Source organism: Eretmochelys imbricata, chromosome 1 (genome assembly GCF_965152235.1).
Source record: "Eretmochelys imbricata isolate rEreImb1 chromosome 1, rEreImb1.hap1, whole genome shotgun sequence".
NCBI classification, from domain to species: domain Eukaryota; kingdom Metazoa; phylum Chordata; order Testudines; family Cheloniidae; genus Eretmochelys; species Eretmochelys imbricata.
This window is the reverse complement of record NC_135572.1, coordinates 194,140,818-194,252,625: the sequence shown is the minus strand read 5'-3', so window position 1 is coordinate 194,252,625 and position 111,808 is coordinate 194,140,818. Positions and strand designations below refer to the sequence as shown.

General features: G+C 42.0%; 2 protein-coding genes across 4 annotated transcripts; one reads left to right on the top strand and one right to left on the bottom strand.

The window, feature by feature from the left end:
- Nucleotides 1-24,568: 24,568 nt before the first annotated feature.
- TRAT1 (T cell receptor associated transmembrane adaptor 1) lies at nt 24,569-41,984 on the top strand. The gene is made up of 6 exons (XM_077820919.1): nt 24,569-24,685; nt 32,788-32,901; nt 34,761-34,797; nt 36,158-36,216; nt 38,252-38,310; nt 39,679-41,984. Exons 2-6 carry the CDS (start codon nt 32,790-32,792, stop codon nt 39,928-39,930), a joined length of 519 nt encoding a protein of 172 aa, XP_077677045.1. The 5' UTR covers nt 24,569-24,685; nt 32,788-32,789; the 3' UTR covers nt 39,931-41,984.
- A 10,698-nt stretch (nt 41,985-52,682) lies between these two features.
- Nucleotides 52,683-93,195, bottom strand: HJURP (Holliday junction recognition protein). Of its 3 annotated transcripts, XM_077820912.1 has the most exons (13): nt 93,098-93,195; nt 91,839-91,905; nt 90,329-90,393; nt 89,049-89,076; nt 79,434-79,489; nt 76,317-76,374; nt 73,311-73,372; nt 69,776-69,886; nt 68,437-68,518; nt 65,132-66,630; nt 64,541-64,604; nt 55,734-55,821; nt 53,268-53,404 (listed from the first exon to the last, which is right to left on the bottom strand). In XM_077820912.1, exons 1-12 carry the CDS (start codon nt 93,170-93,172, stop codon nt 55,739-55,741), a joined length of 2,250 nt encoding a protein of 749 aa, XP_077677038.1. In that variant the 5' UTR covers nt 93,173-93,195; the 3' UTR covers nt 53,268-53,404; nt 55,734-55,738. The 3 variants fall into 3 exon arrangements, with proteins under 3 accessions (XP_077677036.1, XP_077677037.1, XP_077677038.1); XM_077820910.1 differs by lacking the exon at nt 55,734-55,821 and having other exon boundaries at nt 52,683-53,404; XM_077820911.1 differs by lacking the exon at nt 55,734-55,821 and having other exon boundaries at nt 52,683-53,404; nt 65,132-66,627.
- Nucleotides 93,196-111,808: the final 18,613 nt, after the last annotated feature.

Genomic DNA, 111,808 nt, shown 5'->3' with positions numbered 1-111,808 from the left:
TCATTAGAAAATCATGAAATCCCATTTTTTCCCCTTCACATTAGGGGAACACACAGGATCGCTGAGCATTAGAAATGAAAGCCAGTTCCTACAGTACATCCCTATCACTGTCATATTAACCAGAGATAGCAAATGTAACTAGGAAGTAGAACATTTGGATTAACTAAATTCATAGGCACAGGAAGTAGGGGTGCAGCAGCACCCCCAGGTTTTAAGCAGGGCCACTGGCCCTGTGCCCAGGGCTCCACTCCCTGGCTCAGGGGCTGGTTCTGCGCCCAGGGCCTTGATCTCAGCCCTCTGCCTCCCTGGCCCTGTGCCTGGGGCTTAAGTCTGGGCTAGCGAGCCTGCACTCCGATCCCCAACCCAGCACCCAGGGCTCTGCTCCTGGGGCCCCAGCCACTGTCCTGGCTCTGCACGTGGAGACCCAGCTGCTGGCCCCTGCCCAGAGCTCTGCTCTTGGCCCCACCCCCACCTGTGGCCATAGCCTTGGGCTCCTTACCCCTGTTCGGGTCCCCCCCTCCCAGACACAGCCCTGCTCCCAGCCTCAGCTTGGGGTGGCCGGGGGGCAGTGTGGGCAGCCATAAGGGGGGTTGGCTTTCAGCACTCCCAGTACTAAAGATGTTTCAGCGCCACTCACTAAATCCATTCTTCTATTTCATATTCCGTGCGCACACTAAATTGTCTGTAAAAGTTTTAGTTATCGTCCCCTGCTGAATACAATTTGTATTTTTAAAACAGTGTCAACAGAAAGAAAAACATGCACAAAACTTAAAAAAAAAAAATAAAACTCAGCCTCTGAAGAACAGAAGGTATCAAGAGGAGACATGTTGGAACCATATGAGATATGGTTCATCTGGTTGAGAGATGAGGTGGGAAGAGCTCTACAAGAGGACAGTTCATCTCTTCTCCTACTTGGTGGTACTCAACTACCTGTCCCTCCCTGGAAAGGCTTGAAGTAAGGAAATTGTCTTGAAATAAGAAGAGCGAGAGGAGACTTGAGCCACATGAATCCTTTAAATACACATATTTAAAGGGTTCAGACAGCTGTCCAAAGTGGAGCTGAGTGGGAAACGATTAAAAAAATTCCATCCTAATCAGGACCAAAAGTGAAAAAACTAAGTTTTCATGAACAAATAATCCAAAAAAAAAAAAAAAAAAGTCAACCAAAACATGTCAGTAATTTCGGTTGACTTTTTTTGTAGAAAAAAACCCCACTAAAATTTGAAACAAAACCTTTTTGCACAAAACTCAAAAACTTATTTCCAAAGTGTCAAAATAAGACACTTAATTTTGAAACTTATTTTTTTAAATCAGGAGATTCATTAAAACAGACCCTTTCTAGTAAACACTCTTTTGTTTGAAAATGCTGATTTGTCAAAACAAAGACATTTAATTTGAAAACTCCCAATCAGTTCCCGTTCAAACTATCTAATGGCCATGATTCAAACCTACTAGAGGACACATACAGAACACACATCTGGACCAAAGTTTCCCTTCCAAGAGAATCATTAGAAAAATGAAGGGGCCTGTCCTGCTTAATTAAACAGAACAAAAAAAAAAATTTGCTATAGAGCAGTTTTCCCCCGCAAAGAGTAAGGGATGAGAATCAGGTGAATCAACCGTTCCTTTCATTCTTAATCACACCCAGAATGTCCAAGCACTTGCCGGAAAGGGCCTGGTCAGTGATTGGATAGATCATCTGCTCTTTAGCCCAGGGTTTACCCAGGCCTGTCTTCATTATAGCCATAATTTTCTTTAATGACACTTCTATTTATTTCTCCAAATCCAAAGTGCTTGTTAGTGAGGTGGTGGAATCTCCTTCCTTAGAAGTTTAAGGTCAGGCTTGACAAAGCCCTGGCTGAAATGATTTAGTTGGGGATTGGTCCTGCTTTGAGCAGGGGGTTGGACTAGATGACCTCCTGAGGTCCCTTCCAACCCTGATATTCTATGATTCTATGTTAAAGGTTTCAGACTGATAGCCTTTCACTTGGCTAGGTGAAACAAAGAGCAGCAGTACAAGGCTCTGCTTAGGGCTCTGCAAATGTCACTCATTGCTGCCTGTCAAGATCACATAAGGGTAAGCAGCACTTGGTTCTTCATGCCCACTCTTATAGAGCAATACTTTGGTCATTATCCAAATGCTACTGCTAAGAACAATGATACTGCTGTGGTAGGGCAATTACTGAAGTGTTTTTAAGAGCATTTAGTGCTTAGGTTGTCTGTGCTAACTGCAAATGAGGTGGCCATTAGTGGTTGGGTTTGTTTGTGTGGGAGGAAGCATACCTGATCCAGTAGACTTGATCTCAGTCGAATTCCATTTTTCATAGGAACCTAACAGCCCTCAAAAAAGAGGACAATGTTCATTCACTCTCAGCCTAAGCCATGTGAGGTGAAAGACTATTTGTATCCCACTACCAATCCCCCTGAGCCATCCAGGCCCTCTACAATATTTCTTTTAATCTGGTTACCACAAGCCAATAACCTTTCCGGATAGACGCTACCAGTACCTTCTCTAATACTTCACCTACATGCAGTCAGGCAGTTCCTTAAATCTTTTATTCTAGCCCTGTGTAACTAGCATGAGAATCACTTGCTTTTCTCAGCATTATCGCAGTTGTCTTCTTCCTGCCTCTCCTAGTTTAAACAGATTTCTCTCTTCTCCAAGGGTTAATTCACTTGTGCTATTCTCTCACTACTGCCTTTTCTTAAAAGAAGCAAGAGTAAGATTTGAAAGGCCCCAGTAAGCTTATGCATAAGTATTAATTGGGATTCTGTTCCCATAGAGACAGATATCAAGATGCTCAGGAGGAGACAAAATTACCAGGACAATATATCCCCAGCCACATGCTGCTTTTAGTATCTAAAGGATAGTTCAGCCATGTTACGTGGAAGAAAGTTAGCTGGACAACTAATTTGTACAGAAAAGTGTTAAACAGAGACATCAGTCTCACTTATTGCTAACGGCTCCAAAATGCATTATAAAAATGGGAGGTCAATTTAAGATTAAAGAGCAACAGATTTGTAGAGGTTACTGTAAATCTCATCAACTAAGAGAATAATAGAGCTTTAAATTGACTTAGCAGGAGGTTAGGCACATGAGGTTAAGAATTAGGTCATCAAGCATTCTATGATGTTGCTAATAAGGGACTGATATCAATGAAGGTGAATAACCTTTGCTCATATACTTTGCATTTATCTTCTTAACTATTATCTTAATCCTCACTATGTAGCACAAAGCCCAGCATTGCAAATCCTCGCTCAGCTTTTGGAATATTATTTTCACCAAATGAAAATCTGTAAAGCAGTTGTCTGTCATACTCAGTGGTAACAGTGCTTCATTCTCCAACACCCACGGCTTTCTCCAATCAGCCAATTAGCTGTTCCAATTACATTCTTCATCAGCAGAAACCCCTTTGTGCTGTATAGAGAGTTTACCATGTAACAAACTTCAAGGAAGGCAACAGGGCTAGCAGAGTCGGATTACACCGGATTACATTGCTGGCTCTGCCACCGATTCCCTGCATGATCCGGGTGGAGTCACTTAACGTCTCTGGAAAATGAGAACAATGATATTTATGCCATTGTAGCTACTGGGGTGTTGTGAACTTTTACTTGTGTACAATGCTTAGAGATCATGGCATGGAAAAGAGTGTTTATTACCTCAAGAACCGACTTTCATCCTTGCTTGTTTTTCCCAACTCCTTGTTCACTTCAGGTCCTCTTATCTGCATCTCATCTTTTTTAAATTCCTCTGTCCTTAAAATTTTGACCATTCAATTGTATTTATTTTTACTCCCTCTATTACTGCCCCCTCCTCCATCTCTTTCCAGTTTTCCATTATCTTCACTTACTGTTTTCCTTGCCATCTTACCTTCAGGATGCTCTTTCCTCTTCAGTCCTTTATCCTACATTCCCCCCCGCCCCTTTCCCATAGCCATTCTCCAGAAAATAAGCTTATGTCTATAAAAAAAAGGAGGGAAAGTATTTTATTTTCCTTCTCCCCAGGCTGTCTTGCTAAAAAATAGCTTGTTTTTAGTACAGTACCAACTAGAGGTCCCAAGTGACACGGGGGGGGGGGGGGAGGGGTAATATTTCCCCATTCAAAGGAATTTAGGCACCTAATTGGAATAGTTGCTTAAGTAGCTCTGAGCTTGTGGGCCTAAGTGACTTGCCTATGGTCACACAGGAAGTGTGTGGCAAAGCCCAGAATTGATCACTAACCTCAGTCCCATTCTGGTGTCTTAACCACAAATGATCCTACCAAAAATGTTAAAAGGTTAGCCCACAGCAACCAAAGCACTACAGATGATCTGCTCTTGACCCTAATGAAGTTTCTGGTTGTTTCACCTTATGTCCGCTGCACATCTCAGTACAAACTTGGCCAGGGTTGTGCAATGAGCACAAGCAGAGCAGCTGCTACCCGTGTAAGAAAATTGGTTTCTACATGGTTGTATATTTAAAAACAGAAAGAATAGCTTTTTTTGCAACTATTTTTGTTACTCTTGGACTCCTGATTCTTAAATAAGCACAAGAAAGTTAGCTTGGAAGATTATGCATGGAAATATTACTAATAGTGACAATGTAATGTACTTCAGCAGAGAGGAATTGGAAGATGTGCAGTTACAAGTGATCTTTCCTTTCTTTTATCAGACACAGGAAGCAGGTGGTTTCCATCTCAATGATGGAGAGGCAACAGGCTGCTGCACAGGTTGTAGGGGATCAGCAAAAGAAATGGAGAGGACAGCATTATACGAACCACTCAGTGCCATTCAGAGTGCAGATTTGTCCTCTGCAGCAACAGCAGGAAGCAGACTGTAATGCAGAGCAGATTGCTTCTGATTGGGTGGTTGAGATGAAGCTGACTTGCCAAGTGGAGGTTTGAACCATGTTCCCACATAGAAAACTTGCACTTGGGAACACCATAGAGCAGACACCAGAGTTTGCCCCCCACCCCCTGCTCCCAGTTTGTAGCAAGGAGAAGACTGCCAAATGCCAATCCAGCTATTGGAGCCCATGAATTCTCTTAGATTAAATCGGTGCAAGAATTCAGACTCCAAAAAAAATTTAGAGGCGACAACAGCAGGTTAGTGATCAGCAGCAATCCAGGGTTTTTTTGTTTGTTGTTTTTGGGGTGGGTTATGGAGGCACACTTTACTTTGAAGGCATGCTTTTCTTCATTCACAGCTGTTCAAAAAGGCAAGGGAAATGGGAGGGGGGAGAAGAGGAGAAATCAGGAAAACTAAAATCATCACAACCAGGAAAGCAAGCATTGCCTCACCATTAGTGTAACATCCAAGCATTCCCACTAAGGTATGTTCCCCAGGTCTCTTCTATGAGCTAACAAAAATTATTCATTTCAAGTACAATTGATTCATAAAGAAATCACAAAGTTCCCAAATTTAAAACAGAAACGTAAAATCAGATGTTCAGATACAGCCAGTCATCACAATCATGAGTCATCAGTTGCATAAAAAGTATTTGGGGTCCTGCTTTCATGAAACGCTAGCCGTCATCTATAGTTCAACAGTTCACCACTCAATAGTTCCATCCTCTTCCAAAAAAAGAAAAAAAAACCCACACAAGAGTACAGAGCAGCTCACTAATCTACCATTTACCGCACTACCTATTTTGAAAGTGGAATCTAGGCTGCAAGACCACCTCAGGATATAAAGGAGAGCAACCTAGGCAACAGCAAGATAAATATAGTTATGCTTTCACTTCTCCACCACACCTTTAAAAATTATGACATCATTGTTTAGAGAAACCTCATTGTGGGTCACTCCTCTCAGAGTTAAAAATTCCTGAACAGAAAATTTCCAGTTAGGTAAGATTTTTTTATACATGAATGAGAAAACGCGATAAAGTATAGTGATGAAAGAGTGTGAAGAACCTAAAGATCATTTTATAGCTGAAATATATTTTATGCAATCATTAAAAGAGCACTGTACCTTTCTTACCTACAGGATTTCTTGGCAGTTTTTCAGTTGGTTTCTCTTGACAGGTCATCGTTCTTTCATGTTAGAAAACAAAACATATATAACCAAGTTAAGTAGCATGGGGATACAGTCAAGTGGCAGGAATACTGATTTTAAGTCAGCAGCAAACCACAACCCAGAAGCCCTCTACTTTCTTGAAATGAGAACACCACCTCTTTCTCAAGCTGAGAGAGAAACTCCATTAGTGTTTTGTGGGTGGAGCCTGAAAGAGAACTTTAGCAACCCTATCTTTAGAGAAAAATGTCTGACTTCCCAGCATTTGATGTATCATTACAGGCATTGCTCTGCTCACAACACACCTGAGGATAAAGTATAAAAGACCAGTTTGAAAAAGTATGGAAGTGTCACATTAAACATTCACCTCAGAGCTACTTGTAAGGGTAGCTTAGTGTATGAGTATTTCTAGGAAAATCCTTCCATTTCCTTTGGAGCAACAGGAGGCTGGGTCTTAAATCTTTAGATTATAAGAACTTGCATGTGAATTTTTACAGTAAGATATTTAGGCCCCAATCCTAATATTTATGAGCATTGTTGACTTTACAAGTAATCCCACTGAACTCAGGGCTCATTCTGAACCAGGTCTGTGATTATGGAACCCTCTACCACTGGAGAGCAGCCTGAAATCATGGGACAACTCCTGTGTTTAAAATTAAACATATGCATAAGTTTGGAGGATCAAGGCCCTAGTTTCTAAACCTCAACTCTGGAGATAAACAGTTTGCTCTCTTGCAAAGTCATGAAGCAGGTGGGCTTCCCATTCCTCTTTCCCCCTCCCCCAATTTTAATATGCCCAATCACTGCAGTAGAAAGGTACCAAATGCAATGAATTAGCAAGAAAGAGTTATCACGGGCAAATGATGAACCATCTTTCTTCCTTCTTGGCTACTTGTTAATCATTAAGAGGTGTCTTGTACTGTGCTGTCAGGGAAGCGAGACACAAACTCAGCCGGATTTCCGGTGCTAGGGAGCTTCACAGCCACAGCTCTTCTACTCCAGAAGCCCCGTCTCTGACTCTCAAGATTTTTCACTGGGCTCCATCAACTCTCCCGTTCTTGTTGCTCGGAGTATTTGCAGGGTGGTGCGGAAGAAGAGCTGTTCCCTGACACATACAGGGTCTCTACCAATGAGGCTTTTGAAGACAGACACCACACCAGCACTACATATAGGCTGTCCAAACATAATTTTTTTTTGGTTTGCCATACAAACTACACTTTGCCTTTCCTGAGCACGTGACCTAGTATGGGAGAGTTTTCTCTCACTGTGTCCTCCGGACTTGACTTTCTTTTTGGCTAAAACGAGTAAACAAGCATTATCGCTTTGTCACTGGATCAAAAGCAGCCACCGCCAAGCACCTGCAAATGAGAGGAAATAAATTGCCTGTAGAAAATGATAGTAATGTCTCAATCTTGTATCTGAAATGTCATCTTTAAACACGCAAGGGAGCATTGTTCTCAACTGGTATTTTCTTGCAAAGCTAAGAATTCTTGCAGGTTTTGTTTACATTTGGGACAGGCTGAGGTGAGGCAGAACACAGTAGTCAGGAAACAGATAAAGATCCATTCATTTCAAAGTCATCTTTTCAAATCTGTTATGTTTCTCCATATGCAGAGGGCAAGCATTCTGACTGGAAGACTTAATTCAGACAAAGTATTTGTTTGCCTTTTGTGTATGGAGAAACAGAACAGATTTATAAAGATTAAAAATGTGTGATTTGAAAATATTTCTTGTAACCATCAGCACTAAATTGAAGGACAAAAATGATGGTCCCTCTATTCAGGAGAGTTCACAGAGACTTAAAGGTGCGATATACAGAGTCCTAAAGTACATAGCATCATCCCAAATGTATAGTGCCTGAAGTTCAGCAATTGCTGTGAAATGAATCTTAGTCCAGTTTCCAATGACTTAAATGTGCGCTTCACAAACATACCACTACTATTGGCATTCTTGTTACCTGTTGTAGAGAGTGAAAGGACTGAAAGAATGCAAATAATGAAATACTCATCCATTCCTTAGGGGTGCTGTATTATTTTTGATTGAATATATGAGCCTAGTGTCTCAAAAATGTTAACATGACCCTATCACTGTCCAACATTAAACAGTTTTAAACAAGTTTTGGGTTTGGTATACAGAAACCTCAGGTTGCTTAGTACCATGGCAAACATGATTAAAAATCTTGTTGACCTTTTATTAAAAATAAAAGAGAAGGAGAAACAGTTAAGCGTTTGAAATTTAAAGTATTAAGTAAAGCTTTCATTTTAACATTCCTTTTTCCCTTTAGCTGTAAGGAGTCTTTATAAGGGTGAAAAAGCTCTTATTTGACAGGCTTTTAGATAGTATTAAAAGTAATAACTATCCTCTCTTTGAGGGAAAAGAAAAAAATGTTAGTTGAGAGGAGCTGGAGCTGCTATTGTTAAAGACAAAAGGGAAGAGAAAAGAAGAGCAAAGAAAAAAATGCAGCTTCTGTCTTTGCTGCTGAGTTATATGCTAGAAAAGACACAGGTACAGCACACGGTCTTATCAGCCACTCTGAGACCTAGAAAACTTGTACCAGCATCAGGCTAATTAGGACATTGCTTTTTGGTCACAGGCTAAAGCAGTGTTGCAAAATATGCAGCCTAGGCCAGCTAAGCCAGAGTCTTCTTAGACAGAAGGCAAAAGGAGAGGATAGAGGATAGAAGAGAGAAGAAATAAGGTGGGGAAGAAAAAGGATACACAGGGGAAAAGGAGATGAAAGTCTCACATCCAAGGTGGGTTTGAAATTTAGCCAGAGCTGGTGGAGATGGTGATGTCATCTGGGTCCCCATCTTTAGCCTGGTTTGGACATCTTTCAGGCTCAGGACAGTGAAGTACAGTGGTATCATTATGGAAATGGTAAGGATGGCAGCCATGATGATGATGCTCATTTCTTCCTGTTCCTTCACCTTTCAGTCAGCCAGCATCTGTGTCTACCAATTTTCTTCCCAAAGTCTGTTTTTTTTTTAATTGAGGACCCCAACAGGGAAGTGATAAGTGGACTAGCTCATCCCCTCATCATTTTGTCCATCAAATAGGATGAATTTCCAATACCAAGTGTTATCCATTGATTTCCAGTCCCATACTTGTCCTATTTTCTGGGCATGATCTTAACACAGTCTTTGACGCCTTTTTGTTTAGGCAATTCAGTCTGTCTCTCTTTTGCACCTTTTCTCATCATGAGTTATTGTTATAGGTTAGGGACTTAACTTTTATCCAGTCTCTCAGAGTTAGACTAACCGTTGGGGTAAGTCTAGTAGGCCTCAAGTATAGGGGATCCCTCTGTGTCAACTTGAGGTATACTCAAAACTTCAATTTCATCTTGAAATCAAATATGGTCTTGTTTAAGACTGTTCTTCTGTTGGTGGCTTCAGGGCTGTTTATCACTACACTACGTGGTGCTGGTGCACAGAGGAAGAGAGAGAGGGAGCTTTGTGGTCAGACTTCTTGCTTTGTGCTGCAGTAAAATAGGAAGCAGGTGAAGCAACATTCATTCATAACACCGCAACATTAACAGATATGAAAGACTACAGCCTAGATTGTGTTCTAGGAGTGGGAAATTCACCCCCAAAGGATTCAGAGTAACAGCCGTGTTAGTCTGTATTCGCAAAAAGAAAAGGAGTACTTGTGGCACCTTAGAGACTAACCAATTTATTTGAGCATAAGCTTTCATGAGCTACAGCTCACTTCATCGGATGCATACCGTGGAAACTGCAGCAGACTTTATGTACACACAGAGATCATGAAACAATACCTCCTCCCACCCCACTGTCCTGCTGGTAATAACTTATCTAAAGTGATCATCAAGTTGGGCCATTTCCAGCACAAATCCAGGTTCTCTCACCCTCCACCCCCCCACACACAATCACTCTCCTGCTGATAATAGCTCATCTAAAGTGACCACTCCCCCTACAATGTGCATGGTAATCAAGGTGGGCCATGTCCAGCACGAATCCAGGCTCTCTCACCCCCCCCCCCCCTTTTCCCGGGGACACACACACACACACTCACTCTCCTGCTGGCAATAGCTCATCCAAACTGACCATTCTCCAAGTTTAAATCCAAGTTTAACCAGAACGTCTGGGGGGGGGGGGTAGGAAGAAACAAGGGCAAATAGCCACTCCCAGTCTCTATTTAAGCCTAAATTAACAGTATCCAATTTGCAAATGAATTCCAATTCAGCAGTTTCTCGCTGGAGTCTGGATTTGAAGTTTTTTTGTTTTAAGATAGCGACCTTCATGTCTGTGATTGCGTGACCAGAGAGATTGAAGTGTTCTCCGACTGGTTTATGAATGTTGTAATTCTTGACATCTGATTTGTGTCCATTTATTCTTTTACGTAGAGACTGTCCAGTTTGACCAATGTAAATGGCAGAGGGGCATTGCTGGCACATGATGGCATATATCACATTGGTGGATGTGCAGGTGAACGAGCCTCTGATAGCGTGGCTGATGTTATTAGGCCCTGTGATGGTGTCCCCTCAATAGATATGTGGGCACAGTTGGCAACGGGCTTTGTTGCAAGGATAAGTTCCTGGGTTAGTGGTTCTGTTGCGTGGTATGTGGTTGTTGGTGAGTATTTGCTTCAGGTTGCGGGGCTGTCTGTAGGCAAGGACTGGCCTGTCTCCCAAGGTTTGTGAGAGTGTTGGGTCATCCTTTAGGATAGGTTGTAGATCCTTAATAATGCGTTGGAGGGGTTTTAGTTGGGGGCTGAAGGTGACAGCTAGTGGCGTTCTGTTATTTTCTTTGTTAGGCCTGTCCTGTAGTAGGTAACTTCTGGGAACTCTTCTGGCTCTATCAATCTGTTTCTTCACTTCCGCAGGTGGGTATTGTAGTTGTAAGAAAGCTTGACAGAGATCTTGTAGGTGTTTGTCTCTGTCTGAGGGGTTGGAGCAAATGCGGTTGTATCGCAGAGCTTGGCTGTAGACGATGGATCGTGTGGTGTGGTCAGGGTGAAAGCTGGAGGCCATGAATTCCATTCATGGTGGAATTCAACAACTTCCATCCCACCATCAACCTCAGCCTGGTCCAGTCCACACAAGAGATCCACTTCCTGGACACTACAGTGCTAATAAACAATGGTCACATAACCACCACCCTATACCGGAAACCTACTGACCGCTATTCCTGCCTACATGCCTCCAGCTTTCACCCTGACCACACCACACGATCCATCGTCTACAGCCAAGCTCTGCGATACAGCCGCATTTGCTCCAACCCCTCGGACAGAGACAAACACCTACAAGATCTCTGTCAAGCTTTCTTACAACTACAATACCCACCTGCGGAAGTGAAGAAACAGATTGATAGAGCCAGAAGAGTTCCCAGAAGTTACCTACTACAGGACAGGCCTAACAAAGAAAATAACAGAACGCCACTAGCCGTCACCTTCAGCCCCCAACTAAAACCCCTCCAACGCATTATTAAGGATCTACAACCTATCCTGAAGGATGACCCAACACTCTCACAAATCTTGGGAGACAGGCCAGTCCTTGCCTACAGACAGCCCCGCAACCTGAAGCAAATACTCACCAACAACCACATACCACACAACAGAACCACTAACCCAGGAACTTATCCTTGCAACAAAGCCCGTTGCCAACTGTGCCCACATATCTATTGAGGGGACACCATCACAGGGCCTAATAACATCAGCCACGCTATCAGAGGCTCGTTCACCTGCACATCCACCAATGTGATATATGCCATCATGTGCCAGCAATGCCCCTCTGCCATTTACATTGGTCAAACTGGACAGTCTCTACGTAAAAGAATAAATGGACACAAATCAGATGTCAAGAATTACAACATTCATAAACCAGTCGGAGAACACTTCAATCTCTCTGGTCACGCAATCACAGACATGAAGGTCGCTATCTTAAAACAAAAAAACTTCAAATCCAGACTCCAGCGAGAAACTGCTGAATTGGAATTCATTTGCAAATTGGATACTATTAATTTAGGCTTAAATAGAGACTGGGAGTGGCTAAGTCATTATGCAAGGTAGCCTATTTCCCCTTGTTTCTTCCTACCCCCCCCCGCCCCCAGACGTTCTGGTTAAACTTGGAGAGTGGTCAGTTTGGATGAGCTATTGCCAGCAGGAGAGAGAGTTTGTGTCCCCGGGAAAAGGGGGGGGGGGGGGGGGGAAGGTGAGAAAGCCTGGATTTGTGCTGGACATGGCCCACCTTGATTACCATGCACATTGTAGGGAGAGTGGTCACTTTGGATGAGCTATTACCAGCAGGAGAGTGAGTTTGTGTGGGGCGGGGGGCGGAGGGTGAGAACCTGGATTTGTGCTGGAAATGGCCCAACTTGATGATCACTTTAGATAAGTTATTACCAGCAGGACAGTGGGGTGGGAGGAGGTATTGTTTCCTGATCTCTGTGTGTATATAAAGTCTGCTGCAGTTTCCACGGTATGCATCCGATGAAGTGAGCTGTAGCTCATGAAAGCTCATGCTCAAATAAATTGGTTAGTCTCTAAGGTGCCACAAGTACTCCTTTTCTTTTCACCCCCAAAGGAGAGAGCCAGCATAAGGCTATGAATTAATTTAGGCTGGAAATTAGAAGGTATCTACCAGGAGTGAGGTTCTGGAAGAAGCCTTCTAATAGGGCAAACAACGTAACTAATTTTAAGATAGCTCAGTGGTTTGAGCATTGGCCTGCTAAACCCAGGGTTGAGAGCTCAATCCTTGAGGGGGCCATTTAGGGATCTGGGGCAAAAATTGAGGATTGGTCCTGCTTTGAGCAGGGGGTTGGACTAGATGACCTCCTGAGGTCCCTTCCAACCCTGATATTCTGTGATAAATTTACAAATGGGATTGCCTGCAGACTGGACTTGATGACCCAGAAGGTCCCTTCCAGTCCTATGTTCCTGTGTATAAATTATACAGGCTTAAGTGATGCATAGGACTTGTGCTGTGCCTCTGCACAGGGGGCATTTCACCCAATCAGCAGGTTTTTGGATCAGCGTGGGTTAAAAACAATGGAATGGTACAACATCCATTTAAACATGGAAAATTTCTTAGAACATGGTTAATATACTCTCCCTTTAAAGAAGCCCAGGGAAATAAATTCTGAATGAATCGGTGGACATTGGAGGGCCTAGTCTGGCACTGGGAGAAGAGCCCCAGTGGTGGAAAAATCAGTCAGGGGCTCAAGCTGCAATATTGGAAAGTGACCATGAAGTCCTCTATGTGGGGAGGGATTGACCCTAAGGTGATATTGGACAATCTATGGTTTGGCGTAAGCTAGAATGCTAAGCATACATATAGAAATAATGAAAGTTATTGAAGATGTAAAAGCAAATAGAAGAATCTAAATATATGTATTAAAATAGACTTGGCTGTAGGGCTTAAGCATTAAGTGTGAAGGGCTTAGAGTAAGGCCTGGTAAAAGTTGGCAGTTCGTAGCATGTTGGCTAGCATGAGTATTATGTGCTTGACCAAAAGTTGTGAAGTGATATGTACTTGACCTAAGGTTATAACTTTTACCTATACATAACTTGTGATAGTTCAGTAATGCATTATGTGATAAATAGGTAAATCACAAAACAATTAAATCAAATATGGTCCTGGACATGTGTGGGTGGAATAGGAAAAGGTGCATAAAAGATGTGGTTATCCATCCTATTGTTGGGACACTCAGGGATGACCTGGGACATCCAGATAGGAAGCCTAGCCCAGCCCCATCTTTGTTTCTAATGGTCTCCATCACATAAGTATGAACAATGCAGGAAACCACTTTACTGTACCTATTTTAATTGTATACTTATTTCAATTATATTTGTCTGTGTGATGTTTCCCTGGTGTTATCTGAACCAGTGATCTGCTAGGCCACTCCAATCCTCAACTCTGGGGGCCAGTCTTCCCCTGCTGTGCTGTGAGAACCCCTACTCCTGGGCTGTTCACACACAGCCTCTTGCATGTAAGCTGCTTGGATTGTGCAACTGAATGACGCTAGCCAATATCTCCAGTCCCAGACACAGCTACAGAGGACAACAAAAGTGGACAGTTGCCATCCCAAAAGAGTGTCACAACGAAAGTGATGTGGCATTTATTAATGCTAGCAGCACTAGATTGGCATGGCATTGATCATGGAGACATTCTTCCCAAGATAAATTTGGTACGTGCACACAAACTTTGAGCTTCTGTTATTACAGAGCGTCCCAGTCTGTATCTCAGGGGAAAACCCTGCACCCCCATGTTATTCTTATAATATGATTACATTGTTATAGTAATGTTATAGATTGTAACCTCATGTATATAGTTATGAGGCTGAAAATGTGTCCTCATGGCTTAAAACAAGCCCAGGCAAAACTCTCTCCAGGAACAGAGGGGCAGTTTACCCGTCATCAGGGCATGTATGGGACAAACTCAGCCCAGCCTCACAGGAACAAAGGATTGGTTGGACTCTTGAGTGAATCACCCCCCTTCCCTTGGTCAGTTGGAACTATGACGAGGTAATATTTACCTGACCCTGAAGGGGGGTGGGGGAGGCAAAGCCAAGAGGGAAGAAAGAACATGATAAAAGGGAGAGACCTTTGCCATGCTCTTCCTCTCCCTTCCACCCCCATCTACAGACACCACCACCAAGTGACTGAAGCACTGATGAAAGGGGAGAGCTTGGCTGAAGGGCAACCAGCCAGCCTGTAGTGAGAAGCATCTAAGTTTTGTAAGGGCACTGAAAGTGTTAAGATCAGCTTAGAATGCATTTTGCTTTTATTTCATTTGACCAAATCCAACTTCTTGTGCTTAGATTTTAAGTGATTATAAATCAGTCTTTTGGAGTTAATAAATTTTGTTTATTCTACCTGAAGCAGTGCGTTTTTGGTTTGAAGTGCATCAGACTCCCCTTGGAATATCAAGCCTGATCCATATCAATTTCTTTGTTAAATTGATGAACTCATATAAGCTTGCAGCATCCAGCGGATATAACTGGACACTGCAAGATGGTCATTGGCATCACAGTTAGCACCCGCTGAAATGAACAGGACAATACATACTTCAGAGCTATTGTGTCAGGCTCTCTGAAAACCCAGGGAAACATTACGGCATCTGTGATACTCAGGGTCATAGACATATACTTCCTAAAGTGACCCAACTGCTAGAGGCTAACTGAAAAAAAAAAGAAAAGAAAAAGGAAGGAAAACGGAGAACAACAGGGTATAAATCTGTACCCCTGGAAGTGGATAAATGGAAAATGCTGCAGTAGGCCCATCTCCTCCATATTTGTGCATGTAGCTTTAGCCCTGTGAACAGATCAACTGATGACAGTTGGACTACTCGTATTCAAATGAAGCATGTGCAAAAGAGTTTGCATGATCAGGGCCTCAATTAGTAGTAAACCAGATTCCAAGTAGGTTGCTAGTGGGCACTGTGCTTCTGACTGTGTGCTCTTTCAGATGAAATATAAAGAAGATTCGGGGCACTTTTGGAACAGTAATTAAAGATCCGATACCACCTCCTTTAGAAGAATAGGGAAATTAACTCCAGCATCCTGGCCAAATTCCAAGTTGCCTAATTACATTCTGCTTGGTAGAATTCTCCCTGTATTTTTCATTAGGCAGCATTCTTCCATTCCTGCCTTAAACAGTTGTGTAGAGTTACTGCTGAATGGGTGCTATGTTTTACATCAAAACTGGCTGCAATTCAATCTTGAATGAAATGATCCTGGTGAATAATAATATGTATCATTTATTGAGTTTAATTTGTAAAACATTTGAGAGGTTTCAAACATGCAAAACAGGATTTCCATGTAAGTCCTTTATAACAAATCTTCAAATCAGACTTTAATCCCAAAATCTAATCCACACTGGCATGCAGGAATGAGTTTTACCCACGCTGACAGAAGATGGCATATTAAAATAGTGCCTGTCTTGTCAACTCACTATTTTAACACATGAATCTTGCATCCAAGTACACATACTTGACAGACATAAGCACCACAGAAAATGTTATTAAACATAGAATCTGTTGTGCTACAAATCTGTCAGATGGTTCTTCTCTCTTGCCATAAATAAGAGATTAGAAAACTTCTTTAAAGGAAGATCTTTAAAGGAAAAAAAGCAAAGAAAAGGAGGTGGCATCCTTTCCTAGATACGATCATTTATAACTGCAGAGAAAAAGGGATTCCTGGGCTTGTAGTTACAAATGAAATATTGCACAGTTGTGTATACATTCATCAGCCCCATCACCAGGTATATACAGGGAATTGGCCAAAAGTCACTCACCCCCTCATTTTTGGGCCAAATTCAGTTCTCATTTACAGCTATTTAATCCTCATTAAATTCTGATGCATTGTAGTACCTGACTCCAAGAAGGTTTCACTCATGTAATGGAGGGCAGAACCTGGGCTTCTGGGTCTACCAGTATTAACAATGCAGAATTACATGGTGAAAAAAGTTATCAGTTGCATAGTCTCAAGAATGATGACCCAACTTTGCTCTGTTGGGTCCTTGACTATGAACTAAACCTCAAAGACTTTGATTAATGTCTGGCTATGTTTTCTACAGCAAGTATCTTGAGAAAGGGAGCTGGTGACGCCTGCCAGAACATCCGTAAAAGTCACAGAACAGACATTTAAAAAGGAAGAACAAAAGGGCTTGCAAAAAAAGGGAAAAAACCCACAAACCAACATGGTCAGCCTTGACCACATAGCTTTTTACAAAGGCTGTAACACCTGTGTTGTTTGAGTACTGAGCACTAACCTTCTGAGGATTATTACACAACAGTTTTGTAATCTCTCCATTTATTTTTTAAAACTACAGGTGTCAAACAAAGTTTCAACACAGGTTCTTCCCTACTCTTACAGTAACATTTCATGGTTTACTAAATGGTTTATGTATGAAAAAGTCACTTTGGCTAGGGTGAACATGAATGCATTTTCCATCATAGTTTCACCTGGAAGCAAAGCTGAGTGTTTTAAACTGTACCTTGAAGTCAGCAAACGACTCCATACAGACTCCAGTAGTGGGACCATTGCATGTTAAACTCACTTGCTTTTAATTTAAATTGTAACCACTATGGGGCAGGGCCCATCCTTCATGTTGTGTCTATCGAAAGTAGCCTCATGGGTCCAGTCTTCTAAATCTACTGTAACATTATTAATACTAATATTCTGCTGTGTCACTGGAGAAAGTGAATTAACATCAGAGCAAACATTTCACTTAGGGCTCTCACTGTCTAGCCTGCATTAAGGAACTGGCAGCTTCTGAGTGCCGGCTAAAGAGCTTCCCTTTGAATTCGTTATTTTGAAATGTGCCCTTCCGGTTACTTTTCAAGCCTCATGGTTGGCTTCTTCAGGAGCCTTCCTAAAACAGTGTGAAGGATGACTCATTGGGAAAGATGGAAATTCCATTTCTCTCAGCGGTGCCTGTCTATTTAGTATTATTAGATGCTCGGCCTGCCTTGTATTGACAGCCATACAGCAGTGTGCCATACTACAGTTCGGCAATGTGTACAGACTCAGGCATTTTAAGTTGTCAGTCAAATCAGGCTCTGAATTGAAGTCTCCCAGCAGCTGCCAGCTAATGTCAACAGCTATGCCTTTTATTTTTTAAATGCCATTATATAGATTTGCTTATCTTTATGAAAAGACAAGAAATCCACAACTGAACCCCTCTGACCAATATTAAAAATACAACAGATCACTGAAAGTGGCCCAGTGCAGATCACACATCATCTACTAATGATACGGCCTTGACTCTGATGGCCTTGAGTTTTTTTGAAGCCCTAAATTCACTTACAACGGTGGGGAAAAGAAAGTCACAAGAGACTTAAAGTATTTCCTTGTCATATTTGCCTTTTCATAGAATCATAGAAATGTAGGGCTGGAAGGGACCTTGAGAGGTCATCTATTTCAGCCCCCTGTGCTCAGCCAGGACCAAGTAAATCTAGACCTACCCTGACAGTTGCTCATCTAATTGGTTTTTGAAAGCCTCCAATGATGAGGATTCCAGAGCCTCCTTCAGAAGCTTTATTCCAATGCTTGGCTGCTCTTATAATTGGAAAGTTTTTCCTGATATTTAATCTAAATCCCACTTGCTGCAGATTAAGCCCATTACTTCTTGTCCTACCTTCAGTGGACATGGAGAACAATTGATCACTGTCCTCTTTATAAGACAGGATTTTCGCATACAACAGGAATGACAGTTTTCAGAGTAACAGCCGTGTTAGTTGGTATTTGCAAAAAAAAGGAGTACTTGTGGCACCTTAGAGACTAACCAATTTATTTGAGCATGAGCTGTAGCTCATGAAAGCTTATGCTCAAATAAATTGGTTAGTCTCTAAGGTGCCACAAGTACTCCTTTTCTTTTTAGGAATGACAGTGGTATTCTTTAGACCCAAGTACGCCAATAACCTCCAAATACAAATTTGGAAAATAGGGCTTTAGGAAGTAGAAGGTAAGGAGAGTTTGTCTGAGATAGGAAACATTACAAAAGGCATTAAAAAATTGGATCTCACAAATAGGGGTCTCACTAATTTACACAAGTCTTCTGGACTAGCAACAGAGCTCTTCCCCACTGCACGTGTAGGCACACACTGACTGTTGTATTACAAAGAAGTTGGTGCACGTTTTTCTTAACCCACATATTCTGTTGAAAAGGAAACAGCACAAGAACAATGCTCAAGCGGTATAGTGGAGAATGTGGCGAGACATCACTATTTTTACCTATCAGATATTTCTTTAAATAGCCAGCCACAAAACATGGCTGAGCTGAAAAACAGCTTGGTTATCCAGCCTATTAGCTACTGCAATACAGTACACCACTTCTTTTACTTTCTAAGGCACTGGTAGCACTCAAAGATCTAAGCAGGGAACAAAGTTACACAAGCTGACAACATAATAATGACAATAATACTTTGAGATCTATTGAAAAGCACTATGTAAATGCAAAGGGAATTAGAACGAAGGGTTTATACAATACCACCACCATGTGTATACATGAGTCTCAGACGCTCAATGTCCCATTTTCAAAAAAGTGACAGCTGCTCAGCAGCTTATATCTCACCGATAGTCAACGGGCTCCTAATTGTATTCAGTGTTGTAGCCGTGTTGATTCCAGTATATTAAAGACACAAGGGGGCTGAGATAATATCTTTTATTGGATCAACTTCTATTGGTGGGAGAGACAAGCTTCCAAGCTCTTCTTCAGGCCTCTGTGTAGCTTGAAAGCTTGTCTCTCTCACCTCCCCCACCTTGTCTCGCTAACGGGCTCCTCAGTCACTTTTAAAAATGGGACTGATGCACAGTTTGAAAGTATTACCCATAGTGTTAGGAATTCACCTCACACTTTGGTGCAAATCAGAGAACAGAAGTTCACAGAGCTGGGAGGGGGTAAAGCCAGCAAGAGAGAGGAGAACCAGGCTCCTTGAGTTCTGTGGGGCAACTCATGTTAGTAGAGGCTGCAGCAGGATCAGACTTGTACTTACAAAGGGGAAAACTAAGCAATGTATGTTTTTTAACTAAAAGTTAACAGTGTCAAGGGAGATTATGACTATCAAAAATCTACTCATAAGTAGAATATATAAAAACATTCCTCCAATGGAAAAGTCCCTTTTTGCCAGTGGCTCTTTTGATAGCCACTGTAGAGGGGGATGACTTCTCTCTCTTCCCCTCCCCCCGTAGCAGCTCTCCCGAGCCTGAACTAAAGCTCACTGAAGTTAATGAAAAGACTGCTAGTGATTTTAATGGGTTCTGGACAATGGGCTCTGCCTATTCCACTTGGGTCCAAAACCCACTCAACTTTCTCATGCAAGTAATCCCAAAATATTGCAAGAGTAAGGTGGGTTCTCTCTCTCTCAATGGAAATTTTGACACCGATTGCCACAAAGATAAGAGGTTTTTCTGCAGGTTCAGTTTAGTGTCAGAGTCCTTGAGAATAAGGTTGTGCAGATATCGGAAAAAAGCCGTGGTTTCCCCACAGGAAATCTGTGATACAGGTTGTAATAAAAGCCATCATCTGCTCAAGCGAGTGGGCTAAAAATAGCAGCATGGCTGTGGCAGCAATCAGGCTAGTCGCCCAGCTACATACATGGGGGTCAGGCAGGATTGCACTCAGGTGGCTAGACCCAGCTGCAGCCAGCGGCCATGAGAGCACCAGTTGCAGCTGAAGCACGCTAGCTGAAGCGGCGCTAGTGCGGGTCTGTCCACGCGCACTGCCAGCTGCTGTGAAGCCATACCCTTTCAAGTCAATCTGTTCTGGAGCACTGGGGAAAGACAACTATAGCTGAAATACACCCACATTTTTGAGGGGGCCTGTGCATGGCACTGCAGAAGTGGAATCCACACTGGCTGCAGTTGGACACCGAATGCACACAGACGACTCAACACATCTGAGCCCCACGTCCTGCTTATGGGCCTGTTTCTGATTACATGGTGGTGTAAGCCAGGAGTAATGCTACTGACATTACACGAGTAAAATGGCTGTAAAAAAAAAAACAAACAGAATCAAGCCTTTGGAGGGGGACTTAAGTGGTGCAGACCTAGCACGTTTCTGACCACGTGCGCTGGGGAAGCACCTTCTCAGCTGCTGTGTGCCCTAAGAGAGAAGCTCTCAACCTTTCCAGACTACTGTACCCCTTTCAGGAGTCTGATGTCTTGTGTACCCCAAGTTTCCCCTCACTTCAAAACTACTTGCTTACAAAATCAGACAAAAATACAGGCGTAAAAATAAAGCACATTACTGAGCAATTGCTTTGTCTCATTTTTACCATATAAATTATAAAAAAATAGGAATATAAATATTGTACTTACATTTCAGTGTATAGTATCTAGAGCAGTATGAACAAGTCATTGTATGAAATTGTAGTTTGTACTGACTTTGCTAGTGCTCTTTATGTAGCCTGTTGTAAAACTAGGCAAATATCTAGATGAATGGATGTACCCCTGGAAGACCTTTGTGTACCTCAGGGGTACGCATACCCCTGGTTGAGAACCACTGCCCTAAGATGCACACTGTAAGCAGAATTACTATCTGCACATTGCAGTAGCACTGAAACTATTCAGGACTTTCACTGTACACAAAATCACTCTGTTTACCAGTGCATTCCATTGTCAGCCATGATGCCACTTATTATGCGGAGGGCTGTTTTTCAGTGGTTGTGATTCAGGGAATCATTATCCTTTAGGAAGCTGGATCATACACAAAGTAGACATGAAGGGCCAAACTCTGCTGTCAGTTATGCTACTAATTTCTGTAGGAGTTATGTGGGCATAAACACACTTGATGATTTAGCCCAGTTCCAGAAAGTTATATTACCAATGCTTATTGAGGCTGATAAAATGACTCTCAGTCTTAAACCTCTACAGCAATATGTGCAAATTGCGAATTTGCAAATATGGAATACAATTTATGAAGCTATGTTACCCTATTACTTGAAAGAGATGGTTCTCTCCACTCTAATCAAGTATACCCGAGCCTTGTATCAGCTGTCTAGACTGTCATTCCTTTGATTTATGTATGTGGTTTTTTTAGTTGATTAATTTGTTTTACACCAATTTTTGAAAACCAATTTTTTTTTTTTTTTAAAGAAACTGCTGAGGCTTCCCATCCAGTGTTTGCACTATAAAACAGACCATGTAAAGCAACAACATTTTAGCAGGGAAACTATTCAAGGGAGTGACAAATCTCATTTGTTTGACAGCATTAGAAATTAGTTCCCATTAGAAGAGGGAAAATAGCAGCGAGGTGGGGGCAAGCATTTAGACACACTCTTTTTACAAATCCTGAAATTCCTTTTAATTTGAACCTGTTTTTGTCTGAGATGTCCAGTGAAACTGTGCAGGTTGTGGAGGTTTGGATTAGAACGACGCAAAGCAAGTAAGGTAAGGATGGGCTTTTTGACAAAAAGTTTTGCTCGAAGATAGTCATCTTTTCAGTCAGCTTGGTGCCCCAGCCAACAACTCATTCCTGCAAGGTGTGAAATACACTGCTCAGAATCAGAAATATACTGAGACACACAACTGGATCTTATTCAATGGCCACTGCCTCAATTTCCCACTCCTTTCACTACAACTGGTGCTTTGTAATTATTCTCCCCTTATGGGGTCTGGTTTAACAGTACAGCTGAAACCTAGAAATCCATAGCCTTATTCTCCAGGCTCTCCAATTCATTATGCCTGGGCTCCCCATTTTATTTTCCTCCTGCCCCTCACTGCCAGTAGCTCCAGCCAGGCCTTTCCCCCCAGCTGATAGATATTTCATTCTGAATCTCTTAACCCCCAGGCAGAGGGCCTGAGGAACAAGTAGAGTGTCTCTAGGTATGTCTACGCTGCCATTAGACACCCACAGCCAGCCTGTGCCTGCTGACCTGAGCTTAGGGGCTGTTAACTGCATTGTAGGCATTTGTGCTCGGGTTGTAGCTCAACCTCTGGGACCCTCCCACCTTGCAGGGTCCTAGAGCCCAATTGTCTACACCACAATTGAAGAGACCCTTAGCCCTAGGACCCTAAATCAGCTGGCATGGGCCATCTGCAGGTTTATAACTGCAGTTTAGACATCCCCTCTGTATAGAGCTACTCACAAAGCCCTCCTGTACCTTTGAACTTCTCCCCAAACTCAGCAGTCTCACTGAACTTACGCCCTTTATACCTCCCAGCAGCCCTACTGCATCATGTGACCCCTGGACTCATTCCTTCACTTGGAGAGTGGGCTAAGCCTGCAAAGGTGGAGCTGAGTCCCAACCCCTTTAAAAGGTCAACTCCTCCTAACACAACATGATTAATGTTAAGCATGTGAATAGCTCCGCGGAAGTCAATAGGACTGCTTCCCTGCGGGATGTGTCGAAGTGCTTTGGTGAATCTGGGCAAGGGTATGCAGCATGTAGGGGGACTGAGCCCCATTTTGTCTTTTCACGTTCAGCAAAGTTGATATAATGGCTATTTTTGGATAAAAATTCACATCACACATTTCAAATCTCAAATATAATAGCTTGGTAAAGGTCAAAGCTACCTTTCACTCAGAAATGGAGACTTTTTCATACGAACATTTATCAAAGGAGCCTAATTTCATGTGCGTGATGAAGTACAAAAAACATTTACTGTTTTCAGTATTTTTACCCTTAATTGTTCCTAATTTAGGAAACCTAGAGGTCTATCAACCTTGGATAATCACAGGTTCCATTTGGCTTTGAGGCAAAACAGCTGAATAGTCTTATGTTATCAGAACTAGGTTGTTTACTCATTCATCCCTAGGTAAGATACGGGTGTCGTAAATGCATTTTCTAAATATTGATCTAAGAAATTAATATATAAAAATTATCCTTAAGGAATAGTTTGAGTAGGAGAGGCATGGAAAAGAGCAGGATATTTTCCTCCTTCAGTATATTTTCCACTGGGACTGGAATCAGCATGATTCCATAAAAAAATTCCATAAAAAATTCCACATAAAAATATAATGCATACATGAAATTATAACTCTTCTAGCCTGCAGAGACCAGCAGGGTCATTTTACTTCTTTTTTTCTGAGAATAAACCTAAGATCTAGTCAAAATGATTTTTTTTTTAAATGCAAAAACAAAGAGTATACTTAGGTTTAACCTAAAATAAGGCATTTTAGTCTGAGGAAAACAAAAATAAAAGGCTTGTCTCCATGAGCGCGCACAGTGTGCACGTCTCCTTGACAGCAAGCTATAGCTGCTTTAAGAACAAAATAGCTTCAGTATCTGACCACCAGACAGATTCCACAAAAATTTAAAGATACAGCACACTATGACCTGGCCTCTGCTCCAGGTCTTGTGCTCGTTATACTTGTAAATCTACATATTGCAAGAACCTAGATAATAGATTTTAAGGTGTGATGGGGGTCATACTATGGTCTTCTAGTTTGACCTCCTGCATAACACAGACCATAGAATTTCACTTAGTGATTTCTACAACAAGCCTGTAAATTCTGGTTGAGCTAGAGTATCTTTTTAAAAGACATCCAAACTTGATTTAAAGCCTTCAAGTGACAAAGAACCCACCACAATCCTAAATAAGACTTTCCAGTGGTTAATTTCCCTGACTTAAAATGGTTGTACCTTATTTGCTGTGTGGAACCACGGGCAGGCCTGAATTCAACACTACTCCGGTATCATTCATACACATCCAGTTTCCTCACAAAATGGACAGAGTTTGAATCTGGCTTCCAAAGGATATAGATCCATTTTATTAAGATGTCACTCCACAGCATACACGACTGTGCTGCAATCATACTATTGAGGTGATTGAATACACTTGGGCAGCGGCCTGGTTTGTCACTCAAGCATACAAACCGCACCATTGAATTTAATGGAATTATTCATGTAAGTACTGCTTAATATGAGGAGATTGCAGAATCCAGCTAATCACATGAGAATTTTAAGTCTCACAGTCTCATGCTGTGTGTGTGGCAGGACAGATGGATAATACCAAATACAAATGATCACACATGTATGTTTTCACTTCTTTTTGAGGAAAACAATGCAGGAGATCACCAATTTGATATGAGGTAAAAGCGGCCTCCACCACATTTCCTGTTCATAAGTGAACAAGGAACAGATGTTAAGACTTAAGATCGAATAGAAATCTTCAGATACATACTCAAATTGCAACGCCAGAGCAGAACAGCACATCGACGTCTGCCAACGTTTTAAAACCAAGTTTTGTTTGTGATAAAGGGGGAGGATTTTCTACAAAACAACCATATATGAACAGGTATGTCTTTTCTTCCTAATCTCTTGTTTCTGGGTGTATTGTACAGAAAAAGTGTTTAAATAGATTACATATCTCCTGAGTACGTTGCTTAGAGACTCAAAGGCTGAATATTAATAATAAATAATAATGAGTCATCATAAATTTTAGTTAATCTCCAGCGGAGTGGGCCAAAGTGCACGAAGATTTGTTAAAGAAGAAGAAACATGAGCATCATTTTTAGGCTTAAAATTTTTGCCTGCACAGGGGGAATCTGATTTTACTGTGCGCTTTTTCCCTTCTCAAGTATGAAGTTTATATCTTAAAACGCAATTAGCCACGCTCTAATTAACTGCAGGTTAAGGACTCCTTTCCAGGGAATCAATCCTCTCTTTAAAGTTCACAGCTGAGGAAGCTTTATTAATGTTAATTTAACATTCAGTCACTTAATGGATTTTTGGATAAGGGTCATTACTACAGAACATTATCTTACTGTTTAATTGGAAAGAATATTTTCTTTCCATAGACTGTCAGAATTTAGTCTGCACGGAGAAACAGAAGGGCCAATGGAAGCGACAAAATCCACCGCCTTTTTTCCTTCAAATCACCCCTTAAAATCTGGATCACATTGGTAGTGCCCAAAAGTAATTCAGTACATTTCCCTCTGTGATACAAGGTGTTGGAACTGGATTCGCCACATCCTCTAAGTGGACAGATGTCCATCTCCATGAGAAATCAGGATTAATTGGGAGGTGGTGAACTGACCACTTTGGGGGCAATCATTTATTATCCTCTGTATAGCTATAGCTTGGGCTGCTGCAATGACAAGCTCCCCCACATTGCTTCTGTACCTGACTTAAAGAAGCCTTCGTTGCAGTCTCAGCTGAAAGAACTGAACAGAGAATGAACTATCTGATCCCGCTTAGTGATGGCTTCTCGAAGTCAGGTACAGGAGCAATGTGGGGGAGCTTGGCACTGCAGCAGCCCAAGCTATTCAGAGGACAAATAAATGATTGATTGCCCCCAAAAGCAGTCAGTTCACCACCTTTCACCAGCACCCAATTAATTTGGTAAGAGAAGCCTTGCTGTCTCCCCTCCCCGCACCGTTCAGATTATATCAGAGCTGACGAGCAGGAGTTCAGACAATAGATTTTTGATTGCAATTCTACCAGAGTCCTCTGCAAACAGGACAAGATATTTACAAGATGTCTGAAGAGGGGAATTAGAAAAGGGTAAAAAGCAATTGCATTGCCAGGAAAATATTTTAAAAGAATCTTAAATATTTTATTAGCACTACACTAATTTTATTTTTACGCTACAAACATTTTATTAGCATTACTATTAATGTACAATATTCTAAAACCAAGGGCAGACTCTGCCCTGAAGATCAGCAGCCCCCTCCCCCTCCAAAAACTGGCACAGGCATTCCAGTTGTTGAAATTTACAAGCTAAAGGGACTAGAGGAAGGTATTTGTTTCATTTAGTCTCACCTCTCAATTTGACCCTTTGTTTGCAAACCAGTAATCCCTTGACTGGGGGAAAACAATAGAGTAGCACAAGAAGTGGCATAAATTCAGAAGCAACCCAAATGCAAAATGTTTTTAATGTACAACCATGTAATGTATTAAATATATCCCCCAACAAGGTACAAAAACTGAAACTAGTGAATCCTGGTGCTCATGAGTTGTTTTATGAAGCTCTTTGGGCCGAATTGTGACCCTCTTCCACACAGAGAGGAGCATGTTGCTCGAAAAGCAGCCAGGTTGACTTTGATAAGATTTGTACCTGGAGCAAGCTGCTCTTGAGAGCAAGTAAATTATTGGAATCTAGCCCTTTATGTTTCTTTGTCAGACTCTGACAAAGTGATCCTAGAAGCCCTTGATGAAATTGCAGATTTATTATAGTCAAGCTACAGTTATTATTCCTACAGATCTTCTTTGTTCTGAAGCATTATTTAAAAAAAACAAACTCAATTGTTTCAATTTTTATCTTGTTTTTTTTTAAAAAGAGGGTCAGTTTGATCACACTTATTTACATATAAATGGAGAATGCAACCAAATGTGCTGATAAAGATCTTTAAAAACAATCTCTCTCGCCTACACAAAATGTATTGTTTTTGCAATATAACAGCAGATTATGTGGATGAGAATTAAAATTAGAGAAATTAATCCATAGAGCAATCCAAATTATAAGAGCGCGAATATTCTGACTTTTCTTTCCATTTTTCTCACTTTTTTTGGTCCCCCTCAGTTTTATTTTTTGGACATCTTTTGCACAGCAGGTCAGTTTTTGCAGGTTACACCTGCTAGCACATAGAGAGAGAGAGCACACTTCAATTATCTGCAGGGACATTCTTTTCTGTGCAGAGCTATTGGGTTTCCCCACCACTGCTGCAAAAGTTGTAGATATTGAAATAATTCATTTAGCATAGTAAATATGGGTAGGAGTCTATTGCAAGCATGCAGGTGATAAAGGAACAGATGGAGAAGAGAAGGGGAACATATCTATAAAGCTAGGAATATGGAAATACAAGATTTTGCTCATTTTCTGTTTAGATAGTGAAATTAGCTTGAAATTTACATTTAAAAGGGTCGGCCACACAGAGAGGCATTCTTAGGGCTTTATGGATATTTTAAGACTCATTGTTCATGAAATATAAGAAAAATGTTGGCTGACAAGCAGATCAAATATGTGTTCACTTATATAGGAACGATTAAAGATTCAGAACAGAAATGGGATGTGTGTGTATTTATATTTCCAACTTAAATAAAAGCCAATAAAAGAATGTTTGAATGAGGGCTTTGGAAAATAATTTTAAGATTTAAATGTAAAGTGACCTTCTGAGGAGAAGGCTCAATTGGGTGTGTGCCTCCTCGCAGCCCTTTTAAATATTTCTTAATGAAGTTAAAAAAACAAAAACAAAAAACCCCATGCACTTGTATAGTTGTGGGGTTTGTTTTTAATTGTCTGGTTGTCTTTTTACATTAGAAATTCAGATCTTGCATCTCCTGGTTTTGCTAGGAGATACTAAGATGTAGGAGGCTTGTGACATCTTAAAATACCAAGGAAGTTAAACCTGATTATCTGAGAAGTAAGTTTTATCTAGACTGAAATATTGGTTATTAATGCCAAATTAAATCAAATGCCCCCAAAACTGCTGGGAGAACTGCTCATTTTAGAGGTTCAGTAACCCCTGCCTCTTCAGTTAGGGCCTGAGAGCTCTCAGTTCACACCTCAGACTGCTATTCCTGCTCCAGCAAAATCAGGAAGGATTAAAATTCACACTATTCCTTAAGTAAAAGGACAAACTGGATTTTTGTTTTAAATTTCAGGCCTTCTCTACTTCAGAAAGGGGCACCATCTCAGCTGTTTTATTATTATTTTTTATTTGCAAACCACCTTAAAAACTCACTTTTTGGGAGACTCTCTTCTACAAAACTTTCTAATCCAGTGAAGGCAGAAGTGACATTTTTATGCTACTAGTTTCCATTACAGCTCCTTATACTTTCCTCCCTCTCAGGCCACATCATTTCCTTCTCTCCCCCATGCCTGGCAATAAAATGAAAGTGGAGAAAATGAAAAGCAAAAAGAGGTTGGGGAGGGGAGAAGGGTAATAAATATCTTCAGAAGGAGTGAGAAAGCAACACAAGGAACGACGGTTTTGGGATTAAGGTCCTGGACTGTGACTCAGGCGATCAGAGTTCAATTCCTGGCTCTTCCAAAAGACTTCTTATGTGACCCTGGGCAAGTTTGGGGGAGATTTCCAGGAAATGCAAAGGGCTTTGGATCTCCTGAAAATCTCCCCTAAGAGGAGATCCCTTTGTTCCTCATTTCCTCCTAGGGAAGAAAGGGGAGTAATGCATACAGACTTTATATCTCTATGAAATATAAGTTCTTAAAGCCAGTTACAAGCATTCATGATCCTCAAACAGCAGGCACTTCTAAACATACAAGGTGTTACTGGTGCTCAGACAGCATAGCGAAGGAGAGCCTAGAAATACCTTAGGCAGGCAGAACTGGTCTCAGAAAGCAGAGGCCTGAAGGAGGTCTCAGACCCATTGCAAAATAATGGGAGAAGTCTCACAGGTGGCAACAGCTGTGATTGGACTGCAGCAGCGTGTCTTCTGGGAGAAGGAGAAAAAAATTAGGGCTTCTTGAAACCAGCACGACACTTGCCAAGAAAATATATTTTTCTTAATATTTAAGAAAATGCACGAAGAAGGTTTCATGACCCATGTGAGAATGCTAGCATTAGAGAGAGATTGATTGAATCATACGAAGCAAAGTGGTTATAGTGCTCAAAATATTCCACACATTATTGAACCTGGGGAACTACAGCCTCACCTCAGTCCCTGAAAAAAAAATCATGGAGCAGGTCCTCAAGGAATCCATTTTGGAAGCACTTGGAGGCGATCATGAACAGTCAACATGGATTCACCAAGGGCAAGTCATGCCTGACCAACCCGATTGTCTTCTATGAGAGATAACTGGCTCTGTGGATATGGGGAAAGCAGTGGATGTGATATATCTTGACTTTAGCAAAGCTTTTGATATGGTCTCCCACAGTATTTTTGCCAGCAAGTTAAAAAAGTATGGATTGGATGAATGGACTGTAAAGTGAATAGAAAGCTGGCTAGCTCGTCGGGCTCAATGGGTAGTGAGCAACAGCTTGATGTCTAGTTGGCAGCTGGTATCAAGCGGAGGGGTAGGTCCTGGGGCTGGTTTTGTTCAACATCTTCGTTAAGGATCTGGATGATGGGATGGATTTCACTCTCAGCAAGTGTCATCCGCAAACTAAGTGTGTGGAGAAGTAGATAAGCTGGAGGGTAGGAATAGGGTCCAGAGTGACCTAGACAATTTGGAGGATTGAGCCAAAAGAAATCTGATGAGGTTAAACAAGGACAAGTGCAGAGTCCTACACTTAGGACAGAAGGATTCCATGCACCACTACAGGCTGGGGACCAACTGGCGAGGCAGCAGCTCTGCAGGAAAGGACCTGGGGGTTACAGTGGATGAGGAGCTGGACAAGAGAGTCAGCAGTGTGCCCTTGTTACCAAGGAGGCTAATGGCATATTGGGCTGCATTAGTAGGAGCATTGCCAGCAGATTGAGCGAAGTGATTGTTCCCCTCTATTCGGCACTGGTGAGGCCACACCTGGAGTATTGCGTCCAGTTTTGGGCCTCCCACTACAGAAAGTGTGGACAAATTGGAGAGAGTCCAGCGGAGGGCAATGAAAATGATCAGGGGCTGGGGCACATGACTTACGAGGAAAGGCTACGGGAACTGGACTTGTTTAGTCTGCAGAAGAGTAGAGTGAGGGGGGATTTGATAGCATCCTTCAACTACCTGAAGGGGGGTTCCAAAGAGGATGGAGCTAGGCTGTTCTCAGTGGTGGCAGATGACAGAACAAGGAGCAATGGTCTCAAGTTGCAGTGGGGGAGGTCTAGGTTGGATATTAAGAAACACTATTTCACTAGGAGGGTGGTGAAGCACTGGAATGAGTTACCTAGGGAGGTGAGGGAATCTCCATCCTTAAGAGGTTTTTAAGGATTGTGATTTAGTTGGGGATTGGTCCTGCTTTGAGCAGGGGGTTGGAGTAGATGACCTCCCAAGGACTCTTCCAACCCTAATCTTCTATGATTCTATGACTAAGTAACCCCACTTAGCCCCTGTTGCTGGCAGATCTCTGTACCTGTGAAGCCCCATTGACTTCCCTGGGACTCAGGAAAGAGAGGTCCTGGTATGCTATTCTCTTTGCAGTATCAGGGCCTTAACCCTTAAATGAGAGAACTACTTGCAGCCTGGGTATCAAGTTGATTACAAGTCAGATGGCTGTCAGTGAAGAAGCAGCCATGTCAGCTAGTGGTTTCAGCAAAGAGCTGGGAAGCAGGGAGTTCTAAGAGAGGCTATGCCATACACTCACTGTGCCACTGTATTCTGACAAGTTGTTGGACCTCCTTGTTGCGTCCGGGCAAATCACCCTAAAAACCAGAGGGCAAATCACCCTAAAAACCAGAGGCAAGAACCGAGCTGCAGTGACTGAGGTCAACAGGACACAATGAGAAACACATTGTTGGTGCTCTACAGATAAAATCATCATACTACTATACAAACGAATACCAAGGGGGTGAAGCTGAAAAGGCTATTAAAAAAAGTGCAAGGGAATGGAAATTTGATGACTTAGTTAAAAATGCTTCAAAAAGTGGCTGTGGGTGGATAGTGTGTAACAACCAACAACATTCTTTCAGAGAGAAAATTATGGTTAAAGCAATTCTACAAAGAAGAGGGATTTGTGGGGGAAGGAATCAGAGACCTGTGCAATTCGTGATGGGAGCAATTTTACTACAAAGTCCCATCTCCTGGCTCTTCTAGCGCATTTCTAGCTCCGGCTGCTGAGCAGTTTTCCTGTACAGACACAGGGCAATAATTGTGAGCCTTACATTGCTCCCGCTGAAATCAATGGAAGCTTTGTCATTGGCCTCAATGGTAGCAAAATTGAATTCAAAGAGCATGATCCAATGCCCTTACAAGTCATTTGGGATTTTTCCATTGACTTTAATGACCAATGGATTGGACCTTATGAAAAGGACATTTTACACAGAAGCAACTGCTGCTTGGACTTTTTTTTAAAAAAAGCAGCTCTTGCAGTAGGTACCTCATTAGGGAATAAAAAGTGCTGCAACCAGAGGGAGCAATGCTCCAGGTGAGCAGCAGCGAATGAGCTGAGCAGCAGCTAACAAGCAGCAACTAATGAGCTGAGCTGTGTCTTCTCAACAGGAGTGAAAGCCCTGGCCCTTCCTGCAAGGAAAACAATTTTCCCCCTTTAGACCTTTATATATATATATATAAAAAGGCAAAGGAAGTTCAAGGACGTCACATGAAAATGACGATCAGCAGGCCTGATCTGACCCTTAACATTCACTCCAATTGCCACCCCCCTCCCCAGCGGCCCCTATTGGCCCCTGTTCCAGCTCAGTCCTTTCCTGCGGATTACTGGAGTTCAAGTGCTTTAACACCCCCCCCCACCCCCATGGGATCCATTTCAAGTGCTCTGATACTGCCATGATGGGAGACACAAGAACCTACAGAGAAGCAGATGTAGATTCAGGTTGTCTCTACTCATACAGTTGAGTATTTCTCTCTGGGAATAGTTCCCCTATTACTTGGCAGATAAGAGTAATCAGACGCATGACACTCTGCCCAGTTTTTGGCTACGTCAGAGCAGGAGGTTGCAAACACACTATGCTCTACTCACCCAGGCTTGATGGTGGAGAATTTGGATGAGCTAAGTTAGCATCACAAGAGGAACCACTGTGAAAAATGAGGAAGGCATTTAGTGAGGTGGGTTCCTGCCTTGGGCAACAAGGAGAGGATGACATGGGATGGAGGGACCCCAAGCTACCCCCAAATCCCTCCACTATATGCACAATTAACACTGGCTGACTATTACTTTAGGGTTCCTCTGAAGCTATTGCTGTTGCTAAGATCTGCCTCTGAAACCCTTTGGAGGTCCATGGACTCCCAGCTGCTTATATTCTTACAGCGCTGGGTCCTCAACTTCTCTCCCCTATCTTGTTGCTGGGGTAGAAAGACTTCCCTCCAGTAGCCCAGCTGGTCAGGAGGAGAAAATGGGAGTTTTTGGTAGGGGAAGAGGGAGAAACAGGGTCAACAGATTTTTCACAGAAAAGGAGATGTGGAAAAGGAGCAGAAAATATGAAGATGCAAGAATAAACCAACCTTTGAGGTTCCTTTGGAAAAAAGTCCTAATATACAGCCAAATAATGAAGTCCTTAGTCTTTAAGGAGGCAAACTCTCACTGAAGCCAATAGTTTTGCCTGAATAGAGAATAAGGCCTTGCCTACCAAGGGCGTTATTTTAGAACACCTATTTCTAATTAACTCCATGCGTGAATGCTCATATTCTAGAATTAGTTTAAACTAGTTTGGAATAAGGCACTCAATCTGGAATAAAGTACAGTGTGAATTGAATGCAGATTAACTATTCTTCATTAACTCCATGTGTGGACACACTTATTGCAGAATTATTTTCATATAAAAGCTTGTCTATAACTTCAGAATTTGGCTCACCAACCGATGTAATATGCAGGGATTTGCTTTCTGTTACAGAAATGGAGTTTGCATGCCACTTTTCAATCTGGGGACTTCTAGCCTTTATGACTATGGCTCTGATTGTGTCGCTGGTCATAAATATTTCATACTGCATAGCAAACAAGCAAAAAGGTAAGAAATGACGTGCGTGCATGCGCATGCAAAAGATTGTGTTTGAGTATTTGAGAGAGAGAGACTACAAACAAATTCATCACCACCGGGAATTTTCTGGCAAGCAGACCGAATGTTTTATAATGAACTTTTTCCTAAAAATTTATTCTAATACTAATGCATTTTTAACTTGCAAGGCATGGATACCTGATGTCACATGGTATGACAACTAAAAACAAAAGCTTTCAAAACATCAGTATGACTCAATTTAAAAAAAAAAAAAAAAATCTAAAAACAATCCCCCAACCTACTCTCCCCAAATGAGCCAGCCAGACATGAGCAAGGGACAGAATTTAATTCAGATAATGTTTTCAACATTTTTCATGTAGACAATTTCCCTCATCTGTAAGTTTTAGCTACCTGAATTTCAGACACAACAGCACTTTAAGTACACATTAATACAAGCTATGAATCTAGGTGGCAATATTTTCTCCCCCCTGAATTTAGGAATGCTTATTTGAATTTCAGATTTCATCCAAATTCTATTTTTTCTTCATTAGGAATTCAGCTCCAAGGTGTGTGTGGGGGGATGGCGGAGGAGAGAAACAGGGGTTGGGGTTGTGTATGTGTGCGCACCAAGGTAGCTGTCAAGCCATCCTATTGCTAAGAAAGAGGGGACTTATTTTGCTTCATGGATGTTAGTCCATGACTATTTTACATTTGGTATAATGGGTACATTTGGTACAGATTTGACATTGGTATAATTATTTTTAAAGGGGGTAGGGTGGGGGAAGGTGACTTTTTTAAAAACTGAAGCTATACCAGTACAACCCCTAGAGTGGGTGCAGTTACACCAGTATAAAGATACCTTGTGCCGGGATAGCTTATTCCCCTTCCTAATGGAAGTAAGCTGTACTGATATAACCACCTCTAGAGTTGGTTATAACAGTGTCCCTACCAGAGAGGGGTTTATATCACTTTAACTAGACTAGCCCACAGGTATACAAATTGTGCATAAAGAAGTCCTACGTATACAACTGGCACTTGCAGCGCACAAGGAAAACTGTTTGGCTGAGAGACGCTAAGGTGACACCTATTTAATGAGCTGCAAGGCAAAATATTTTTATTGATGAAAACGAAATTTCCAAAACTAAGCAGGGGAGCAATGAGATGGGGGATTTTCTGAGAGGCACATTCTGGAGGCCAGAACACAGAACTGAAAGCCATGAATTCCTGAATTCTAAACCCAGCTCCAACAATTAACCCCCTTGTGGCCTGGGACTCTCTGCTTCACTTTCCCTATTTGTGAAACATTAGGTACCCCCTTACCGGGACATCAGTAGTAACGTTTGTAAAACCAAATGAAGAGAAAAAGGTGGTGAGCCTACCACAGCTACTGCTTACTCACACAGCATTCTTTCATGGTTTCCTTGTTCTACCTCATCCAGTTTCTCTCTACCTCGTGTGGGGCATCATAAGTTTACACAGTAAATTCTTTGGGCACAGTGACAGTCTTTTTATGGTGGGTGTAAATATAGTACTTAGCAAAATGGGGACCTAATAGGGGGCTGTAGGCATTAGTGCAATACACAGAATACTAATAAAAACTGTGTTAGTCACAATTTAAATCTAGATACTCTTGAGGAAAATTTTTAAAAAAGTATCCTCAATCTGAATCTGAGAGCCTCCAGCTTTCAATCTCACACAAACATGAACACTGCTACTGAGCCATTCTTAGACTCACGTTTCTCTCCACGAGTCACACAATACAATTCTGTTAAGAACAAAGCCATAAAGACAGCAAATGGAACTGCTCAACAATTACACAATTCATATTTTCCTTTCTGCTTAAACTACTTGTGTTTTAAAATATTTTCCAGGTTACACGTACAGAGACTATCAAGAATATAGTCCAAGGTATGTTGAAGATTTTAACCTTTTAAAATCAGACATAATACTCAAATTAAGTTACAATGGCTGGATTTGAAGGAATGGGCCAGAGGACATATGAAAGGTCTTGTTTGATCTACATGGAAACATTTTTACAGCTAAAAGGGGTACTTAAGGAATGAAGGAAAGAATGCAACTTGTAATGGGACATACTGCACTCACTTCATTAAGCAGGTGGAGGGAGTTCACTTAGTAATAGGAGAAGCATGATAGAGTTAATCAGTTTAGGATAGCAAGCTAAATGGGTATTTATTATTGCTTGGCCTCAGAGAGAATGAAAATGGGCCCTCCAAACTCACTGCTAACTGCTCAGATTAATTACCGCTCCATAATCTCTCAGTATTTGTATTTATATTTTACAGAATAGGGTTTCTTTTAAAAAAACTGGCTCTGGATGATCCAACTCATGTTTTTCAGAAAACAGACATTTACAAAGCTCTTCTCCACCCCAAAACAAACAAAAAACCTTAATACAAAAATGCTGTACCCCAACAATACCCTACCATTGATTTGTCTGAAGTTAGCACGTAGACAGCCATAACTCCTCAAACAATGAAAGATACCCTTTGAAAAACTATATACCACTGACCAGGCAAAGAATAAGCTGCACAGCTAGGAATGTGTCATACAAAACATCTTTCAGCATGCAGAAGCCTGCATGCACAATTTCCATGTTTTGGGCACACACCATTTTAAAACATTTAGCCTTTAAGTTATACCATTCATTGAGGATAGGATGCTCTTGAGCACCAAGACCAGGAGGATTCTAGATGTTCTATAATGCCAGCTAGGGATTGCACTTGCCAATGATTTCTTTTTCCTTCTTCAGATCTGCTTTTCTCCTCTACACTATCACCACCTTCAGTTTGTAGAGCTTTGAAGGTCAGAAAATATTTGGGCTAAGTGTGGTTTTTACAAAACTGATTACAAGCATATTAAATTCTTCAAGTGGACCACAAGGATGATCTTACGATTAAGATCCTGGACTCGGACTCAAAACATCTGGGTTCAACTCCTGGCTGTTCCACAGACTCCTTGCCCCAGTTCCCCAGCTGTAAAACAATACTTGCTGTCTCCCACTCTTCACCCGTCTTGTCTATTTGGACTGTAATCTCTTCTAAGGCTCATACTGATTTTTGTTGTTAATTATCTGTACGTAGGTCTATATGAAAAGTGCTCAGCGCAATGGGCTCCTAACCTTGATTAGGGGCCTCTAGGCACCCCTGCTATTTACATAAAAAAGGATCAGGTTTGCTCTGTGCAGCAGAAGATATTTCAATGCACAATTACAGAGTGAATTACAATTATTTCTGATTCCCCATTATAGCGATGATGATTATACTGAAGAATGCCCAGTTTATGGCAACCTCAATCAGGAGATTTTAGGTAAGATATCTTATCCTAAGAACTTATTAAAATGAACATACAATAATAGACACAGAATACTTAACATCCTTTATGAAAGGTCTCCTAAAACATGAATTTCTGAAGCACTATCTGTTGATAAAATGGATAAGCACTTGTTCCAGTTACAGGGGAAAGAAGCAGCGAACCTCCAGTTGCTCATTTTAAAACCAAAATGTGTTAATTCCCGTAATATTAACCTAGATCTTGGGATAGTGCTGTGACAGTGGATTGACTAGCACAAACTGAGTTTGATATTTTACTCTCCAGACATTAAGATATGTGAATGAAGAGGGCTTTTTAAAAGTTCTCAAAAGCACATAAGGGCTAATCTACATGCAGAATTGTACCAATTTAACTAAAGGCGCAATGTTAAACCAGTACAAAAGGCTGCGTGGTCACTTATTTCAGGTTCAACTAGACTTATTTTGGTTTGCCTTAGAGAGATTAGCAACAGGTTTAAACTAAACTCAAAAGATGACAGTGTTCACAAGGGAGTTTGCACCAGTCTAACTAGAACCAGTGCAAATTTGTGTTCACACCCTCACCCTCAAAACTCCTCTGTGAGGGAAGGAGATGTCCATTTTACCAGGGCATAAAATGGAGGCATGAAGAGAAAAGGTAACTTGGCCCAAGTTTGTTGTACCAATAAAATAAAAACCAGCAGGATCTTATTAAAGGGGAAAAAGGCAAAATGCCACATTTATTGTGAATACAGAAAGACTCATAGTAAGCAGTTATAGCTATAACATTCCATTCAATTTCATATTTATTCACACATTCATTCATACACACAGGTTCTGCAAGGTTGTTATCATAGTTACCAGCCTTAGAGTTGCTCATGCCAAGCCACTGGCCAGGTGGCCTGGACATGAGGAGGGAGCAGGACCTTGTCAGACGCTCATCTGATGCTCCTGGAAGTTGGTTTGCAGAATCAGACCCCAAAGTTCTCACTTTCTAGAGTCCATTTTTATAGGAATTTCTTCCTATGCCAGTCTATGGGAATTGCTTCATCATGCTGTTGCTGAATCAATCAGCAGACAGCACATTCCTGACGGCTCTGTGCTGCCAGATGTTATCTTGTTCTTTGGTTCTCCCATTCTTGAGGCTGTTGGGTGGATTCCAGTCTGCCATCTGGGGGTCCTCTGGTTATTTCCACTTGACGCCTTCTTCAGCTGATGGACACTGGATTCTTAGGCTGGCACCTCCCTGATCGTTCAGTTATTATCCATACACATCCTCCATCTCGATTTTAATCACAATTGTTAACAAAGTGAGATGAATACAGGAAAAGGGTGGAGTCTCTGGGTGCTGTTTCTGTTGTTACAGAGTATTGCTTTGAGTCTCTCTGTGTGAGGAGTAGTTGTTACAAAGAATTGCTTTGAGAACAGACTGTCATAGAATGTACTAACACAATTAGCAGCTTGCAAGTTTCACACAGAGGGAGAGAAATGGTACCAAAAACCAAGAGACCTCTTAATTAGTAATACCCTGGAATTTAAACTATGGGGAATCAAACTCATTTGTGATTTTAATACAGAAGTTCTTTAGAATGATCCAACAAGTTCATAGAAAGTTAGTGGCAAAGCAAGGAATAGAACCTTATCATTTTGCCCCGCCCCGCCATTACTCTAACCCTGACTCCGGGTATTTCTCTTACCCATATACTGTCCCTTCTCAGCTATATTTAGCTTGTAAGACCTGTCAAATCACATGGCGACTGACACTATCAAGTCAGTCAATGTTTTAAGTTGCCCCATAATTGTAAGACTTTTGCTGGACAACCTAATACACTGTCCAATAATATGATACTGTGAAAATAAAAAGCTAGGAAATCCCTGGGTAGAGTTTATTTCCTAGCAGCTTGGAGAGTGAGGGAGGGAATATAGTTTAGAACCTGAACTTCCACTAATGTAGGTATGGAGAATTGAGTTCTATAACAGGGTGTCTGTTCACTCTTTAATCACAGGCAGAATCTTCTAACCACTTAAATATTTTCATTTCTAATAATCTCTAGATGAATGTTGCTATGAACAAATGAAGGCCCAGCCTCGGAGACGCGCTAATGAAGTAAAGGTATCCTTATTTATATTCTTGCTCTTAGCCTTCTGCATTAAGGAAGGCACTTTGCCTCAAAGCTCCTCACATGTATCCAATGGCAGAATATATCCCAAGAATTCAGTCTTCTTCTTACAAAAATGGACATACCAATTCAGCAGAGCACTTAAGCATGTATGTAGGTGTTTTGCTCCATCAGGGCCTTAATTGAGGAAGTCTGAGGATTGCAAGCAGCTAAGTACCAGCCAGATGTGTCAATTGTGTCAAACTTGTCAATTCAGCCATTAGTCAGATGAAAGATTACATGTTGAAGGCATTTTACTATTTTGATTACCAATGTTTTATAACGTGTTCAGCCCTGTAGTATTGGTATACTACAATAAAAACTAGAAAACCAGAATTTTTGGTTAAGTGGAAGAGATATTATCCACTATTGTAAATTAAGCAATGGCCTGAAATTAAAAATGTTGCTATCAATTGCTAATAAGAAGTTGCAAGCTGAAAAACCTAGTAATCATGAATTCGTTAGGGATATAGTTCTATATTTGATTATCTTCAACATGCCCAGTACAAGGTAAGTACCCAAAAAACGTAAGGCCCAGAGTCAATACCACACCCTGTGGCCAAGACCACATATCCTCCCTACCCCCCGGGGCAAAACCGGTGTAGGTTTTCACACACCCTGCAAAAAACCTGGCATCTGAGTTAACTCTTTACTAAATACCAGGATAGGAGAAGAAGAAACGGGGTTGGGAAACCATCTAGTGATGCCTCTGAGCCCAAAAATTTGGGGTTGCCTTATACCAGTAGCTTCCAAAGTGGGGTTCCCACACCCCTCAGTTATGCAGGGGTCTGTCCCTTGAGCATTCTGCCACTTTTGCCGCACGGAGAACAGGGCTGGCTCTAGGTTTTTTGCCACCCCAAACAAAACATTTGCTGCCCCAAGCTCCGAGAGTGCAACTGCCCAAGCAAAAAAAAAAAAGGGGGGTCCGGAATGCTGCCCCTGGAATTGTGCCGCCCCACGCACGTGCTTGCTTTGCTGGTGCCTAGAGCTGGTCCTGACGGAGAACAAAATGGCATCCTCTGCACAGCAGGACCTTGCGTATGCTGTGAGTGAGAGGTCAAATTGGCAGATATGTTCCAATAGTACCAGAAACGAAAGGAGTCCAGGACATATAGTCAGATGCCAAAGGGGTCCTTGGCAGAAAGGACCCCTTGAGAACCAGACTTATACAGTACATCCCTCACCCTTCAAAACCGAAATGTCTCACAAGAACACTATGCTGAAGGTTCCAGACTGGTGGGTTGTCTTAAGAAGCTGAAAGTCTTAAAAGGTGTAGTGATTAAGGAAAGGATTAAACTGAACAAAAATGATTTTCCTCTCAGGTGGAGGTTGAAACTCAGATGTGCTATGCCTCCCTCGATCACAGCATCAAGGAAAAAAACAGGAAGCCTAGGAAAAAGAAAGCTCCTCCATTAGAAGTGAATGAAGAAGAGATGCCATCTAAAAACAGCACCCTGGCTTCCCAAACTAGCATTTATCTCAACAGTGACCAGCTGGCAGCTGAAAATAAACCAACAGAGGAAGCCATTCATGACGACCCTATCAGGCTGTTTGGCTTGATTCATGCAACATAGGACAAAACATCTACAGAGGACCCCTGACTCAACTGACAGATCACACAAGATGAAGTAGATCTTTCACTTGTTTATGTTGCGGGAAAAAGACTGAATAAATAGTATCCTGAATTTGGAAGAATAGCTTGGTAAATGAAACCAATGGTATAAATGGGTAAGTGATTCATTCAAATTGTCTGCTGGGCATAACTGCCAACTAATTTAGGTCAGCAGGTAGCAGGATTTTAGACACAGAATGCTAATTTGTAAAGCAACCCAAAGAAGAGCTGGCCACCTTCATAGTTATCTATTTTGTAAAGCAGTTACAGGAGCCAAGTACCTCTCAGAATTTGGCCCCAAATTAGCAATTATCCTGTATGCTTTATAGCAGGACTTACTTCTTCATTTCAGTTGCCCATGGATCCCACTTCAAGGGATCTAAAAATGGGCCACATGATCCTCTGTAGAAAGCTAGCATATTTTGCCTGTTATTCTATGTTGTTTCAAGAGTAGTTTGGGAAATCAAAGGCACTTTAAGACTGGCATATTTAATAGTTAAAACTTGTCCCGCTATTCAATATTTAATACTGTCCTACTGTGACCTGCAGTAATATTTAAGGTTAATTAGAAAATAATATAACCGCTTCAGTTCATTTAATTAGTGCTTTGTATACCCAGCAAACGTAATGCTATTCGAATATACTCTTAGCTTCCTATGGCGAACAGTACCAGAATCTCAAATCTCTACTTCTGTACCAGTAACATTTTCTCGGTCTATTCAACAATCTGTAAAAGAAAGTGGCAAATGATCTGTGAAAATAAGGCTCCTGAGGAGGACAAAATGATTTCTACTGGGTTTCACATTGTCACTTTAAAAACTATTTTAGGAAGATAGGAAAAGTCTTTTTACTCCCCAAACAATTCAGTAACTGTATGCATAGGTCATACTTAAAAATGTACAGCACAATTTTATCTTGAAAGCTCTTTGGGGGCAAAGACTAATTTTATGTATGGCACATTTTGGGTGCTACGTGAATAGGAATAGTAGCAAACACCAACACACCACTGCTATAATGCTGCCGCATCTGGGGTGCCAGGGCAAAGGGGTAGATTTTTCCCATATGAAAAGCATAAAGAAAAACAGAAAGAACTTGATTGCTCAAGGTCCTATTTAAAAGCAACACACAAGTTGACTTGCTCTCCTAGAAACTATTTCATTCTAAGTGAGATGTAGACAACTAATGTTGCAGAGGCAGAAATAATGCTAGTAGGGAATCAACAGAAAATACATGAGGCATTATAAAAAAAACAATTCCCCAGACTAATACCTCCCTGCCCCCTAAACCTGAAGCTAAACACAAGGACATCAGAACAAGAAATGCTATCTTAATCTGGTTGCCCTAATTACCATAGTTGAGTGAGATTGAAACAAAGTAAAAAGACTTAGCTGCATATCAACAAGCTCTTGGCTCCATGAGCCAAAAGAGTTTTGAACAGCATCTCTGTTAATGGTGAGATGTAAAATAAGTATTTCAACTAAGCTGACACACCAAACAGATCTAGTACCAAGCCCCTTCAAGGTGATTAAAAATAAGGCTTATCTAACTAATTAGGCAAGCAAACAGCCCCCAGGACAAGCATTCATATTGTCACATGTTTGTGTTATACAGAGAATCAAAATAAGGAATATAGTATTCTCAGTTAATACAATTTATGAAGACTTTTATCTAAATAAAGATTGGCTAAGGTCCATTACTCCCTATATGTCTCTCACTTTTTCAAAGGGCACTCCTACCCCACAGTACCCACATGCTGGCTAGATAGCTCTGCTGAGGCCTGCCTTAGTTTCCCTTTAACTCAGTCTCCCGTAAAAAGTCCACACAGGCCAGATATTCAGAACATTCCCCCCTCCTGGGGTCCAGTTTATTAAGACCTGCAGAAAGTCTTTCAAAAGAAAACTCAGACTTACAATCTCTTCATCCCAGTTTCCTCTAGGACCAGTCCCTTCTCCCTGAGGCTCTGTCTTCCCTACAGACTTCCAGTACTGTTCACCTCCAGTTCCAAACTAAGCACAGCCTGCCTGAGGTATAGCCTTTTCCATTACTACCTTCCTCCTCCTGATTCACAGCCCAGCCAGGGCCTTCTTATGCCTTACAGCACCTGTGAGTAACTGCTAACAACCTGCAGCTGTCTAGCCCTTTGTAAGGCCCAGGTGCCTTCTCTGAAGCACAACTAGGCAGCAGGTAATCAGTCCAGGTGCACTGGACCTCACACTCCCTCTCAAAGGGGCCAGTGACATTGTAATACACTGTTTGTACTCTGTGCATGGTCTGTATCTTTGGCTTCCCTGCCTCACACTGAAAATCCCACGTCTCTGATAATCAAGGTTCAGAGAACTTTACCAAAGCCCCAATTCCACAAAGCACTTATGCTTAAGGCCCATTCAAGTCAGTGGGATTTAAGCACTTGCTTCACTTAAGGGCGTGTACTTAAAGTCGTTTACTGAGTTGGTGCCCAAGTCAGTACACTTGGTTCCCTCTGTGGCATTGTCAGTCTTCACTGATTTCAGTCAAGCTATGACAATTTACACCAACATAGGGCCTACAATATTCCTTATACTTGTCCCTTGGTGGTTTGTTGGGAGAAGTGAAGATGGAAGTTATCAGCAATTCTCTCCCACACTCAGCTTTCCCTCCCTGGCTGATCACTGCAATGGTTAAGAACATAAGAATGGCCACACTGGGTCAGACCAAAGGTCCATCCAAACCAGTATCCTGTCTACCGATGGTGGCCAATGCCAGGTGCCCCAGAGGGAGTGAACCTAACAGGTAAGGATCAAGTGATCTCTCTCCTGCCATCCATCTCCACCCTCTGACAAACAGAGGCTAGGGACACCATTCCTTACCCATCCTGGCTAATAGCCATTAATGGACATAACCTCCATGAATTTATCCAGTTCTCTTTTAAAGCCTGTTATAGTCCTAGACTTCACAGACAAGGAGTTCCACAGGTTGACTGTGTGCTGAGTGAAGAACTTCCTTTTATCTGTTTTAAACCTGCTACCCATTAATTTCATTTTGTGGCCCCTAGTTCTTATATTATGGGAACAAGTAAATAACTTTTCCCTATTCACTTTCTCCACATCACTCATAATTTTATATACCTCGATCATATCCCCCCTTAGACTCCTCTTTTCCAAGCTGAAAAGTCCTAGCCTCTTTAATCTCTCCTCATATGGGACCCGTTCCAAATCCCTAAACATTTTAGTGGCCCATTTTAGTTACATTATCTACCGCTGTCACCACAGCCTCCATTTTAGGATAAATAACCATAATGTTCATGTCAGTTATATATTGAGACACTTCTACTGTTGCTCTGTGAGATAGAGGTTTTTTCCTCCCCAGACTGCAGATATCTATATAATGAAGCAATTCTCTGGCTCTTTGGTCTCAGGTTCACTTTTTAACCTGGACTAAGCCTGTTGCATTGAGGCACTACATCCCTGAAAGCCATAACCTGTCCCAGCAATAGCCTTTATTTATTAATTTTTTTTTTTTTGCCATAGTGGCTTTTAGGGGGTTGCTAAATGTCTCTTAAAAACAAGTTGTCTGACAGCGAACATTCTTCCCTGCTCTTTAGGCAACATATCACCTAGTGGACCTGATGTAACTTTTGGTGTTATTGATTAAATGTTATATAAGTACAATGACATAAAGTGAATTTATTAGGATGATGTTAAGAATAAACATCTGCATTATTTAAATATTTTACTATGTTAATGACAATTTTTTTTAAAATGATACAGTATAGTCTGAAACCACCTTCATCATATCAAAAGCATTTTTGATATTTATTCACTACTTTACATTAGAATAAAGTCAAAAGAAAAAGAAACAAAGAGGAAAAAGAACAACGCCATAGTGAACAGGGGAAAGATGACTAAGGGCTTGGCTACCCTTGCGAGTCAGAGCGCATTAAAGCAGCATCGGGCACCCCAGCTCACCACCCGTCCACACTGGCAAGGCACATAGAACGCTCTGACTTCACGGCTAGAGCACAGCTGGCACTCCACCTCGGCAAGGAGACTAACGCTTGTTGCGTAGTGGCTGAAACGCCCGAGCATCAGCGTGAACGAGGTGTTGCATTACTGCGCTCCGATCAGCCTCCGGAAACGTCCCATAATCCCCTTGAGCCAAGTGGCCACTCTTCTCTTTGTTTTGAACTTGCCCAGGAATGTGGATATGCCCTTTGAAAGCTCTGTCTCTTACAGCCGCTCCAAGACAAAGCAAGCTGTTACTGTGGAATGCTGTGTGAGAGAGAAGGGCGGGGGGGGGGGAGAAGAAGGGGTCTGTTGCTGTCTGAACTTACAAGACAACACGCTGACATGCTCTCAGCCCCCCCAAAACCCACTCTCTCCCCCCACATACACACAACACACTTCCTGTCACACTCCACCCCACCCCTGCATTTGAAAAGCACGTTGCAGTCAATTGCATGCTGGGATAGCTGCCCATAATGCACCGCTCCTAATGCTGCTGCAAGTGCTGCAAACGTGGCCACGCCAGTGCGCTTAAAATTGTCAGTATGGACAGACTGCGGCGCTTTCCCTACTGCTGGTTTAACTCAAAGCGCTCTACAGCTGCAAGTGTAGCCAGACCCTCAGACAAGACCTGGTAGATCAGACAGAAAAGGTAACATGTAGAACCAAGATGATGTCATACACATCACATCAGTCTATACGTTTTTCAACAGTGTCAGCTGGCACATCAATTGAGTTCCCTGGATACATCACCATTTCTTAGGGTATGTCTACACTACGGAATAAGGTCGAATTTATAGAAGTCGGTTTTTTAGAAATCGGTTTTATATATTCGAGTGTGTGTGTCCTCACAGAAAGTGCTCTAAGTGCATTAAGTGCATTAACTCGGCGGAGTGCTTCCACAGTACCGAGGCTAGCGTCGACTTCCAGAGCGTTGCACTGTGGGTAGCTATCCCACAGTTCCCGCAGTCTCCACTGCCCATTGGAATTCTGGGTTGAGATCCCAATGCCTGATGGGGCTAAAACATTGTCACGGGTGGTTCTGGGTACATATCGTCAGGCCCCCATTCCCTCCCTCCCTCCGTGAAAGCAAGGGCAGACAATCGTTTCACGCCTTTTTTCCTGAGTTACCTGTGCAGACGCCATACCACGGCAAGCATGGAGCCCGCTCAGCTCACTGTCACCGTATGTCTCCTGGGTGCTGGCAGACGCGGTACTGCATTGCTACACAGCAGCAGCAACCCATTGCCTTGTGGCAGCAGACGGTGCAATAGGACTGGTAGCCGTCATCGTCATGTCCGAGGTGCTCCTGGTCGCCTGTGTGAGGTCGATCAGGAGCGCCTGGACAGACATGGGCTCAGGGACTAAATTTGGAGTGACTTGATCAAGTCATTCTCTTTAGTCCTGCAGTCAGTCCTATTGAACTGTCTTATGGTGAACAGGCAGGCGATACGGATTGCTAGCAGTCGTACTGTACCATCTTCTGCCGGGCAGGCAAGAGATGAGGATGGATAGCAGTCATATTGCACCATCTTCTGCCGGGCAGGCAAGAGATGAGGATGGCTAGCAGTCGTATTGCACCATCTTCTGCTGAGCAGCCATGAGATGTGGATGGCTTGCAGTCCTTCTGCACCGTCTGCTGCCAGCCAAAGATGTAAAAGATAGATGGAGTAGATCAAAACAAGAAATAGACCAGATTTGTTTTGTACTCATTTGCTTCCCCCCCTCCCCTGTCTAGGGGACTCATTCCTCTAGGTCACACTGCAGTCACTCACAGAGAAGGTGCAGCGAGGTAAATCTAGCCATGTATCAATCAGAGGCCAGACTAACCTCCTTGTTCCAATAAGAACAATAACTTAGGTGCACCATTTCTTATTGGAACCCTCCGTGAAGTCCTGCCTGAAATACTCCTTGATGTAAAGCCACCCCCTTTGTTGATTTTAGCTCCCTGAAGCCAACCCTGTAAGCCCTGTTGTCAGTCGCCCCTCCCTCCATCAGAGCAACGGCAGACAATCGTTCCGCGCCTTTTTTCTGTGCGGACGCCATACCAAGGCAAGCATGGAGGCCGCTCAGCTCACTTTGGCAATTAGGAGCACATTAAACACCACATGCATTATCCAGTAGTATATGCAGCACCAGAACCTGGCAGAGCGATACCGGGCGAGGAGGCGACATCAGCGCGGTCACATGAGTGATCAGGACCTGGACACAGATTTCTCTGAAAACATGGGCCCTGCCAATGCATGCATCATGGTGCTAATGGGGCAGGTTCATGCTGTGGAACGCCGATTCTGGGCTCGGGAAACAAGCACAGACTGGTGGGACCGCACAGTGTTGCAGGTCTGGGACCATTCCCAGTGGCTGCGAAACTTTTGCATGCGTAAGGGCACTTTCATGGAACTTTGTGACTTGCTTTCCCCTGCCCTGAAGCGCATTAATACCAAGATGAGAGCAGCCCTCACAGTTGAGAAGCAAGTGGCGATAGCCCTGTGGAATCTTGCAACGCCAGACAGCTACCGGTCAGTTGGGAATCAATTTGGAGTGGGCAAATCTGTTGGGGCTGCTGTGATACACGTAGCCCACGCAATCAAAGATCTGCTGATATCAAGGGTAGTGACCCTGGGAAATGTGCAGGTCATAGTGGATGGCTTTGCTGCAATGGGATTCCCTAACTGTGGTGGGGCCATAGACGGAACCCATATCCCTATCTTGGCACCGGAGCACCAAGCTGGAGAGTACGTAAACTGCAAGGAGTACTTTTCAATAGTGCTGCAAGCTCTGGTGGATCACAAAGGACGTTTCACCAACATCAACGTGGGATGGCCGAGAAAGGTACATGATGCTCGCATCTTCAGGAACTCTGGTCTGTTTCAAAAGCTGCAGGAAGGGACTTTATTCCCAGACCAGAATATAACTGTTGGGGATGTTGAAATGCCTATATGTATCCTTGGGGACCTAGCCTACCCCTTAATGCCCTGGCTCATGAAGCCGTACACAGGCAGCCTGGACAGTAGTCAGGAGCTGTTCAACTACAGGCTGAGCAAGTGCAGAATGGTGGTACAATGTGCATTTGGATGTTTAAAGGCGCGCTGGCGCAGTTTACTGACTCGCTTAGACCTCAGTGAAACCAATATTCCCACTGTTATTACTGCTTGCTGTGTGCTCCACAATATCTGTGAGAGTAAGGGGGAGACGTTTATGGCGGGGTGGGAGGTTGAGGCAAATCGCCTGGCTGCTGGTTACGCGCAGCCAGATACCAGGGCAGTTAGAAGAGCACAGGAGAAACGGTACACATCAGAGCAGCTTTGAAAACCAGTTTCATGACTGGCCAGGCTACGGTGTGAAAGTTCTGTTTGTTTCTCCTTGATGAAACCCCCCGCCCCTTGGTTCACTCTACTTCCCTGTAAGCTAACCACCTGCCCCTCCTCCCTTCAATCACCGCTTGCAGAGGCAATAAAGTCATTGTTGCTTCACATTCATGCATTCTTTATTCATTCATCACACAAATAGGGGGATGACTACCAAGGTAGCCCAGGAGGGGTGGTGGAGGAGGGAAGGAAAATGCCACACAGCACTTTAAAAGTTTACAACTTTAAAATTTATTGAATGACAGCCTTCTTTTTTTTGGGCAATCCTCTGTGGTGGAGTGGCTGGTTGGCCGGTGGCCCCCCCACCGCGTTCTTGGGCATCTGGGTGTGGAGGCTATGGAAATTGGGGAGGAGGGCGGTTGGTTACACAGGGGCTGTAGTGGCAGTCTGTGCTCCAGCTGCCTTTGCTGCAGCTCAACCATACACTGGAGCATACTGGTTTGGTCCTCCAGCAGCCTCAGCATTGAATCCTGCCTCCTCTCATCACGCTGCCGCCACATTTGAGCTTCAGCCCTGTCTTCAGCCCGCCACTTACTCTCTTCAGCCCGCCACCTCTCCTCCCGGTCATTTTGTGCTTTCCTGCACTCTGACATTATTTGCCTCCACGCATTTGTCTGTGCTCTGTCAGTGCGGGAGGACAGCATGAGCTCGGAGAACGTTTCATCTTGAGTGCGTTTTTTTTTTCTTTCTAATCTTCACTAGCCTCTGGGAAGGAGAAGATCCTGTGATCATTGAAACACATGCAGCTGGTGGAGAAAAAAAAACGGACAGCGGTATTTAAAAAGACACATTTTATAAAACAGTGGCTACACTCTTTCAGGGTAAACCTTGCTGTTAACATTACATACATAGCACATGTGCTTTCGTTACAAGGTCGCATTTTGCCTCCCCCCACCGCGTGGCTACCCCCTCAACACTCCCCGTGGCTAATAGCGGGGAACATTTCTGTTCAACCGCAGGCAAACAGCTCAGCAGGAACGGGCTCCTCTGACTGTCCCCTGAAGAAAAGCACCCTATTTCAACCAGGAGACCATGAATGATACATCATTCTCCTGAGGATAACACAGAGAGATAAAGAACGGATGTTGTTTGAACGCCAGCAAACATACACTGCAATGCTTTGTTGTACAATGATTCCCAAGTACATGTTACTGGCCTGGAGTGGTAAAGTGTCCTACCATGAAGGATGCAATAAGGCTGCCCTCTCCAGAAACCTTTTGCAAAGGCTTTGGGAGTACATCCAGGAGAGCCGCGAATGCCAGGGAAAATTAATCTTTTCACATGCTTGCTTTTAAACCATGTATAGTATTTTAAAAGGTACACTCACCGGAGGTCCCTTCTGCGCCTGCCGGGTCCAGGAGGCAGCCTTGGGTGGTTCGGGGGGTACTGGCTCCAGGTCCAGGGTGAGAAACAGTTCCTGGCTGTCGGGAAAACCGGTTTCTCCGCTTGCTTGCTGTAAGCTATCTACAACCTCCTCCTCTTCTTCGTCCCCAAAACCTGCTTCCGTGTTGCCTCCATCTCCATTGAAGGAGTCAAACAATATGGCTGGGGTAGTGGTGGCTGAACCCCCTAAAATGGCATGCAGCTCATCATAGAAGCGGCATGTTTGGGGCTCTGACCCGGAGCGGCCGTTCGCCCCTCTGGTTTTCTGGTAGGCTTGCCTCAGCTCCCTAAGTTTCACGCAACACTGCTACAGATCCCTGTTATGGTCTCTGTCCTTCATGCCCTGGGAGATTTTGACAAAGGTTTTGGCATTTCGAAAACTGGAACGGAGTTCTGATAGCACGGATTCCTCTCCCCATACAGCGATCAAATCCCGTACCTCCCGTTCGGTCCATGCTGGAGCTCTTTTGCGATTCTGGGACTCCATCATGGTCACCTCTGCTGATGAGCTCTGCATGGTCACCTGCAGCTTGCCACGCTGGCCAAACAGGAAATGAGATTCAAAAGTTCGCGGTTCTTTTCCTGTCTACCTGGCCAGTGCATCTGAGTTGAGAGTGCTGTCCAGAGCGGTCACAATGGAGCACTCTGGGATAGCTCCCGGAGGCCAATACCGTTGAATTGTGTCCACAGTACCCCAAATTCGACCCGGCAAGGCCGATTTAAGCGCTAATCCACTTGTCAGGGGTGGAGTATGGAAATCTATTTTAAGAGACCTTTAAATCAAAATAAAGGGCTTCATCGTGTGGATGGGTGCAGGTTTACATCGATTTAACGCTGCTAAATTCGACCTAAAGTCCTAGTGTAGACCAGGGCTTAGATAGTGGATAGAACTAAATATTGAAAAACAAATAACAAAAATTGTGGAATTCTTTCTTATGCGCTACTCTCAGCATTTCTCAATCTCTCACTTACAGAAATTAATATCAGATAAAAGGATCAAACTCAAATGCCTCTTGAGGTTTTTCCTGGACCACTTCTCTAGAATTCTTCTAGTCTGTTGGGAGAAGTAGATTGGAATTGTGTACTTAATCTCAATCTCTAAATAATTTCTATTATATCTTAACTGAGTAAGAATTGTACAATACTTCTAGGCAGGAATGAACCTCACCTTCTATCACCAGTATTGGGAATATTACCCCTAGATCAGCCAAGGCCTGTCCAAGGAACATATTCAAATATACTTTAAAAATGTTCTGGAACAGTTAAAATAAAAAGATAAATTATGCATGCAATATTTGAAGGATGGAGAAGATTTGGGAGATCATTGAGTGGGGAAGAATTTTATTTCAAAAGATCCATTGGAAATGGCATTTCCAGAGCACATCACCTACTATTCATGTGTGTTTGAAACGGGAAGAAACAGAAGCCAACAAAAACAATATATAAGAAAGAATTGTTTGTGTTTATTGTTACAAGGCAGACATCATCCCAAGGAAGAATCCAGTGTTCAGAAAGTCAAAAAAACCACGCAGTGAAAGGAATCTTATAACTGATTACGTTCCTTTGCTACACCCACCGGGATAGGTGATATGGCACAAAACAAAAAGAGAGCGCTTGAGGTTATGATGAAGGACTTCTAAAAATATGTGCACAAGAGCTTTTTCTACTACTAAGATTAGTGACAACCTAGCAATGCTTTCTGTAATATTCAGGAGAGGTTTTGCCTACCTTTCACTCGATTATTTTCCCAATAAAGTTATCTTTTAAGTCTATTTGATTTGGGCATCTGAACTGTTAGCTGGGGATAGTTGTTGCCCTTAGACAAGAGTTTTCTGGTTTCTCAAAGAACAGATGAGAAGTCTCTCATCTTACCCTGAGATTGAAAGCTCTTTTGGTTTAGGACCATCTTTTTGTACTGGGGCTCCTAAGAACTACAGTAATACATACATGCAACCAACCAACCAACCAGATGACTGCCTTGGTACAAAGTCACATACATAGGGATCACTGGTTTCCCTTCCTAAGGAGTGTAACAGGGGCCAGTTAGGGTCATTGTGGACACAGAATGCATGTGCCCTAATGGGCATCATAAAATGATTCCTCTAACTTTTAGGAAGCAGCATCAAACCTCCCAGGACTTGTTAGGCAATGGAAGCATGCTCCTGTGACCTGAAAGAAGTCTGTAATAAAGCGGCTCTGTGCTTGCAGCAGTTATACTAGCAGTTACATTAGAACAATCTCCCTGTCAAGAAAGAACAGGAGGTGGGGCCATGAAAAACAAAACAAACAGACAAACAGAACCCACAGCACAGTGATCACCTGAAATGTTTGCAGATTACCCAGGAATGGGAGTTAGGCCAGAACGTGAACCAGCTGAAGTGATGCGCTCTGTAAATCTGGTAGAGCATTTGCCCTTGAAGTACCAAACATGCAGTAGGCAGACAAATTTGTCATATACACTCCTGTAACAAGGGTTGAACAGCTGGAAAATATATTCTATCTTCCCCAAGAATAACAGCCTGAATACATTCTGGTGCTTCTGATAGGCCAGTATATATGCAATAACCTAACTGGCATGTTGTTTTTTTTGTGCTTTAGAGTATGTGGACCCTTATTACATTACATTATCATGATGAAATTGTCATTGGTAAGACTGGGAACAATGAAATTGCTACACCAAGTTTATATTTAGTAGTGCTGTCGATTAATCACAGTTAACTCACACGATTAACTCAAAAAAGTTAATGGCGATTAAAAAAATTAATAATGATTAATTGCAGTTTAATCGCACTGTTAAACAATAGAATGCCAATTGAAATTTATTACATTTTTTGGAATGTTTTTCTATATTTTCAAATCTATTGATTTCAATTATGACACAGAATACAAAGTGTACACTGCTCACTTGATTTTTATTACAAATATGTGCACTGTAAAAATCACAAAAGAAATTTTTCAGTTCACCTCAGACAAGTCCTGTAGTGCAATCTCTTTATTATGAAAACACAACTTATAAAGGTAAATTTTGATTACATAACTGCATTCAAAAACAAAACAATGCAAAACTTCAGAGCCTACAAATCCACTCAGCCCTATTTCTTGTTCAGCCAATTGCTAAGACAAACAAGTTTGTTTACATTTATGGGAGATAATGCTGCCTACTTCTTATTTACAATGTCACCTGAAAGTGAGAATAGCCATTCACATGGCACTTTTGTAGCTGGCATTGGAAGGTATTTACATGCCAGATACGCTAACCATTCGTATGCCCCTTCATGCTTCGGCCACCGTTCCAGAGGACATGATTCCATGCTGATGACGCTCATTAAAAAAATAATGTGCTAATTAAATTTGTGAATGAACTCCTCAGGGGGAGAATTGTATGTCTCCTGCTGTGTGTTACCCGCATTCTGCCATATATTTTGTTATAGCAGTCTCGGATGATGACCCAGCACATGTTGTTCATTTTAAGAACACTTTCACTGCAGATTTCACAAGACATAAAGAAGGTACCAATGTGAGATTTCTAAAGATAGCTAGAGCATTCGACCCAAGGTTTAAGAATCTGAAGTGCTTTCCAAAATCTGAGAGGGACAAGGTGTGCAGCATGCTTTCAGAAGTCTTAAAAGAGGAACACTCCAATGCAGAAACGACAGAGCTGAACCACCAAAAAAGAAAAATTAACCTTTTGCTGGTGGCATCTGACTCAGATGATGAAAATGAACATGTGTCAGTCTGCTCTGCTTTAGATTGTTATCGAGCAGTGTACACTTTGTACACTGTGTTGTAATTGAAATCAATATATTTAAAAATGTAGAAAACATCCAAAAATATTTAAATAAATGGTATTCTATTATTAACAGTGCAATTAATTTTTTCAATCAAGTGATTAATCGTGATTAAGTTTTTTAATCGCTTGACAGCCCAAAAATTAGTAAAACATTTATAATCTATTAAACTTTATAAAAAACTGTCAAATCCAATAATGTATAAAAAATTTATTAAGCAATTAAGATTTATGATGAAGTACATTGAAAATTAAACATTAAAACCTCAAATCTGATATTACAGCCACATTACAAAGTCATAATACATTATACTGCATTTGAACCTTCCAGACCAGTGTTTCTAGGAGCCTAATAACGTGCATATATAAAGCAGGGGTGGACAGGAGAGTCTAGGAATTCTGGTCGAATACAAAGCCAAGGTACATTATTATTAGCATATTAAAATCCATGTCTATAAGGAAACAGAAAAAAATGCAAATCACAAGCATCTATTACGACGAACACTACTAAATATAAAAGTTAAACAAATAACTCAGACCAAAGAAGGAATCTTGATTCCCTCCAGTGGACTTCTGGGGCCAAATGAATGACTCCTCATTAAGGAAAGGTGCCCTGCCCACCTTGGCTGAAGGCAAAGCTGGTCTCCAAGGAATTATTTTGGATGAGAGGGAAAGTACATAGCAGGACTAACTATATACTAGAGCACTATTCCTTAGCTCCCTCCCTATCAATAAATGCAATTTTCAGATTGCAATGGTTAATTAAAATGTCTTTGATGTCTTTACAAATTTATAAAATAATATTTTCTCTGTAGCCTTCCAGAAATGCTCCTTGCGTATCTTTAGCGATGAAGTCTTCCCAAAAGAACGCCTGAGCTTTTCTGTCTCCCATTATTGTAGCTGAGTTTTCTGGATACCCTGGAAAAGGATTTTAGATCATAAGTTACTGGTAATTAAAAAGCATCCATGCTAGCTGAATCTCCAACAGAACAGAAGTTGAATGCCAAAGCAGAGAATCTAGTCACCTTAAAATATTAATGGCAAAATGCAATAGGCCTAATACAGGAATTCCCACATCCACCCAACTGTCGAAAATCCTTTATTTTTTCATTGTATTAATGCCTAAATAATATGAATAAATTAAATGAAATCTATTTTAACCTAATTTAGGTTAAAAGCTTTAAAAACAATTTACTGCATGTGTACAAACATAAATGTAAAGTTTTGCTCCACTGAAGCAAATACATCTATACAGAATTCATCTACTGCTCTACTTTTCATTTTCCCCCTCAGGAACTGAAGGATTGGCAGCTTGTTATTTAGATTTGTTGTAAACTAATCTGCTCTGTGATCACACCCTCAAGTGGTCCATCCCAATACAGTGTGAGGCAACAATTCATAACAGATCTATAATAAATCTGTTTTTGACCTTTCCTTCTCTGAAATTGATCTTTTATAATTAGCTTCTTGCTAGAAGTTGCCAAATCCAAAGTCGTTACAGACACAAGAGGACTTAGCTGGTTCTTTCCCAGCTGTTCATTAGAACATACAGCAGCTTCACTATCTACTTGACTAAGATTTCTGAAGACTTCAAAACCACTCAGCACAAGTTCCATTTTCAGGATGTTTACTGCAGTCATCTCTTGGACCTCTAAAGCTATCATAGTGCTAGACTGAGCAAACTCTCCAGCTGAGTCTTAATTCAGGTTACACAAATGCATAATCACTAATTTGCAATTAAGGAACACATTTTCTATTCCAGATAAGTTAGCAATCGAACACTCACTAATGCTTTTCACATGAAGCCTGTTACCTGTATGCACGAAGAAAAAAAAGTTTCTGGCTGGAAACAACTTGCCCATATCATAGGGAGAGGTTTCCATTTATAGCAGAGGGAAGAAAAAAGCATGAATTAAGAAACTGAGTAAAGATGTAATAAAAAATATTTACATGAGCAAGCTCAAGCAAAGCTCACAGAAAGTTCACCTACCCATTAGCTTGCTCAAGATCATCCACTAAATCAACTATTTTTTAATCTCATATAGAAATGAAAGGCCTTAACCAGAGAGAGATTCCATACTTTAATTAAAAAAGAAAATGAAAAGCGCAAACAACTTAAGCAGGAGTGGAGATGAAACTGCAGAAACACACACACACACGACCAGCCTACTACATTTTCTGTACACATCATGTGTTAGAGAAATTGTTTTTGAAATTATACTTTTGTAATTTTTTTGAAAAATTATACTACTGTATAATTTTTTTGAAAAAATTTTTATACTACTGTATAATTTTTTTGAAAAATTATACTACTGTATTGTTTTCAAAGTAGCAGCCGTGTTAGTCTGTATCCGCAAAAAGAAAAGGAGTACTTGTGGCACCTTAGAGACGAACAAATTTATTGTATTATCTATTCTGTTGCCTATAAAGCTGGATTAGTTATGAGTCTACAAGAACAAGACTCTGAGGGAGCTGAAGTTTCAGAAATCTGGTAGCTTAATATTTTCTTTCTAAACAAAAATCACAAATTAAAAATATTTGTCCATGGGAAAGCTGGAAGTCTCCCATTTCCAATGGTAGATAATATCATACCTGTTTCTAGCCTTAGTGCGCCACAAGATATCCAAACCTGAACCTGTAAATGTACTAAAGCTATTAATCCTGGGTCTCAGAAAAGTAATTTTTTTGGGAGGGAGGATAGGATTTAGGGAAGGACACGTGATGAGAAGAGAAGCAAATTCTGTGGTATGTTTAAAAATACTTATGGATGTCAAGTCAATCTGTAGATTGTAACGTTAGTGCTCTTTCTATATATGGATAAGGCAGACGAGATGGTCTGTTATGTTTCATACTTTATTACATATTCTATACATGTGCGCATATATTTAAATAATGTATTCCTCTATCATGTATACAGACTAACTACAGCCTTTAAAATCTTAATGTAAAAAAGTCCCATGATATGATATATTACAAAAAGTCTGCGACACATGGATCCTAAAAATATAGGGTTTTACGAAGAGTAATGTAGTGTTACCAATTCAGTGATTAACTGCAGTCATTTTTTGTTGTTAGTCCATAACCTATATGAAGGCCCCCACAGTCCCCCAAATCACCACATGAAGAAAATTAAAAATAAGGAGTACAGCACATTTGTAAACCTTTTCTTAAAAAAAAAAAAAAAGGAAAAAGGAAAAAAAACAACTTATTTTGCTGCTATTTTTGTAACTACTGAAAAGTCACTTGCCTTTGTTAATATTTTTGTGCACTTCTGGATGAGCCATTATTTTGCAATGTCCTAGGGATACTTGCATAGATATTTGCAATCCTGGATTCTGGTGATAAAATTAATGGGGTCATAAGGTTAAGTACCACAATGAGCACTCTATCCAGTACTGTATGTTAAAATATTGGACTATTCTGACCTTAGGAGCAAGCTCAGAGCAGCAGTTCTAAGTATTAAAAGAAAGCAACAACTTACTTCCATCTGTGAAGTATAATGAACGTTCTTTACGTGAAAGCCTCTGGCCAAATTTAATTTCAAATACAATTTGTACTTTATAACAGTGAACTTACTTAAGTGTATAACTAATTTCCTTTGAAGACCTTATAATTTATCAGCATTAGAAAAGGATGGAAATATCTTGCAATTAGATTTAGGATCACAGAAAGGCATTGTAGGGAGCTGTGAATATCAGTTAAGAGAAATAATACAGAGGGATATAAGAGGTTAACAACTCAGAGCAAACAATAAAATGAGACTCATCTTGGAAAAATGAGACCTAAAAGAAATAGTGAACATGAAAAAAGCCTTATTTCTGAAGAATTTGTATCTACTATACTTACCAGAAACAGAGATTATTAAAACTGTAAGGCATTAACAAAAAAGCGTATTTTTTCCAGTCTGTTAACTATGTGCATTTGAGATTGTTTTATGTAGTCTGTCACCATTTCCCCTGCATATTGCGTTAGTTCTTCCCTTGCTGAAAAGATCCTAGTGTAACAGAAAAACTAACTTTTTAAAATGAAGTTAAATTTGACAGTGTCCATTCATATATCTGGGGAAAATAATTCAGAACACAAATGTTCAGTGAGAGTGAGAAACTTATCAAACAGAAACACTGAAACTGATGACAGTAGATAAATTAGATACACGTTTGCAATGCTACCTTGTAGGAAAAAAAGCTAGTGCAATTTCCTTACATAGAAACATCATATCAGAGTAGAAAGTTAACAGTCCCTCTTCCATATCGCTTGTATGTCATCAGACGTGGAATACTGCACTCGATTCTGGGTCTCATTAATTAGAGCACTGTGCAAATGCAAAATTTGGATTCGCATCTATCTGCGATCTGTAAAAATGGTCCACGTATATGGATTTTAAGCGGATATCTGCAGATTTGAAGGGCTCTACTCATTACTAGACCTATACTAACTGGACAGAACTTAAGGAACAGCAACAAGAAACGACTGGGGGGCCACTGTGATTGATTTATAAAGAATGATTAAGACAGTTCAATACTTATAGTTTGGCAGTGACTCTTTAATTAGGTATGGACTGGAACATAGTAGTGAGCGACTAAATATTTAAATAGTATAAACATACCACAGATACAGGGGAGTATCTATAACAAAGACAGTATATAATAAAAATGTCAACATTTTGGTTGAATATCAGAGGGAAACAACCTTCCTGACAGCAAAAGCTATTTAGATTGAAGAATCCTGACCCACAGAGGTGGTGGAAGCTCCATCACCTGGGAGATGCAAGGACTAACTATGCTAAACAACAGAAGTGCATAACAGGAAATAAAACTCTGCAGTGGCATGGAGATAGGCTAGATAACCTCACAGGAAAGTTTCATCTCTACTTTCTGTAAACTTATCTGATACTGTCACTTTTAACAAGCAGATCAGGGTGACAACTTTAAAGAAAAGAAAGTCAAGTCTGTTTACATATTATTTTCCACTTTTCCTCTTATATGATTGAAATTATTCATCCCTATATATCAAGTGCATCATTTTTTGGGAACCCCAGAATGGATCCTCCTTGGAGAGGATATTTATGTAAACACGTAGTTCAGAAATCACAGAAGGTAGATCTGAGTAACCAAAAAGTTATCTCTAGGAGATTCCAGGGATGTAAGGCAAGGATGACAAGAGAGAAGTGATAGAGGTAAATGACATGTCCTTTGAGACCAGAGGCTGGATCTCCGTCAAGCTTTTTGCCAAAGGGTAAGCTCTGGAAAAAGATGTGTTCCCCAAAAGTGTGAAATTTTATTATTCTAATTATGTTGATCATACCAATCTAGGTGAGCAGTTGTACAGATTTAGCTTACTCTAAACCTAGGAGAGCTTTGCTGGTATCAGTGTACCTAGTGGCAAAGCATGCCTAGTACAGATTCAGTTTATACTGGCAAAACTGAGCTTTTGCCAATATAGTTAATACATTATGGATAACCTGAAAAATTTTGCTTGACTAAATTTGAGCAAGAAAGACTGACCAGAAAATTCTTTCCCCTTACAATGGCTTCTTTAAAAGTCTTAAGGGCTTTCCCCAACCCCTGCTGATGTTTATAAAGGTCTTCATCAAAGGAGAAGGCCAGCACCCCCATTAAATGTGTTTGGGTCTGCCCATTTCCCACCTGTCTCTTGCTTTTGTTTACAGTACTGACAGCATGCCAGCTTCAGCAGCACTGAAGCAAGACCTCCCAACCTCTGAACTCTAGAGAAGTCCCAAAGAGTAAAAAAATCCCTCTCCTAGCTCCCACTGCTCCCTTCTCTATACTATAGTTTGGGAAAGGAAGAACAACTTTCCTGTCTGCACCCCCAGCCACATACAAAATGGTCTGTGGAGGGAAGGAGGAGGTCCCCCTGGCTATCCCTTTTTGCCTCTTGCCTACACAGGGCTCCCAGGGAACGGGTATACTCTCCTGGCACCAAACTTAGAAACAGCAGAAGCTCTTCTCTTGTGTTTCTGGTAAAAAGTAAATGCCCCCTTACAGGCACTAAGGAGAGGCATACATGTTCCCCACAAGAGCAATGCAAAAGTGATGACATGCTAATGACAACTCACCATGAACAGAACCAAGAAAGTGAATAAACACAGTGCTGTCAAAATGCACAAAGTAAAAAAAGCTGAGGAAACAGAAAAAAAAATCTTGAATCACTTTCAGCTTCTCTTATGTACTTCTTGCCACAAGTGGATGTATAACACCTCCAAAGAGTAATGAGATTTTTCAAGTTTACTATGTCCCCATAAGCTTCAGCATGGAGATTTTATGGCCAATTTAGATGGACCTGAAAATAATGTATTAAATTGGAAACACTGACAACTTTAACTATGAGAACTCCTGAGCAAGTGCTGCTGTATCTGAAGTAGCTTATTTTAAATATCAAGCTTCAGATTTACAATTCTCTGTAACTCTTTATGATGGTAACTACAAAGATTAGGAATTTTATAGGCCCTGGGAGTTTGTGCCTATCTAATCTCAAACCAGTTTAATTTTTCAAATTCAGAACTTGAGCAAATCCTCTTGCTGACTTAGTGGCAGCACTTGAATTTAGCTTAAGTCCTCCTAAGGAAAATCTACACTTACAATGCTACAACAGTGCAGTTGCACCGATGCAACTGCACCGCTTAAGGAAAGATGCTCCTATGCTGTTCGGAGAGCTTCTCTCATCCCCATTATAAATACACCTCTGTGAGAGGCAATGTCTATATCAATAGGACAGGCTCTCTGCTGACATAGCGCTGTCTACACTGAAGGTTAGGTTGATATAACTACGTCGTCCAGGACTGTGGATTTTCACATCCCTGAGAGATATAGTTATACCGATATAAGTCTGTACTGTAGACCTGACCTAGGACATATTTGTAATCTTGTTACTGTGTAACCACAAGTTTTGTAGAGCTGGAAGCAGGAACTCCCCAAGAGTGGTGGTAAAAACTTTTAGTTCTTGAAAACATGATTAACTAATCAGCAACTTCTCTACTACACATTAACGGATATTAGCTATGTATGGTATTAGCAATACAGCAGAGAAGGGGAGCAGGAAAAAAGAGGGTTACTCACCTAATTGTTGTTCTTCGAGAGGTTCATTCCAATTAGGTGTGTGCGCGCCGTGTGCACGGCCAGAGAATTTTTACCCTAGCATCTCCTGGCGGGTCAGCCATGGAGCCCCCTAGAGTGGCGCCTTCACGGCGCTAGATATATACCCCAGCCGATCCAACGCCCCCTCAGCTCCTTCTTGCCGGCTACTCCGATGGAGGGGAAGGAGGGCGGGTTTGGAATAGATATGGGCAACACATCTCGAAGAACAACAGTTAAAAAAAATGAGTAACTGTCTTCTTTTCGAGTGCTTGCTCATATTGATTCCAATTAGGTGACTCCCAAGCCTTACCTAGGCGGTGGGGTCGGAGTGAAGTACTGTGGATTGTAGGACTGCTCTACCAAACGTCGCATCGTCTCTGGCTTTTCGGACGATGGCATAGTGAGTGGTAAAAGTATATACCGAAGACCAAGTAACAGCTCTGCAGATCTCCTGGATTGGGACCGAGGCCAGGAAAGTTGCCGCCGAGGCCTGAGCCCTTGTAGAGTGAGCGGTGAGTGGCAGGTTTAAAACACCAGCCAGATTGTAGCAAGCACGGACACAGGAAGTGATCCAAGAGGAGATCCGCTGGGAGGAGACCGGGAGGCCCTTCATCCATTCCACCACTGCGACAAAGAGCTGGGTCGTTTTCCTGAACGGCTTTGTACACTCAGTGTAGAAGGCCAGGGCCCTACGAACATCTAGGGGATGTAGCAGTTGTTCCTGAAGAGAAGCGTGAGTTTTGGGTAAAAAACTGGGAGGAAAAATGTCCTTGTTGATATGAAAGGTGGATACCACCTTGGGAAGAAAGGCCAGGTGAGATCATAGCTGCACCTTGTCCTTACGGAAGATCGTGTATGGTGGTTCTGAGGTAAGAGCCCTGAGCTCAGATACACGCCTTGCTGATGTGATAGCGACGAGGAAAGCCGTTTTCCGAGAGAGGTATAGGAGGGAACAGGTGGCCAACGGCTCGAACCGGGTCCCCATGAGCCTGGAGAAGACCAGATTCAGGTCCCGGGGACTGGCTGTCATACCTGTGAGTAGAGACGGTCCAAGCCCTCAAGGCACATACTGACCGTGGAATTGGCAAAGACAGATCGGCCATTCGCTCCCGGGTGGAAAGCTGAAATGGCCACCAGGTGGACACTAATGGATGATATCGCCAGGCCCTGCTGTTTCAGGCTCAGGAGACAGTCCAAAATGAGAGGCTTGGACGCCTGGGGAGGTTAGGAGGGGGGTGTGCTGTGGTGAGTGCACCAGCATGAGAATCGCTTCCATTTAGCCATATATGAGGCCCGAGTGGAAAGTTTCCTGCTACCCATCCTGCTGTACTAAATGAGAGCAGAGTAGCTCAGAGTGGCTCAGCCATGCAGCATCCATGCCGTGAGGTGGAGGGATTGTTAGTTGGGGTGACAGAGGCAGCTGTGATCCTGAGTGATCAGGTCCGGAAAAAAAGACAGCAGAACTGAGGCGCCCACCGAAATCTCCAACAGTGTGGTGTACCAATGCTGCCTGGGCCACGCCCGGGCAACCAGAATCAGTCATGATCTGTCCCTGCACACCTTGAGCAAGACCTTGTGTACAAGGGGAAACAGCGGGAAGGAGTAAAACAACCTGCTAGTCTACAGGAGTAGGAAGGCATCTGTGAGAGAGCCCGGGGAGCGGCCATGAAGGGAACAAAATGCCAGGCATTTCTGGTTGCTGCATGAGGCAAACAGGTCAGCCTGGGGAAACCCCCCTTTAGGAAGATGGAGTGGATGACATTGGGGCGGAGTGACCAGTCGTGGGATTGGAAGGACCTGCTGAGGTGGTCCGCCAACATGTTCTGGACCCCTGGGAGAAACGACGCCATCAGGTGAATGGAGTGGGCTATGCAGAATTTCCACAGTCGAATGGCCCCTTGATAGAGGGGGAAGAAATGAGGCTCCCCCACCCAACTTGTTGATGTAGAATTTGGCCATGGTGTTGTCTGTGACGAACGCCATGCAACAACCACGCAACCGCTCCCAAAAGGCTTGGCACGCAAGACACACCGCCATCAGCTCCCGTACATTGATATGAAGAGAGAGATCGGACGGGGCCCATAGACCTTGCGTCTGGAGGTCCCCGAGGTGGGCGCCCCATCCCAGGACTGACGCGTCCGTGATGAGGGACAAGGAAGGCTGAGTGTCGAAGGGGCCTCCTCCGCCAACTGCCCTTGGGTCTAGCCACCACTGGAAGGAGGCCAGGACCCCCTCCAGAATGGTGACCACCAGGTTCAGGCTGTCTCGACCTGGGCGGTAGACTGATGCCATCCAGGCTTAAAGAGGGCATCGAGGTTGGGAAGATCTGAAGGCTCCTGATGAGGCCTGACAAGGCTTGGAAGCGAGCATCTGGAAGGAGGGCTCAAGCCCGCATGGAGTCGAGGACCGCCCCGATAAATTCTACCCTCTGGGTCAGTTCTAGTGTTGACTTCGCCACGTTAAGCAGAAGGCCTAACTGTTGCAACGTGTCTGTGACGAATTGAAGATGAGCCTGCACCTACTCTTTGCTGTGCCCTTGGATGAGCCTCTGTGGACAAAATGTCAACCACAGGGTCCTCCACCTCAACCACCTCCTGTGCTTGCAGGTTGATGTTCCGCGCCACCCTGTGCAAGAGTTCCTGGTGGGCGCGGAGGTCTATCGGGGAAGGATGGGGGGGGATGACTCCGTTATAGCAGTCCTCGCCACAGCCTCATCGGGTGAAGCTGAGGAGGATGCCACAGAAGGGACAGGATCATCCAGAGCCTCTTGCTGAGCTGTGCCCCACTGCGCCGGACCCGCAAACTCAGTGTTCAGGCCGGGAGCTGGAGTTGGAGTATGAGGAACTGGTGCCTGTAAGGGCAATGCCACCATCTCCATGCCTCTGGGAGCAGGACAGCTGGCAGAGGCCTCAGGCACTCGCGGCTCAGACAGGGCCGAGTGAGAAGCCTCAGAGGGAGCACCCTGGGCCTGGTGGTACACCCAGGGTGTCCAAAAGGGCTACTGGGTGGACCCTTGAGTGGGGTCCTGTTCTTGCACCTGCCACTGATCTGCCCGAGCCCAGGCGGCTGTGATCCAAGTGGTGGCATTCTGAGAAGCGTGACCCTGCCTCAGACCCTGATGAGTGAGAGGTGGAACGCGATGGTCATGGTGGTGCCGAGTGGGTCTGTGCTGAATCATGTTGACGAGACGAAACTGATCTCCAGCTTCGCTGTACCAATCGGTGCCGAGACGGAGAAGAACGGTGCCGCGACACTGGGGAGCGGCGTCTGGACCTAGATCAGTATCAGGACCTGGACCGGCGCCTGGATCTGGACCTGGGTCTCAACGATGATGACGGCCATCAGGAACGGTATCTACTCCTGTGTCGAGACCGGTGCCAGGAGTCGGAGCAGTGCAGCGAGTACAACCAACGCTGCGATGGAGAGTGGTGCCGGGACTGCGAACAGCGCTGGGAGCAGGAACGGCGCCAAGAGTGGAAACAGTACCGAGGCTCAACCGATGGTGCTGGCAGGTGAATAAGAGTCTGTTTGCCCCTAGATGGTGCCACGCGGACAGGTGGCGGTGCCTTGGCCAGTTGAAGGGATGTTGATACAGTCAAGGCAATCAGATCCGTTGCCGCCACAAAGGTATCTGGTGTAGATGGCAACTGGACCTCAACCATGCTGCGAGTCGGGGAGTCCAGTCACACTGGACTCAACTGCTTCGTTTTTGGTGCCGGAGTCAACAGTGCCAAGGCTGTCACTTGTGTCCCTGGGCACTCTGCTGTGGAACGAGGTTCTGGCCAGGCGAGTGAGAGCGGTGCCGGACTAAAGACGTTGGTTGCGGTGCTGGGGAACTTCGGTGCTGTGGCTCTCTATCAGCGTCTGACTGCGGTACCGTTCCTGTAACTAAAGCCGGGGCGCTGCGTACTGAAGTGCTCGGCACCGGGTCTTGTCACGCTGCTGGAGGCTGAGTACTAAGAGCCTCCTCCATAAGGAGCTGTCTCAAACGGAAGTCCCGCTCCTTCTTAGTCCGGGGACAAAAGCTCTTGCAAATCCTGCACCTCTCCGCCTGATGAGATTCCCTCAGACACTTCAGACAAGAGTCGTGGGAGTCGCCCGTTGGCATGGGCTTGGAGCAGGATCTGCAGGGCTTAAAGCCCGGAGCTTTGGGCATGAGCCCAATCAAGTACAGGAAGGAGGGGAAAACCCCTTCTCCCCCACTAATACAAACTACTATACTAGAACTAGAACTACAAATGAATGCATCCAATGAAGTGAGCTGTAGCTCACGAAAGCTTATGCTCAAATAAATTTGTTAGTCTCTAAGGTGCCACAAGTACTCCTTTTCCTTTTGCGAATACAGACTAACATGGCTGCTACTCTGAAACCTAGAACTACAGCTGTTAATCTATAACAATACTATAACAACAAACTATGAACAAACTGTAGGGTGAACGCTAGGGAGAGTGAAGAGTAGCAAAGCCAAGCTCCACAGTTCCAACGACCGTCACGGGCGGTAAGAAGGAGCTGAGGGGGCACTGGGTTGCCAGGGGCATATATCCAGCGCCTTGAAGGCGCCACTCCAGGGGGTTCCACAGCCGACCCACCGGGTGTTACTAGGGTAAAAATTCTCCGATGGCTGTGCATGCGGCGTGCGCACATCTAATTGGAATTGATATGAGCAAGCACTTGAAGAAACACCAGTATTTATTAAATGAAACTTTAAGAAGAAAATTCAGATCTTATCCAAAAGAAAAAAAGTAAAACACTCCAAAAACTCTCAAGCTGTGGTCCAGGAAGCCCTTCTTGGTGATCTCTGGAAAGACACATTTTGAGACATAGCCAAGGATTGTTGGGAGAAAATGGGTGTAACTTAGGAAGAGGTCTGCAGAATTTAAGAGTTGGAGATCTACTGGCTTCCCCTTAAGAGAAGCCCTCCTAATTGATAAAGTAATTCAAAATGCTTTTTGAAACTTACCTTGCACAAAAATACTTGGACTAACCGGAAAAGTGTGATTTGAAGACGTATGAAACCCAGAATCCTGAAAATGAAGCACTGAGAAATTAAATCAAAGTAAACACAAGTGTGTTACAGTTAACAGCCTGGGTCAGAACAAGGAAATGGGAATCCTGCACTAAGGGTCTGATTTAAAACCCACTGAAGTTAATAGGACTCTAATGGTTCCAGGCCATTAGCTTGTCCGGCTCAATTTCCCTGCCTGCCTCTCTCACACAGAGCTGTGAAGATGATTTAACAATGCTCGTAGTTTGAGATTTTATTCCTTTTAAACTCAATTGCAATGAACTAAGATTAAACTAATAATTTTGTTGAATATTTTTAGGGGCCATATTCCCTAAAATGGGGAAATGAGATTAGGGGGCCCATGAGCTTAACAACACTTTAAGCATTTCAACCATACTGGTCAAAAAACTGAAGCAGAAATTTTAGATTGACTTAGTCCAAGAGAAGCTTTAAGTCAATCTTTTTCAAAATGACTGTAGTAAAAGTTACAATTTTTTAGCCTTCTGCACATTATCAACCAAAATAGTAGAGTAAAAGTCTCCTTACAAAGTTTTCAGATGCCTGACTTTGACAATTAGGGCTATCAAATATGCCAGGAACAATTCCATCCATCACACTTGAGAAATCCAGGCCAGTTGTCTGAGGATTAATATTTTTTCTATGAGGAGACTGATTACTGGCTCTAGGAAAAAAATCTTCAGGTATATTTTTCAGTCTCTTTACAGGTGAAGACAAAAGATCTTCATTGTGGAAATCTGCTACTCTTTTAATTCTGGTAACTGCAGGTAAAGTTCGTATGGGTGAGTTAATTAAAGCATTTACAGTTTCTGACATCTGTATGCCTTCATATTTCCGTAAGTTCGAAGCTCTGAGAAACGTGGGCAGTTTTGGAAACCCTTCGGAACACAATCTCTGATAAACCTCGTCAAATGCACTATCATATTTTTTATGAGACTTTACAGAATTACAGAAGTAGGACTTGATTAGTCTCTCTTTTTCTTTAGGGTTTGAAGGAGGCTTTCTAATCTTAAGAGGTTTCTGAAGTTCTTTGGGGCAAAGCTTCTGGTAAAGTTTTTCAAATTCTTCTTCACATTTCTGGCGAGTCTTGACTGGACTTTGATTCACAGGAAGTGAGGAAAAAGAATGACTGCGCTGTAGTGAAACACCTCCTCTGAAAGTTTTTATTTCAGGATTTCTGATTAATGCATTTGATGTTCTTACTAGAGAATAGCTGTTAAGTGGTGGAAAGGTATTAGCATCACCATTCAAGTTGCAAGTGGACAAGTGGAACCCTGATGTACCATCGAAAGCTGTATTGTCAATTTTGCCATTCTTGCTCTCTTTCACGAGACAAGGAGATGTTGTGCAAGTTACAGAAGAGCATCCCAGAGAAAGTACTTCAGGCAGCTTCCCATTTGGGCTGCCTTTTGAGTCATGTAATGTCATGGTGGTCTGAGATGGACCCTCAGTTAAAAATGTTTCTTCTGTTCTAGCAGTAACATTTGGAAAAACAGACTCTGAAATGTTTTGGTCTATTCTTTGAATGTATGAATTATCTTCTAAATTTCGAGGCCAATCTATTTCCATTTCACTCGTATTAACATGTGGGTAAGATACCACACCAGATTCACCATTAGTCACACACTGTGTCGGACATTTGCCATCCTGAAGAAGCTGGTTACTTTCATTTAAATTATTTCGAACAGGCAATTTATGATCATTACTATTTGTGTTAGGCAGCATAGGCTTCAATTTAGATGTCCTGAACCTTCTTATTCTTTCTATGGTGACATTAAGCTTTGATTTTCTAGGAGGCCATCCTCTGTATTTGTAGTGTCTGATTATGGAATCAGCTGCTTTTTTCTGAGAGTGTTTGTTCATCAACTTGCTAAGTGTCTCCACCATTCCTGGATACAAATCTGCAAGTGTGACGTTGTTCCAGGAACATTCTTCATTTGCAGACTGGTACTCTTCCATGAAGCTATCATAGCCCGTTTCATTTTTTTCCAGAAAAGGTATATGTCTGGGTACAGTTATCTTATCTGCTGAAATAAGAAAACACAGAAACACATAGTATGAGAGACCTGGATGCAGGAGGTGCATTTCTAGACGCTGCTCTCCTTCTAAAACCATTAGCTTGGTTGTGTATTAGGCCAAATAAAGTTATATACAACAGTGATTAGAACCTTTCAAAAATGTATTAATTACATAGCATAAATCTAATTTTAAATATTAGAAGGTGTACAAATATTCTTGCAGTGTTGATCTTCATGTGCTGTTAATAAAGCCTTGTAAAATTCTAGATTGTTTTCTTTTTTCATGAGTGAAATCTCTAGTGTTTTTCATCACGATTCCCATCAGGTTACAGGATTGTTGCTGGACAAATATGTTTTAGTAAATTTTCATAAAAGTTTGTACAAGGCTATATTAACAGACTGCAGAAAATGGATACCAAGTATCTTGGAGTACAAACTATTTTAAAGTTCTTCTGGGGCATAAGTGGGAGTTGTCCTAAAAGGACTTCTTGCAACAAGAGTATGTACAACACTCAGTGGTGAATGCATTTTAGTGCAAACTGCTTTCACTGCCAAGACAAAGAGAGCCTCTCCTCTTATCAAATCTGCAATAATGACTGGGAAGCAAATGAGAATTTCTTAGCAAGCAAAGACAAAAGTGTCATAAAATTCACTACGTTCATTTGACGATTGTAATGTTGTCTTAAAGTTATAATGAGTAACTTACTAAGTTACAAAGTGCTCTAAAATATTTACTGTAAAAGTAACAAAGATTCATAAATGGCAGCACTTCACTCCTAAGTCATTGTGAAACAGGAAGAGACTACTGATTTTGGGGTAAATTACCATCTGCATATAAGCAAATGTGTAAATTAACAAGGTTCAATTGAATAATGAAACATAGCGCATAGCCTTATGTAGAGTTTTGGTCAAAATAATACAATGATTCTCCCTAAAAGCCAAGTTTTTACCCAAGACTTTTATTGTCCCACCTTTAGTAACTGAAGCCCATTAAGTCCAAAAATGTAGAAGGATCAAGAGGACTTTCTGTAATCCCAAGGTACTATGTACTGAAAGGAAATGTTTTCAAAAGGCACAAAAGGCAATTAGGTGCCCACTAACCGCTATGTCTTAAATGCTAGGGACCAGTATGCTTGGTTGGGTGTCTGATAGCAACTGTTAGGATGTGAAAATAACATGGAAGAAGTAAACCCTTCTGCAAAAGAGCACCAGACTTCAACGCAAGTTTTTCCCTACCTAAAGACTGCAAAAATCAGGCCCATTATCTTCATGCTGCTCCTGCACAAGCAGTTACTTGCAAATACAAGACTCCCATCAGACTGTGTTGTGCTACCAGCTAAACAAAGCACGCACAAAAACATGTAATAACTTGACCATATTTAAATTCTTTATTACGGTGGGTTTTTAAATGTATCTTTTTCTCTGACTATTTTAGAAGAGCTGAGTTCATTTATAAGAGATAACTCCTTTTCAAAAAATGTTTAAAATATGCCTCTGGTAAAACATTAACAATGGGCTATTACCAGCAGGACAGTGGGGTGGGAGGAGGTATTGTTTCATATTCTCTGTGTATATATAAAGTCTGCTGCAGTTTCCACGGTATGCATCTGATGAAGTGAGCTGTGGCTCACGAAAGCTCATGCTCAAATAAATTGGTTAGTCTCTAAGGTGCCACAAGTACTCCTTTTCTTTTTGCGAATGGGCCTATATACATCCTCAAGAATTCAAACTGTTGTATCTTTATGTTCAGGTGACCACACTTTTCTGCATTTTCAACAAATATGTTAAATAACTACAGTTCAGTGTCATACTCACCAACTGGAGATTTAGTCATACCCATCAAGTCTTGCCATGGAGATGTTACGTGGAGACGCTTTGATTTTTCTTCAGGTGCAACCTGAAAAACCCACAGAACTTATTTAGTAATTTATGTTTATATTACAGCAACAATCATGCCCCATTCAGGATTGTGGTCCCATTGTGCTAGGCACTGTACAAAAGACATGAACCATACTCTGAAGAGCTCAGTAAAACAGGGAAGAAAAATTTCTATTTAAGATTTGCTTTTGCTTCAGTTACAGTTGCAGTATGATTTATTTGACAAAGCAACAGATAAGAACTTGAGAAAAAGGATATTTGGCAAAATATTCAAAATCTTACATGACATTTATAATTTCTAAATTAAGCATAAAGTTTGCATTTTTTTCCTAAATATTTAAATTTACTTCCATTTATAAAACAAGGAACACATATCTGAACACTTTAGGCACCTCTGACAAATACAATAAATTAAAAAAACAGCAGCCCCATTACATAAAACACTACTACATAACCATACAGCTCCCCACTTCCTCCAATTTCTTATTTTCCGTGAACATCAAGCCCAAAAATATTTGCTTCTTCAGAAAGTCTATTAAGATTTGTAAGTAATGACAGGTAAATAATGTATAATGGGAAAGAGAGTTAAATGATGTTTGTTCAGTTTCTTTGAATCATCCCACAATGTTTCAAAGCTACCAGAGCAATACTTTCCATAATGGGCAAAAGCCAGCACTCCCTACCCCACCAGAAAAAGCAATAAAAATTCAAGTGAGAGGCAGCAAAGGAAAGTATTTTGGTGGTCTTTGTGATGCAATTCTAATAAAAAGCCCACTATTATTACATATTGGTGACTGTAACCTATGTTGAAAGAAAAAGAAATCAGGGATACTGAAGACAATATTTGAGAGTTTGAAGGAATGTTACACAAATGAGCTAGTTCAGTGATGAATGTACCTGGCATATACTGAGACTGTGCCTTTGTTCAGCAGCCAAAAATAGGGCTTAATAAACCGAGATAGCTAATTCTAGGGACATATCACTGGTCTCCAACCCAATAAGAAAGAAACAAATTGGAATATGACGACACTGACAAACTCATACTGGTATACGGACTCACAAGTTTGCTTTAAACTGACGAACTGTATATTGATTCAAATTTTTATAAGTGAATAAGATGTTCCATCTTCAAGAAACTCAGCCTATTTTTCAAAGAAGTTCTCACAGATTTGGATTGCCGCTAGCCAAGGCACACCAAGCAATAGTTTGGCTAGCAGTTTAAAGATTCCAGTTTTAAGCAGTGAATTAATTCTACCAAACCAAGCAGATGCATTACCATAATCCATTTAGGGATGTTTCTTTCATCATCTTGTACTATCACATCCACACGAACTCTGACTTTCTCTCTCATTTCCAGCTCAGAAGGGTTTAGAAGTCGAATGTCCTCCTTTTATTCACAGAAGCAAAAACATGTCAAATGCAACATCCAAACAAAAAATGTTTACACAGTAACAAGTTAGTAATAGAAAACTTCACAAAACATATTCAAATCATAGGGATTTCAAACTTGAAAAAACAACAACAGAACAGTATAAATATTGACCAATAAAGACAAGCCCAATCAGGTCACTGTATTTCAAGTAAATGCTGTTTATATTGGAAGTCAGAGAGAGTAGTATAAAATGTTCAGTAACTGTAATCTAACTTTTCAATTATATATATTCTCTGGTTTAAGAAAAAATATGAAATAGTGTTTACATTAGATGCATGTATAAATAGCAATATGAAACAAGAAATTCACAGTCACCTCCTAAGTCCTTTGGAACCACGTGTACTTGTGAGATGTGAATAGCCTAACTAGAAGCCAATACCACTCCAACTACTTTCCATCTGAAGTATTCCAGCAGACTTTCTTCACCTTTAATTTATTTATTTTAAATAGGAAAAGTTTGATAATGATTTATGGAAAGATACTGTCTTCTCATAGCTATACATCACTGACAAGTTGGGTGATCCTAGGCAAGTCAACCTCTGTGCCTCAGAGTGCCCATCTGTAAAAAAGGTTAATAATACTTCAAAATATTCTGAGACAAAATTTTGTAAAGTACTGAGATCCTTGGATGCAAATAACAAAAATGCTAAATATTGTATACTAATAAATGAGATACAAATTATAATCCATACTCCTAAATAAAAGGGAGATTTGTCTCCATTCTTAACCTCTACTTAACTCTAGATTCTCTGGCCTTCTCAGTGTTAATACGGGCCTTTACCAAAAACATAGGAATTGCCATACTGGATCAGACATGAGATCCACCTAGTCCAGTTTCCTGTCTTTGACAGTTGCCAACACTAGATGTATCACAGGAAAGTGTCAGAACCCCACAGTTGGCATGCAGAGCAAAGTAGAGCAATCTGGACCCCTGCATTAAGTCTTAGAATCACTGAACTGGAAGGGACCTCGAGAGGTCATCTAGTTCAGTCCCCTGCACTCAAGGCAGGACTAAGTATTATCTAGACCATCTGTGACAGGCATTTGTCCAACCTGCTCTTAAAAATCCCCAGTGATGGAGATTCCACAACCTCCCTAGGCAATTTATCCAGTGCTTAACCACTCTGACAGTTAGGAAGTTTTTCCTAACATCCAACCTAAACTGCCCTTGCTGCAATTTAAGCCCGTTGCTTCTTGTCCTATCCTCAGAGGTTAAGGACAACAATTTTCTCCCTCCTCCTTGTAACAACCTTTTATGTACTTGTAAAAACAGTTATGTCCCCTCTCTGTCTTCTCCTCTGCAGACTAAACAAACCCAGTTTTTTCAATCTTCTCTCATAGGTCATGTTTTCTAGACCTTTAATCATTTTTGTCGCTTTCTCTGGATTTTCTCCAGTTTGTCCACATCTTTCCTGAAATGTGGCACCCAGAACTGGACACAATACTCCAGTTGAGGTCTGATCAGCACAGAGTAGAGCGGAAGAATTACTTCTCATGTCTTGCTTACAATACTCCTGCTGATACATCCCAGAATGATGTTTGATTTTTTTGCAACAGCGTTACACTGTTGACTCATATTTAACTTGTGATCCACTATGACCCCCAGATACCTTTCCACAGTACTCCTTCCTAGGCAGTCATTTCCCATTTTGTATGTGTGCAACTGATTGTTCCTTCCTAAGTGGAGTATTTCGCATTTATCCTTCTTGAATTTCATCCTATTTACTTCAGATCATTTTGAATTTAAATCCTATCCTCCAAAGCACTTGCAACCCCTCTCAGCATGGTGTCATCCACAAACTTTATAAGTGTATTCTCTATGCCATTATCTAAATCATTGATGAAGATATTGAACAGAACCAGACCCAGAACTGATCCCTGAAGGACGCCACTCGTTATGTCCTTCCAGCATGACTGTGAACCACTGATAGTTACTCTCTTATAGTAGCTCCATCTGGGTTTTATTTCCCTAGTTTGTTTATGAGAAGGTCATGCAAGACAGAAACAAAAGCCTTACTAAGGTCAAGATATACCACATCTACCGCTTCCCCCACATCCACAGGGCTTGTTACCCTGTCAAAGAAAGCTATCAGGTTGGTTTGACACAATTTGTTCTTGACAAACCCATGCTGACAGTTATTTATCTTCTAGGTGTTTGCAAATTGATTGCTTAATTATTTGCTCCATTATCTTTCCAGGTACAGAAGTTAAGCTGACTGGTCTGTAATTCCCTGGGTGTTCCTTATTTCCCTTTTTATAGATGGGCACCATATTTGCCTCTTTCCAGTCTTCTGGAATGTCTCCTGTCTGGAATGTCTTATTGTGGTTTCTAACAGTTAAAGATTGGCTTATGCATTGAGGCATATATTTTAACGTGCCTTCAAACTCTGATTTTTAAAACAACTCCAGATTGCATATGGATATCAAAACTCTCTTTTTGATTTTGCTAAATTCTTGGCCTCAACCCTGTGAGGCAAGGTGTTTCAGTCTAATTACACATTGTATTGATTTTGAATTTGCCACCAAATATCATGAAATGGCCCTTTGTTCTTGTGTTAAGAGACAAGGAAAACTAATTCATGATCTATTGCTTCTTTACAATTCATTATTTTATATATTTTTATCACACCCACCTCCTCTTATTTAACTCCTTTCTAACATGAACAATCCCCATCTGTTTAATCTCAGATGAGGACACACCATTTATTTATATTCTCCATCACACTCCCTATGTATCTTAACATCATTTGCAATTTTGAATGCTCTGTGCATTGACCTGAGGTCTTCACTGAGCTGTCTAAAACTCCTGTCCCTTTCCTGAGTCAACATTAACTTCAGAAACCTGTAAAATGTTTTCAATAGTTCAATTTTTTCCCCAATCCAATGTATGTTACTTTACATTTATCAACATTGAACTTAATTTGCCATCATATTGCTTGTTTAGGGGTCTCTGAAATTCTTCACTGTCTTCTCTGGGTCTAGAAACTCCAAACAGCTTATATGAAATGGCTCTGTTTGTGTCAGTCCAGATCACAAATGCACGGAAAGCGTTTAATAATATTAATCAATAACCTTGTATTGTAAGCAATCTCAGGTCTGAACAAGGATGGAAAATGAATCTCCCTCCCACATCTACAGTTGGTCACTAGCACCAAAGAAGCATATAGGCAACGTAATGGAGAAAAGGACAAGAAAGTTGTATTAGTATAGTGCTTGCTGTTGGCCACGCTGTAATTGACCTGTGGATGAACAGGAATTAAGTTTGTGGCTGTCAGTCCAGAACTTGTCACCTACACAAAATCCCCATGAAAATATTTTAAATTAAAAAATCCAACCCCTTAAAGCATATGCAAAAGGTATAAAGCAGAATTGTTTTTACCTTGAGGTTAACATTTTCAAATTTTCTTCTAATCGAAACCAAATCAGCTTCGCTTTCGGTATCTACAATTTGAAGTTAAACACTAAGTAAATTCCAATTCATCCAAAACCAATGCAATATATTTGTATTTCTGGGAATGATTTTAAACTGACACTGTGAAGACCAAACTCGCCAAAAAATTACATCTTGAAAAAAATACATTTTTACAAAATCCTTAAGAAATATGCTCCTGTACTATATTTTTAACTTCAATCTCATTGAAAGTCAGTGGAACTTGGGATCCGAAGCGCCTAAGTCACTTTTGAAAAATGGCATAACCAGAGCTCTTTGAGATGGACTATGTATATTCACACTCATGGAATGCGCTGGACAGTGTAACTCAAATGGTTGAAATGTCTCACAGGAGTGACTGTTAGAGAGCTCACATGCCCCTCCACCCCACCCTCCATTCCCAAGTGTTCCAAGGGCAAGGCTATTAAAGGGAGCATGGTGCCCTCTGCAACCTTAATTCCTTCCACGGTTTTCTCAGTCAGTATTTCATTAGGACTCTGAAGAGGACAGGAAGGTTGGCAAGGAGTGTGAATATGCAGAGTCCATCTCAAACAACTCTGGTCAGAGGTAAGTAAACTCTGTTTTTCTTCCTTCAAATGTCCTCTGCATATTCCCACTCATGGGCACTCAATACCCTATTCAGTGTTCAGGGAACACCAAACGAGTCTTCTAACCTTGCTTTCTCAGGTGGAGAGTTGTAAGAAGCGTAAGAGTTTTTTTCCCCCACTTCCCTTATAGGCAATGTATCTTGCAGATCTGGTAAATGATCTGACTGTGAACTTGTGTGATGCACTTCATCTAAAACCATGACAGAAGGAGCTGAAAGTACTGGTGACAAGGTTATCACCAGTTGCGGAACCAAAGGCTATCACCAGTTGCAGAACCAAAGTCTCTATGAAGTTCACTAAGAACAAAACTTTCCTTAAATCACAAACTTAGCCAAGACTAACACCAACTATAAAGCAGGAAACCACACTAAGCTAAAGCACTATAATAATCTAAGTGAAGGATCTAGATTAATGGAGGTTTACATCTATCTGATCCTGCAGTTGGAAGGAACTGAGTCTGCAGAGGGTGCCATGCCCCCTTTTAAAGCCTTGCTCTCAGACCATTAGAGAACGCAGACAAGTAGGAGGCGGCATGCATGTTTTAACAGATATAGGAAGTTGCTATAAGAAGTTGCCACCATCTGGGCTACAGCAGCCATAACATCCCATGAGTACGAATATGCTGAGGCGATAGATAAAGACATTTAAAAAGCTAATGGCGACTGTCCTTTTAATTGTCAGAAATGTCACATCTTGAAATGGTTGTTTTCCATTGATAGATAAATGCAGAGGGGCATTTTAAGAGATATACTATGACATGCTTATGGATAGGGCCCTACCAAATTCACAGACATGAAAAAAAGCATTGTGGACCGTGAATTCTGGTCTTATGTGTGCTTTTAACCTATACTATATAGATTTCACAGGGGAGTTCACGTTTCTCAAATTGGGGGTCCTGACTCAAAAGGTTGTGCAGCGGGGATCGCAAGGTTATTTTACAAGGGAAGGGTGGCGCGGTTTTGCCACCTTTACTTCTGTGCTGCTGTCAGAGCTGGGTGGCTGGAGAGCGGCAGCTGGTGGCCAGGCGCCCAGTTCTGAAGGTGGTGCCCCGCCAGCAGCACAGAAGTAAGGATGGTAATACCATACCAAGCCACCCTTACTTCTGCGCTGCTGCCTTCAGAGCTGGGTGGCCCGAGAGTAGCAGCTGCTGACTGAGGGCCCAGCTCTGTAGGCCGTAGCAGCTGTGCAGCTCTAAAGGCAGCACCACCACCAGCAGCAATGCAGAAATAAGGGTAGCAGTACCACAACTCTCCCTACAATAACCTTGCAACCCCCTCACCACACACAACTACTTTTTGGGTCAGGACCCTAAAATTACAACACTGTGAAATTTCAGATTTGAATAACTGAAATCATTAAATGTATGATTTTTAAAAACCTCTGACCATGAAACTGAAAAAAAAAGGACCATGAATTTGGTCGGACCCTACTTATGGAGAAGTTTCATTTTCAATAATTATACCAAAGAGATTATGTACCAATTAATTAGACTGCTCAACTGTGATATGAGTTATAAGTAGAACATTACCAACCATTACCCTACTCAAAAGCACAAATCTTGCTCTTACAGATAGAAAAAGTCTCATCTGAAATACACATGTTGTGTGATGTCATTCAGAACACAGCTATTTGAAGACAACAGTATTAATACAAGTGTCATGACCAAGTGTCATGACCAACTAATAAGTCAGTCAGGAACACAAAACATTTTCAAAAGTTTGAAATGGAGACTGACAATCATTGCAGGAGTCCTGGTCTCTCTTGCAGACACATCATGATGGCTCAGTTCAATGACTCACTTGCATGTCCATTAAAATTACTCCCCATGCCTTTCTGGTACAAACCTCTTAGGCACTATGGTGATACACACAAACCAACCAAACCAAAAAATAATAATAAACCACTCATTTCCATTTTGGAGTATGAGTTTTCATTCTCTCTCCCCCTTTTGATTTATGAAATGGCAGACAGATGCAAACGAACCTATTTCATACTTAGAGAGACAAGGTGGGGGAGGTAATATCTTTTATTGGACCAACTTCTGTTGGTGAGAGAGAGAGAGAGAGAGACACAAGCTTTTGAGTTTACACAGACTCTTCTTGGATGCCATACCAGTCACTTCTGTGCTGGGGTCTAATCAAGGACACGAATGTTGCACTGGTCAACAATATGGTCTCATACAGTCCCTACTCAATACTTCAGCTACAACATATTAGGAGTGTAAAAAGCAGACACAGATTAACCCACCATTTTAATTATTTTGGAAAAATCACAACGAGCAGGACTTTCATGCATTTTAAATTAATAAATACTAATGGCAAGATTAATAACTTTTTTGAAATCTTACCTGTGTCAGCAACTTGAATCTCTTCATAGGAGTCTATAAAGGATTTCCTAGCAGGTTCCTTGAAATAAAAATACACATGAACAAAGTCACAAGAACTAGTAGCAGTTTAGCTCTAATAATCTGGACTACTTGAATTCCCTTCGCCATTAGTTCCACTGTCACTGCTGAAAGCCCAATTCTCTTGTGAAAATGACTATGTCAAAAAGGCATCTAAAACAAAACTGCTCCTAAAGCCTATTCTTGACTCTCAGCTGAATACTCAATTTTTTACCACTTTTTCCTCCATTTATTCCCAGAGAACCAACATAAAAGTGAGAGGAAGCTAGTGTGTACTCGGTTACACATTATAATATAACAGCTCAACAATGATATAGTGATGGGGCTCAGATAGATTGGTTTAACAGCTAAATGAATTTTAATTATTATTAATGTATCTTTACTGTCGGTAATCTATGAGCCAAAAAGAATCCAGTTTGCACTTCAGAATCCATGTTGAGTTTGTAGACCTGGCAATTAGGGGAAAAAAGCATACTTATAAACTGAGTACATTTCATCTGGTGTCATGCGGAGCCACTAAATCTTCAACACCACAATGCTATTCTTGGAGTAGAATCAAGAGCAGAACCACCTAGTTTCAAAGTAGTACCACACTTGAGGTTACTTAACTGCTATATGAAGGCTGCCTTGCAAAATGGTCATGGAACTTTACCAGCTGAGAAAAAAAAGTTTACTCTCTCATCCTCTATTATGAGACGGATACTGAAAAGAACAGAGATCTTATTTGCCTGTCAATTACAGTTGCTTGCCACAGGAGAACAGAAATTTGCAAGAGCGATTGACTTACTTTACTGTAGATACCATTACATTATAGAGAGAGTCAAATGAAGTTCTCTACTTCATCAAAAAAAGAGACTGGTTATTTGCAACTGGTTTTCTTAAAACTATATTAATATTCCCCAGAATATGGGGGTTTGATCCTGCACCCAATGAAATAACTGGAGTCAACAGGGAAAAAAAAAAGTCACAATGTATGCAGATTAGGCTCTTAACAGTTTACTTAAAAGATTTCAGTAGAGAAAATTTCAGAGTCAATATTTTTAGGAACTTTTTACATTCCAATGCAAAGGATACTCCTACAGACAAATAGCTTTTTTTTTTACATGTTTTCAATTGACATCTTGCAACGAGGTTCTTCAAGAACTCTGGTAAAACAAATCTAAACAGTATTTTTCTATCTAATCCAAAAATGCACTTTGGACTGAAGACAACAGCAAAATGCAGACAGACAAAAAACTTTCATGAACTTGAGACAGATAACTAGAAAAACAATGTCATTACTTAAAGGGCGCAACAAACCCAAGAAGCCTGCCATACTGAATTTCAGGTACTGTTTCACATTTGATCCTGAGAAGGAGCAAGTCCCAAAAGCAGCTAACCCTTAAAGAGCCTGTAGAGTTTACAATTGACACATTAAACATCAGTAAGGTTAAAAAAACCAAAACCAAACCTATCTTCAATTGAAAAACAAAACAAAACCCCATCTGGTAGGTGTTAAAGCCCACAAGAAATAGCTCTTTCACTTCAGATTAATTTAAAATAGAGGCTGGGATTCAGCGAATGTTCATATATTCACAGCACAGGAGGGAGGAGATAATCACACGAGGGGCAAAGAGTTATAGAAGACATAATACAAAAGACTATTTCTATATGGCCTTCATATAAACAACATGCATTCCTTGATAAAAAGTGAAATAAAAAATACAACTATGTGTGCAATACAAGAGGAAAGAATATTGTAGTACACTTTAAAAACAGTAAGAACATGCTTAAAAACCTCCCCCGCAACTTTAGAACAATGGTGACTAATACCAGGGTCCAAATATAATTTTCCAATATTGTTGAGAGCTATAACCAGAGGAAAAAAAACAATAATTGCTCTATGGACCATACTGCTCACTGGCTTTCCAGCTTCACCCAACCCATAAAAGCCTCTAGACCCAGATGACTTAAGTTTAGCAGGATTCATTTTAAATCAGCAGTCGTTAGTGTAAACTGATGCCACCTGACACACAGAAATGGATGAACAACATATCCATCCATTGCAGTTAGCAAATGAAGTCTCCCCCACACCTTATGTGCACAGGGTCCAGTATCCCAGCCTTGCAGGAAGGTCTCTGTTACAGTCCCACTCACTCATTCACCAGTTGGGAGTGTGGGGGCCATTCCTGGGGAGAAGCTGTTCAGCAGCAGGTTGGCCTCCTTGCAGCCAGGAGCTAGCTCTCCTTCTCGTGGTCTTGGGGATCTCTGTGCAATCCCCACCAAGACCACAGCCTTCCCTGCAACTTGTGCCTGTAGTGTCATTGGCCCTGCAGCTGTCCAGGGAGCCTCCTGCAATCTTTCTGTTAAGCTGTGAAAATGTACTAAAAATCTTGAGGTCCAATTATATCAGGGTTAGACAACTAAGCAGTACAGTTTAGTTGAACTTCTGTATGATCTGGGGTGCACCAAATGCAAGGGCATATTAGATCCAGGTTTGACATGGTCTGAACTCTGTTGCACCAAGTAATACAATTAGAAACCATTGTGCCTCAGCGCACATAAAATGAGGCCTCAAACTCATCTTGTAGATGGGGGATACAGCTGATAAGGGTATGGTGAGGTACAAAACCCATAAAAACTGCAGGCCACCTCCAGTTGCTCCATTGCTTTAAAGATAGAAAATGTAAATTAGATGATCTCAGTAACTATGAGAATAAATTTTGTTTCAAACCATGCACATACTAACAGTAATAGCTCTTCTAAAAGGATGCAACTGGCCATAAAGAAGGCATGTGCATTCAACAGCTGGGGAACTATATGGGCAATTCTTGAAGGAGATGCACTGCTGCAATACCGTAGTAAACAAGGAAGAAAAATTCCTCATTTTTCAAAAAGATTGTATCTGTATTAGACAGCATGGTAATTTAATTCAATAATTCACACACTTATTTTAAATTAGGCTATCATAAAAATCATACAGAATCCTGCATGAAGAAAAACATAGTAATTATATTTACAGAGTCATACATTCATATCTAACACATTCACATTTGCCAGAAAACCTTATGGTGTCCATACCTGATGTACTTTTAAATCTTCATCTTCAAAATCAGAGATCCATTGCTTTCGTGATTCTTAATTAGAAAGTTTGAAAAAAGAAATCTATGTTAGAATGCGACATATTGCAAACAAGTGTTACATTTGCATCCAAAAACTGATTTAACTAATTTCTCATTTAGACATAAATATTTATGATTAAAGTATTTTCTAAATAAGTAAACTCTGGAAAGGTTTAACAAATTCAGAACACAGACAAAGAAATGAAAGAAAGGAAGAAAGACACAGTCAGATTTTCACCCAACATAAATTGGCATAGTATCACAGAAGTCAATGAAGCTATGTTCATTAGATCAGCTACAGATCTCACCCAATGCTTTTAGACAGATACTCAAAAGCCTCCCTAGTAGACAACCACAAGCTATTTGTAAAACACCGCTAATCTCTAGGGACCCAATCTTACAATACTTAAGCAACTGTCTAACTTTCTTTATGTGGGTAAGTTCTACTAACCTCATTGGGACTACACGTAAGTCAAGTTATACACACACACACACTTAAGTGTTTGCAGGATCAGACCCTATTTCTCTACAGTACAGGTAATATTCACCTTTAAAATATACAAGTTGCCCAAAACCAATTATTAACATTCTCAAATGTTATGGGGGAGAGATTTTCAGGGGAACAAGTATAGTTGGGTGCCAAACTTCCTTTTGTACCTCTAGAAGTCATCCCTCTACTTCTGGACTTTTGCATATTCCCTTCTAGCTATGAAGCTTTTCCATAAGCATTGGTTCCTGGATATTTTTACTCAACTTTTTAAAGTTGTACACATGAAAAAAAATCAGGCTGTAGATACTGGAAATTACATTCAAAGCACAAGACTCTCTCTTTTAAACAAAAAGATTTACAAGGTTTACACTACAGTCATTAATTTACTCTTTTAGGTAGATAAATATTTATACTACTTATAACTAATAATTACTGATTACGAGTTGCAAATACTATTAAAACCATTTATAATGTTCTAATGAGATACAGCACGCCTTCTTCTGTGTTCTTTGCGTGATTATTTACATAGTGCCTAAAAATGTGCTAGAAAACAAGGAAGGAGACGATTTAGAGCTAATTTTTTTACCAATATATAAGGAAAAATAGAGTATCATAAATATACATTTGTCTAGTTTCAAGTACCCTTTTTATTTTGCCTGCTCCAGATACCGGCCTCAAACACAGCACTGCATTAAATGAACACTATTTACACAAAATAATTCTGCTGGTGTTCCCAGATCCGAGCCTTCCTGCACTACTTCACCAATACCATCTTGCAACTGTCAGATGTGCCATGACTGAACCAGAGAGCGACACCTCCATGTGCACACATCAGTTTGAGCTGCTATACCAGGGGTGGGCAAACTTTTTGGTCCGAGGGCCACATCGGGGTGTGAAACTGTATGGAGGACCAGGTAGGGAAGGCCGTGCCCCCCAAATAGCCTGGCCCCCACCCCCTATTCACCCTGTCCCACTTCCTGTCCCCTGATTGCCCCCTTCCGGGACCCCCCACCCCAAACCGCCCCCGCCAGGATCCCAACCCCCTATCCAACCCCTCCTGCTCCCTGTACCCTCACTGCCCCGACCTATCCACACCCCCACCCCCCGACAGGCCCCCCGGGACTCCCACACCCTATCCAACCCCCCCGTTCCCTGACAGCTCCAGAACATCTGCCTCTGGGACGCCCCGCCCCTAACCACCCCCTGCTCCCTGTCTGCCCCCCGGACCTGCTACCCAACCCACCCGCCGCCGCCATGCACTGCCACCACCGCCCCCTTACATGCCGCTCAGAGCGGCAGGAGCTTGCAGCCCCACTGCTGGCGAGGCTGTGGGGGAGGGAGAACAGCGGGGGAGGGACTGGGGCTAGCCTCCCTGGCCAGGAGCTCAGGGGCCAGGCAGGACGGTCCCGCGGGCCAGATGTGGCTCGTGTGCCATAGTTTGCCCACCTCTGTGCTATACCTTTCCCGCTTGCTCCCTGAAGTGACACCAGAAAGTGGATATTCCTCTGCCTACATTTCCTGGTACTGTCTTTGAGAGTCACAAGAGAAGAGAAAGAGGGGAGGCAGTTTTCTGTGTATTTTGAAGGGATATCAGGGAGGTTTGGGTTTTTTCCACCTGCTACTTCAGGAGCTGCTTTATGTGCTTCATATCTTTCTGGTATATTTTGGGCAGCCCATCTTAGAACAGTTTCTTCCATTACAAATTGTGCTTCCCCTCCTTGGCTTAAGAGGGATCTTGTCTCCATCCCTATATTTTAAATTTTTTTTTTCCCACAAGAAGCAAGACAAATGTAAAGACCATAACAGCATCTGTTGTTATAAAAAGAGTCTAAAACATGTTCCATGCTTTTTTCTCCTTTAAGAATCCAGTGAAAGAGTCTACTTTGTGCTTCAGTCCCCACCATCTTCTCCCTTAGCTTATTAGTACACCAGAAGCACTCAGCCTGACTGATTAAAAAAAACAATCAAATTTCCTTAAAACCGGTGATTATATCGGATGCCAACTTTATTTAATTTGTATTTACAGCTGCGAATACTCTTGAAGGGTAATTTGATTCTTGATGCTAAACTAGATACTGTCCTTAATAAAATGTCTCAGATGGAAAACTGATTTGAAGTAGTTGAGAAGAAACCTGAAAATATGAAGAAAAAGCCTTTGGCTCTGGAAACAGAACTAAATAGGTATCTTAAACAAGGATAACTCCTTGTTATATTGGAAAACAGGATCTAGTTTCTCAATAGTAGTACAGCCTCTAATATCCATACATGGGACATGCTTTTGATGTGCACCAGAGGCAGGGGAAAAAGAGTAATTAACTCAGTCTGATATTACATTATTAGCAAGAATTTGATTCTCCTCTCTAGAACGAAGGATACCTAATAAAAGTTCTGTACCTAAATCTTCCTAATCTGCTGGTACTAAAACTGTAGTGCTTATGTCTTCTCATGACAGAGCGCATGTGATGCAATTGGTCTGCAAAACATGGAAACATTATGTATAATAAAAATATATGTATAACCAAATAGTCTAAAGCTACCCATCCATGTCTGACGTGGAAAAAAAAAGTTCCTGCTGAAGGCAAAATTTGTTGCTTTTGCTTTAACTCAGAGGTGGGCAAACTATGGCCCATGGGCCAGACCGTCCTGCCTGGCCCTTGAGCTCCTGGCCAGGGATGCTAGCCCCCAGCCTCTCCCCTGCTGTCCCCCCACTCCTGCACAGACTCAGCTCACCATGCCGCCAGTGCTCTGGGTGGCAGGGCTGCAAGCTCCTGCTGGGCAGTGCGACTGTGAGAGCCACTGGCCTGCCCCGGTGCTCTAGACTGTGAGGTGGTGTGGTTGGCTCCAGCCGGGAGGCATGGCTGCCAGTCCTGGTGCTCTGAGTAGCATGGCAATGGGGCAGGGAGCAGGAGGGCTGGATAGGCGTGAGTGTCCCAGGGTGGCCTATCAGGGGGCTGGGGTGTGGACAGGGGTCAGGGCAGTCAGGGGACGGGGAGGGTTGAATAGGGCGTGGTGTCCGGGGACAAGGAGCAGGCGGGGTTGAATGGGTCAGGGGTTCTGAGGGAGGCAGTCGGGGGCGGGAAATGGGAGGAGGCAGATAGGCGGCCAGGGCCAGGCTGTTTGGGGAGGCACAGCCTTCCCTACCTGGCCCTCCATACAGTTTCGGAACCCCAACGGGCCCTCAGGCCTAAAAGTTTGCCCACCCCTGCTTAACTGCTTCAAGTCTGTTCCTAGATAAACTGACGTTAGTCAAAGATCAAAGTGTTATTTATTTTTATTATGATAGGGAAAAACCTTTTGGCTTCTTAAATTAGGCATATGGGGATCCTGCAAATATTTGTTCATTGTGCTCAATTTTACAGATACAAGTATTCGCACTGAAGTCAATGGGACAAATTTCATGCCTAGCAGTTTGCAGGATGAAGCCTTCGAGAAATGCGTATGGAATTATAAGGGGAGGAGGACCAAACAAGACTATGATGGGATTACTCGCATGCATAAAATTAAGCACCTGAGTTTATGCTGTTTGCAGGATCAGGGCCTTAGCTTGTAACTCTTAGGATCACAGGGATCCATCTTGCTCACTTTGTGAACACGACGTACATCTACAGTGCACTGAAAATATCTTTTAGCAATATATTTTATTTTTAAAATGCTGATTCAGGGTTACATTACTCCCAACTTAACTGTGCTACTGAGAAGCAATAAGGGTAGTCATATCAACCAAATTTCTGCTTTTGTCCCTAGAGAGCAAAATCTATTAAACATCACAGAGGGATTTTTTGTTTGTTTGAAACTGGAACAAACATCCCCTTTATTTAGGTAAGGAAAAATTTGGCCTGTATGTTAAACACCACAGAAATATCATTCTGCCAGGAGTTTAACACATTTCTTCCTTGGTCCTCCTACCCGCACTGTACACTTTGTATTCTGTGTTAAAATTGAAATTAATATATTTGAAAATGTAAAAACATCCAAAAATATTTAAGTAAATGGCATTCTATTATTGTTTAACAGTGCGATTAATTACGATTATTTTTTTCCACCTACTGATGCTTGTCTTTGCAACCTGAATGTTCTTTGAACATAGGGGTGGTTTTGGTTTGGTTTTTCTTTGTTAATATATTGTTAGACTGGGTTAAAGGTGGACTTTTGGATAGGGAATGAATGTAGATAGCACAACAAAAGGATGTTAGGGTCAACTATCCTTTAGGGGGTTCAGCTGATGTAATTACATTCAAATGATGGGGGAAGAGAGTTAAAAAAGTGTATTGTTTATATGGGTCAGGTGTGAACACAAGAGCAGTATTCATAAATCAAATGGTGTAATAGAAATTCTCCCCGAAAAAAGGTTTCTAGTATATGTTAACTGTAGGCTTCCTCCAAAGGCCACTGAAGTCATATGATCACACCTCCTAACTTTCTAATTTTATAATAGTATGTGTATATGCTGACAGGGGTGGGGGGAGAATGGTAATTAAAACATATTCTTAGGTAGTGGAATGAAATTGAGACAGTGGAACAGCTTGCAATGGAGACTTCAAAAGACAGCGTTTGATGTCTCTGCACTGGGAAGTCTTTGCATTAAGCTCCGGATTTGACCCTAGCCCTGCTATGTGCTAATCGCATTGAGATTAATGCCAAAGAAATGTATTTGTTCGGTTGGGGGGGGGGGGGGGGGAGGGGGGAGGAAGGGAGGGGTTGTTTTGTTTTTTAGTTCTAAAGGCTTGATTTGAACTACTTTTAAATCTCATCATCTTTATTGTATGCAAGGCCATGTAGAAGAAAAAACACTTCACATCTTCTGTTTTCCCCCCCCTTTTTGAACTTAGTTATGCTAGTCTTAAGTCCTCCTAAGCAAGAAATACTTTACACTTGTTACCAAAAATGGATGGACAGCATGAATGTTTCTCTGCTTTTGTTCTGAGGCAAAAAAATAAATTTTCCAGTTTTTCTTTTTGTTTACGTATTTGTATTAGGCCTGTCAAGTGATTAAAAAAAATTAATTGTGATTAATTGTACGATTAAAAAAAAGCAATTGCATGACTAATCGCACTGTTAAATAATAACAGAATACCATTTATTTAAAGATTTTTGGATGTTTTCTACATTTTCAAATATATTAATTTCAATTTCAACACAGAATACAACACATTTCCCCTCCCCCCCACCAAGTTTGACCCCTTCTGCCTTATCCCCTCCAGACTGGCTATTCCAGCCCTGTCTCTTCCCCACCTGTGGCTCCTTGTTCCAGGCCCTTTCTCCTTGCCTATCCAGTCCAAGTCTCCACCCCTCAGGATTCACATTCTAGTCCCACTCTTCTTGCCCAATCACCGTCCTAGTCACCCTCCTCAGGCTCCTCATACAATCTAAATCTCTCTTCCCACCACACCCCTATGCTCTTCCCCCACTGTTTCTTAGTGACTGTCTCCTAGACCAACCTGTCCCAGTGTCCCCACTCCCCTTCAGCTTCTCATCCAATCTCAGTGACCCCATCCGCACCACCAACCAGTTCCCAGAAGCCCATCCCCCACCACCTCCCAGTCTTAATCTCCATGCCCAATCAGTCCCAGTCTCCATTACCCCCGCTATCCTCAATCCCAGCTTCTCTCTCTCACTCCTTCCAGTCCCAGTTTTACCAAACAATTTGTCCCAATTTACTCCTTACCTTCCCCCCTGTACAGCTTTTGTTCTCTCTGCATTCAAATCAGACTGCTTCCTCCTCCACGCTGTCTGGGTGCTAACTGGGGGGATGGGTCCCTATGAGCACAGGAGAGACAAGCTTCCTGCTCTGATTTTCAGTGTCCAGCAGCACCTAGGCCCAGAGCAGCCATTAGAGGGAGTACCCTGCTTAGCCTGCATAGCCCTGGGCTGGAACGTGCTCAGTCACTCTGTAAGGATGACTAGGGCCCAACCAAAGTCATGGCCATGGAAAACACTTCACGGACTGTGAAATCGGGTCTCCCCCATGAAATCTGGTCTTTTGTGTGCTTTTACCCTATACCGTACAGATTCACAGGGAGACCAGCGTTTCTCTACTGGGGGTCCTGACCCAAAAATGAGTTGCAGGGTGGGGTAGGGGTGTCGCAGTATTGCCACCCTTACTTCTGCACTGTCTTCATTGCTGAACGGCCAGAGAGCGGTGACTGGTCGCCAGGTGCCCAGCTCTGAAAGCAGCACCCTGCCAGCAGCAGCACAGAAGTTAGGGTGGCAAGACCATACCATGCCTTCCTTACTTCTGTGCTGCTGCTGGTGGCTCTGCCTTCAGCACTGGGCTCCCGGCCAGCAGCCACCGCTCTCCGTCCGCCCAGTTCTGACAGCAGTGCCACCGCCACAGCACTGCAGAAGTAAGGGTAGCTGTATCACAACTCCCCCACCCCCAACTCCTTTTTGGGCCAGGATCCCTACAAATACAACACCGCGAAATTTCAGAATTAAATAGCTGAAATCATGAAATTTACGATTTTTAAAATCCTATGACCATGAAATTGACCAAAATGGACCATGAATTTGGTAGGGCCTTCAAGGATGACAAATGCACATTCCTGTCACCTACCGTAGTCTTGAGGAGATGGAGAATGTTTAGTCACTCTGTGGGGACCGGTACCTGCGCTAGGAGCTGAGAGAGGCTCAAACATGCTCCGTGAGGATGGAATCTTCTGGGATTTTAGCTGCTAATATCAAACTACTGAGCATGGGAGAGTTGCTATTTTCCCAAAGGCTTATAACTTGACCAAATGTAGTTAGATTTTCACAAGGATGGCAAATCCACAACCCTAGCAAAAAACCCCATCCTCTCCAGCCCAATTTCAAGTCCCTGCTCCAAAGCCTGAAGGCACTAGAGCTTTTCAAAGAACAGGTCACCAGAATATAATGGGGTAAAAAACCCTTATTTTAACCTAGACTGGTTCAGCCATTTTTGAGAATAATTCGGCTGAAATTTTCCAAAACTCAGCCTGAGGCAAACATCCAGCATGGAAAATTTCAGCTTGAAAGAATTGGTTGCTAGAAGTAACTGAAAACAGGGTCTTATAATAGGAAGTGTTGGGCAATCTTAATAGGCAATGATACCAACCACACCTACTGGGTAAGCACTCATCTCAAGCTTTTTTTAAATCCACATTTCAGAACCTTTTGGAGCATTCATCTGACCTCCCTTCACTAACAATTTGCACTTTGAAGAGTTCAGATTTAAAAACAGGACTTTTAAAAAATATCCCATAGTAAAAATGTATATGATAATTAGGGCTGTAGATTAATCGCAGTTAACTCACACGATTAACTCAAAAAATTAATCGCAGTTTTAATCGCATTGTTAAACAATAGAATACCAATTGAAATTTATTAAATATTCTGGATGTTTTACGACATTTTCATATATATTGTATTCTGTGTTGTAATTGAAATCGAAGTGTATATTATTTTTATTATAAATATTTGCACTGTGAAAATGATAAAAGAAATAGTATTTTTCAATTCACCTCATAGAAGTACCATAGTGCAATCTCTGTGAAAGCACAACTTATAAATGTAGATTTTTTCGTTGTTCCATAACTGCACGCAAAAGCAAAACAATGCAAAACCTTAGAGCCTACAAGTCCCACCCAGTCTACTTCTTGTTCAACCAATCGCTAAGACAAAGAAGTCTGTTTACATTTACAGGAGATAATGGGGCCCTCTTCTTATTTACAAGGTCACCCAGAAAGTGAGAAAAGGCATTTGCATGGCACTTTTCTAGCTGGCATTGCAAGGTATTTACGTGCCAGATATGCTAAACATTCGTATACCCCTTCATGCTTCGGCCACCATTCCAGAGGACATACTTCCATGCTGATGATGCTCGTTAAAAAAAAAATAATGCATTAATTTAATTTGTGACTGAACTCCTTGTGGGAGAATTGTATGTACCCTGCTCTGTTTTACTCATATTCTGCCATATATTTCATGTTATAGGAGTCTCGTATGATGACCCAGCACATGTTGATCATTTTAAGAACACTTTCTCTGCAGATATGACAAAACGCAAAGAAGGTACCAGTGCTGCAGCTACCTTTAGAAATCTCACACTCGACCCAAGGTTTAAGAATCTGAAGTGCTTTCCAAAATCTGAGCAGGACGATGTGTGGAGCATGCTTTCAGAGAGCAACATTTCAATGTGGAAACTACAAAATCCGAACTATCGAAAAAGAAAATCAACCTTCCTCTGGTGGCATCTGACTCCGATAATGAAAATGAACATGCATCGGTCTGCACTGCTTTGGATTATTATCAAGCAGAACCTGTCATCAGCATGGACACATGACCCCTGGAATGGTGGTTGAAGCATGAAGGGACAGATGAATCTTTGGCGTATCTGGCATGTAAATGTTGCCAGCTACAACAGAGCCATGAGAATGCCTGTTCTCACTTTTAGGTGACATTGTAAACAAGAAGTGGGCAGCATTATCTTCTGCAAATGTAAACAAACTCATTTGTCTGAGCGATTGGCTGAACAAGAAGTAGGAATGAGTGGACTTGCAGGCTCTAAAATTTTACACTGTTTTATTTTTGAATGCAGCTTTTTTATACATAATTCTATATTTGTAGATTCAACTTTCATGATTAAGAGATTGCACTACAGTACTTGTATTACGTGAATTGAAAAATACTATTTCTTATTTTTACAGTGTAAATACTTGTAATGAAAAATATACAGTGAGCACTGTACACTTTGTAGTGTTGTAATTGAAATCAGTGTATTTGAAAATGTAGCAAAAAAATCCAAAAATATTTAAATAAATGGTGTTCTATTATTAACAGCGCAATTAATTGAGATTAATTTTTTTAATCACTTGACAGTCCTAATGATAATCTTAAAAAAAAAAAAATCACGCTTTTTATAAAGGCATACTAACATGTCCAGTAGTGCCACTGTAAAAATATTTTCTGGAGTTGAAGATATCTGAGGTCTTTAGTCTTATAATGCCTAGCATATTAAAAGCAAATGTATATTTCTAAAACAACACATACAGTGATATGGCATTTTTATTTTGCTTTTGAAGAGATTAAATATAGTACATGCTGAAATATGTAAAACTTTTCCTTTACCTGTGATTTTTTGACATTGTGTGGCCCTCTGCAATTAAAAACAAAAAAGAGAAGAGTCAGAACAATCTTAGAACAGTGTAAGTTATTTTGCAAGACACTTATTTACTTTGCTTATTTATTTATAAGGGCCCTGATTCTGTAAAGTACTATTCAACCTCAATTCCCAACAGCTTTTGGTTGCAGTCTAAGAGGTTATTGACCTACAAAGCACTGAATATCCCTAGGATCATCTTACCTGAAGCACCACCTTGCTTTCTCACACCATACTGCTACTGTTAAAATCAAAGACACACAAACTGCAGATACCTTGGTATATGAGAGAGCTAAGGAGAGAGCATTCTCCTTTGGGTCCCCTCGAGACTAAAAATTCACTCTTCGTTCCTTTAATCTGCCCAGTTCAAAAAAATCCAGATTTGTTGACCTTCAAGACACTCCACACAGCCCACCTTTTAGAACAGGCATTTGGGAGAAGACTGAAGGTTTGGTTTCTTACAAATGTTTGTAATATACATTTGCTGAGGAGGCCAATATTTGTTTTCTGGAGTGACGCAGGAAGAGAGGGAAAAAAGAAACACATAAAATATAATTTCCACAACAATAAGGGAGGAAGAAAGTTGAGCTTGGCATGCGCACACTTACGCTATGTCTACGTGAGACATCTTACAGCAGCAGAGCTATACTGATGTAGCTGCGCCGCTGTAAGATTTTGTGCTCTAGGCCGGTGGGAGAGAGTTCTCTCGTCGGCATAATTAAATCATGTCCAATGAGCGGCAGTAGCTATGTCAGCGGGAGAAGTTCTCCCACCAACATAGTGCTGTGCACGCTACCACTTATGCCAGCGAAACTTATGTCACTCCAGGTGTTTTTTCACACCCCTGAAGGACATAAGCTTTGCAGACGTAAGTGGTAGTATAGACATGGCCTTAGAGACAATTCAGATTGCTAAACATTGTCATTACTTTAGTTCAATCTCTACAAAACAATGCATGTAAATAATAGTAGAGGTGGGACCATTGGAGGCCCCAGGGCAGAACTTAGCCAACTGCTGTCATTTTACCTCAAGTATATTTTAAAGTCAACAGTGATATGCTGAAGAGGTACAAGAGTATTGTTAAAAGACCTTCAAGCTGTATTCTCTCAGCAATATTTTTTTTGGCCGCTGAGCTTATTAGCGCTATGAAATGGAGAACTATTTCTCTTTGATTGTATCCCACAAATATTCTTTGGAACAGCAAGGTTAAATTAAGGAAATCATACCATGCAAGAGAGTTATTAAATACCTTATGTAGTTTTTTCTTCCATTCATTAATGTTTTTTTCTGACATATCACCCCATAGCTGTGGTCCTAGATATAACAAAACAGAAATTACAACAAACATTTTGCATGCGTTATAGTATATGTTTATGTTGAATAACCTCTCTCTATTTAGGGAGTGTGTTAGGCAGTGAAAATGTCATCAAAACCAAACTACACCTGCAGGGCATTTACGTTGTGTGTTGGCCAGCAATTTATATGAAAATGACTTCTTTAATGCAGTTCTATGTTTGAGATGAAACTGAATTAAGTCCATAAATTCAAAGTTAGTTTCCTTAATGACATAACTCGGCTCCATTGCATGTTATGGCCCTGAACCTACAAAGACCTAAGCAAGCAGCTAACTTTGTATGTGAGTAGTCCCATTAAATGCACCAAGCCTATGTGGAGTGTACAGCAGTTCACATATGTAAGTCTTTGCAGTAATGGGACCTATACGTAGTATTTCATATAAGGTGTAAACAGATGTTACAAAAAGCAGACACATTACGCCAGACACAGCCATTGCAAATTCACACATTCCAAGCAGCAAAAATGCAAACACAAAAAAATCCGACCTTAATCCTTAACTCCTGAAAATATATTTAATTATATTAAGATTGTAAAAGCCTTTAAAAACACAGCCTAAATTCTGAACCTAGGACTACTTAATAGTTGGTATTTTTGTAGCATTTTACATATGCCTACAATAGTTAAGTTAACCCTGGTAAGGCACTTAGGTATCCATCCTCATTTGACAGGTAGGAAGCTATAGCAGAGCAGTTCTTGACTCCAAGTAACATATTCAAACCATTACACCACATTGCCTATTACATTGCAGACCATACAACATTTTAGACAGATCTCAGCCTTTTGTGTTCGAATCTCCTCATATACATACAACCCTTCTGATGGATGACAACTTTTATGAAACTTTGGAAAAACATGACTTCCCCCAATCTCAGTACAGTAACAAAATTAACCATGTGCTCTCACAGTGAAGAAAAAGTCTTCTTCAGATAATAATCTATTCCATCCAATGAGATACTGCAAAACATTCACATCACAACAGCTTTTACATAACAGCTTCTGAGTTCTCCCCTTCATTCTCTTTTCTCACTTACATTCTTTCCTTTAAACTCCTCTTCTACCCTAATGTTTGTTTCTTACAACTCACTATAGTAGAGCCCCAATACCGTTTTTTGTCTAAATAATGACTAAAATTGTAACTTGCTTTTACCCTTCACCCATTGCTACATATGGACATAGACCCAGAGCCTGTAAAAATTATCCATGCGTTGCATTTTACATATGGTTTTTCCGGTGACTACTCCCATGGGTAAACTACAGCAGATACTGAAGTTTTTTTTAGGATCTGGGCCACAGAGTGAATTATTTTTGCCAGACATTATCCAGTCCTATTTGTGTAAATCTGTACACCGTAGTAGGTCTGAAAAAAAAAAAATGAAAACACCGTTATTTTAAGGAATTCTTACCAATGGGTGTATCATAAGTCAATGATTCCATAGAGACAAGTATATCATCTTCAAAAGGATAATTGTACTATTTAAAAAAAAAAAAAGACCATCTTAACAATTAGAAATGATTGGTTAAATTTTTTAACAGCAGAGGTTTTACATAAAGTTCAACGATTTTCATAAGCTTGGTTTAGACTGAAAAACACACACACACAGACTTTTACTTTCAAATATTTTAAAGTCTGCAATCTGACAATACCCTCTTTTACATGAGATGAAATACGTTTTTAAAGGATAGAAATACTGCTGTCCCAGGGCATAAACCGAACACTAACTGAAAGGTGTTTAGAGGTAAATGTCCACCATGGACAAGATATCCCGCAACTGTCCCTTACAGGACTTCTTCCACTTTCCTCTGATGTAACTGGTTTTGGCCACTGATAGACTGGGAATCTGATTAGAGGGACGGCTGGTCTGATCCCGTAAGGCAATACAGTCTAGAGGGGTCTGGCAAGATGAGAAAGAGGCATTTACCACCATCACTGTCTAAACGCGATCACCAAGAAAATCAAGGGTATTTAAAAAAAAATACAGCGCATACGTATTTTTAAAGTTTATAGATAAATATGGAGACCAAACAAAAATACTTGGGGAACTTCCGTCTCCCGGGCGCTGGAGCCACCCCCTTCCCGGGCAGCAGCGTGGGCGCGGCAGTAACTGGCTTGTGACCGGCGACGTCGCTGCCGCACACAACGCCCCCGGGACGGAGCCACAATCTTCCCAACACTAACTCCCAAACCCAGACTCCGAGCCCGGAGTAAAAGGCCCCCGATGTCCCCGGGCGGGGGCGCCGCTGGGGGCGCAGCAGCGCCTTTGCAAAGTGACCCCAGTCCCGGGCTACTGAAGTGACGGGCGGCAGCTGGGGGACAGCTCACGTTGCGCACCGTCCGCGCGGGAAAGCGGCGCCTGAAAGGTCTGAGGCGAGTGAGCGCCCGGCCCGCCAAACGCCGCCAGCCCGGGCTGCTGGTTGCGGTTGCAGGGAGGGCAGCGGGGCCTCCGGACTGTGCCCGCGCGGGGAGCCGCGTCAGCGGCCGGGCCGCCCTGAGCAGCCACGGGCGGCGCGTCGGAGCCCTGCGACCCCCGCGCGAGCTGCGCGTAGCGCCGCCCCGGGGGCCTGGGCCGCGCGACTCCCGGCCGGGCCGTTACCGGAGCCGGGGTCACCCCGGCATAACGACTGGGGGGGGGGTACGGTGACGAAGCCCCGCCCCCAGCCTCACCTTCTCGATGATCCGCTGCAGGGAGTCCACGAAGCGCGCGTTGCTGCGGCGCAGCCTCTCTTCCAGCTCCTCCATGACAAGACGCCCCCGCCCCGCTCCCCCGGTGTGTGTTCGTCGCCCCCTCTCGCCGATTCAAACTTCGCGCCGCCTTCCGCAGCCCCGGACAACCCGATTGGAGATGGGCCGTGTCACTTTATTCGGAACAGCCAATCAGTGTTCCCAGTTCCTTTCGATTGGCTATCGTTTTCGGAATGCCTGCCCTTTTTCTTATTTTGTCCCGCCCATCTCCTTGCCAGAGTTTTCTAAGTGGACGCTGGGCTCGGAAAGGCTGAGGATTGGGAAAAAGGTCTCTATTCTACCTAGCAACACCGGCCCATCGTTAGTCCCTATTGGAGGCAGCATTCGGGTGGCCTCCTATTGGTCACCGCGACCCTGAATTATTATTATTATTTTTTTAAAACTCTAGGGCTTCCTGGACCCAGGAAGAGAAAATGCTGGAGAGAAGGGGAGGGGTAGTTCCTCTGCCTGCTCCAGGGAGGGTCTGCTCCAGCCTCTTCATGCCCAAAATCACTTTTTGAATTTAAGGGCAACCCAGGATATATCCCGCCCCTTCCCCAAAGAGTCAGAGGTGTGGGGGTTGAGCACCCACCGGCACCAGGAGAAGTTGGTGCCTATGGGTCCAAGCTCTGGGAGGAAGTTTTGGGGCAGGAGGGGGTCCGGGCTGGGGCAGAGTGTTGGGGTGCAGGAGGGGGTACAGGATGCTGGCTCTGGGAGTGGGATCAGGGTTGGGGCAGGGCACTGGGGTGCAGGAGGGGGTATGGGGTGCTGGCTCAGGGAGGGAGGTCGGGCTGGGGCTTGAGGTGCAGGAGTGGGTTCAGGGTGCTGGCTCAGGAGGGGGCTGGGGGTTGGGCTATTTTTTCACACAAGGCACAGTCAGTCTGTGGAACTCTTTGCCAGAGGATGTTGTGAAGGCCAAGACGATAACAGTGTTCAAAAAAGAGCTAGATAAATTCATGGAGGATAGGTCTATCAGTGGCTATTAGCCAGGATAGGCAGGGATAGTGTCCCTAGCCTCTGTTTGCCAGAAGCTGGGAATGGACAATAGGATGGATCACTTGATGATTACCTGTTCTGTTCATTCCCTCTGAAGCACCTGGCATTGGCCACTGTCGGAAGACAGGATACTGGGCTAGATGGACTTTTGGTCTGACTCAGTATGGCCGTCCTTATATCAAGTATAAAAATGCCAAGAACTCTGAAAAAAAAATCAAGATCTACATATCTTAAGCTGGGCTTCTAAAATTAGTGGATACCTGACAGTTGTGGCCTTAGTCTCTCTGACCTTCAGTTTCCCATAAGTAAAATGGGAATAGTAATACCACTTATGCTCACTGGAGTGTTGTGAAGATTAATTAACGTTTGTGAAGCCTTCAGATACCCAAGAGGAAATTAATAGTTTTATATTTAGAGCAGGCTTTGGATGATGTGTTTTAAACAACATCTCAGGACACACACTGAATGAGAAGAGAAAAGGAGGAATATTGAATAACTAATCAAGTTTCTGAATGAGGCGGGGTCTTATGGAAAAAAATAGCATGGGATCATGTGACTAAAGACTATCATACAGCATAAGCACAAGGAGGCTGAATTAAGGCTGCACAGGCAGTCTTACTTGTGGAATTTCTGAACTTTTAAGTGCTTGACTTTGCAACATTAATATTTTTTTGACTTTTTTTTTTAAATAATTTTGTATTCGGAGTGAGCACTAACCTAGAAAAATAGAGTATGCTCTTGTCATTCTAGTATCGTCAATAGAAGATCAGCCATCCAGCGCAGTGTAGCTGGTGGTTAATTTTGGCTGTTTTGAATTCATGGTATATTTCACAGGAATGACAGGAGCACTCAATTTCAAAGGAATTATTCTACAAACCCTGTGAAAGAATGAGGGCTGCATTGTGCAGTTACGCACAGAGCTGTTGTATGCCAGAAGTCACCTGTTTAATTATACGTAACCAAAACTTCCAACCTCAGTGACCTTAGGATTCATGAAGTCAGCAAACATCAGGTAATGCAAGTTCTCTGTCTTGTGCCCAGAGAATGTGCCTGTGGAGACTGCAAAGTAAGGTAGTGCTGTTGTGGGAAACAAATGAGAAAAAGGAAAGAAACCTTTAATTTTTGTATAATTTTTCTATTTCCAAAGAAAACGCAAGCAGTATGATGAGGCTGGATAAAGCAGTTCTGTAGAATTCTGGGATGATATACTCACAGAGCTTAATATCCCCCTTCTGGTGCTCAGCCACAGGCTGAGAAAAACGTTACTTATGTCAGAGAGATATTTCCTATGGAATGAAAATAGCCAATATCCTCTTAATCCTATATGGAATGTCACTAACCATTTAGTGCCTTCAGATATAAATAAAATGTTATTTAATATGAAGCATAGACATTCCAAAGGACAAAACCTATTTGGTCCTAGTACTGGATTGCTTTAGAACCTTTTCTGTCCAATCAAGGTTTTAAAATTCTTATAGCATGGGATTGCCTCTGTTTCTCTTGGAAGTCTATTTAACAGATCTGGGCAGAAAAGTTTCTCCCAATATTCAACCTAAACTTTCCCTTAATTAATTTGATTTCAGTAGTGTTCTTCATGCAGCTTAGCTTATGGGATCAGGCCTTATGTCTAGGCTTGGAAAGATTAAATTTTTGTTGGTAAATACTGATTTCACCATACTCACACAAAATGATGAAAAAAATATTTCCATTAGTAATAATCAAAATTTATAGAGAGGCAAGGCAAAGGAAATAAAATGTTGCTTGAGAACTTATTGGAATTTGATTTAAGGATATTTGTGTGTTTTGACATATGAGGTTGCTATTGTGTGTTTTAACTGTTATAAAGTTTTAACTTTATGAATCTCAATGTCTGCCACTAAATAACTGATCACCCTACCCCCATAATTTCCTGTAACTGTGAAAATCTAAATTTAAACATATGTAAATCAATAAGAATGGTTAAAGCTTATAATGTTGTGCAACTGTGACAATCTAAATTAATAAAAATTGAAAAAAAGTTTAAAAATAAACATTGCTATTACCTGTCAAAATTATATAAAAACATGCAAATCAAATTCTGCCAAGTGTACTTATGTCTCATTACTCCTAATTTTGTCCCTGTCTGTAATTTCTCTTTCTTCCTAGTATTTACTTCCTTCATATACTTGTAGAAATTATTGTGGTCTCCCTAAATCATCAGTTAGCCAAGCCTCATACCATATATTTTTCTTTTAATCTTTCCTTATAAATCAGTCCTTCTGAGCCCACTAATCATTTTTGCGACTCTTCTCTGAACTTCCTCCAATTGATCAATATCTTTTACTATTTACACATTGATGAACAAGATATGTTGGAGTAGAGTCAACATGGCTTTTGTAAAGGGAAATCATGCCTCACCAATCTATTAGAATTCTTTGAGAACAACAACAAACGTGGACAAGGGTGATCCTGCTTATATAATATACTTGGACTTTCAGAAAACCTTTGACAAGGTCCCACACCAAAGGCTTTTAAGCAAAGTAAGCAGTCATGGAATAAGAGGGAAGGTCCTGTCATGGAGCAGTAACTGGTTAAATGCTAGGAAAGGGTAAGAATAAATGGTCAGTTTTCACAGTGGAGAGAGGTAAATAGCAGGGTCTGTACTGGGACCTGTGATGTTCAGCATATTCATATCTGTAAAAAGGGGTAAACAATGAGATGGCAAAGTTTGCATATGCTACAAGAGAGTTAAGTCCAAAGCTGACTGTGAAGAGTTACAAAGGAATCTCACAAAACTGGGCGACTGGGCAACACAATGCCAGATGAAATTCAATGTTAATAAGTACAAAGTAATGCATATTGGAAAACATAATCCCAAATATACATACAAATGATGTGGTCTACATTAGCTGTTACCACTCAAAAAAGAGATCTTGGAGTCATTGTGGATAGTTCTTTAAAAACATTTGTTCATTGTGCAGTAACAGTAAAAAAACCTAACATGTAACCATTAGGAAAGGGATAGAGGAAGAAGACAGAAAATATACTAATGTCACTATATAAATCCATGGTACGCTCTCAGCTTGAATACTGCATGCCATTCTGGTTGTCTCATCCCCCAAAAAGAGATATTAGAATTGGAAAAGGTACAAAGAATGGCAACAAAATTGATAAGGAGTATGCAGCAACTTCCATAAAGGGGAGATTAAAAAAGACTGGGACTGTTCAGCTTCCAAAAGAGACAACTAAGGGGCGATATTAGAGGTCTATAAAATCATGAATGGTGTGGAGAAATGGAATCAGAAAGTGTTATTTACCCCTTCATATACCACAAGAACAGGGGTCACCCAATGAAATTAATAGGCAGCAGGTTTAAAACAAACAGAAGGAAGTACTTCTTCACACAATGCACAGTCAACCTGTAGAACTCATTGCCAGGGGGATATTGTGAAGGCCAAAATTATAACTGAATTTAAAAAAAGAATTTTATAAGTTCCTGGAGGATAGATAGGTCCATCAATGACTCAAAGTCAAGATGGTTAGGGAAGCAACCCCATACTCTGGGTGTCTGTAAACATCTGACTACTAGAAACTAGGACTGGACAACAGCACTGTATCACTCTCTAATTGCTCTGTTATGTTAATTCCCTCTGAAGCATTTGTCACTGGCCACTGTTAGAAGACAGGATACTGGGCTAGATGGACCACTGGTCTGACTGAGTATGGCCATTCTTATGTTGTCATTTAGGTGTTCATAACTGTAAATAATTTAGGAGCAGCTTCTGCAGAGCCACATAAAAAGGGATTTTCACATGTGTACTCTCTAAACCTCTCTCTCTCTCTCTCTCTCCATATGCAGCCCAAATCACACTGTCAGGTTACAGAGTAGCAGCCGTGTTAGTCTGTAGCTGCAAAAAGAAAAGGAGTACTTGTGGCACCTTAGAGATTAACAAATTTATTTGAGCATAAGCTTTCCATCTTTATGTGGAATGCTGATGTAGAGGGCTTCTACATCCATAGTGGCTAGGATGGTGTTTTCAGGAAGATCACCGATGGATTGTAGTTTCCTCAGGAAGTCAGTGGTGTCTCTAAGATAGCTAGGAGTGCTGGTAATGTAGGGCCTGAGGAGGGAGTCTACATAGCCTTGTTTTCCAAGTGGAAAGTCAGGGTGCCAATGCCTGAGATGATGGGGCATCCAGGATTTCCAGGTTTATGGATCTTGGGTAGCAGGTAGAATACCCCTGGTCGGGGCTCTAGGGGTGTGTCTGTGCGGATTTGTTCTTGTGCTTTTACAGGGAGTCTCTTGAGCAGATGGTGTCGTTTCTTTCTGTAACCCTCAGTGGGATCAGAGAGTAATGGCTCGTAGAATGTGGTGTTGGAGAGCTGCCTAGCAGCCTCTTGTTCATATTCCAACCTATTCATGGTGACGACAGCACCTCCATTGTCAGCCTTTTTGATTATGATGTCAGAGTTGTTTCTGAGGCTGTGGATGGCATTGTGTTCTGCACGGCTGAGGTTATGGGGCAAGTGATGCTGCTTTTCCACAATTTCAGCCTGTGCACGTTGGCAGAAGCACTCTATGTAGAAGTCCAGTCTGTTGTTTCGGCCTTCAGGAGGAGTCCACCCAGAATCCTTCCTTTTGTAGTGTTGGTAGGAAGGTCTCTGTGGGTTAGTATGCTGTTCAGAGGTGTGTTGGAAATATTCCTTGAGTTGGAGACGTTGAAAATAGGATTCTAGGTCACCACAGAACTGTATCATGTCCGTGGGAGTGGCGGGGCAGAAGGAGAGGCCCCGAGATAGGACAGATTCTTCTGCTGGGCTAAGAGTATAGCTGGATAGATTAACAATACTGTTGGGTGGGTTAGGGAACCACTGTTGTGGTTCCTTGTGGCATGTAGTAGTGTAGATAGTTTAGTGTCCTTTTTCTTTTGTCACATAAACACCACACTATACCAGAAACCTACTGACCGCTATACTTACCTACATGCCTCCAGCTTTCATCCAGACCACACCACACGATCCATTGTCTACAGCCAAGCTCTATGATACAACCACATTTGCTCCAACCCCTCAGACAGAGACAAACACCTACAAGATCTCTATCAAGCGTTCTTACAAATACACTACCCACCTGCTGAACTGAAGAAACAGATTGACAGAGCCAGAAGAGTACGCAGAAGTTACCTACTACAGGACAGGCCCAACAAAGAAAATAACAGAACGCCACTAGCCATCACCCCTTCAGCCCCTAACTAAAACCTCTCCAGTGCATCATCAAGGACCTACAACCTATCCTGAAGGATGACCCATCACTCTCACAGATCTTGGGAGACAGGCCAGTCCTTGCTTACAGACAGCCCCCTAACCTGAAGCAAATACTCACCAGCAACCACACAACAAAAACACTAACCCAGGAACCTATCCTTGCAACAAAGCCCGTTGCCAACTGTGTCCACATATCTATTCAGGGGACACCATCATAGGGCCTAATCACATCAGCCACACTATCAGAGGCTCGTTCACCTGCACATCTACCAATGTGAAATGTGCCAGCAATGCCCCTCTGCCATGTACATTGGACAAACTGGATAGTCTCACATAAAAGAATAAATGGACACAAATCAGACATCAAGAATTGTAACATTCAAAAACGAGTCGGAGAACACTTCACTCTCTCTTATCACTCGATTACAAACCTAAAAGTGGCAATTCTTCAACAAAAAAACTTCAAAAACAGACTCCAACGAGAGACTGCTGAATTGGAATTAATATGCAAACTGGACACCATTACATTAGGCTTGAATAAAGACTGGGAGTGGATGTGTCATTACACAAAGTAAAACTATTTCTCCATGTTTATTCCACCGCACCCCCCACTGTTCCTCACACGATCTTGTCAACTGCTGGAAATGGCCCACCTTGATTATCACTACAAAAGGTTTTTTTTCTCTCCTGCTAGTAATAGCTCAACTTACCTGATCACTCTTGTTACAGTGTGTATGGTAACACGCATTGTTTCATGTTCTCTGTGTATAGAAAATCTCCCCACTGTATTTTCCACTGCATGCATCGGATGAAGTGATCTGTAGCTCACGAAAGCTTATGCTCAAATAAATTTGTTAGTCTCTAAGGTGCCACAAGTACTCCTTTTCTTTTTACTGTCAGTTTAAGCTGCCATACTGTGATGCAAACTCATATCTACACTTTAGGACGAGATAGTTCTCTTTGTTTGGCCACACGGCGAGTTTGGTCACCCTGCTTTTCCACAAGCCTTCGCATGGCCCACCTTGGTTTAAGTCTATGTATATTACACCCCTGAGTACTTGGGCAGGACACAGAGAACTTTACCTGGCTGTACCTTTTGTGAGCATCTGGGTAGGGAGTGGATGTAGCCACAGAGCAGTATTTGCTGGCTATGGGAGTATACTGAAAAAGGTGTAGTAAATTATTTTCCACAATGCAAGAGAGGAACCATGACAGCCACAGAGCCCCAGTACTGCCTCTCTGAGGCACAGTGTGGAAGCTATACTGCACTGTACCTTACCTACAGTCACAATTCCTGTAGAATGAACATCCTAATATCTTTGCATATATTGAAACATAAGTCTGGTTACTAACATTATCACAAACTAAACCCATCCAAGCCTTTCTCAGCCCTATTCACACATGAGATTAAAAGCCTTTTGGTTACAGGCCCAAATTAAGTAAAAAGTCAGGGTGAACAATGTCTTGCACTGTTCCTTAGAACCCCCCAATCTTGGGCTTTGCTGAATTCCAGTCACTAAACCGCTGTGAGTTCAGTCCTGAGGACAGACAGCAGAAGTATTCTAGCTGATCACAATTGCCATGACAGGGCATAGATGGAGAGGCAATTACTAGGAAAGCCAGGTGCCCATTATTCAGAGACTTATTGCTCAGAGACACAATACCTTCCCTTACATCTTGAAGTGGCAGACTGAAATCATAAAAAGCACTTTGGGCCACTTTTCTCATCTTGGAATTCGAGAGCAGGAGCAGATCCAATAAAACCCTACTATTGCAAGCCATCAGGACAAAGAGAAGGAATACCCCCTCAATGGATCAATTACAGCCCCTTTCAATGCCACAGTGTACTTTCCCCAATCCACCAGGATCAGCTCAGACTTGTCTGGATTGACTTTCATCTAATCCCTAAATTCAGACAGCCACTTGGAAAACAAGGATACTATAGAACCTGGATTTATTGGAGGGATGCGCTACTGCATATCATCAGCATATTAATAGTATTAATAATACTTAGCAGTTGCATGGCACTTCTCATCCATAGATCTCAAATTGCTTCACTAAGGAGGGCAAGTATCATTATCCCTGACTGATAGATAGGAAACCCAAATTCTTTATTGCTATTCCTTCATGATTTAATTTACACTGGAGTGGGTGATAGGATGGACGTCTACAGGTCCCCCCTCCATATGGTAGCCCTGGTGAAGAATGAGTAATTATCTGCAAGGAACAAAAAGAACCATTCTAAAGTCATCCCAGACATTCCTTCCAGGTTGCACAGATGAATGATCATGATCAGCTGTATCAAAGCCTGTAACAAAGCATATCGACTGCAGGGCTGGCCTTACCATGAGGCGAACTGAGGTGGGGTGCCACTATGACCCAGAGTGTAGAAAATTGTTTCTGCTGCTGGTGCATATGTATTCTCTCTGCTCTAGATGCACAGAGATGGTGGAGTGCTGTGCTGGAGGAAGGAGGGCACAAGAGACATAAGAGGCGGGCAGGAGAAAAGGTGAGAGGGAATAACAGAAAGCAGCAGGACCTGCAGGGAGAGAGAGGAGGAGGAGGCTCTTATATACCTATCTAGCACCCAAAGGACTGATTAACACCAGCTTCTCAGGGAGCTTCCTGTTTCCTGCTGCTTCCTTGAACCCACCTGAGGAGAACAGGCAGTCAACTGAAGTAGTAGGAGCCAGTTAGGCCCTTAAGACGCTGATATCTTCCCTCACTCAGGCCCTGCTACCAGCCTGCTTATTTGTCCCCTTCAATTGAGTGTTGAGAGCCACTATAGTTGGCACTGAACAGCAGTCATGAGTGAAGAAGAAAACGCCCCTCTGGGGCAGCATTTGGAAAAAGAAAGAAAGCAAAGGAAGCTTTTCTATCTAAGCAGGAATGTTGACGGTGAGCCTTCCGGCCACAGTGAGAATGTGAGTGGTGAGGAGATGCCTGACCTTCCAGTTAGTCAGAGTGCAGGTGACCTGGCAGCTATTGCAGCAGCCATATCTCCATCTCAAATGGATGTAACCATGCACATTCCTGAAGAAAAGTGTAGATCAGAGAAGAGTGTGGTGGAAGCGCAAGAAACAGCTGCTGCTGAGTTTAGTTCCTTAAGTCTAGATGATCCAAGACTGTGGACCCACTTGAGCAGTAGCCTGAGGGACTTCCTTGTACTCCACAAGCCACAGCAAGTGAAAAACGTCATGTTCCCCAAAGACAATGAAAATATAAGTTTCCATCCAATACATGACTGGCATGAAATCCCCAATGGTGACAAAGTAGAGAGGCCATGGCTTATGTACCCAAAAACCCAGAATGCTGCATACTGTTTTTGTTGCAAACTCTTCCAGTCTAATGTTCTAGCCACACTGGGTTCTACAGGAACAAAGGACTGGAAAAATATGGCTGGAAATCTAGCATGCCATGAGAAGGCAGCAAATCACCAGAGAGCATTCCATAGGTGGAAAGAGCTTGAGATGAGACTAAGGTTAAAGGCCACCCTAGATGATCAGCATCAAGAGAAGACTGCATCAGAGTCTCTTTACTGGCAAAATGTTCTGAAAAGGCTCATTGCCATTGTGAGAATGCTTGCTACCCAAAACCTAGCACTGCATGGCACTTCAGATCAGCTGTATGTGCTGAACAGTGGAAACTTCCTTAAAATTGTGGAGCTGATGGCTGAGTTTGATGCTGTACTCCAGGAGCATCTCAGAAGAGTCACCACCCAAGAAATGTACACACACCACTACCTTGGAAAAACAATTCAAAATGAGCTCATATAGTTACTGGCAACAAAAGTTAAACAGAAGATTGTGGCAGATCTGAAGTCAGCAAGATATTACTCTGTTATTCTGGACTGCACACCTGACATCAGCTATAGGGAACAAATGACTTTAATGGTGCGTTTTGTAACAACAACAGAAGCTTGTGAAAATGTCCCTGCCGTGGTGACTGTCAGAAAGCATTTTCTAGAATGTACTGACATTGATGATACTACAGGAGCTGGTATGACAAATGTGCTTCTTAAAAAGCTGGAAGATACAGGAATTGCAATAGCTGACCTGAGAGGTCAGGGCTACGATAATGGTGCCAACATGAGAGGAAAGAACAGAGGAGTGCAAACACGGATCCGAGAGTTAAACCTTTGAGCTCTTTTTGTCCCATGCAGTTCTCATTCATTGAACTCGGTGGTCAGCGATGCAGCATCAGCTTCTAGAGAGGCTGCTGAATTTTTTAATGTAATTCAAAGCATCTATGTATTTTTCTCTGCATCAACTCATCGATGGCAAATTTTGAAGCAACATCTGGGAACATCCTCTCTGACCCTGAAACCACTGAGTGCCGTGCAATGGGAAAGTCGAGTGGAGGCGATAAAGCCTCTCAAACACCAAATTGGGAAGAGAGATGTTGCCATTATGGAGGATAATGCTATGACAGGAACTGTTCATGGGAGAACAGTGGCAGAGGGAAATGGAATCACCAGAAACATACATAACTTCAAATTTCTGTGTGGCTTAGTGTTGTGGCATGACATACTGTTTGAAATAAATGTTGTAAGCAAGAGACTCCAAGGTGTTGACCTTGATATATCTGGAGCAATGGAACAACTGGACAAAGCGAAGTCATACCTACAGTCTTACCAGTCAGATGAGGGATTTCAAAACGTTCTGAAGAGTGCACTGAAGTTGGCAGAGGAACTTCACACTGAAGCTATTTTCCCACCCATTCAAGAATACAAGAGTCACCGAAGAAGACGACATTTTAATTACGAGGCATGGGATAATCCAATAAGAGACCCCAAACAACAATTCAAAGTTGAATTCTTTAACCAGGTGCTAGATTGTGCAATACAGTCAGTTGAAGAACGTTTCATGCAGCTCGAGGAACACAGCAGTATAGTTGGGATGTTGTATGATATTCCAAAACTCCTCACTATACCTGAAGAAGACCTACACCAGCAATGCAGGGCACTAGAGACAGTGTTGACACATGATGACATGCACAATATTGATGCTAGTGATTTAGGTGATGAACAGAAAGCCCTTTCAAGATACATTTCAGCAGGATCAACTCCAAAGGCTGTTCTGGAATATATGTGCACAAATAAGATGACCACCTTCTTTCCAAACACTTTTGTTGCTCTGCACATACTTCTAACACTTCCTGAAACAGTTACCAGTGGAGAACACAGCTTCTCCAAGCTGAAGTTAATAAAAACACATCTATGCTCCACAATGACACAGGAGAGGCTGGTCGGCCTTGCAATTATCTCAATAGAGCATGAGCTGGCCCAGACTGTGGACCGTCAGGAAGCAGTTCAAATCTTTGCAACCAAGAAGGCACGGAAAGCAACACTTTGATCATTCAAACAGATTAAAAATGCCAGTGTTTACTATGCAGACAAGAGAAGTTACATTTGCTATTCAGGCATTTGAAAGTTAAGTGTTACTTAAAATTTTTGAACAAGGCATTTTAAGTTCTCCTTTATTGGGGTAGGTAGCAGAGCAGTACCATGAGAGGAGTAGAACAGGAAGAAGGCAGAACTGAAACCTTTCAAAGTTTTGGCCCAAGCGAAGAGGCATGGGGGCATCATTTGAGCTCTCCGCCTCAGGTGCCAAAGTGTTGTGGGCCGGCCCTGATTAGCTGTATCAAAGGCTGCTGAAAGATCTAATAAAATCAGCATGGATCCCTAGCCTTGCTCCTGAACAAGGAGATCAAATTGTTTAAAAAAGCTGAACCCAGTGCCCAATGTAATCAGTGTTACCCATTGCTAAGATCAACCAGAATGAAGAATACTCATTGAACAGCAAATATTGGTGGTGTTTCTAAAACAGTCCAAGTGTTTGTTGAAAAGAATATTGGTTGAGCCAAGAAAATAGCAAGTAGTTATAAATGTTTAATCACATTCTCATTCAAGCCTTCCTTCAGTGCCAGAAATTAACATTTTTGTGTCTCATGAGGACTGAAGATACATTTCCATAATGTTCTGTAAATTCAGAAGCTCTGCATCCGTATAGAATGGTAAAATTATTCATTGCAAATGATTCATCTGAGCAATGTAGCTCTTCTTGTGCACAAATTATCTGTGAACAGGTTATGATTTTTATGAATTTGTTCCTTATTTGCAATTGTTTAACAAATAATGGGACAAACCAGTTTTAGCCTCGGAGTTATTCTTGAACTGGTCACTATAAACATTGCTATTCATATTGCCACATGACCAATCACTTAGACCACATGGCATTGTTCCCATTCCCTAATCGGATCATGTGACTTTTATTAAAACAATGTGTCCAGCTCCCTGTTAGCAAGTTACTTATGAACATTTGCTTTCATGTTTGAGTAATCTGTTGTATAAATAATGAAAGGAAATTTGCAAAATGGCCACAGGAGCACTTCTAGCATGAATACTCTAGGCATGATGAGATGTAGAAGCACTATGCAGCTGGAGAGCAGGGAAATAGTTAATGCTGACCAAGAGAAGACAGGAAATAGATCAGCTGGGGACAGTTATTAAGATCAGCCCCACAAGTGGGAAGATGAAAACCCAAGGGATCATTGCTGCAGGAGGCAGAAAGAAAGGAGTGCTATATCTGTGGCATCATTCCTTCTTTCTCCCATTCCTATGGCAGACCCTCCATTGGAGCGACACTATCTCCAACACTGGGGAGGGGGAGGATGCTATCTAATTACTGGACTCCTTCTCCCCTCCCACCTCCCACTACCAAGCTCATGTTAAATCATAGCAACCAACTGTCTCAATATGCTCGAATAATCAAATTTTACAAACCTGGTTAGAGTCCTGGCCAGTGGGGTAGAGTTTGCTGCACTGCCGGCCTCTGACCACTAGGCGCTACTGTGCACAGCAAGGAGCTCCAGCCTGTTGTTTGGCTTGTTGCTGATGCCAGGATTTAAACTAAATAAGTAAACCTGTGCTTCCTAAGCCTGGGGGGAGGCCTCCCAATGGTTAATGTCACTCAGTGGAAAGACAAATGAGTTGGCAGAGTCCTGAGACATTGATTTCTGTTTCCTCTCCGTATAAGCCCGTCCTGGCCAGCATGGGGATATTAGAGAAGGTGATGTGTGCTTCTGTGCAGCAGCAGTATTATCTCTTTAGGGAAGCCAGAGGATGCCTGTAACACAGGGAAACAGTAGAGTTAGCTGAGGCTTGCAGGAACTAGGAGGGAGGGTTGGGCAGACAAAGTGAGAAGACAGATTTTGTTTTGGAGGCATGGCAGTAATGGGGTTGATGTTTTGGAAAGTGAAGAGTTATTCTGGGGGAAGAATTGATTTTTCTTGGATGTGGAACACATGGGCGAAGGGCTGGGAAGCACAAAGGGGGTGCCATAAGGAATGGAGGAAACTTGAAAATCTCCCCAACTCCTACCAGAGAGACAAATAGGAGATACCTGGAAACCTCCCTTTAAGAGAGGGGAAGACACACCACACAATCGCAGTCAAGAATGAATGTAGGAAAATTCCCCTGAAGACCCCACAGGGTGGAATGGGCCTGCTACTTCTCCCTGAAGGTACTGGCAAAGGAGTGAAGCTCCAGAGCCTCTCATCAGGAAGACAACTGCACACTGGGGCCTGCTTGTTACGGGTGGGGGGAGAGAAGTTGGTTTTTGATATATAATAGAGCCTCTGTGGCTTAGCTGAACCCCCTCAAGCATCATAAGGCCCTAAGACTTCAGATTTTCAATTAGAAATCACCTGAACTCCCTCGGATGCTCACACAGGGGTCTAGCTTCTTTGCACACTTATTCCAAGTACTTTTATTTTTAATGTTGGCAACTACGGTATAAATTTCTGACTCTGTTCATACTGCATGAGGTAACATTCACTTAGAGATTTCCTTGCTCTTTAAGAGTTTCTGAGACATTATCTAGCAGGGGACAGGATTCCCTGCTGTCCTGGGGCTAGAAGAGGGTCACAGTGAGGAGAGAAACAGTCAAACAAATTACATTAATTACATCATATGAAGGCAGACATATAAATATTGACAAATTTTATAAATGCTTGCATACAAATGAAAGAAGTCTAAACACTAAAATGGATGAACATGAGAGCCTGCTATTTAATGAGGATACTGACATACTAGCATCACAACAACTTGGAATGATGGTAATACGAGGGCACAAAATATATAGGAATGACAGTGCACTGCTGGAGAAGTGGCAGTATATGTGAAAGAAAGTCTTAAATGAATAAAACAGTACCGCAGAATGCTTGAATAGTAAAGAGTTCAGCAGTAGGAATATACTACCAAACATCTGACCAGGCTCAATGAGGCTAGAGAGGCTACAAAAACAGAAAATGCAGTAATGATGGGAGATTTTAACTATCCCCATATTGACTTAGTACATGTCACCTCCGGACAGGATGCAGAGATAACATTTCTAGACACCATTAATGACTGCTTCTTGCAACAGCTAGTCCTGGAACCCACAAGGGGAGAGGCAATTCTTGATTTAGTCCTCAGTGGCACACATGATCTGGTCCTATAGGGGAATATAGTTAAAACACTTTTGGTAATAGCAACCGTAATGTAATTAAATATAATATAAATATAAATAATTAAATTTCTCCCCTTGTAGGGGAGAAAATACCAAAGAAACCCACCACAGTAGCATTTAACTTCCAAAAAGGGAACTACACAAAAATGAGGAGGCTACTTAGAAATTAAAAGGAGCAGTCACAAGAGTGAAATACCTGCAAGCTGCATGGAAACTTTTTAAAAACACTGTAATAAAGGCTTGAAATTTATGCATACTCCAAATTAAAAAAATCAACAAAACAGTAAAAAGACCTTTCACCCCCAAAATGATTAGTTGCATCACTCTTCACTGCAGAGTGTGTGAAGGAGATTCCCACACCTGTGCCATTCTTTTCAGGTGACAAATCTGAGGAACTGCCCAGACTGAGGTGTCACTAGAGGAGGTTTAGGAATAGACTGATACATTAAACTGTAATAAGTCACCAGGACCAAATGGTATTCACCCAAAGTTCTGAAGGAATTCAAATATGAAATTGCAGAACTACTAACTGTGGTATGTAACCAATCCTTTAAATTGGCCTCTGTACCAGATGACTGGTGGATAGCTAATGTAATGCCAATTTTTCAAAAAAGATCCTGGCAATTACAGTACCTGGCAAATTAGTTGAAACTATAGTAAAGAACAGAATTACCAGACACATAGATGAACACAATATGTTGGGGAAGAGTCAACATGGCTTTTGTAATAGGAAATCATGCCTTACCAATCTGTCAGAATTCTTTGAAGGTATTCACAAACATGTGGACAAGGGTGATCCAGGGGATACAGTGTGCTTGGACTTTCAGAAAGCCTCTGACAAGGTCCCTCATGAAAGGCTCTTAAGGATAGTAGGCAGTCATGGGACACCAGGGAAGGTCTTCTCATGGATCAGTAACTGGTTAAAAGATAGGAAATAAAGGGTAGGAATAAATGGACAATTTTCACAGTGGAGAGATGTAAATAGTGGGGTCCCCCAAGGATCTATCCTGGGACCTGTGCAGTTCAATGTATTCATAAATGATCTGGAAAAAGGGGTAAATAGTGAGGTGGCAAAGTTTGCAGACAATACAAAATTACTCAAAATAGTTAGGTCCAAAGCTGACTGCGAAGATTTACAAAGGGATCACACAAAACTGGGTGACTGGGCAACCAAATGGCAGATGAAATTCAATTTTGCCCCAATCCCAACATAGATATATTAGCACTAGAAAAAGTACAGAGGAGGGCAACAAAAATAATTAGGGATTTGGAACAGCTTCCATATGAGGAGAGATTAAAAAGATGGGGACTGTTCAGCTTAGAAAAGAGGGGATGTGATGGAGGTCTATAAAATCATGAAAGGTGTAGAGGATAAGTGTTATTTACCCCTTCACACAACACAAGAACCAGGAGTCACCCAATGAAATTAATAGGCAGCAGGTTTAAAACAAACAGAAGGAAGTACTTTACACAATGCAGTCAACCTGTGGAACTCATTTCCAGAGGATATTGTGAAGGCCAAAATTATAACTGAGTTCAGAAAAGAATTTGATAAGTTCATGGAGAATAGGTCCATCAATGGCTGTTAGCCACCACAGACACAGCCCCATGGCCTGGATATCGCTAAGCTTCCAACTGCCAGAAGCTGGCCTTGACAGGGGTATATCACTTGATAACTGCCTTGGTCTGTTCATTGCTTCTGAAGCACCTGGAATTGGCCACTGTTGGAAGACAGGATACTGGGCTAGATGGGCCATTGGTCTGACTCACTATGGCCATTCTTATGTATGTTCTGAGAAAAAGACTGAGGGAACTGCTTCTTTTAGGGACCAAATCCCTCACTTATTTTTTGGGGAACCTCTTGTAGTGTCTTATATGAGGAACTCTATGACCCATAAAGATCAGGCTTCATTTACTTATAGATTTAGGTTTAGCCTGGGGGGCGGGGGTGGGTGGGAATTAGAGGTGGATTTAAATGTGCTCTGTTTAGTACTTATACAGCTAAATGGCTTGCAATGAAATAAATTCTAAATAAAGGACCAAGATAATCAGTTTAGTAACATGTGCCACATGCAGCTAATTCAGGCGATGAGAGCTCAGAGAGGTACGGGGAAGGATCCTTAGCCACAAATACCAGCACGATCCGTGACAACATTTTAAAGGAAATCATTACATATTAAGTGGTCCATTTAGCTTGATAAACACAGCTCTGCTATGAGGGGGAGGCAAAGTACAACGTTGCCTCCGAGGAAGCTGTAGGAGGGGTTTCACTTCACAGTGCTTTCCAGTATGTGTGTGAGCACCTCAGGCACCATCCTAAATGATGGAGGAGCTAATTCACCTTTCTGCAGACATCCAGCTCTGCAATATGGTAGAGAGAATGGGCTCTGCTTTCACCTCCTCCCCTCCACACTTTGGCCTGTGTTAAGGTAGGAAGGTGCAGTTTCTGTGCATACATGAAGAACTGTGTTTATCCCAGAAAAAGGCTTCTTGCTCTCTTCTCCCATTTGGTGCCCATATCGTGCTCAAGCAGCATCTGGCCCTAGTCATATTTCTGAAGAGCATATACTGGGCGTGTAGAGCAGTCACATTTTAAAACTGAATGGCAAGGGACCACAATTAATCCTCCTCCCACAGAAAATACAATGTAGGATTTTTAAGTTTATTTTATTTTAAATTAACAGGTCATTGGTAAACTAGTCCCATTTCAGATCCCCTTTTGTCCCCCACAGAAGCTTGACAGAAAGCCGCTTACATTATTTTTTAATGTATAGAGCTAGCTCGCAGTCAGTTCTATGCCCTGCCGGGCAGGGAAGGTGGGTTTGACCTGCTGTTGCACGAGGCCCATAAGGGAAGAACTTACTGCCTGTGGAGTAGTACTCTGTGAGGGTGGTAGGATGAAAGCATCACTCGGCCGGTGCACTTGGCCAGCCCCGGAAGTGATGGATTCATCGCTTCCGCCCCGGGTCCCGCACCTGGTCCCGCACCTCCCTAGGGATGGCCCTGACTAACTGGAACCTCTAAAGCTGCATGCCAGAGGAAATGCCTCCAAGGCAAAAGACTATCACTTCTATTGCTGGGGGGTGTGGAATGGAGATAGAAGAAATGTGGGAATGGATGCAGAAAATGAAACCCTAATGCCTAAAATCTGAAAGGAATTTAGTTTTTCTGAACACTCAGAACCATGCCAATGCTGGTCATGAATGTCATTGCTTTTAAAAGGAATGTGTCATTGCTGCCATCATTTTAGTGTTCTGAAAACTTTTCTTTCTGCATTTTTCCTTCCACCTGAGCCTGCAGAAATGCAACGCTGCATAAAAGGTTAATAAGATGCTGAATAAATCAGGGGCTTGACATATATTTCAGATGTTAGCATGGAGAGATCCTGTTCCCCCTTGAAATCAATGGCAGAACTCCCACTAATTTAAGTAGGCTCAGGAAGGGATTCCTATATACAGAAATATTTATCATTCTAAGTTTACATCATGATTTCCAAGAAAATAATTTAAAAAAAAAACTGTAATCAGTTTGTATATTCAAAGAAGAGCTGGAAGGTTAGATGGCTCTGGGGGATTGGGAAATCAATGCCACATATTTCCGCCTTAGATCAATTGCCCCAATCCAGTCTAGATAGACTGGTGGCCAATGTAAAATGCATTTGGTGGTGTCTGTTCAGTTCCCAAGTGGAGAGTTCTCCTCATCACTAAAATCCCTGCCACAATTAGAACTAGCACGCTCTTAGCAGCCTAAGAGGCAGAGTCTTCACTGTGTGCTGAGACTGAGCTACGTGGGACATTGGAGGGGAAGTTTGTTTTGCTGCTGTTGTACCCTGATCTGTCAATCGATAGAGGACTTCAATCTCCAGCACTGCCAGTTTAGCAATGCTCATGAGAAATCAGTTCTT

What these genes read in the sequence shown, in the direction of transcription:
- HJURP (XM_077820910.1), bottom strand. Translation starts at nt 93,172, where the DNA reads ATGGAGGAGCTGGAAGAGAGGCTGCGCCGCAGCAACGCGCGCTTCGTG. An exon ending in GACTTATGATACACCCATTG is followed by an intron (nt 90,394 to 91,838) that starts GTAAGAATTCCT and finishes TGTTATATCTAG; the next exon opens with GACCACAGCTATGGGGTGAT. An exon ending in TCCAAGTATTTTTGTGCAAG is followed by an intron (nt 53,405 to 64,540) that starts GTAAGTTTCAAA and finishes ATCCTTTTCCAG; the next exon opens with GGTATCCAGAAAACTCAGCT.
- TRAT1 (XM_077820919.1), top strand. Translation starts at nt 32,790, where the DNA reads ATGGAGTTTGCATGCCACTTTTCAATCTGGGGACTTCTAGCCTTTATG. An exon ending in TATCAAGAATATAGTCCAAG is followed by an intron (nt 34,798 to 36,157) that starts GTATGTTGAAGA and finishes TCCCCATTATAG; the next exon opens with CGATGATGATTATACTGAAG. An exon ending in CCTCAATCAGGAGATTTTAG is followed by an intron (nt 36,217 to 38,251) that starts GTAAGATATCTT and finishes AATAATCTCTAG; the next exon opens with ATGAATGTTGCTATGAACAA.